The 123,910-nt window shown below is 38.5% G+C and overlaps 1 protein-coding gene and 1 long non-coding RNA gene across 11 annotated transcripts; one reads left to right on the top strand and one right to left on the bottom strand.

The window, feature by feature from the left end:
• Positions 1-2,302: 2,302 nt before the first annotated feature.
• On the bottom strand, positions 2,303-104,546 carry Trim9 (tripartite motif containing 9). Of its 10 annotated transcripts, none has more exons than XM_021724849.3 (13): positions 103,509-104,545; positions 53,651-53,746; positions 50,920-51,042; positions 37,733-37,843; positions 36,357-36,510; positions 28,858-29,015; positions 25,744-25,882; positions 12,906-13,094; positions 10,335-10,376; positions 9,899-9,922; positions 8,763-9,066; positions 6,319-6,481; positions 2,303-4,362 (listed from the first exon to the last, which is right to left on the bottom strand). In XM_021724849.3, exons 1-13 carry the CDS (start codon positions 104,328-104,330, stop codon positions 4,300-4,302), a joined length of 2,388 nt encoding a protein of 795 aa, XP_021580524.2. In that variant the 5' UTR covers positions 104,331-104,545; the 3' UTR covers positions 2,303-4,299. The 10 variants fall into 10 exon arrangements, with proteins under 10 accessions (XP_021580524.2, XP_021580525.2, XP_005322914.2 ...); XM_021724850.3 differs by having other exon boundaries at positions 8,817-9,066; XM_005322857.4 differs by lacking the exon at positions 12,906-13,094 and having other exon boundaries at positions 8,817-9,066.
• On the top strand, positions 104,325-107,200 carry LOC120886326 (uncharacterized). The gene is made up of 2 exons (XR_005729257.2): positions 104,325-105,815; positions 106,686-107,200. It is a non-coding gene; the product is annotated as an uncharacterized LOC120886326 (long non-coding RNA).
• Positions 107,201-123,910: the final 16,710 nt, after the last annotated feature.

Here is a 123,910-nt window from a genome sequence, read left to right as displayed (position 1 = left end):
TTGTCTCAAGGAGAGAAGCTACCGGAACATCTAGACAGATTGGGGAAAAAGAAACAAACTATAAAGAGAGCACTTGTAAGACAAAGGGACTTGCCCAACTTGGCCATGTAGTGCCAGGGGCCACCTTGTGCATGAGCTAAGCACGCCCCCTTAGCCTTGTTGGGGGTATTGAACTGGCATCACACAACACACACTATGTGAAGCAAGTGGGCCTTACCTTTGCTTGGCAAGGAAGTACTTCAGCTATGGACTTGAGCGTTACCCCCTTCTGAAATTTTATCCTCTGCCTTATTTGGGTGGAATATTCTATTGAATGTCTTTTCCCTAATAAATAGAGGGGTTCTGGGTGTACTTGCTCTCTTGCCCTCTTGCACTCCAGTGTGGAAGAAGACCCCTGCGGTTTCAGAGCCATCCCAACCCCCACTCAGTGAATAAAGTACTTCCGTGTCAGTGTGGTCTTTTCATCGTCCGCCCAAACCACACAGAGTGATCCTGATTCCATTGCCCATGGAGGATGTGGAGGATAATGTAGTAGTGACCAGGTCATAGCATACCCTTGGTGAAAGGAGGCTGTAGGGTCTGATGGGCCTAAGAAGGGCCTCAGTGCCCTCATGTACTTTTTTTCTTGCTCAGGAGAACCTTTGAGTGTTGTGATGTTTTTTTTTTTGTTTGTTTGTTTGTTTTCATGTTGACTGAGATATAATTCACATGTCATATATTCACCTCTGAAAGTATCTGTTCCAATGCTTATACAAACCATTGCCAATAGCTAACTGTATTAAGTTTTGGCCCCTTTTCTCCCACATATATGGTTATGCAGTGTTTGTTAGCACAGCTATGGCAGGGTGAGTGGGGCAGTAAGAAGTTGAAAGGTCCTCACTGATGTTTCTATTTAATTGGGTGCTTTTGTTGTTCATTCACATTTAGTACTCCCAATTCCATGTTTATCTAAAAATCTGGTTCTTTAAATAAATATAGGATTTAGGTAGCCTTAGTTGTGTGTGATGTATTATGTCAGATTCATGGCTCCCTAAACACCAGGGTTGGTGGAAGTAACTAGCACATATATTTGAGAATATGTGCATGAATGTGTCTTTAGCATGTTCCTATAAATTGTGAGGTAGTGTGATCTGAGAACATCTTTAATTATTATAGTTCCCGTGATTCTAACTGGAAGTCTTGATTCAATAGCAAGCCCTTCTTTCTTATCTGTGAGTCAAATTGATAGGCAAAAGATGAATGCACACTTTAGAGGCAGAAAAAATAGGAGGTCAGTTCCATAAAATTGGATTTTTCTTTTTTTTTGCAAATCACTCTTTAATCATTCCTATAAGGAAATGCTGAGGGTCAAAATGTTCATTAATATTAGGACCATGATAAAACAAAAAATGGCTGATGAGTTCCATTAGGTAGTGAATGGAGGAGAAGAAAACTGGGAGGAGAGAGGACAAATAGAGGAAGAAGAAAAATCTCTTCCAGTTAGGTGTAAGGAGAGAGGGCTATGCAGAAACTGGGATGGACAGAGAGTACTGTTACCAATGTGTCCTGTCTGCTGAGATTATAGTCTAGATGATGTACTTTTTTTTTTTTTTTAAAACAGAGAGAGAGATAGGAGAGGAAGGGAGGGAAGGAGGGAGGGAGGGAGAGAGAGAGAGAGAGAGAGAGAGAGAGAGAGAGAGAGAGAGAGAGAGAGAGAGAGAGAATTTTTTAATATTTATTTTTTAGTTTTCGGCGGACACAACATCTTTGTTTGTATGTGGTGCTGAGGATCGAACCCGGACCACACGCATGCCAGGCGAGCGTGCTACCACTTGAGCCACATCCCCAGCCCCAGATGATGTACTTTTAAGTCATGTTTTCTTTTAATAAGAAACAGTTTATCAAAGAGGGAGACTAACAATGTAAGAGAGATCGAAAAGTTATTATTTAAAAACAATTGCACCATCATTTAAAAACAATTAGCTCTTCTAGAAAATGCTCCAGGAACCAGATTTGACCAAGTTAGTGACTTGATGTTTTGCAGCACAAGCCTGTGGCTCTTTTAGAAGCACGTTTGTTAAAATAGGTCCCCAGTGCTGGGAGGCAGACCCCCAACACAGCTGAACTGTGGACCTGTCACATCCAACTAAGGTTCAGGAATGAGTGAGCCTGGGGGTGATGCAGGCTCATGAGGGAAGACAGTGGAGAGCATGTGCTTTCAAGAGCTTTGGATTTTCCAGTTACACTTTACTGAAGAAATATTGTCCCAACAAAGGTGAATTATAACCCAAATAAATAAAAACTAAGAAATTCTACAGAGACATTTTGTGCTTTCATAAAAATCATTTATTGGCACAGGAAATGATTTTTTTTCTAGTACAGTAGCCATATGCATCTATCATTGCAATTCAGTGTAAACTACGTGTTAGGAGCCACTAGAAATCTAATTAGCAGGATGAATTTAATAAAGAATGAGAACAACTATGAGTCTACAGCGGCCCAGCCATCGAGTCTCATTGGAGCACAAATCAAATATCAAACCAGTGTTGTCCTGCAACAGTGTTTGTGTAGCCATGGAAAACCAAGACCGATAGATAGGATAGCACCCGTTCAATAAATTAGCTTCCAATTAGAAAAACATTATAACTGATAGAAATAATCTAAGTAAAAGAAGCACAAAAGTAAATAATAGTAAAGTAGCTATTTACATATATTACCTTTTGCCAAGACTTTATTAGCTTTCCCTTCTTACCTTTTCCCCTTCTGTTTGTTATTCCTGTTTTTTAATTTTTTCATGGTGATATTCTTGGCTCGCTGGAAAATATTTAGACAACCAACTCGACCTTTTTCCTCCAGGTCCTACATTTTCTACAACTTCATGTCAAACTAAAGAATCTGAAGGGTAAGTGTCTCCCTCTATAGAAGTAATAAGCCTTATTATTCTGCCATCAGTCCTAGTAACAACTAGTAGCAAAAATCTTATCCAAACATTATTTGAACTACCCCAGAAAGTCGGGCTGTGGATGGCAGCAGAGTGGTTGGAGTTTTCGTTTGTAATAGGCACAGGTAGCACACAGGTAGATGTTTATCCTGAGAGTGTGAATGCTGTGGACCGCAACTTAAGATCCCCCATTACCGAGCATGGGCCTTCTGCCCTCTGCTCACCATTTATTTCTTAACCGTTTTTAAGGCTTGGTATCTAAGGATGATGACGTCATTTCTACCAAAGAAGGGCTCTGTGATGAGTAGCAGCAGGACATAATTAAAAGAGGGCAGTTGAAAAGGCATTGAGTTGGTACATTCCTGGTGTGATGGCCAGAATGTGTGGGTTTTTAGCATCATCTAGGGAGCCTGAAAGACCTTCCTGATAAGGCTCTTTGACTTTTGTCTACTTCCTTTCTGATACTTAAGACAATTTGTAATTATTTAATTTTTACTTTGTTCCCCAACTAGAATATAAGCTCCAACGGGGCAGAGGCTATGCCTGTCTGTTCATCCCATGTTTCCACAGTGTCTAGAACATAGGGTTCTAGTGTCTGGAACAGTGCCTGGTCCATAGTAGTTTCTCAATTAAAAACTTGCATTAAATAAATGAATCAAATCATGAAATCCCCTGGTCTGCCTCTGTCTAGAGACTTTCCAGGTTTGTATAGCGGCCAGGGTTGCTGGCCTGTCCTACTGATTGGGCTATCCTAATGATCCTACCCTGGTGTGAACCTGTGTAGTTGATATTTTTGTGCTTCAATGGGTAGTAAAACTTCTCCATGATAGACTCACTCTGCCCACCTCTCAAAGGTTAGCTATGCAGACCTAGCACTGCATGAGAGGTATGAGGGCAAGAACATTCTAGGAGGTAAACTGCAAAGTTCTAAATTCAGCTCATTCTTCTCTACCTCCTTCTACAACCTCATTGTTTGACTGAAAGCTTAAGAAAAAGGTTATTAGGAGAATTTTTCTCTCGGCAGTACCAGTTCTGTAAGTCACCAATATCATGTTCAGAAAAGAAATGGAGTGAACTCACCTATATAAAAATACTAAGTTAAATAAAAGCAAAACCTGGGAGCGGAAAGGAAGTGAGGGTGGGCTGTCTAGGTCCTTTGTTGGTTAGATTGCTAGACGTGGAAGCGCACACAGGCATGGCGAGGGTGGAGAGGCTGGAGGGAAAGGGGCAGAGCTCTAGAGGACCAGCTGTTCTTTCCTCCTTCTCCCTCTTCTGTCAACTCTGAACTTGGCCGCTGCTGGCGGAGCTCCTTGCTGACTTGCTCTCTCTCTCTCTCTCAGGCAGAGGAAACAGGCAGCTGGTGCCTCCATAGCACATCCTTAGGCTATGGATGCTCTGCTGGAGTAGAAGTCAGGGACTGGGAGCCCAGTGTGAAGTGTGACCTGGTGGGAAAGAGACTGTGAGTTCTGCAATACATTGCGGTTAACCCCTTCCCCCCCAACACAGTGCACAGTGGGTGTGCTATTAATTTAAAAAAGGGTCTATCTGTTTCTCTCCAGTTGATTCCAGTAGACAGTAAGGAGGATTTTAGCAGAATTCTAGCTGTGGCAACAGCCTGGCTATCTTGGGGGGCTCTCAAATTCTGACGATATTTAATAATCTGGTTCTCAGACACCTGCTTCTTTTATTCTGAGAGACTGTATACCTTATGATAAAAGATACTGATTTGCAGGTAGTAAACCCACTGGCTTCTCCTCAGTGAGCACCATTGAATCCATGGATAGAGGACAGATCAGCAGAGACGACTCCTCCCTTACCGCTAGCCTACTAGTTATTCCAGGTGGGGATAAACCTCTCTGGGATTGCATGGACAATTGTTTGCCAGTTATGAAGAAACATGGCCGTAGTTTCTGTTCAGCCTCAAACCTCCATGGGCAAGACTAGAACTATTTCATGCAGTACTATCTTTTCCTCCTTTTTGTCCTTGGCTTCCCCACCCAAGAGTCTTTAATCTAAAGATACTCAGAAAATCCTGGAAACCCCTGTAGAGCATGTAGGAAGGGAAATGGCTGAAAATTTGAAAACGTTGAGTGTTTTTTTTTTTTCTTCTGAGATTTACTTATAGGGAAATTTGTAGTTTTCTTTCTTCCTATGTAGAAGATAAACTCTGAAAGATTAGATTATAGTCTCCCAGAAAACTCCATCTACTTGCATAAATAAAAGAAGGGCAGGAGTCACTGGGCTCCAATCAGTTTTACTGCTCATATTGATAGACAACACTGATTTTTAAAAATGTCTCAAGATAGGATTCTCAAGTCCTATCTTAAGGAGCTATTTGCTGACGGTTGTTAATGAGAGCCCCAGCTCAGGAGGACGGTGAGATCACAAGTCCTGACAGTGGCTGGCAGTGCACAGCCTCCACCCCTGCATGGCTCTGATCCTCCTCTCCTGCGGCCTGCTGCCCCAACCCACCAGGTTCTTTGCCCTTCCCTGTCCATTTGGGCTCTTCATGCCATAGAGATTTTGCAAAGGCTGTTTCTTCTCCATGGAACTCTCCACATAGCTCACTCCACCCCTGTAAGGGTCATTTCATCTGTTATTGCAATAGGGCCAGCCTACACTGGCCATCCTCATTAAGACTGTAAACCCCTCTGCTCCCCTCCCCCCAAGTCCCAGTACTCTGGATCCCCTGACCCAGCCTTTTCTCCATCACACTTTTTACTTTCTAACCACCATATAATTAATGTCATTGTGCTTATTGTTTATTGTTTGTTTTCTATAACTGGAACAGAACTTTAGGAGGTTAAGGTCATTATCTGCTCTTTTCCCCCACTGATGTATACCAGATATGAATAATAGTGCCTGGTATGTTAAAAGCACTCCATATATTTTTACTGAATGACTGAATGAGAAGAACCTGTTGTTTTATGTCTACAATAAATCTTAAGTCACTGAGTTCCAGGCAGCCTCGATGTTTCTATTCCTACAGCACCTAGCAGAGCTGGAGTGCAGAGAAAGTGCTTGTATTTTCTGCTAAGTGTAGGAGTACTTCAATCATACATCTTCACTTCTTCTCAGGCATTCACGGAGCTCAGTGTAAGTCATCTCATCTGGTTTTGTGTTAGTTGTTAAAGGCTTTCACTTCTACTTAGAGATGAAACTAGAGCAAACCATGTGTAGAACAAAACAGATTTCAGTTTGCCACACATTGTTAACTAAATTGAAAATATAAGGAAAGGATTACACTGGTATGAAATTCCACCACTAGTGGTGCTGATCCCTTCTCTCCTGCTTTCCTCCATGCCTGTGCTCTGTGCTCTAGGGGTTTGACTTGAGCCCAGGGACAGCCTCTGAAACCAGAAGAAGCTGTTCTTACGCCAGAGGGGCTTGGGGCTTACCTGCACATTCCTGTTTAGGCTGACAGCAGGGAAGAAAAGGCCCTCCACATTCTCAAATGCTATGGGACCCTGCTGTTCATCATTGATAAAAAATGTCAAGGTCTTTCTATTTAAGTCGAGGAGGACACCAATGGTGGCCCCTTTTGTGATTCCTCCCTCCGTTCTGTGGGAAAAGAAAGAAATGGGGTTTTACTTGCTTGTTATCATTCTAAAAGCTCCCCTTTTTGTATGGTTAAGCCAATCTGTTGCCACCTGTTTATAGGTTTTGCCTCCCTCCCTCCCAGCTTTTTAAAGCAAGTTTTCCTGTAAGCACCTCCTTTCACATAGAATTTAAATATCACAGATATACTGTATACCTATCATTGTACAGTACATATTCCATGCTGTATAAGGAGTAAGATCTTTTTGTCTCCCACCAACGTCCACTCCCTCGGGGGAGGAATCAGCTCCTGATGGGAGTATGTGAGTTGCTCTGCATTGCTGAGAGTGAACTTGTTCATCAGGGTCTCTACCATGAGCTGCAGCAGTAGAAAATAAAACACTAAGGTCTGGGAAACAATAGTCTTTCGGCTGCCGGAGCTCAGATTCTGGCTATGTTGCATACTTTGCATAAATAGTGGAAATTAAACATCATTAAATACAAAATGACTTAATGAAAGTCTAAATAAAGACGCAGTTAGGTTGAACCTAAAACATATGCATGGGAAATTGAATTTGGGGCCTTCTGCTTCCCATTAAATAGTAAAACTCTTTCCAGAAAGATGATATTTTTTTGGCATGCTGAATTTGAATTAAGAAGTTATAGGGTCTCTGAAAAATGACAACATCTAAGAATATTCTTCCATGCAAAGTGAGGTAATTACAATACAGGAAATGCAGTGATTTTATGGAACCTGCATATCAATGCCAATTTTACAAAGAATTGTGTCTTAGCTTCAATTGATGGTTTCACCAAATGCCATTAAACAGGGGCGATCAGATTTGTCTTCCCTTCCTTTTTGAAACCTAGCAATACTGAACTTCATCCTCATCTCAGCAGAGCACAGAAATTTAAAAACACAATTCATTTCCTCTTGCATGCAGAATACAGACTGTACACAGCTATTAAAAGACAGGTTTACAAGCTGTATCTTGTTATTCACAGGTTTAACACAGATAGCACAAGTGACATGCAGTTTGCATGCAGGCACATGTGTTCAGAATGTGTTTCTCTGCATAGTGTGTTGGTTGTGTTCTTATTCAGTCCTTCACTTCAAAAAAAAAAATACTAATCATGGTACAGAGGTAACAGCATCAGGAATCTAGTGTTAGAGTTCCCTTAAAGGTAAATCACTGAAGACAACTGCATACATCCATAGGATTTGATATCAAGTTGAAATGGTATATGTGCTCACTTCAAGTGATAGTGAAAGATACACACCCAAATGGAGATATATTGAAAATATCCCAGAGAACAGGAGGCCCTAGGAATCTACTGTCTACAATACAAGGGCCAGGGATGCACATATAGGAAAAAGCTAAAATGGTAGAGACTGTTCATCCCACCACTGCCTGACCTGCTTTTCCTTTGGTCTGACCAAATGCAACTGGATTTTTTTTTTCCAGAGACACCAATGCAAATGTATCTTGAGGAATCTTTAAGACTAAGGTGAACCAGTGTTCATGAAAGACACTTCTCGCCTCAGAAATTTTTGATAAACTACATTTGAAGAGAACACAAACAAATGAAAAAAGAAACTCAGGGGTTTTTGGGTTTCTAGTTATCTATATTTTGGCAATAGAGGAAAACCTTAAGGAGCTCACTAACTTCTCCTTCTTTAGCAACTGGGTGCTCTGAATTCATACAATAATAAGAAAGTCTTAGAACAAAGCTCCCCAAATTGGCATCAAGAAGATTTTGTACAATGCATTGCTTCTATTTGGAGTAGTATTGATAATAATAAGAACAATGGCTTTTATTTTCTGGTGCCTCCACGGTTAGGCAATTTTTTATGTCTCATTTAATCTTCAGATTAAATACTCCTGTATGGATTTTTTTTTTTTTTTTTTTTTTTTTTTTACTAACTTGGAGCCTATGCAAACCCACATAGGGAAAAACAAATATTACTTTGTCTGGAAGCACTTTTCTGGTAAGTCATAGGCCTGGGTTTTAGAATCCTGCATTGTTTTTCTACAGTGGATCTCCCTAGGGACTCTAGTTCCTAGTCCTGGGTGTAACATAGCAATAAAAGGCTAAAAAAACTGCACATGTCTATTATTATTATTATGCAAAAAACGTCCACCTACAAGATGGACATAGCTTAGAGTAATGGATCTCTTCTGTAACTTAATGAAAACTACTGTCCCTTTCTTAATGTCACCTATGTAACAGGTCTTTGGACCAGGGTTCTCATCAGTGACCAGAAGCCAACGTGAAGAAGGCTTGGTTTGGGGCTGCAGGGTACCTGTTGGTGTGCGAGTTGTTGTGCATGAACCAGCTCCGGTTATTGTCCACATACATTGCCCAAGCTTTGTCGTCCTTTCCTAACATCACATCCTTCATCACATCCATGCGAGCTACGCCAAAGGCAGGATCCGGGTGGTTGTCATAGCGATCTATCGTTAGCTCCCAATAGTGAACTCCCTTGGAGAAGCCAGTCTTCCCCAGGACCACCCGGTCATCATAGCTACTACAGGTCACTGTCAGGTTGTCATTGGAGAAGATGATGTCCGAGTGCGCAGAGCCAGGGTCGAAAGCAAACCAGGCCACTGAGAACAACAGAAAGGAATTGGGTTATTAAGGCAGATCTCACAGTCTGAAACACACCCCTGGGTGGGTGAGGAGCATCGTGTCAAGTTTTCATGCTGCCATGCAGGAAGGAGGTGTCCGGGGCCAGAGGGGCCATAAGTGAGCAGACAGGGGCACATCCTGGGAGTTGGTACTCTGCACCAGAAGCAGATGGAGGACACACGACCGATTCAGCAGGGGTTACCTGGCGCAGACTGCACTCCCAACTGGGTGATCCGGGAGTGAAGTAGCATCGAGTTTGGAAGGTGCAAGTCCCTTCCTCTGGTGACTGGCAGAACAGTGCACCAGAGACATAAAGGGAGAGGGGATGCACTAAGGTGCCTGTGTAACCCCTGAGGCGGGGAGGCTAGATCTAGAATCCTGGATGGAGGAGGGATAAAACACACTGAATGAAATCAGGAAATAGCCCTTAGGCAGAAGTGCTAATGTCTAGTTGTTTTGAAAATTTTCTTGGTTTTCCTGCCCGCTCAGAAGCTGTGAGGCTATAAGCAACATAAACTAATTTTCACGGATGATTGTGACTTGAATATAGGACAGGTTTCTTCCTTCCTAACTAGAAAATGTACTACTCCTAAAACTAATATGTACTCTGTTCTGCTGGAGCAGTAGGCAGTTTGGGCATTAAGCACAGATAGAAGGACGTCTTTGTATACATTGCATACCCCAAATTCTAAATGCTGCCTACAAATAACACACTACAGCGAGATGAAATTGCTGACTTATTGAACCTGTGAGCCACCTCACATGCATTTCAGTCTTTGCTACTGGTAATAGAACAAGGTTATTCCATACCTGCCAACAGCTTTTTAATGTCAACTGTTGTCATTCCAATGAAAGGCATGGGGGAGAGAAATAGGAAGCAAAATTGACATTGATAAGAAAACATGTCTCTTTTGATAGACTAATACCACAAAGGGATCCACTGAAAATGTTACAAATACTACAAACAGCTGGTCTGACTTGTAGCAGTACCCACATTTAATGCTCATAAAGAGTGCTTTGCACTGATGCATAAGAGAACTGGGGGGAAAGTAAGCTTCGAGATATAACATTAAAAATCCAGATTTTTTTTCCATTTCGCTAAGAATTTGAAAAACTCATAAAGGGGTGAGAAGACAATTAGACAATTTTATTGACATAAAATAAGCTGCTGCCATTTATTTTGTGAAGGAAATTGAGCATACCAGTCACATAAGTCAAAGATAACAATTACAATAGGTATACTTGCCTAATTGAGAGTAAGGTGCAGACTGTGTCTCAAAATTGCATCCTATAAAGAGATACTACACATCAAAGCTATGAAACAACAGCCAGGTTGATAAAAAATATTTGTACACATTTAAAAAGCACCGACTGCATGGAGTCACCAGAGGCCTGATTCATGAAAAAACTAAGCCCTTTTTGTGTTCATTGTCTTTGCTGGGTAAAAATTGCTTCTCTGCTCTTTCAAATGAAAAGTACATCTTTTTACTCTTTAATAAAGTCTTCTCCAATTGATTCTAAATCCTGGAGCTTAAATTTTCATCATCTTTCAAGTTCAATCTTGTCCACTGAATTTTCATACTAAGAAGGTTGACTGAGAAAAATATGAGAAAAATATGCCCAATCAAAATGGAGAAATTATTGGATCTTATCGAAGCTGTGCTCTCTTAGCATTATTGTGTGCATTTCTAACTCTGGATATGCCCCAAAGTCTTTCTTTTGACTTAGGCCCAAGTTCAATGGTATGTCTATAACTAAATGTGTCATGTAATCCATATGTTAATGCATCTGATAAGTAATAATGGTGTGAACTGAATGTTTTAAAAACAAAAATCTGAAAATGTTACATAGACTACAAACAGCTGGTCTGACTGGTAGTAATACCCACATTTAATGCTCTTTTTGTAGATTGCTTTGTTACATCGGTAGTTGTCCCTGAGGGAGAGGAGCAGGGAGGATGGGAGTGGGAGTGATCTCAGACAGTGGAGTCACCTGGGGAATTTTTTCAACTGTCCCCTTCCTAAAGGTTTGCAAACCCCCACTAAATGAGGAGTTGTGTGGAGACGGAGGAAGGCTGTTTAGTCTTAAAGTGTTCAAAGGTGTGTGATTTATAATTTCCAGTGGTGTTAGGGACTAATTTAGAAAACGTAGTCTTGATGAGCACTACGGGATAAATTTTATTTTTCCAATTAGTAAGGTCCTTACATGCCACTTTTTAAAACAACTAAAGGATAATTCACTGACTTACAAGAATTTACAACAATTAGAAAAGCAACTTACTGAAGAAAAGGACTGAATTAAAAAACAAAATGTAAAGATTATGACCTAACTTTGGGTTAGCTAACTTCACTCAGCCTGGTTTTTATGTTTGGTTTCTACTGACTATCACTTAGATTCCTACTCCTGGGTTAGAGCACAGTGAGTGTGGAACATTCAGAGTTTTAAAATTGAATTTTATTTCCAGCTTTGGAAATAAATTTGTAGAATCTGACCAGGGCTTTACCGATTTTTAAATGAATCATGCCTTTTGCAAATCATTTTTTGAAACGAACATTCTGAAATCTTTTTACACTACTTTAAACACATACATTCAAGATTCCACAATACAACTAGAACAATGCTGTTAAATACACCTGTCAAATATCCCCAAACCCACATTTCATTTTATTCTTGAGACAATATACATTACAAAGACTATAACAATATTTCATTACATTAGACACAAGTGAAGAGAGTTCCATAACAAAGCATGTCGGAAAGCCAGTAGTGCACAGAGAAACAATAAGAAACGCAAAAGCACAAAGAAAAACATCATTTTCAAGAGAGCTTGAAGTCCCTGCATCCTTTTTGCACTGTCATGCTGTGGCCTTCTTCATTCCAGGATGTGGGATGAGCCAAAAGAATAAAAATAAAAGCCAAAAGAAACCTTTGGAAATGTGAAATGTGCATCATGTGTATCCATGATTACAATATAGTCCTGAAGAGATCAAATAGGTCTGCATTTGTAGATATTTTAAGATTCTATTTGCTAGACGTAGCTCATTGCAAAGTAACACAAGTCTAGCTTCCCTGAAATCAACCATAAGCCCTGTGTCACAACCAGGGAAACTCCCCAGAGGCTGAACTTTTGAATTGCTTTGGGTCTTTGGGCATCGAGCATTAGGAGTTAAGGATTTCTAATTCAGCCAGTGGTGGTCCCTGCCCTTTGCTAGGAAAACAGCCGTGAGCCCGCTGTCTGGCCAGTGAATACAGGCTTTTGCAGAAAATACTTTCACTCTCTGCTCTCTGGTTTGCCTGCTTTGTACGATGCATTCTGCTGTGGGCATGTTTTCACTTTTTATTTGATTTTGTCAATAAAGATCTCTTGAGTCTATGTTTAATCAGACCACTCCAGGCTGGATGCACTGATCCAGTCTCCCAGACACAGCTGGTTTCCTGGATACAGAAGGGTTGCAAACCTCTCAGCTACTACTGCGGCCTCCACTCAGCCAGCGCCTGTGCCGTGCTATGCCACTGCATGTGATGACAGCAAGTTATCCATGGTGCTACCAGCTTGTGCAAAAAGAACAACTTCACTCATCACTTTCCAATGCCATCACACACGGATCACAGCTCCATGGTTGGTCCTTTCGCCACACAAACAAGAACGCCACAAAGCTCCATCATCCAAATGATCCTCACACTGGAAGCAGGCCACAGACACAGAGACTAGCTCATCCCCCTCACCACGCACATGAATGGCAAGAACAAAACAGGTATTTCAGAGATGCCTTCAAGGCACAGAGATCAAGAGGAAAGGTCTGACAGCTCAGCTCACCCGATGTATTGAGAGACTGTAAAGAAGAATGCAAACTCAGCTGGTGGGGTGAGGATCGGAAATCAAAGTAGGATCTCCCGGGGAAGCTGGGTTGTAGATTAAGGGTGGAGGAGAAAGGACTCATTCTACGGAGCGGCAATCTTTCCGAAGGCACTGGAAAAGGGAGGGTCTGTTCTTCTGAGTCTGTGTCTAAATGTAAGATCAATGCAAACTAGAGATCAGAAATCTGCTACCTGTGGTTCCCCAAGACCTGTCTTAACAATGCATTCATACAAGCCTCATCTGTCCTGTAGGGTGCCACATGCAGACATTAACAAAGCTGAGGTATCTGCTGGCTGGCAGGAAATTCTCAGCAGGTCAGGACCCAAGACCTAGACTCAAGGCCCTCTCACATCACTAACAATTTTTTCATTTCCCCCAATTTTTGGTGGTAGAAAAAGTCTTTTGGGAGGTTTCCTTTAAATTAAATATTTTTAGAGTTGAATTCAGAAACTTCAAAGGTCAATTTTACCCACTGTTGATCAAGAGGAGATTATTACTTTATCAGCTTCAGCTACCCCAACAAATTACTGGGTATTCAATAAAAATCTCTTAAAGTGTTTCTAACTTAGGAGACAATAAGTTTTACAAACTGTTTCGTATTTCCTCCTTTCTCTGCTAATGTGTCTTTTCCCATTTCTGGATGGATGAGATGATTTCTATAATAGCACACTGAAGGCTTGATCTTTCAATAGGAGAGGAAATGTGGGGTGACCTAAGAGAGGGCCCAACAAGTAACCTGGGAGGAGTCTTACCTTTGCTTTGGAATCCTATTCAACATCATTGAACATCATTGACCTTCTCTGGTTCTCTAATTATAAATAGCTATGGGCATTGGGGAGGTGCATTGGTGTAAAGTGTCTCTGTTTCTTTTCAAATAGTCCTGTCTGGTATTGAAGATCATTATACCAGAGTAAGAACTTAATCAATTACTTGGTCTGACTTTAGAGTTGTGAGTTAGCTTCTCTACTAAGTAAAACAATTTCTTTCACTTGTCAAACAATAGCTATCTATGCAGTGATATGGTTTTGTCAGAAATGAATCATTCACCAATTGGAGCCTTCTTAACACTCAGTTTAACAGAAAAAATTCAGGACATGAAAGTTAGACACTGTGTCCAAAACCCCAAGGGAACTTTCATCTTTTGAAAAAATAATTTTGTTTTGGTGGCCAGCAGGTGTTACTGGGAATGCTTTTCTGGCTTGAGTCTGTTAGCAGCCCCTCTTTGGGCACGCCCTTTTCCTGTCAAAATGCTACTCTGTGCATGTTTAGGCAAAAATAACTGCAGTGTGTGTGGGACCAACGTGATCCTATTTGAGGAACTCAGAACAAGGGTGTTGGCAAGTTCTAATACTGCCAAGAAGCAGTTTCATTTTCATTTCTGAACTCACAATATTAAAGTTAGCTTTCTATACTTTAAAATTATCCTTAGGGCAAGTTTTTTTTTTTTCTAAGTATAAACCAGATCTCAGAGAAAAGGAATTGCTATTTATGGAGTTAAGGCTTTATGTTTCCAAAACTTCTACCTAGCCTTCATATGATTCGGATGAATTGGCATATAAAATCCTTTCTTTGTTCAGATATGATACATCAAAAATTATTATCTATAAAAATCAATTATGTTATAATCAACTTAAGGGGGGAAATTACCCTCTAAGTTTAATGGGAAAGATTTGAACTATAATATAGCACCACCAATAGACATGGGCTTTTAATGAGATAGGGCCTTTACAGCTATAATTTTATCAGTAAAAGATATATATATATAAGTTGTGGATGAACTTTATTTTTATTTTATTTACTTGTATGCATTGGTGATAATCCAACCCAGTGTCTTACCCATGCTAGGTAAGCTCTCTACACTGAGCCACAACCCCAGCATGTAAAAGATTTTGTATTAAAAAGAATTTCCTTGAAATGACTCTCAATTCATTATATTGAAAATACTTCTTGCTTCAAAATTAAGGGAAAATGCGTACGTGGTAAGATGAATTTTGGAGCATTTTGAATCCTCAAGCAATTATCTGTAAACCCATGACAAGATGGGTACAGAATCCAGAACTGGGGAAGCATATGACCATCCTGAATCATACTCACCTTTTCTACTTTCAGCACCAGGCACCACTTTGTGGGGTGGGGGCTGACGGTAGCTATGGCTACTCCTGGGATTAACAACTTGACACTCAAATGATTATTGTCTTATCCTTTTTTGTGGATCCATTGTTTATCAATGACCCAATTTTCCTTGACTCCTCTTACTTTTGGACTCTTCCCTCTGCTCAGGAAAACATTTAGTATCCATGACACCTAAACATTCCATTTTTATTTTTTGAGGTTTTTAAATCCTCCCCAACTAGGGCCTCCCATTCCTGACATCTTAATTCTTACCCAGTTCTTCCAAGTTGCTTCTATATCACCACCACCACCACTACCACCACCACCGTCATCATCATCATCATTCTGCCTTGCCATGAGAACTTTCCAAATGAATTAGGAGAACACTGTCCACCTGGTTCCAGCCAGACTAGACAGGCACTTCTCCCTTCACACTGCTCCTCATGGACATGGGCACATGTGCAAGTGTTTGATCAGTTGCCTTCAGGTCACCTATGCCACTTCACGTTATCTTAGATTGCAAGTCTCAGAAGGAAGACCCTCATCTCAACATTTGAGAAGGAACCATCATGCTTCCCTTGAAGTGCCCTCGGATAAGAAATGTCACCTCCAGCCAGCTTTCTCTAATCTGTAGTTAGTGCTTGTATTGCGTGGATGTATTCCTTGGGAAACTCTGCCCCCCCCCAATTGTAGCACTACCATCTAGGGCCATATGGAACAGATTAATAGTTCTTCAAGTATTTGAGGCAAGCTACCACTCCTCTTTAAATTTTCCCTTTTCTGAGCTAAAGCGTGGTCTATTTCCAACTGTTCTTCTATGTATGGATTTCAGACCCTTCACGTTCCTGGTCATACCTCTCTGAGCATGTGGAAAGGCATGAATCAAAGACAATATGATAATATTGAGAATGGTATTGCCACAACCTGGCTTAGCCAAATCACAGATAAGTCATATTTAACATATGCAGAACTAATCTAGTGTGTATTCTGTTATCCCCATGGGATGCAAGAAGAAAGTATATCTCACGTTCTCACTTCCCCTTCAAAATACAACTAGTGAGATACGGAAAAAGTTTCTTAGTCATTAATATTTTATTAGTCAAAACAAAGAAGAATGAGGTTATTTTTTGTAGAATATGAAGCTATGTTTCAGGTCACAGCTATTATTCAGGATGATGATGATGATGATGATGATGATGATGATTTTTTGGCTTATAGGATCTCCAGAGAAAGACAAGTAACTCCCTAATAGATTGCTAATATCTTATCATTACATGCAGTGATCCTGCCAGGCTGAAGAGCTACGCCGAGTGAAAGCAGTTTAGTGGGAAAGTAGAGTGGAAAACAGTATGCCAGTGACTGAATGTAGAGACTCTCAGGTGGGGACTGAAAATGTGTCAAGATGTGCTTTCCTCTACTCTGACAATGACCATCATTTTTCTCTTGCTGTTCTCTGGACTTCTTTCCCTTCTCACCTGGGGTTGGCTGGATTATGGAGCAGAGACCTAGCTAATGGCAGAGACTTCTGTTTAAAAGAAGCATTCGAGAATTATGAAAATAAAGATCGGCTGGGGGATCACGTGTACTCTTTACTGGCTTTGGGTCAAGGAGAAAAAAGAATATCTAGGCGGTGTACTCTGCTTGGCTCATTGTGTAGTTAGTTCTCCTGTTTACTTATTGGTTGATTGATTATACTGGGGGTTGAACCCAGTGATGTTTTACCACTGAGCTGCATCCCTAGTACTTTCTATTTTTTATTTTGAGACAGGATCTTACTAAGTTACATAAGGCCTCACTAAATTGTTGAAGTTGGCCTTGAATTTGTGACTCTCTTATTTCAGCCTCCCAAATCACTGGGATTATAGTCATGTGTCACTGTGCCTGGCTTGTATAGTTCTTTGAATTGTTCATTAGCTGACACTTATTGAACACATATCATGTGCTAGACATTGTATTAGAATTGAGCAATTGGTGTACATGAAGCTGGCAGAAGAGCTGATTATAAGAATAATAATATAGAGAATCTGTGTTATTTATTATTGATTGGTTTTTATACTTCTAGGGGTGGCATTTCTAGACCAACATGTACAGAGTATGAAAGATTTCTACAGGTGTAGAATAATATAAAAATATAAAGTACAGTCTTTAAGGTATTATTTTTGGGACTCAAAGAGGAAAAGCACACTGACAGAGGTTTCTTATGACAGTGTATGCGAATTCAGGTTTCTTTGTGTTCTAGTGGAATCCCCAAGGTGTCCTGTCTGATAGTGAACAGCTTCATAACCAAGCAGCCCTTGGGCCCTGGTTCGACATGGTGGTTGTATTTTAGAGCACAGTAAAGCAAGACATGTCACTAAGAATTGTACAAAGGGTGTTAAAGATGAGTTTCAGTTCAGTTATAAGCCAGCTGTAAAATAATTTCCTTTTGTTGGGAAGATTTTAAGAGACAAAAGAAATGAATGGAGAAGGAGGTTGGGTTTTCTTCAATGACCTAATAAGCAACCAAAGTCACAATTTATGTCCAAGTGGTACATAATTTATAACAAAAGGTGGTATTTTAAGCTTTCTTAAGTGTGGCATTAATTGCAGTTGAGAAGTGAAAAACAAATCTGTTTTGAAAGCCTCCTTTTAAAAGAATAAAACAGCCTTTGCTATGCCTAGGATGGTTGTGTACCTCATCACTCTAATTTAGAATGCCATGGCATTATTTATCAGGAACTATCATTAGGAGAACTGAAAATTCCTATATTTCAATTAGATATCCAAGATTCCAAAGGACTCAGCTGTTCCTCAGAATGTCGATTGTCAAACATATGCCCTAGAACCAAATATAGAGTCTGGATCCACTACAGTCCTGTGGAAAAATTTCAGGAAATTTCTTGGGATATCATGTATGTTGTCAAAACTAAAAGGAACAAAGTCTCTCTCTGTGTGTGAAACCTATCATTATGACTTTCATTTTGCAAAATTTACCCAAATTTGGTCAGGTATGATTGATCTACCTTTAGGCTTTTGTTCTAGAAATTAATGTTCTTTTAACTTAATATTTTTAATATTTTGTTTTAGTTGTAGTTGGACGCCATAACTTTATTTTATTTTTATGTGATGCTGAGGATCAAACCCAGCACCCTCCACGTGCTAGGCAAGCGCTGTACCGCTGAGCCACAACCCCGTCCCTTAACTTAATTATTTTTGGAGAGGCCCAGATGCTCAGTGAGCCATTTACTTTTCCTTATATGATCCTTTATTCACTATCTGCTACAGTGTTGAACTTCTGGTGTCATAGGTAGAACTGTAAGACCCACAAAAACCCTTGGAAGTATCTAATATCTCTTCATAGTATTCTCTGGAATAGTTAACAGCTTTCCACAGCAATTTTAAAGAGACAAGCCCCAAAGGTACTAACTGCAAAGAATTTAGAGGTCATCTGTTCCAAGTTCCTAGTTTTACAGATGAGAAAATTGATGTCCAGAGAGGCCAAGGGAATACCCAGGTCACACTGGTAGTTGTGGTGGGATGGAATTTAGACTATAGCAGGATCAATTTATGGTAGGTAAAATTTGGGTTGAAAAAACCCTGTTGTTGCTCTTCTGTGACTTGGAAGTTCACAAAAGGTAAAGTTTATGCCACAGACCATAGGGTCCATTTCAATGGTCTCAAGGTAACCAAGGTTTGTGTAGATTATCTGATAGCAGCTACACACCTGAATATATTAAGGATGAATCTTTTTCTCTCTAAAAAGTGTTCAGTGGACCAGTGTGGTTAGGGACAAAGGACAAATGCAGCACCACCCCCCTTTAAACAAATGCGTCACCTCCTCCCTTTAGAATTCTGGCCACAGGAGTAAGTGGGCTGAGGTGTTCCTTGTTGTTGATCTTCTGAGAGGCTCTTCTTCCCTTACAAGATTACAACTTCTTGGGGGGAGAGGAGGCCTCAGTACATTAGGGTTTCAAAGTGTGGTACTTACGTTGGATTAAAATCACTATAAAATTATACCTGCAAAGAGATACTGGTCAGATGAAGCCATTAGGCATTCCAAAAAAAATGGAAGCAGCAATCTATATTCTGCCTATATCATTATTTTCTGACTGGTTTCCTTTGATGGGAGAGTCTAATCAAGGAGAAAGACATTTAAAACAATCCTGGAAAATATTGGGTGATGGCTACTGTGGACATTTGACTAAGGATGCTTGGGGGCACTCTTCAGTGTCCTAGGCTTGTATTTGCTGGTTAATGCTAGAGTTTATAGCCTTACCTAAAGCATGATTCTCACTGATTTCCTTCTATCTGTTTTTCTTTCCAGTTGAGATCTGAGGGTAAAGAAGCCTTTTGTGAATAAATAGCTCTGTGTTTTCGACCCGAGCAGGGCTCCAAGCCCCAGATCTCATCTGGTTGTAGCTTTCGAAGACCTCAAAGATGTGCCTCTGACATTACCTTTAAAATAGTGACTCATCACTGCTAGCCAGGAGCATCCATGGCACCACTTGGGGAGAAGAGCCTCTCTAAGGTGAACTGTTCACCTGGAGTAGAAGGGGGCTGGAGAAAGGACAGAGACATGGAAACCGGCACAGGGGCTCAGGAGGAGTCCAGATGTTATGCTGAGAATAATGGCCCCTTCCATGTCTCTGTCTCAAATCAGGAAATGTTGTTCTTTTGACAAAAGCCTAACATAACTTTTTGAAAATATTCAAGACCTATTTCTGGCTTCCTGGTTAAGTACACAAGGCAGCTACTCAGGGTGGCTTCGCTTTGACAGGATGTTTTTAGATACCTAACAGACAGAGTTAGGGTAGTTTCCACCCCCCTCTTTTTTTTTTTTTTCCTTTTGGTTAAATGAAAATAGCACGTTTCTAATGTCAGCACCACAGCATGCTGAGCCAGGCATTGGAAGCTAAAAGAAGTGGGTTTGAAATGTTACCTAACCTTACCAAAGCTCGGTTTGCCCATATGGAGAGTAGGATAATAATAATCATGATACCTCCTTCATAGGGTATAGCAGACTGAATAATGGCCCACCCCAAAATGTCCATATCCTAGTCCCCAGAAACCTCTGAAAGTATTATCTTTCATAGCAAAAAAATTTTTCAGGTGTGCCTGAATTAAAGATCTTGAGATAAGGGGAGTATGCTGGGTTAGCCAGGTGGGCCCAAGGAAGCACAAGTTTCCTTCTATAAAGAAACCAGGAGGGTCAGAGTAAGGGAGCGACTGGAAGATGTTATGATGCTGGTTCTTAAGACAGGAAAAGGGACAAGAGCCAAGAAACGCAATGGCTTCTAGAAGCTGCAAAAGGCAAGAAAACAAAGGCTCCCCTAGAACTTCCTGAGGAACACAATCTGGCTCACACCTCACTTTTGGCCCCATAGAAATCTGACTTCCAGCTAATGAATTTGTGTTGTTAATAATAAATTTGTGTTGTTTTAAAGCCATTAAGTTTGTTATAGCAGAAGACAATACATAGGGTAGATCTGGAATGTTGTAGTAACAGAGCAGGAGAGAGGTTCAGACATTAGCAATGCGTGTGGAAGTGTAGTCTGTAGTCTATTTAACTGCATTATGGTGGATGAAAAAAATCCCCCCCCCCCACTTTTTCTGTTGGATCTTACAGTGAAACATGGAATGAATAGTTTTTATATAGTCATTCCATTGAGTTTCAGCAAACTAAAAATATTTTCTGACTCTTACATAGCTATCATTCTTCATGGAATCTTCAGATGAACAATGAAGAAATTCTCAGCAGCTTGATGCAAAATGAAGAAGGGTTTAAGGTAATAGTTTTTTTCAGCTTATTTCATGTTGTAATTCCATAAGACCTTCTGTGATACGCCCTATATCCACTACTGAGGGTTCCAGAGAACATACTAGCTTTTAAATGTTTCAGATAGAAATATTTCTGACTTTCTTAATCAGAACATTTGGCACAGAATGCTCTCTTTTGATTTTTTTGGGGGGTCTTTTCTAAGTTTCTTCCAGTCACTTTCCTTGATCAATGCTGCCAAAATTAACTTCTATAACAACTCCCTGTCTCTGTTCCAATGTGAGGCTTTTAGTTTGCTGTGGTCTTAACAAATCGGCCAATGAGCTCAGTGGAATTGTGCATAAACTAAGAATAAATAAACCTGAACTTTGTGTCCTTTTTTCTTCTCTTCCCCAATTTTGGAGACATTGTTTTTACTGTTTGATTGCAGGATAGCAACTAAATTGTAGGGTGAAGATCTTAGTTCTAAGCAAGGTGAATGGCATGGTAGTTCTGAGAACTTCCATGGAAAGAGTCTATGAAAAATTACAGGGATGTGAAAGCCCCAGATATTTTAGGGAGACTGAGATACAGCAGTGGAATTATATAAAAACTATTAATTACACATTTCACTATCAGGTCCAACAGAAAACAACAACAACAACAACAACCACCACAACAACAGTGATTTCTTTTTTCTATCTACTCTGAGGCAGTTCAGTAATATGCCTAAACCTCTGTGTCCATGGTTAATATCTGAATCCCTCCCCTGATCTGAGTAAGGTAAGGTGTCACAGAATTTGGAGGAGCAGTAAGGCTCCTGAATTCTAAGGCACATGCCCTGCTTCATGCTTTCCTGTGATCCTGGGGCCCAGCTTATTTACCTGACATAACAGAGGTGCTCCATTAAAGTTCTGAATGACCAAATATCATCTTGTGTCAGTGCAAGGCAGATTTTTGAAGCTTTGCTTTGCATACTGGTATCCCCTCTACCTGGGAATTCTCTTTCCCTTTAGATCACATTAATTTGCCCTGTAGTATGTCGTGACTTATTTCATGTAGCTATTAGATGTCAAACAATCAGAATAGTATTTCTATGAAAATATATAGTAAAAACACTTTTGGAAACATCTTTTTTTTTTTAGAGGACTTTGTTAATTGAAATTAAACCCCAATTAGTAGAATTAAGGTGATATACTAAAATGGAATGTTTCACACATTCCTAGAGTAAAACTATTTGGAAAGCAATTTGCAAATACAGATCAAGGGCTTCAAAAATGTTCAGACTCTCTGATCTAGTAATTCCACTTTCAAAGAATCTGTCCAAGGAAAATCTCTACAGAGAGGTCAGTGTTGAAGTACACATATTGCAATCCTCCATGTTTTACTTTCCTTAAAGGACTGGGGAGGGTAAATTCTTTAATTCTGGAGAGGAGGCTTCCAGAAGCAATTCCCCGGTTTTGAGGGGCTGAGTGAAAAAAAATTAAGTCCCTGAGATTTCAGGGAAAATCTCAGGGACTTGAATCTCAGGGACTTAATTTTTTTTCAGCCAGTTAATAGGCTCAGTGAGTTATTTGAGTCCCATGAATATTACCATCCTTTTATTTCTTGTCTGCAGATTAAAACAAGAAAAAGGTTCAGTCAGTCTGCTTAGATAGGCAGAAGGCAATTAGAGAAAAATAAACAGAAAGTGTCCTATCCTGCACTCAGCCTTGCCTGGTTATTTTTGGTGGGAGTGTAGTCTGTCACACCGAATGAGCCTCAGAACACTGTGTATCAAGAAGGCCTCGGTACACAAGGTTTTCAGCAGGCACTCTTTTGCAGATGGTTTCAAGGACTGTGACATAGCCATGACGGTATCAAATGAATTACTGTAAAATTCTACACAACCAAGTTTGTGGGCCTTATTTTAAAAATTGCTTTAAAATTCTAAATTGCTTACAGTTATATTTCTTCTTAAGTCAGGGTGATTTGGTTTAGTTCTGGGACTGGCCATATTTTAATGGCTGTCTTAGATACTTCCCCAGGAATTTGCTTTCAGGAACCAGCCAAACTTGAACTCACACAAATAACACATTTTCCTTTCCTTTTATCTTATAATAGCACATTTCATTTCTACTGAATTACATTGTTTTTTGGCCAGTATAAAAATAAAAAATAAAAAATCATGACTTCCTTTTCTTTTCTACAATGCTCATCAAAATTTGTAAGCTTGTGACCTATTTGTGTGTTTATTTCCTTAAGGCCTGTCTCTCTTACTAGTCTGTAAGCTCCACAGAGCAGGAGTACCATCTGCTAAAGACTCTATACCACAGTGTAGCACAGAATGGGCACTTAACAATCATGCCCAACACAGAGAGATAGAGAAACAGACAGATAGATAGGTAAATTTTCTTTTGAGGGGAAAAAAATGGTAAGAATACATAGTAATGTAGACATTTGATCTCCTCTGTGTAATGTTACCTTTAGGACAGCAGAAGGTTTTGTGACAGTTCAGGGTTTTAGAGACAAATGATTTAAACCTCAGACTAAATACATGTAATCTCAAATTATGCTTGCTATCACAAATGTAATTGTACTCGTTTCACATTCACACTTTGTGTTTTGAACTTTGGAAAAGGGTTGATTCTTGTTAAGAAGAATGTGAAAGATTTTGTTATAGTAGAAAGCCAAAATGAACCATCCCCCCCCATATAAGCAAACATGATGAATCTCTAAAGCAAACTTTCCAGGAAAAGTAGGAAATAACATAAATAAAGTACAAGTGCAATGAATGTATCAAAATTTGTTGATAGCATTTTTTTCTCATTTTTTCTAGAAACAAAAATGACATAATTAACTGTAAAGGGCTTTATCTATTGTAACAGATTGAACAAAAAATTTTTTAAATTTAACTATCCACTATATTTTTCTTGCTTTCTAAGTCTTTTTGAATGAATTACAGAGAGGGAGAAACAAATAGAACAAACCAAAGTTATGGAGAAAGTATGTGTGTGAACTTTATTTCATCATGAGAAAGTCACTTCTGTGCAGTAACAGAGAACACTGATATCTACATGATGATAGCGTCTGCTTTGTATTCAGATACATACCTTATATTTGTATACAATATATAAAATTCATGGAGGAAATTAATTTCTACAGTACAGTTTCTTTGTTGGAAGAGAACTGGTTCCATTAGTTTCATTTAGAAATTGACCCCCGATTCTGTGACTGTGGTACCAAGGATCGCAGTTCCAAATCCTGTAATTTATTAAATTAGACACCATAATCTCATGAACATTAAAAGAAACTACGAAATTACATCCTTCTGCAGGATGAAAGAAGCACTCAGGCTGTTATGCTAATAACTGATTTTAGCAGAATAGTAGAATTCCCACGATGTATTATGAGTAGAAATAGTTTTCTTATAGGTCTGAGGACAAATACTAGCAAAACTACTACAATTTTCTCTCTGCTCTGCTGGCATGCACTTCACTGAATCTGTTGTGTGCATACATGGGAAACCAGGCCAGCACATCGAGGGCCCTTTGCATTGTGCGTAGGAAAAACTTTTGGAGGGTGTTAGCATTTATCATGGTATTTTGGGGAAAAAGGCAACTGCTCTCAGGTTGATAGGTTCATCCCAGAGAGGAGTTTCTAAAATGATAATCTTGGGGAAAGTTCTAGTTACCATGTCACTGTAATCCAAATAAAATAGGTCATGTGGACATTTTCCTGTCAACAAATCCTCTGTTTGAATAGCATCACTCAGACTTAAAACTGCTCCCCAAAGCACTGTTTTCATGGCTAGGGGTCGTCCACCCTTGCAATAGGATTCAAAGTTGTGCTTGTTTTTAACCATGTGAACCATTTTAGAGGGTGACTGGAACATGCTGTGATTTGTGGGAAGTGGGAAAAAAAAAACCCACCTCCACAGTTCTTTTAGTTAACATCTTGAACGTGAACAAAATCAACATAATTGGTTCTGTGAAGGGAAGTTATCGAGAATGCCAATGGGGTGGGAGGCGACTTCTATGATTAAAATGACACCCCAAGGTCTCAAAATACTTTGGCACTGGCTACAAACACCTCTCATAGGTTCAATTTCATGTGTTGCGATTGCTCTTAAAATGAAAATGTGAAAAGCCTCAGAGGTTATACCCGGTCATCACATTTAAGCCTGTCTTCTGAGGCTGATTATTTTGTCTTTGATGACCAAAATATTTACAGTATAGCCAAGAAGCAAAAGTTCTTTAGAGATTAACATTGTATAGTGGCCCTAGGCAGCTGGACCAAGACTAGAGGGACTGGTAAAGGTGAGAATGGCGAGGTAATGCAGAGAGGCTGGTCTCTTCCTGTTTGGTGCCCACAGGAAGTCTCTGTCCCGGTGCCCACAGCCTGAGCTTTGAGTAGGAAATGGAAGTGATCAGAACTGGTTAAGCCAGGAGTGGCCAACAGGCCCTCTCTGGACAGCTTTAGCACCCCACGCCCATTGGAAACATGTGCAGTCATACAAATCCACAGCTGGAAAGAACCTAGGTCCCACCCTCAGGAACAAGCAAGCACTACACAGGAACTGAGAACCATCTGGGCATAACTGGCAACTGATGTGTATTGGTGGAGAATGGAGACCTGCTCTACAGCCTAGATACATTCGTCTTAGACACCAGGGGCACATTCAGGCCTTCATTTTCAGTTTCTTCAACTGCAGCTTATTTAGAGTGTTATCAAAGGAAGCCGACGGCCCAAGCCGTTGGAACTGCCGATGTGGAATCTTTGGTTTGATCACATCCACATACCATGGGCTCTCTAAAGGCAGGAGAGGAACAGCGGCTCTGTGCCAGAATGCAGAGCAAGTCATGGAAACACTTCAGGAATGTGGGCAGTGGTGGGGTTACCTCCGGGCGTGCCAGCCATTTTAGATGCCACGCAGTTCTCGCTCTGAGGGGTACTGCTGAAGGGCCTTACCCTCAGACGTCTGGAGGACCAGGGTCTTGCTGTAGGGGCTGACTCCTGTTTTGTTGAAGGCCTTGACTCGGGCGTTATATGTGCTGTTGAAGTGAAGACCATCCACAGTGCACATCGTCTCTTTTCCGACATACACTTCCTGAGGGTCAACAAATAAGAGGACACCACTTAATGTGAACCCTGCCAGGAGCAAGGAAGACAAAACTGCTGAATGGTCAGGAGTAAGAGCTCTTCTGAAAGCCTGATGTGAACTTGAATCCCCTGTGTGATATTGGGCAGTTTAATATACCCCTTTAAACCTCGGTACTTAATCTGTGAAATGGGGTGCAAAATAATACACCCCTTCCAAAGTTGACTTGAGGACCGTAGAAGGTTTTATGTGCAGATGGAGAACATGGATCCTTGTATTTATCATAGGCCCAGCAGCTTAATGAGTCATAGTTTTTAGCAACTAGTAGGGCTTAAGAAATTAAAATTGAATGCTTATATTTAGAACTATACTTATTAATATTAACTTGGCATTTATACAGTATATTATACCTGTGGAGCTCTTTGTTTATAAGAAGGAGTCTTCCTTATTTATTTCTTAGAAGTATTTTTTTTAAGCATGTATGAAAACATGAGGGTGGTCTCTGTGCTGTGTTTATAACTCCACTGATAACTTTAGGAACTGTCACAAAGGCTCAAAGCTTCAGAAGTAAAGGTTCGTACCACAGTACAGAGGGAAGGGGGAGGAAGAATGACATTTCAAAGGCTTAAAATAAATCCTGGCATAATGCATCTTTAGCATAGGTTAGGCATTTGCTTCCCTCTTCAGCTATATACTTTGCAAAATTATGCGGTGTAATGAGTAAAAATAATTTGCATTCGAGGCACAGCCTTAAAATGACACAGCTCTCCGGTGGGCTCCTAAGAAGATTGGGGCCTCGGATAGCCCTACAATTCATTCTACTGCAGCAGTAACACAAATTTGAATATTGTTCCTTCTCTTTCAGGCTCCTCAAATTTTATGTGCATAGGAATAACCTGTGAATCTGATTAAAATGCAGTTTCTGATCCAGCAGGTCTCTGGGGTATGGTCTAAGATTTTTCATTTTTAACAAATGCCCAGGTGAAGCCAGTGCTGCCAGGCAAGAACTGTGTTTGAAGAGTAAGAAAGGAACAGCCTGCAGACTCGGCTGGAACCTTTGTGGAGCTTGACCTGGCCGCACCTTTCCAAGGTAGTCTGTGGAGTGAAAGGGAGGGACCCTGGGGGGAGAGCAATGGGCTGACTAGGAAGGATCTGGGGACTCAATGACTTCCTTAATGTTACTGGGTCTCAAGGAGGAAGGAGTAGCAGTTGGTGTTGAGATTCTGAATCTGATATATAAGAAGAAACAATGGGAATGAGAAAGGAACACAGCTGTTTTGAAAGAAAATTATGGGTTTGTTTTAAAGCATGCTGAGTTTAAGGGGGTTTTATGATATAGACGTGGACATTTTGGCAAAAGGAGAAATCTGGGCCTGACTCTTGGAAGAGAAGTGTGGGTGAGAGATGGGTTCGGGAGGGATGAGATGAGGAAGCGGGATGAACATGAGACACTGGGACCGTAAGAGAAGGCGAGACCTGGCAGGATGCCTGAAACACTGCCGGTGGGTAGCAATTAGGTGGAAAGAGTCAGGATAAAATAAATATTTATGTAGAGAACAGGGAAAACCATGAGCATTAGTTTCTCAGGAAAAAAATAAAAGGGAAAGGAAAGGCCCTAGAAATGAAATGAGACCTGGAAGGCAAGGTCAGAGGTAAGAAACTGACCAATAGCAGGATTTTATAGACACACACACACACACACACACACACACACACACACACAAAGATATGGATTGGGATGCAACCCAAGACCCTTATTTTGGAAAGGTAGAAACTTGATTCTGCCATACCAGTAAACCAACACATATGTCAACAAAGGTTTTCTTATTAGAAGAGAAAGAGCCTTTGCCTTGAGGAGACATGGTTCCTGTTTGAAAGCATTCAAACCTAGGGAGGATCAAAGACATTCAGGAAAGGAGTCACTGGTAGACTTTGCTCTAGAATACTGGTGACCCAGGTTTGGCCATCGAAGGCCAGAAGAGTAGGAAAGTTTCCTCTTCAGGGACAAGGTGCCTTTTTGTCAGGGCAGGGATTGAACTCAGTACCCAGAAGGGCTGCTCCTTTAGGAGGTCCTAGGCATAAGAGCTCCCAAGAAAGAAAACTGAGTTGGAGTAGGAGGAAAGCAAGGTAGGAAAAGAGAATGAATGAGAATGAGCTTGTCTGTATATGACAGAGAAGCAGACATTTGCAGACTGGCAGTCACACATAGAATAACAACTTGTAGGCAACATGGGTATGTCTTGCCAAAAGGCTAGCCTGTGCTACCTTCAGAGGGGACCATGAGCTTCCCACAGCGATTAGAACTCCCTTGTGTTATGGTGATAATAATCTGCTGATATCAGTTCTATCTGGTGAAAGGCTCAGAAAAAACATGGAACCAGGGGAACTTTTGTTAGGAAAGCTTTTGAATACAGGGAGGCCATACCTGGACAGCATGTCAAGTAAGAGGAATGCCAACCAATGACATTACAAGCTATGACTGCAGAAACACATCTTAGACAGTGGTTAATGATGTTACTAGCAATAAATAATAATGGTAATAACAATAGCTACTACTGCAGCCTCGCCATGTGCTGGGCAGCATGCTAAGACTCTTACACGATTATACAGTGAAGTCCTAGGAACAAGTCATGAGATACATGTTATTTTTATCCCTCTGGTTTACAGACAAGGACCTGAAAGTCCAGAGAGGTAAGAAACAGACCCAGTCACACAGGGCAGTGGAGGTGAGCAGATTATAACAGGCCATCTGATTCAGAGCTTGCAGCTTTGTTAGTACTGTCTTTCAGGAAGAGTAGGAAAATTCCAGAGATTTCTCTGTCTTTAATGGTATTAGGAGAAGGGAGGCCACAGCTGAAGGGCCAGTAGGCCTTGTCAGGGTGGTCCGCCTCCAGAAGAGTTGGGGAAGCCAGGCCAGAGACTCCATGGCAGGTTCTCTGAAGGAGTCACTGGTTTGAGATAAAAGTCGTAGGTTGTCTACTTACTCGGAACTGACCACCACTGCCATCATCCAGCTCCAGAATGTATCCCTCGGCGGGCACCGTGGACAGAGGTGGCTGTTTCCAGGACAGGGTAGCGCTGTTGTTGTGGGTGCAACACTCTTCCAGCTGTAGGATGGGTGTTGCTGGGACTGGAGAGGAAGCTAAACAAAAATCAGTGTACCTCTGGCTTCTGTTGAGTATCTTGGAATGATAAACACCCCCCTGATAAACATGTGGTTAGAAGGAGCCAGCCTGGGGTGCATGGGAACCTGACCTGGATCTGCCCTAAGTCCCCAGGTGGGGCTAGTTCCTTAGCTATCTTGGGACCTTGTTCTAAGCATATGACCTCACTTCCCACCTGCACTGTGGTGGATGGAGGGGTGGCAGTCCCAACCACTCTATAGTTCTAATATAAGATTCTCAGTATAAAATGTGGAGGAGGAGGTATTATGATTTGTTCTCATTTCTTGGGCAGGGAAGATTATCATCCTCAAGAGAAATGACTTAAAGGGGTGCAGACTTCCAGTCCAGCCCATTAAGACTTATTTAATTCATATCAGGGCTGAAGCCAATCATTTATCACAGCACTTATTGAGATTTAAACCTCAGTTTATCAGCTTCGAACTGCCTATTTCATTAAATGTCACTAAAACCTCTATGTTTCTATGTATGTGATCCTGTTTTTTTTTTTAAAAGTCAATGATTCTATTCCAGATCTTGTGCTCATAAATAGCTAAAGCAGTGGGCTTTTGAAACTTGGTAGCAAGTGATACAAATACAGATTTCTCAGTTTCAAAAATTCAGGGGAACCTGATATTATATCCTCAAGACAGCTGTATCTTGGAAATAGCATGAGGTCAAGTCCATTAGAAGTATTTGGGAGCAGATGGGGACATGATAGAAGGCACCAGGTATCCTCATGGCCTTGTAAGAACTGTCTCAGTGTGATTAGCAATAATACCTCCTCCTCCACATTTTATACTGAGAATCTTATATTAGAACTATAGAGTGGTTGGGACTGTAGATGCACAGACTTAGAAACGTTAGTTAAGAAGTGGTCCAAGTTCCTAACAGATGAACTCAATGTATGTAGGCAGGATCGAGCAGTGTTTATGCCAAAAGCTTAATTTTTTTAAGCATCAAAGTATTGATTTATTATTATTATTTTTCACACTTTAAAATGTGCTAAAATTTAGAAAGAACAGTTTGAATCACATTGAGTGACATTTAGATGAACAAATGTTAATTGTGGAACACCTGATATGCTGAACCAAAACTGGACTTTGTTTATCTTACACTGAATTAAATGTGCTCCCTATCAGTCACCCCAACCAAGGAGATGTTTGACTTAACAGCAGTTTAGGAAACAGGTTCCATGTTGGATAACCTAGAAAACAAAAGCAGTAACTATAACATATGAGATGTGAAGGTCAAACAGATCACTTTAGACTGTGATACATTATAATAAAATCATGTCTGAGCTACTAAATCAACAAAAGTAAATTAAATTTCATGACTCACTAATTGGAGGTGATCAGTTTAGGAAAGGAAATCATGTTTTGTGTTTCAATGATATAGGATGGAATCTTATCAGATAATTGTAGTTACTACAACCTCAGAACATGTGGATTTGGAGGAAGGGAGATAAATTCATTGTCTTGTTCAATAAATAAACTCCAAGACTAGATGGTAGGAGGAAGAGACAGAAAACATAACTCCGTCTAAGGATTCTAATGAGCATCCACATAGATATAGGCAACACCCAAGAGTTTTAACTGAAGACTGACTGTAGGTCATTGTAAGTGTTGGTGACTTACTTTTATTATTTAAAAATTGTTTCTTTTATAAGAGGAATACATTTTATCATATTTACCATGGAAATAAAATATGAGAAATTTAAGCAGATCTTTCTCTAAAAGGCTTCTAGAAACATGACTGATTGTCCTTGTGATGTTTGTTCTGAAATGTTCTTATTAGTTAGACCCCACCATAAAATAATTCCCTGGACTCTATTATTTCATTAGCTCTATATTCTTCTTTTGTTTTCCCTTTGTTTATGTTTTGGACAAGTCTACCTTTCATCAATTTAAAAATCAAAGAATAAAATTACAAGGTGGTTTCAACTTGAATCCTGCAAATGCTTGCAATGTCTCTGATAAGGTACTCAAATTTCCCTGTCAGACATAGGTATAATTAGAAGATTAATTGAAATACATGATGCCATGTGTAATTAAGATGATAGAACTTGATTTATAAGTCCTCAGTGGTTACACTTAAAAAGAATGAAAGGATAGAAATAAAACTAACCTCTTACTAATCTTCAAATCCTGATATCACTCCAGATTTAAACTAATAAGCAAATGGACAAAAATGCAAAGGGAGGGGAAAGAACTTACCCAGAGACATCTGCATGCATCTAAATTTATTTCCCCATGTGCTAAAAATTATTTTTTTCTTTTTCCTTATTTATCTATTCCTGATTTACTCCAAAATTATGGTATACATAAAAGGCAAATGTGATAAAATCACAGCCTCATTAGCAAATACTCAGGCTGACATTTAGAAAAATAGACTTTATAGAAGATTTTTATGTTACCCTATTTCATTTTATTAGGCATAGAATAAATGGTCTATAAAAATCCAAGTATTTTCAAGTTAATCTATTTTTTATGGTTTGGAAATGCAGAACACTATAGTTCCTGGACTGATGTCTAAGAAAGACTGTTTTGTTTTATTTAAACTCCTTGCACTGGAAATGTAGCTATCTTGATCTTTACACTTCTAAGCTCCTTTCATGTTTTTCTTTAACAACTAGTTTTTTCTTGACCTGATCAGACTTCTAGCATGTAAATTTTCTTTTAGCTTATAAAATCAGGCTTCAGGCTACAAATTTTCCTCTTAGATACCAGGGGAGCTACTCTTCCTGACTTCCTTAAGAGTCTGGAGGAGTTGTGGTTTAAAGTTATGTTCTGCAACAGGGGCTTCTACCAATGTTTTAAAATGTCTTGGTGTCACATCTCACATTTTCCTTCCTTGTTTTCTTCTTAAATCCTTCAGATGTGAACAATGACAACTCTTCAGAATTCCTCTGTGAAACCAACAGGAGTGGTAAGACTGAGGGAGAAAGGAAGCTGACCTCCCACCCTCCACAGAGAACATGAATCATACATGATGCTTCCTGATCTCTCCCTGACAGCCAGTGTACGGGAGGCTTATGTGTATTAACACTCTGAATTTTCACAACAACCCCACAAGGTAGGGCCTGTTAACGTATCTGCTTTGCAGACTAAAAACTAAAACTAAGAACTAAAGCCCAGAGTGTTTTTCCAGCTGGGAAAGGGCAGGCTAGGATCTGAAGCCTAGGAGGCTGGCTCTGGGGCTGTGTTTGGCTCAGCTGCTTCTCCAGGGAAGTGCACTAGAGCAGAGTCTCCATGCGTGATTCTGAAGGCTTCTTTCTGTTTCCTCTGATGTGAATGACAAACATTCCTAAGAACTGCTGGAAGATATTAATGAACTATTTCACCTGCAGAGCTATGATGGTTGTGAATGCCAATTTACTACATCTTCTCTGAAGGCTGGTATGTAGACTGTCATTTCTCTTTATGGTGGCTGACAAAAAAAAAAAAAAAAATGGAGGAACTATAGGCCATTTCTAGAAAACTGTTGCTGGTACACTGTTAAGGATAAATGTGAATGCATATTCTGAGGACATGCATTTCAGGTCCCCATACCACTATACAGGTATAGATTACATGCACACATGGGTATGCTCACCCCCTTGCTGCCAACCTGGCTGCTTCTTCTCTATGATTTGTAAGAGAGTCTGTTCAGACCACACTGTCCTTGCCCATGACCTTGGTGTGTACTCAGGGCTTTCACATTCAAGATGAATTAATGAAGATAAATATATCTTTAGAGGAGCAGAGGCACTTAAAGAAATTAACAGCCATTTGGTCTATGTGCTAAAAAGCATCAGTGGAGTTTAAGGTCATGGTTTCATCCTGGTTTATAATGAATACATTCACATTTCATTTCAGCACCATGACTCACGAATCTTGGCATATTCTGTGTACTTGCTCAATTCCAGATTAATATTTTTCTGCAGTGGAACCCTTGGCAGACTAGGAAAAGACTCTTAAAATTTCTTTGTCATATCCTAGAGAATAGTAGATGATAGCAACTTAGAATTAAGGGAAAAATGTTTTTTTTTTTTTTACTATTCTCTAATAAAAGCATAAGAGAGCTTAATATATTGCTTTCAATTTTTAAAAAGTCTGAAATATCCAATACCACTCCTAATCATCTGTAAAGAGTGTAATATGATTTTCTAATCAAGATGCAACCAGAAAATATTTCAATTTAGGAATGTTTGAACAAAGAATATATCAGCTTTCTTCAGATGGATTTCAATTGCTTAGGGGTGATGTGTAATCAGAGAAAAAAGACCAGTTAAGTCTTTAGTTATTAAGACAATAACTTCAGGCAGTGCGTTATTGCTGAGCAGGAGCTGGCTGAGTAGAAATGTGTAGAAACTAACAGCAGAACTATCTTCTTTAGTATCAACAACAACAGCAAAGGCACTTGTGACGAGACTGTAAAACCAGAGAGATGACTGCTCAAGTTTTCAGTCAAGAAGGAAACAGATATTTTCATTATCATAATTTTAAAAGCATACTTTCAGTAATTTTGAAAAAAAATTAACTTTCTACTTGTAATCTACTTAGTATGATTAGAAAACACATATTAAATCACATAAATTGTTACTTTCACAATTATCAGATTACATTAACACTATTCCAAAAGTTATTTAATTTTTGGGCCATTTGTGTATGCATTTTAGAGTATAGTTTCTTGCGATATTTTTATCAACAAGTTGCAAATGAGTTGTTCATTAAACCAAGTGTTTCTTTTAAAAACAAAGACTAGTACTATGCCAGGAACAGTTGTACATGTGTTAAGAGAAATTACACAGTCCAGTAGGAGAATTTTTAACTACTCAATCAAGTTCTATCACATCATGACCTTTTTGGGTTTTCTTTCCATTGCAAGCATCTGACAGGTAAAAAGAATTCAGATTCTAAAAAGGACTGGGTTTTCACTGAATTAACTAAATTAATGAGCACAAAACAAAGCACATAAAGTAACAAGGCAGAAGTAAATGAAGATGAAAAGTTAAAAGGTAAATGGAATACCTGCCTCTCATACTAAATGCTGTATCATATTAACTTCATAAATGACTGTTCTGGATATTTTGTGGTCCAGATGAACTCTTTCTGTGAGGGTGTTCTACATTTTGGCCATTCTCTGCTGTGGGTACAGACTTGAACAGACTGTACATACAGCTGTGTTCACCCTTATTTCTGTGTGCAGTGCTAAGTGGCCAAGTGACAATGCTTTGGAAATGTGTTCTGTGATGCCAGGCACGTGGACCTGCAGTTCTCATAGCAGCTGAAAGGCCTGCTCAGTTCACACAATTGTTGCCATCCTGCCAACTGGCCTGGACTCCACCGTGGGCAGATGGACAGGACTCAGAAGGGCAGTGAATGGGCAAGGGGAGGGCTCTGACACCGATTAAAACATTTCAAAGCCCTGGGGCTTCTGCCCTCGAGCCTCCCATCCTTTGCCCTCTCACCAAGGCTCAACTGGGTTGGCTCCTTTTTTTCCTCTTCCATCAAGCCTTTATTTCGGTCTTTTGTGACATATTTTTCTCTTTCAAGCTACTTGTGACATAACCTTTCAGTGATTTTTATCTCATTGAAAGAACTTGGGACAGAGAGAGGCTGATGGAAGATTTACCTCGGGTTCTATATTCATCTAGGGATAGGTTTATTTCGCAGGCTACCAACGTGGGTGTTAAAAGAAAAATGTTAAACAGCAAGAAAGAGTTGCCGCATCACAAAAAGTTGGATTTATTAAGTGTAAGAAAGGAATACAGATATTCCATGAAGAAGCACAGAGGAACGTACTAACTTTTTAGCATAGATGGGAAGTTGTAAGAGCATTTTCTGGAGCCTTATTCCCTGGGTATGAATCCTGGCCCTGTCACTCACTAGCTGTGTGACCCAGGCTTCCACTAGGGCCATGGGAATGAATGAGGCAATACATATAAAACACTTAGGAGAGTGTCTGGTTCAGTTAGCATTCAATATATACTAAATATTTTGGTTACTGTAACAAAGCATTTTGATTTATCAGGTATATACTATTTAAAAAATTGATTAAGGTATCTTTCGAAAGCAATGCATATTAAGAAAAAAAAGGAGAGAACTGAAAATAAAGCAAGCCTATAAAAAGATGAGAGAAATCTCAAGTACAAGGATGGGCTTAACTACAAGCCCTGATGCTTGCTTAGCTATGTGATTGATAAAAGCAAGCAGGTAGATTTTTCTTAAGAAAAAAAAATTATTTTAAAGTGCCAAATTCCAAGAGTCATTTATTATGTGGAAACTTAAATCAGAAGTTGCAAAGAGAAAATCAATTTCTTCAGTTAAAAAAAAAGGTCCAGAAAATGATAAAATGATAGAGATGGAGAATGTTTAACAGATGGGTGGTTGCCAGCGATGAGATGATGGAGAGGAGGTGACTATAAAGAGGCAACATCGTGGGGATGGAATAGTTCTGTTCATGGATCTCTGTGGTTATTATATTAAGTCTACACATCATGAAATGGCATAGAACTGCACATTATGCTGGGTCCTGCTTTTGGTATTATATTATAGCTATGCAAAAATGTAACCATTGAGGGCAACTAGATGAAGAATTTGAAGGACCTCTTCATACTGTGTTTGCACCTTCCTGAGAATGTATATATCTTTCAAAGCAAAAGAGTGAAAAATAAAACAGAAATATTCTTTAAAAGGATATTATTTAATGTGCCATAAAGTGTTTTTGCATAGTTGGCTTGAATTGTTTATTTTTCTTTGAAAGTTCTTTTCCTTAAAATTAATTCTATATATTTGTACTTCCCTTCACACCCTACCCCAAATCTCAAAGAGAACTTGCTTTAGTAACATAAATTGATTTTAAAGTTTAGGTTGAATTTTCATTTTCCTTCTACATTTGTTATTTTCTTGCCAGTACTGTCAGGCTGACTATGATCTTCCCAAGTTCCCACTGGTCCAGGCTGAACTGTTTACTGGTTATCGCTATCCAGGTGGAAGCAGTCATTTAAATTCTGGGCTCCCTTGATTTATACCAATATTTCTGTAACAAGGCTTTAGTTATGTGCAGTGATGTTTTCTCTTTCTCCCTATCTCATTTTATGTCAGCTATTCTCTGATGCTGAGCATGTGAAATCTCTGTGACTCTCAAACAGTTTATCAGAATTTATCTGGTTTGCTCAGAGGTGAGTTACACAGCTAACAGGAGATGTTTTCATTACCCAATAAGATAGAAGACACTGCAGATTTTTATAACATTCACCAGAGAGATACTGATCCTTCCCAAAGCACCAGCATCTGTTCCAGAGGTTGCTCTCTGACTCGGGAGACGCAATCACGTACCTTTCACCTGCACGAAGTCGAGCTGGTGAATGGACTGCAGCAGAGGGCTGTTGTCCAGACTCAAGTCAAAGTCCGTGGTCATCCTGGGAGTGAGCGTGCCTTTCCCCCACTGATCCTCTGTCAGGTGCACTCTCCTTATGAGGGCGTCAGAAATCTAATCACATCAAAGACCACAGCCTAAGAAATACAATGCCACACTGCCCCTCGACTCCAAGAGCATTACCACCAAACCGCCTTGGGACTCACACCTGTCCTGTCTCAGTGCATCTGGTGAGAAGGACCCTGTTATGACTACGATAACCTATGATTTATCAAGCAAACCTGAACATTTTGATGAGTTGGAGGGAGGGCACTAGAAGTAATTATCAGGTGTTAATTGATCTAATAGACATGCCTGGATATATGATCATTCTAAATTGGCCAAGAGTGAGAGAGGGAGAATCCTGTTCCTTTCAGTTGCTGCCTCTCCCCCACAGACCCATGGGCATTTGTTCTGATTATTGCCAGTTGGGTGGGTGCTATGGATATGGAGGGGCAAGGTGGAACTTGTGAGAGACAAGCAATACTCCATGAGACTCAAATCTAACGACTGTAAAGGATGAGATGATGTTGGTGATTAGTTAGTACTATTAGAACCAACAGATCTATGTTTCTACTTTGAGGTGTGGGTAGTCTATAAAGACTTGGGAACTGGTTTAAAGAGGCTGCATATAGAATTTCTTATATTTTAGGCTCACCAACTTTGTGTAATTAATACTGTATTCTCTGACAGAGAATTCTTTCATTCAGTCTCCTTCTTTTACTCTTGGCCAGTTCAGTAGAATATGAGTTGGAAACCATCAACACATCCCTTAACAAAGGGTTCCTTATCTTTGGAATCAAAACTTAAGTAAAAGTCAGATTATCTTATGGCAATTCACTAAAATAACACTGAAAAAATAGAAAAGGCTTTGCTATATTTGAGAAATCACTGACTTATGGCTAGTGACTGGGAGGTGGAAACCTTGCACACTCAGACATTACCAGATAACAAAACTGTCCAAGAGACAGTAATAGAGAAGGCCCGATTCTTAGGCAAGGCAGTGATTCCACTTTGGGAGAACTTATAGGGAGTTGAGTTTTTATGATTAAATCTATAAACAAAAATAAACAAAAAATCCCAAACACTTTTTAGTCTTCTAATACATGGTGACAGAACTTCCAGTATATGTCAGTGAGTTTAGCAGGCACCCGCCCACTCACTGCAGTGTGAAGGTAGGTTCTGTTATTGAGGGACCCATGCTCAGCTAGGGCTTCTGGACGCCCCACCTAGGCATCCTAGACTCAGCCCCATGGAATCTGATGTGGAATCTGAAGCAGAACTAGTTAACACTTACCTGCAAAAAGCCACTAGGATCATTTTCCTTAATCACCTCCAAGCAATACTCCATGAGACCTGTGGTCTGGCGTAATTTCACCGTACAGTGAGAGATCTGATCTCGAACCACCTAGAATTGATGAGAGACAGAATGGTCTAAAATGGCAGAGGATAGAAGAGACATCAACTGGGACCTTGGAAGGTTTCTTCAGACCAGAATCCAAGAGCATCAATGGAATGAAACTAAATTTATGAGAATACTTTATGGCAACATCCACATGAGCAATGGCTCTGGAAGACAGATTAGATAAGGCTCTTGTAGGGAATTGGTAACAGGATCCATCAGAAAGGAACATAGCAGGCTGGGGATGTGGCTCAAGTGGTAGCACGCTCGCCTGGCAAGCGTGCGGCCCGGGTTCGATCCTCAGCACCACATACAAACAAAGATGTTGTGTCCGCCGAAATCTATAGAATAAATACTAAAAAAATTCTCTCTCTCTCTCTCTCTTAAAAAAAAAAGAAAGAAAGGAACATAGAGGTTGGAACCCTGTGAATCTATGACTTTGACCATCAAATATACCTGTGAGCTACTGTGAGTATGAGGCCCTAGGAGTCTGAAGACAGCTACCCCTTCCTGATGGGTGGTTGCAGCTCTGCTTTGTGACACTGTTGCCCACTTTCCTTGCCTACTGCCTGCCTGTTCCAAAGAGCAGACATCACCATCTGAAGCCTGTGCCTTTCCCTTGCTGCCTTCCCCCACAGTCTCCTGTGCATTTGTTCTGATTATGGTCCCTTGGGTGGGTGGTAGGGGGCTGGGGGCCAAGGTGGAACTTGTGAGAGACAATGAGATGGAGTCAACAAGTCAGTTGGAGAAAGATGGATGTAGAATAAAGTTTTAAGAATACCCTACTTAGAATCATTGCATCAATTTGGAAAGCAGTTTTAAAGACTGCCCTATTTGCCAAGCTGTGAGTCTGCTTTAACCTAGATAGGCATCTCTCCATGCATGCCGTTTTCGCCTCTGGGAAGTTCTCTCTGCCCAGTGACAAATGCATGACGAGTTTCTTTCTTCCTTCGGAGATGTTCAACTTTGTATCCTCTGCTCAGTGACCTGAATCCTGAGTGGTATTTGAAGCAGAAAATTGAACAAGAATTTCCAGGAACCTTAATCACTCACTTCCTTGATAGTTTCGTTACTGTCAAAAGCTTCAAAGATAGCCTGTATTTTTGACATTATAGATAACTAAAAAGGATTGTAATACTTATTTTAAGATGTTGATTTGTTACTTCTTTTCATTTTTTAATTATAAATTCATTTCCCATTAAAGATTATTACATCTGTTTCCAAAACAATTGGAAAATAAATGAAAACAAAGCAAATAATTTCACCATCCAAATTAAAAAATTTTAAAACACTTTGATATTTCTTTTTAGTTTTTTTTTTCCTGGAACCAGAGTTATTTATACTTACAATCAAATTATATGACAATCTTACCCCCCTCATACACTTAATACCCTATAGGCATTTTTCCTTGTTGCCACCATTAATAAATATTGTTGGCTACATAAATATCCATTGAGTGGTAATAATAATTTATTTAATCATTCCAGTTCCCCTATTACTATACATTTAACTTCTTCCCAATTTTCAACAGCTTATTCACTTATTATTTCTGTTTTTTGTTCTCACTTTTGAAATTATGATAAAATGTGCATAACATACAAATGTTTCTGGTTTAACCATTTTAAAGTATACAGTTCTGTAGCTCTAATTATATTTACACTGTTGTATAACTATCACCACCATCCATCAAGAGAACTTTTTTTCCCTTCCCAAATTGAAATTCTATACCCATTAAATAATAACTCCACATTGCCTGCTCCTTTCAGCCCCAGGTAACCACCATTTTACCTTCTGTCTCTATGAATCTGACTATGCTAGGAACCCCATAGAAGTGGAATCATACTACAGCTTGCTCTTTCATGACAGGTTTATTTCACTTAGAATAATGTCTTCAAGGTTCATCAATGCTAAAGAATGTGTCAAAATTACTGTCTTTTGAAGACTGAATAATATTCTAATGCATAAATGTATATACTACATTTTGTTTATCCATTCAAACATCCATGGAGACTGGTCTTGTTTCCACCTTCTAACCTTGTGAATAAAAATGCTATCCAAAAAGGTGTTCAAATATGTGTTAGTCTTCCCTAAAGTAGAATTAGTGAATCACATGGTAATTCTGTGTTTAATTTTTTGAAGAATTTTAATATTTTCCACAATAGCCATACCATTTTACATTCCCACCAGCAATGGAAAAGGGTTTAAATTTTTCCACAGCCTCATTAATACTTATTATTTACTGTTTTAAAAAAATATCCTAATGGGTGAGAAGTATTATCATCATAATTTTGGTTTACATTTCTGTAATGACTAGGGACATTGAGCTTCTTTTCATGTGCTTATTAATTGATCTTCATTGGAGAGAAGTCTACTCAAGCCTTTCACCATTATTTTAGTTAGGGTTTTTTGTTGTTCCTGTTACAAATTTGTAAAAATATTTTATATATTCTGGATATCAATCCCTTATCAGATATATAATTTAAAAATATCTCCTCCTGTTCCTTTGATTCCTTTTATATTTTTAATTTTGATGAGGTCTAATTGACCTATTTTTTCCTTTCATTATTTATGTTTTTGGCATCATATCTAAGAAGTCATTGCCAAATTTCTCTTTTGTTTCCTTCTAAGTCTTATAATTTTAGGACTTATATTTAGGTCTTTGATTCATTTTGAGAGTTTTTTTTTTTTTTTTTTGCACGTTGTATTAGGTAAGTGTCTAACTTTATTTTTTGGTACATGGACATTAGGTTTTCCCCACACCATTTGTTGAATAGACTGTCTTTTCTCCATTGAATGATCTAACCACATCTCTGGAAAATCACTTAATTATATATGCAAGAATTTATTTTTGGACTATTCTATCCCAGTGGTCTGTCTCTGTTAAGCCAGTCCCCACTGCTTTGAAATTGTAACTTTGAGGTTAGTTTTGAAATTCAGAAGTACCTGGATTTCAATTCCACTTGTCTTTTTCAAGATTGTTTTGTTTGGATCTCCTACTTTATGAATGATGATTTAATTTTTCTTTTTTTGTACCAGGGATTGAACTCAGGGATGCTTTACAACTGAGCCACATCCCCAGACCATTTATCTATCTTTCTATCTGTCTGTCTGTCTATCTCTCTATCTATCTATCTATCTATCTATCTATCTATCTATCTATCTATCTATCTGTCTATTTATTTTTATTTTGAGACAAGTTCTCACTAAGTTTCTTAGTGCCTCACTAAGTTGCTGAGGCTGGTCATTTTGCTTTTTAACTTAATAATAATTGAAATAAAAAACAAAATATAGGTTTTAAAAATCTATCACAATTGGTGACATACAACAACTTTGATGTGAAGTTTTTTGGTGTGATTTTTTTGGGGGCTTATTTTCTTCCAACATTCAGTATGTTTCTAACAACCACTATGACACTATCTCTGTGTTGGTTGGGGCTCAAGGAATACAAATTATTCTATTTTTTATTCATAAAACAAACAGGAAGTTTAGACTTCTGTTTCTTGTGGGGGAGGGGGTCTCCAAAAAATGTTTCATGAATTAAACATTAAAAAATTAAATACTGTTGACCTAAAACTAATACTCTACTTCCCTCAGCTATATGAGGCTTAATTCAGTTGATCTCAAAAGATATTTTTATATTTTGGTAGCCAGGCCATCATTGTTGCTAGGTAGCAGAGACCTCAACAGTAGCCATTTCATTATCTGAGTGGCATCTGCCCTGTGCCTTCTGGTCCTGAATGTCCAAACAACAAGTACAGAGTGGATCAGAACACAGGAACCCAACAGCAATCTGCTTTTGAGATATGATAGACTGAATTGTTGAGTTTACCTTCCAGAAGATTCAGCTCGATGATAATTTTATGACACACAAGTACTGAAATGAGAGCATTACTCAGTCTTTATGAAATTCTATGCCTGCTTCTATAAATTTCTTTCTGGATCAAGGTTTATTTTGAATTTCTGAGTAAGGGGCTCTCTGCCTCCCATTGAGAAGCTTAATTGTTGCACAGCTGGAGAGTCTCTGAGTTTTAACAGGCAGTTGCCCGTGGTCCCTCTATTCTATGGCTCAAGCTTCATGGGAGGATTCACTATTCTGAGTTTCTCTCTCTCAAGAGCCATTGCTGCTACAAGTGGTTTGGCTCCTTTTATGTTTTAATCAACAATTCCACAATGATCACAACAGCCTGTGATAAAATCACTGCTAAAGCTTAAACTGGGTTTCTCAGAGCAGAAATTTGGGTGCACTGTAATTGACTTATAGTTTCTGAAAAAAATTGAACAAGAGTTCCCACCTTATGGAAATCAGATGAATAATTAAATCTTTTAAAAGTATAAATATTTTTTCCTCTAGCCAAGTCTTTTATCAGTTCTTTCACTTGCGACCTTCTCCAACTTTTTATTCATATCACTTTTTATTACTATGTATTTTTACACTGGTGTGTTTTTATGGCAAATAATTCACAGGAAGCCAGGCCATCTCCTTTTTTCTTCTTCATTTCTATGCTTTGGCACCATGGTTGCAGTTGGCTGGACTCAAGAGTTTCTTTTCTTAGGAACTGTGCAAGTAACCAGAAAGGCATAATAAATAGGCACTAGGAAAACACTCTTTCTGCTTTTATCTGCACTACATACAGCCTAAGCTAGCTCTCACAGGACAATGAATTAATCTGTAGTCCATAATTTCAGAGAAAATTTTCAAAATTTTCTCAAGAGAGTCACCATCTGTTCTGGATGGCAGGTGTCTAGTGACCATTAGAATAGATTTACTTTGTTAAATGGCACACTTACAAAGTTCAGTTCTTGTATCAGGATACGATGCTGGCACCCATTCAGAAAAGGAGAGTTTGAGAATGGACTGTTGTGTCCCTTGAATTTTCACACCACTTTAGTAGTGGAGCAACCCAGAGGAGCTTGTACAATACAAAGGTAGAATTGGTTCTGCCTGTCCACAGTTACATCCCCACTCACAGGCCAGTCTCCTTCCTCCAGTCAGCTCTCATGACACAACTGGCAGGAAGACTTGAGGTTAAATTTGACCTTGACAATGTGTAGCTCTTTAAAATTTTTTTCTTTATTTATTCTTTTGAATAAATATTTTTTAATCATAATATTAGATCTCAACATGGAATCAGGAGGGATGCCACTTGTAAGTTGTTAGTCTAAGTAAATGCTAACATTCTCTTTCCTGTTTCAAAAACTCCTTCCATAATATAACCCATGCCTTTGGATCACAGTTTGAAATGATTCCCTCTGAGCGTAAGGTAAACCTTTGATCCTTTTTGTTTATTTGTTTCTACTTAATGCACTAATGCACACATGCTTTTAAGATGCAAGCTTGAAGGATTTGTTCTCCACATTTTGTGTGTGTGTGTGTGTGTGGTTGTGTGTGTGTGTGTATGTGTGTGGATCTGAGAGTTTCCATGTGTTCCATAATGTCTTGAGGCACTATGACCAACCGATGCTTTGAACTGACTCACGTGTGAGTTCAAGGTGAAGAGCTTTGGGTGTTAGATTCATTTAGTAAAATACGGAATTGTTTTTTTCCTTGAGTATAATATTACCTATTATATTATTGTAATCACTGAAACACAAAAGAATTTAAATTCAGGAAGAACATTATAAGTTTCTCATACATTATTATTCATTCAAAAGATTTAAGGCAAATATTTTTTCCCATTCTCTTGATACTGTCCTCTCTACACATGTTTTACCTACATTGGCAACCAATCATTTCAAAGGCAAGTTTGAAGCTTTGAGTTTTTATTAAGAAAAGGATTATATTAAATAAATAAAACATGCACTTGTTTCAAGGAAGGCTCAAGATTTTAACAGTAAAGCTGTGAACTTTCAACTCCAGAGGGTGAACTCTCTATTCCACCAGAGGCCTTATCAACAAAAACTTAAAGGAACTTGCAAAGAGTGATGTTAGTGTACAGAATGCTGTATCATTGTACAGAGAAGTTAATGAAGGAAGAAATAAAAGTCAATGGGAGAGGTGAGCACATTGGTGAAGCCACCCACACACAATGGTCACCATCAGAGATGGGCTGCCATTAAGGCTATGCAGTATGTTATTTTGTAGGATGTGAGATGCAGTAAGCCATGGTGGATTATTCCATCATCTTCAAAGTATAGTCAGGTGCCTGCTGGAAGTTAGGAGTATCACTAACTGCAGGCTAAGGGTATAAAAAACATTCTGAGATTATCCTTCATTGATGCTGCCAGTGTGGTCTGAGGATATTGAAGGGTGTGCCCTGTAACCTGGGGGAGTCCCAGCTGTGTGTGGTGGCTTTCTGGTGATTCCATAGGAACTCTGGTTTCTCTATCCACACAGACACTGTGACTTTTGCTCCCACAGAATGGGAAGCAGAGGACAACAGAATATGCCATGTGAAACATGGAAAGGAGTTCCTCATTACTAAGGGACTCGAATCAGTCATTACTGTAGTTGAATTATTAGAGTTAGCCCCTACCAACTTTTGCTAAGTGTAGCTGGAGGTTTTGAGTTGTTCTAATTTTTCTGAATTTCTTCTTTTTAATGGACTATCTGGACTCTTTGCCATTAGTTTTATTGGGTTCAGGCTGGTGTTTGGCTTGAATAAGCTACTTTTTCTTGCTAGCAATGGCTGTAGCCAGTTAAATCATATCTAATCATTTTAAGATTTTTTTGTGAGTTTGGTCAGGATTTCTCTCCCTCTCATTCCTGAAGCAAAGAGTTATCTGCCTTATAGGAAGCAATGGCAAAATAGCTGAGGCAAACAGTTTTGCAAGACAATAGTATTCATAATAGAAATTTGTACTCTTAGTGATATGGATATATAATTAATTATTTGCAAACATAGTGGGAACGTGACAGGTGATACATGGAGAGTGATGATAAAGATAATGATGAAAATAATTAAAATGATTCTAACAAAACCCAACAGTGTACTAGGCCTCAGAATGAAGCATTCATACCTGCAGTTGGCACACAGAGGCCCTCTGTAAATATGGAAGCTCTATAAATCAGTGAACTTGAGCATTATCTCTCAGCATCCGGATTGAGTAATTTTATTGGTATGTTAAATTTACCAGCCACACATAGAAATTAAAGATTAGATCTTCCCCAGAATAACTATGAATATCTGTAACATCTTTTTCTTTCAGAGGATCTCAGAGTTGAAAGGCAATCAAGAAGACATATATTACCTTGTGCTCCTCAATCCATCATCAAACATCTAAAATGTTGGAGAGAATACATTCATGATGACTTTAGAATTATTTTAAATTCTGAATGCAACAAGCAAAAATAATTCCCACATATTACTTGAAGCTTACAAAAAGAAAATTACATATGAAAAGTTTCTGAAAAAAAAATAGATGTCACTCATGACCTATTTTTAGATTGTCACAAATTCTCTGTGAGGAAATTTTGAATCTTATACAGCTAAGGAAGACCTGGGAAGATGTTAACATGGTGTTATAGATAGGATGAGAATCTGGGGATCCAGCTTACTCTACAAATCATTGAGATACTGGCCAAAATAATAATTCTGAATATAAGCTAGTTACTATTTCTTGGAAGTTCAAAAATATTCTTTCCTTCCATTTGCTTTAGTTTATTGGATCCTAGAAATAGACAATTTGCTCCCAGCAATTTTTTTCAAACTGCTGGATAATATTAACTATAATTTACATATCAAAAAAGATTCCTAAAATATGGCCACATGTGCATATGTCTCAAAGCCTTTTTGCCTTTTTTAGTTTATAATAGCTCACCAAACTTTGTGAAGTCTTTCATAGAAAGATCAACTATAACTCAAGGTCATTAAAGAATTCCCCACTTTCAGAGATAATACCACCACTGTACAGGAAAATTGTATTCTGTGAACTATGGAACTAAATTCCATTCTGTATTATGGAAAATAAGCCCTGGAAACACTTTTTCAGTTTGTTGGAAACTTTGTTTCCAATTATTCTTTCTCAGTGGTAGCAACAGTAACAGTTCTTACCTATTGAATATTGTGTTGAATGCTTTACAATGACCTATGAGGTGAGAACAGTACTATTTTTAACAGTATTTTACAAACAGATAAAAGAAACAAGTGATAGAATTGCCCAGAGTTAGAGATCTAGTAAGAGTGTGACCTGTCACCGGAGTCTCTATGCACAGACACCAGGCTCCTCCCCACTCAGCTCCATCTTGCTGGGAATCAGGACCAAGATCATTATAAACCTGTTAAAATCAGTGCTTTCAGAGAAGGACATGAGCAGATTACAAAGACTGTGTAAATACACACTCTCTTTCCAGCATCCCTGGCCTTTTGAATTGCTCAAGGAGAGAAACTTGCCAGAAAAAGACACCCAAAACTCAGTTCTCTCTGTTAGCAAAAAAAGCAGCCCTCAGAGAACACAGCCAACAGGAAGCGGAAGAACATAAGATTATCCCCCAGTAAAGTGAAGGATGGGTCGGCCGCAAAGACAGAAAGAAGTACTGTGCTCAGCAAGTGGTGTCTATAAAAGGCCAGTCTTTTCTCATGAATCTCAGTAGCAACAAAAGGGACAAGAGAGGGAAAAGGCAGGAGGACAAAGAAGAGGAAGGGAGACGTAGAGGCCCGTATCAGTCTTCATGACGGCAGCAGCATTGATGGCTGTTTCTAGACCCAGTGACAGATACAATCAGCTGAAAACAGCCCTGAAACAAATCGCTCCAGACAGAAGACAGAACCGCTTTGCTGCCCTGGGGAAAACCAGCCACCTGTCTCTCATTTCTGCAGTCGTTTTAGGTCTGGGGCAGGGAACTCCAGAAGGGGTAGGGTGGAATGAGGGCAGGCAGCTGCCTCTGCCCATGCACATTGATGTGCCCTGCCAGGGCAGCCCACCCAGCACAGGTGGACTATCAAGGGAGGGAAAGAGGACAGTTACAGGACATGGAGTCCCAGTGATGAGTTAAAGCCATTCTGGTGCCATCTACATCTGTACACACAGCACAGTTCATAACTGATATTCTCATGGTGTTGGCCTGCACAGGTGGCACCAAACCAGGGTGACTGGGAGTTTTTCATATCCCTCTGCCATTCTTTGACATGGATAAACTTTGCTTTTTCAATCTTTGACTTCCTCTTTCATTCACACTGCTGCCCTTCTGTCTGTGTCTCCTATATAGAAAACCTGGAGCTGCCACTAGAGTTGCCACATGACTTATCACAATCCATTCACCATCTTCTGTGTAATGGAGCTAGAAAGCATTTGCTATGTTTTATAAAAGATATTTCCATTGAGGAGAAGTTAAAATTGTATGGATGGAGACTGGTTGCTTTGCTACTTAGCAGTGAAATCTCTAGCTGTCCAGTTCAATTCCCAAAGACATTTATAGTTTTATTTTACACAGTGCTATGTGATTCCAACAATATTCTGAGAATTGTTATTACAATAAAATTCTGCTTTTCAGAAGGAGGCCAAAATGAAGGACTATCTTGACAATTTTTAATCATGTTGAAACAGGTAATGGAAATGGAAAATGACCATCGGTCTTCAAATCTAACTGATGGAGCAAGACCACAGGACACACTGTGCTACTCACTCTTTCTCTTTCTCTGGAAGCTTTGTGGCTCTGCAGGCAAGAATGCAGTGGTTGGTCATAAACCTACTCCTCCTGCAACTCAGACTGCTCCGGTGCCAGCATTTCCATGAGCTGCTCTGTTACCCTTTTAGCTCCAACTTTTTTGCTCACAACTTCTATGGCACTGGCCACCTCTCCTGGAAGCTTGATCACTACCTGTGCAGGAGTCCTTTGTGACTTATCTCTTCCACTGAACTGTAACCTCTGTAAGGGCAGAATTCATCCATAGTCAGTCACCTGGGTCCCTCCCCCTACCTGTGTTTCTATACAGCATCTGTCTCCTTGCATATGTGCATTAGGTCCTGGCTGACTGATGGAAAGTCTGCTCTCTGCTTTGTACTTCTACCAGAAACTTTGGCCAGGAGCCATAGAATGCTGTGGTTATGATTCTGGCTCTGTGGTACCAGCAATCAAATTCTGGACCTGTTTTTAATATCATGGTGGTGTTGTTTCTCTAGAATGGAGACAATGGTAATAATGACCTCATAGAGCTGTTGTGGGAATGACTGAATTGATCCCTATTGCACAATTTATATAGCGTTGCCTCAAAGAAAGTGTTTAGCTATTGCTATTATTAAAGCCAAGACTTGGTTGTGGAGAATGTCTATTCTGTGTTAGTGTTTGGGAAACTGCAGAATCACATGTCATAACATTTCCAGATTTTAATTCAGACTTTTAAAATGGTGATTATGAAAAAAACAATTTTGTTCAGACCTAATCTGACTATCTTGAATGAAAAAGTTTATGGAATAGAACCATTTTCCACATTGTTCCAGATAAATCTATAAGATTGAGATCTACATGATAAAACTTTCCGGAACTCTTTGGGTAAAAAAGCATTTGTATCTTTAATATTGCCTTTAATTCCCCCCGCATTTTAGGAATCAGTACACATATTGTCATGAATCACAGTTTGGTGGGCCTTATAAGGAATTCAAAAGCAAATAACTTAATCATAGACATTGGGAGATGAGACTGGAAACTGAGGCACCAAGAGCCATCTAAGTAAAACTCCTCATTGCTAGACACTTTATGGATTAGGCATGTACAGGCCATGAGGAGGATTCCTCCCTAGGAAATCCAACCCCTTCTTGTGACTTTCAGTCCTTGTTGAAGTCTCCATGCAAGTGGGGTGCGTGTGGTTCCCCTCAAAAACTTGAGTTCATTTTAAAATGAACCTAAGAAGGTCTTCTAGTTAGACCCACAATCAGGAAACATTAATGGTCACTCGGAAGCAGTGTTTTGCTGCCCAAACCAAAAGGCCAGGGCTCTTTGAACATTAGAGCCCTGGACATTTTCTTTCTAAACTTAAGGTTCAGATTCTAATTCCATGGTATGCAATTTCCTTTATCCAGCAACCCACTGTTGCCTCTCCTTGATAAAAGTGTGCAGTTGTAATCAGCACTCAAGGACGCACTAGCTGGAGGTGAGGCTGGCAAAATTCATCAGGAAGCTTATCCTCCTGCCTGCCTTAATTCCACAGGCCCCTCACCCCCAGAGTGTGAGCCAGACAACTCTCAAAGGCAGGAAAGAAAGATTTGTGTTCCCACCACATTACTTCCTGACATTGGGGAAGGAAGAAACAGGTGTGTGGCTCTAACTGCATCTTGAGAAAATGCAGATGGGAAGTAGAAGAGGGAGCCTTGGAGGAGGAAGCTGGAGTTTGGGTTTGTTCACCTTTGTTCACCTTTGTAATGAATTGTGAAGCGTCCTCAGGGAAACATTTTTCTTTATTATGCTATGTGGCTCTCTGACTTCAAAACAGAGCTCTCTGGGGCTCAGGGTCCTGGTACGAGGGTGGGGCACACATTAATGATTGGCAGTTCTCCTGCTCAGGGCTTGGCACTGCCAGTCTTGTTGCAGGCTTTGCCCAGGTCTCATGCTCCAGATAGCAACTGGTTTTTTGCCTTGTTTCTAGTAATTACCAATGGGGTACTGTCCTGCTCAAAGCTTCCCTGCCACCAAGCTTCAACCCCAGATCTTATAAGCTGTGGTCACTTGTTTCTTCACTCTTGAAACTCTTCCTTGATTTACTGTGGGAGACCAACCATGCACGTGACTGAGTTACTCCCCGGCTAGGTGTTTTGAGGTGTCCAGTAGCAGATGTGGCAGGACTTGCCCTCCCTTTGGGTTCCAAAGCTGTGTCCATGCAGAGGCTTGTCTCTCCACTACCCCAGGGACCCAATCACCTCACCTGACCTTGCAACACTACCCACCCCACCCCCCTGACCTTCATTGGACAGGATGTTCCCCAGAATTTAGAGTTCCCCAATAAAAGCCCACTCCCAAGCGTGCTAGCTCTCTCTCGCTAGTCTCTCTCATAGAACCTCACTTCCTCCCTGGGGAGCTTGAGGCAGCGAGCTTGAGGAGCCATCCTGGAGCTTGGTTTAAAGGTAAAATCTGTAACTCCCTGAGAATTTCCCCGCATGACTAAACAATTAACCATTTGTGCTGGCCGCAGACAAAAATTTACCTCTTGGAACCTCATTCTTTAGAAACGGGTCTTCTCTTGTTCTCTAGGGACTAGCACCTGTTCCAGACCTTCTAGGTGATACCTGCCCCTTACTGGGTCATCGACCCATCATTAGCCCTCCTAAGGCTGTGTCCACTCACTGTTGTCCATGATTGAACCTCCTGATGCCTGGCTTCAATACAGAAACTTTGGTCAGACTTTATTTTTCTTTCCACCCTAATCCCAAGGCAATATCTTACACCACCTGCCTGCCACTCATTCTCTGAGAAACACCCTGAGTTTGCTGACCACATGTGAGGTCCTCAACTGACTGCCCACTGCTGGATTCCCTTCTGCTTCACTCTTGCCATCTAACTCTTGCTCTCACATCTTGTTGTTTTGCTCCAGTGGGGCAATCGATAGACCATAAGTTGTCTCCAGGAGGACCAAACCTGCCGTTAGGGTTCCAGACTTGTCATCAATCAAGTTCACTGTGTGGTGATATATAAGTCTGCACTCATGCCCATTTGCAAAGTTCACTTTAGAAATCCAGACAAGTTTTGTTTGTTTTCTAGAAAGTACAGGTTCAATTTCCCTATTCAAAAATACATTTTTTGCTTCTGTACGACCACATTGACCACCTTATCTAAAGTTTCAACCCCCATCCCTAATACCCACCACCTCTTTTTCCTGCCTTTTATCCCCTCTTAGCACTTTTTACTTATATAATGCATATCTTACTTATGTTGCTTACTGTTTACCCTTCCTGGTAGAATTCAAGCTCCATGAAGGTAGGGATTTTTACTAATTTTATTATTTCTGTACCCACAGCTGTCATTCAACAAACACTGATTAGGAAAATGAAGGAGTTAGTAGTGAAAGGCAGGATTGCTTGCTCTCTGGCCAGGCCACAGGGCTGTGGGTATCATGCCCTCCTCACCAGGGCAGGGAGTTCTCCCTGCTTGTCCATCACGGCCCCTGGAAGCCTGGCTCCTGGGCTTTCCGCTCTCGCCACAGCGCAGTGCTCACCTTCAGTTTGTGCTCATGCTCCTTGTTGACACGGGCCAGCAGCTGAGCTTTCCTTCTGTTGAGGGCATCAATGAGGGCATCACACTGGGCCACCAGACAGGCCTCAAACTCCACACTGTTCTCCTGTGTGAGAAAGCACATTTCTCAGGACTTGAGCTGCCAGAGAAAACATAGATCCCTCATTCACGTGTGGACAGGGCATCTCTGACAAAGGGAGTGGAAATGGACTCTGTTCACAGAGCACATTTGGTATTTTTAAAATAACTGGATAAACTTCATTCTATAGTGTTAAATTTAGATCAAAAAAGTTTTTATTGCTTACATTTTTATCAAAAGGAAACTATTTCCACAAGTTGGATTATAGTCAGTAAAATAAATCTTTAAGCCAGTGGCACACACCTGTAAGCCCAACAGCTTGGGAGGCTGAGGCAGGAGAACTGTGAATTCAAAGCCAGTCTCAGAGAAAAACGAGGCACTAAGCGACTCAGTGAGACCCTGTCTCTAAATAAAATGAAAAATAGGGCTGGGAATGTGGTTCAGTGGTCAAGTGCCCCTGGGTTCAATCAAAAAAAAAAAAAAAAAAAAAAAAAAAAACTTTTAACTTGTAGAGTGGCACATGAGTCCCACAGTGAGTCACATGTGTTCAGTTCTGTGTGGTGGAGGGTGGCAACCAAGTGCAGTGGGAGATGGTTAGTGCAGGAGACAAAATCATTAAATTCAACATAAGGAAGAAGACAGGGTTACAGTGGTCTTCAACATTAAACAATACTCTAATGACAACAGAAGTTTATAAGAAATAAGAATGATCAGCAAAAGATCTTGTCCCTTTCATTAGGGAAAGCAATGGTGAATAATAATCAATGTTTGTAACAGGATCATTGCTGTAAACATCAGGTATAAAGCAACATATGTGGAAAGGTAACTATGTGCTAAATGAATTAGAGCTTCCTTATAATGTTTAAGTTAAATGTAGGATATCAAATTTTTACTTGATTTAAATCTATACATGTCTTTCATTTAAGCAATTCACTGAATAATAGACATTTAGGCAAAATAATCTTTCAATAAGTTACATATGCAATTTTGATTCTTAAACCATAATCTGAACAAAATTAGGATTTATAGTAAATGAAAGCTAAATACCCACATATGTATTAATAGCTCTTAAAAATAGCACCCAGTTGAGGGCTGGGGGTGTGGCTCAGTGGTAGAGCACTTGCCTAGCATGCATGAGGCACTGGGTTTGAGCCTCAGCACTTAAAAACAAATAAATAAAATAAAGGTATTGTGTACATCTACAACTAAACATTTTTTTTTCAAAATAGCACAGTGTTGAGTAAATTGTAAATGTTTTGGGAATAGCAAGGAAGGAACAGTTTAACATAACGCACTTTATTCCCAAAGCCATGAAGAACTATGTCTATATAATAATCCACTGATAGGTATTTGATAACTTTTTTTCAAACACAAGATCTTCATATAAGGTATGCTTTAGTAATTGCTTGAGTAATGCATCTATAGATGCTAATACTGGCTTTCATGGCAATCTTTTTTTTTTTTTGAGTTTTCAGGGAACACCCATTGAAAACATAATTTAAGAGCGCTCTATGCCCCATGCAGGGAAATGGTGGAAGAAGGCTGGGAGGGAGGGAGCTTTCCCCTGGAAGTCTCTGTTACTTTTTTCTTGCAGAAAGAAAGCTTTGCTCTGATGAAGAGGCAAGAAAGAGGCAAGCCTGGGTCTGCACATTTTATGCCAGCAAAAGCAAAGAAAGGACTGATTGATAAGCTCCATGGCTTTGAAAAACAGAAGGAAGTGTACAAAACCGTTGGGTTGTTAGGGGAATCAAACGTTTTAACATAGTCATGCATGCCAAAAAAGGGCAAAATCAGTGTCTAATGCTTTGAAAGGGTGGCTTATGTTGTTAAAAAAAAAATCCATTTCTGCCTTGATATGGATTCAGTGTTAACTCAGAAAGCCAATAGCCAGAGTTTAGGTTATTTCTATGAGGCAAACCTCAAAACATAAGAATGGCAAACAGTGAAAAGGTTCATTATTTTAGTGTCTCATGCCTTTTATAGGTTATCCCTTTTACTACTGTAGATAATTTATGAGTTCTCAAGTGATGAATGACCTGCTTGCTGGTCATTGTGTCCAGATAAAGATATCTGAAATTATAGTCACCAAGAGATCATGGCTGGAAAATATCCAAGTACCTAACTAGAGGAGAAGCATTTCTATGGGAAAGGAAGAAATGAAAGAAAGAAGAAAAAGAACAGAAAGAAGGAAAGTAAATAAGTAAAAAAAAAAAAAAGGAAGGAAAGGAAGAAAAAACTAGAGAAAATGTGCCTTGTTAATGTTGAATAAGATGTATTTACTATAGGTGTTTTGGGAACGAATAGGGCTTTAAAACTCAGTAATGAACAACTAGAATTTACGAAGAAATAGTTCTCTTTCTACACACATGCTAGTAGGGAGTTAGGACTTCAGTGTGAAAGACAGGAACCACTTGGAAACCCAGGCTGTCTCTTGCTTGCGGGCAAAAGGCAAGCACCTCAAAAAGGGGCAGGTTGGAAGCTGCTCTCTGTGTGTTTGTATGTATAAAAGAGACAGGGCAGGAAACAAAAAATAGGAATTTTCCCAGAACACAAAAATAAAGGAGAAGACACAAACACCCCCACCATTTCACATTAACCCATAGGGTTTGCTTTCCGTCCCAGGTGACTCTGCTACCTGGATCTGCTGGACCATGTTGCGGAGCTGCACCAGAAACTCCTTGGCTTCTTTGGCCCGGTCTGACAATCCATTCAGTGCCTGGGAGAGCTGGCTCTGAGGAGAGAAAGGGGGGAAAACACGGAGTTCTAATCACACAAGGCCACACAGAGTTGTTTCAGAGAGGAAGACCCCGGGACCAGGAGTTGTCAACCTGCTTGTCTGGGTCAGGTCATTGAGCTGACATTGGTTCATACAGATTCCATCAACAATGGTGTCCACACTCCTTTCCAGGGGCTCCTGAGGAGTTTCCCCTCAAAAGCAGTGAAAACTTCTGGCCTTTGGCTCATGAGCTGATATATATCTAGACTTTCCTCATCTCCAATTAAGTGATTACTTATGTAATACCTATTATGTGCTAAGGATAAACAAACAAAACAGTGAATCGGATGATCTGATTATTATTGACATTATTTAGTCCAAAGAGCTATTATCTGAGACTGGGTCAGAAAGAATGAAGAGAGACAAGAACAGAATAAAGAAGAAAGGTTCAGGTTCTGGTGCAATGCTCTGGGGGCCACTTACATGTGGTGACAAAGGTAAACAGCAGGATGTCATTCCCCCTTTTACCCAATCAATGTCCCCCTCCTCTTCCCATGATGGCCCTGTTGCCCTAACACCTCTCCACACCAGCCTCCTAACCAAGTCTTGCTCCCTTTCTGACTTTCTTCACCACCCTGTCCCTACAGGGGTGCTGTTCCCTTGAAAAGGCAATGTATCCAGGTAAACACTTGCTCTCCCAGCCTCACTGTCTGCTCAATGTGTGGCCATGACACACATTGCTGATCAATGGAAGTGGAAGTCTACTGGGGGCTGGAATGGTCTGAGAGAGCTTTTTGGCTGACATGGACTGGTGTGGCTGGTGCAGCCTCTTCCCTTGGCTCCTGATTTTACGATGGCTGTGATGTCTTCTGACTGGCATGAGGAGCAGTGATGAATGAAGTAAGACAGTTGGGAAGACAATGAAAAAATCCTGGAAGGCTCTTCATTACTAGAAAATGTCCTTGTTGGTAAAGATTTGTGTGCACTGCTTTTATAGGATAGTCTTTCAATCGTATTTATAAATATCTGGTGGAAGGATGGGGAAAAAAAAGGAGCTTGGATCCAATGGCATCATGGAGCAGTGGAGCCTCCCACCACTAACTAGATTTCTTGTAAAACTCCAGTCCCCTCTATAGGAGTTTTCCTCACTTCCAGCCATGAGCATTGTATTTGATACAAAATTCCATCTCCAAGTAGCCTGGTCATATCCTTCTGTCTCTCACATTGTGACAGACTCCATTTCCCAAAATGCCTCCTTGGATAAACTAAACTCTGTTTTCCTCCTTGCCAATGTAATGTATTATCTACCCATTTTTTTTCTTTAATAAAAGGACAGAATCTTAAAATTAAATCTCTTGGTCCTGTGAATGTTCTCTTATATTTGCCTTATTAAATACAAACAGGCTATTGACTCTTTTTTTTTAATAACTGTAAAACAGAATGGGTACTGACTATTAAAAATATGTATGCCAAATGCTGGGAGGAAGCAATGTGGGTTGGTAAAAAGAACAGATTTTGAAAGAGTTAAAATTCTGGCTTTGTCCTTTACTAAGTGTGCCTTGATAAAGTTAGCTGTGCCTGAATTACTCCAATGGAAAAAATGGGAATAGTAATAATACTTTGTCAGTAGGTTTGTGAGGGTTGAATGCATTCATGTGTTTGAAACCTTCTGCTAATACAGGGTAGTGATTAAGGCAACTTTTCAGATCTCATAAATGCTGCCAGTTACTGGCTATTCAACCTTTTATACATAGTTTTACCTCCTCCATAAAATGAGAAGAATACTATTACTATTCTTGGGTGATGTGGACATTGTATGAGATACTATGTCTAAAGCCCAGAACCCTGCTGGTGCACAGCCACAGGGTACATGCTTAATAATGTTGGCTGCTATTAATTCTTATTTGCTTTCTTTATTACTGCTTACACAAACACCTGCTGACTGGAGGGATCCAAAGCACAGATTCCTGGAACAGGATCTGTTGGAGAGTGTTCTCCATCACTTACACTGCCAGAAGGGTAGACCAACACAACTGAGTAAGAAAAATCACACATTGAACCTAGAGTTGCAAAAAGCCTACTCAATGCTTTACTGGGCGTTTTAGCCAGCTTTTTTTCTGCTTCACTGAAAGACCTGACCAAAACAACTGGAGAGGAGGAAAGGTTTATTTAAGGGCTCATAGTTTCAGAGGTCTCAATCCACAGACAGCAGGCTCCATTCCTTGGGGTTCAGGGTGAGGCAGAACATCATGGCAGAAGAGTGTGGCAGAGGAAGACAGCTCACATGATAATCAGAAAGCAGAGAGAGAGAGACAGTGCTCTCAAGATACAAAATAAATACCCCATAGCCACGCCTCTAATTAACTATTTCCTTTAGCCATACCCTACCTGCCTCCAGTTACCACTCAGTTAATTCCATTAGGGATTAATCCACTGATTAGTTTAAGGCTATAACCCAGTAATTTCTCCTTGGAACCTTCTTGCATTGCCTCACATGTGAGCTTTTTGGGGACACCTTACATATAAACCACAACACTGGGTCTTAGTTACACCATCATAAGAGGTTAAATGTCTCCTTAAGAACTATTTCCAGGAACCCAATAGATAAAGGAGGAAAAAAGTGTCTCATTTAGGAGGAAATGTTTCTTTTAGAACTCATGTTTCTTTTTTCTTTTTTTTCCTGAATGGCTAAAGGTTTGTTGAGCAATCACAGCTTTATTTTTATTATAACCTATGAATTAGTAACCACCCTTGGAAGTGTGAGTACAGAAGATAAATTCATTTGGCTACACAGAAGTGGAGCTATCTGATTTCTTAATTCCAAATTTTCAATTAATTTTGTCTGTGTATCTACGTCAGAGCTGACACCCATGAAGTTTTGTTAACCAAGAGTTGCATATCCTTAGGGAAAAAAAACATTTAGTAGTAGACAAAGAGTGCTGGTTTCATCAAGGATTTTATATGGCAAAGCAATAAGTGAACTGCAAAAGACAATTTTTCCCAGGTTTCCTTTCTTTGTGTCTATGCTCAGTCCTAGTGCCCTCACCTGGCTAATGATTGTTCTGGTATTTGATAAAACAACTGCATTATAAGATAAAGGTCTAGAAACCTTTTTTTCTGAGCTTTGTCTACTTGTAGAAATTGAGCAGGAGACAAAAATGAGAAATCCTGGAAAGCTATTTATCACTAGAAAATGCCCTTTGTGGTAAGGACTTATATGTGCATTGTTTTTATAGTGTAGTCCTTTGAGAACATTTGTAAGCTATATCTGATATAGAAGAACCTTATTATTCATTGATCTGGTTTCCTAGAAACCTTTAAATTCCTGATCTGTGCTAGCAGAGATGTTCTGTATTCAGGACCACAGAGCAGCATTGTAGATTTACCACCAGAGCACTGAAAATGCAAATATGCAGTGTGTATTTTTATTGCAATATCTTTGGCTGTACATATAGTCATTAGAGGGAGGAAGGTTCTACAGGCTGTTTATAATGCCTATGCAGTGGCTTTCAGAGTTCTTGGAGATTCATTTTCTAATGAAGGTGTCTGAAAGTGAATGAGAATGGAAAAATGATGCACCCACAGAAGCACAGACAGTTTTCTGGTTAAGTTGTTCTTGGCTCAGAGCATGATCAGAATAACCAAGGTCTACAGAAAGATGACAAGCTGCTGAAGAAGAGAAACAAAGAACTCCAACTCTTCCTCCCCTCCATGCATGCCTCTCCCTTTAACTCCACACCTAGAAATACTCCTTTTGGAGGCTTTCCTTGCCTCCAAAAGGAGTATTTCTAGGAGAAATTTCAAGAGTTCAACCTTAGAGCAACCGCAGAGGATGTTTCAGAACCCATTTCTTAGGCTCAGCAAAGGGGAAAGGAATTCAATCCATCCTGACCAATTTCTTACTTTACGTGCATGCAGCCATGCTGCTGAGCACACCCCCGAAAGAAGACTGGCTCTTCCCCTTACTCCACTGTAAATACCATACACTTGTCATTTTCCCCTCAATTTACTACTAATATTGGGTGAAACTTCCTGGTTGTCTGAGATTTGAAGATACAAGTAAAGGGCAGGTCAAAAAGGATCAATGAAAGAGTTGGTATGAAACAGGTGAGGCAGCAAATAAACAACAGCTGCTCAGTGGCCCAGAAGGTGTGGGGCACCTTCTCCATCACAGTGCACACTGTTCAGGTACTGCAGGTGAGCCACAGCCCACTCTACCTCCTTTGCAGGTACCAAGGTAAACACCAAACACAGGAATAAAGTGGCCACTGGTGCAATGAGATTCTGAAAAAAGGTGCCCAAGAGAATAACTTTTTTTTTTCCTGAAGAAATGCTGATTTTTTTTTGACTCTCACAACATTACCAATATTATACAAGTAAAAAGTAAAAGCAAGAAACTCTAATAGTTATAATGGTCATTTGTTATGACCTGGGAACTCTGATGGGTGCTTTAAATGTACATTCTACTTAATCCCAATCACCAATCTGTCAATTGTAGAGGCTTGGAGAAGGTATGCCTGAGTTAAGGTGTTTCTACTCACATGGAACACAACGAACCTTAGTGGGATCCCCAAGTCATGCCTTTTGCTCCACAACCCCAAAGAAATGGAGGGGGTGCAGAGCAACCCATGGTATAAGCATGTAAAAGCAGAGAAGGTGAGCTGATGAGGGCTCATTAATGATTATGAAAGGACCTGGTCATGCTCAATTGTCAGTTAATATATAAGCCATAGCATGACTAGTTACCCTGTGAAATGTTCAGCTTCCTTTCCTGTATGAAGTTTTTGGTTTTGTTTTTGTTTTGGTGAATTTGAAAAAGAATCCTATCAAAGAGAAGGGTATCATGGCAATAAGGAAGAAGCTTGGGATTGGGGTCCAGAGCTGGCTTTCTCACCTACTGGCCTGAGAACTTGAACTGAGACTGGGGTGAGTGGGGAGTGAGGTAAAAGAATAAGAACTAAGTGGCTAATGTTTGGGAACATTCCAGATGAACTGTCCATGGGATCTGATTCTCCTTCTAGCTAAAATTTTCATTCTTTCTGCTTGTACGTTTCCTGCCCCATGAAGGGATCTACTCCAACCCCTGCTCACTGAGTAGAGGATGGACAGGAATTCCCAGAGATCAGTTGCTTGAAGGATACTAAACTGTCTCTAAGCCCAGCAGCAGCAGGATTGTGATCAGCAGACTGAGAAGCTGGGCCTGGGAATTGAAGTACATAATCTAGGGACGTGGTGTGTGTGTGTGTGTGTGTTAGTTTGTGTATGTATGAGTATGTAAGTGTATATATGCATGTGGGCATATGTATGTGAGAAAGTGGTTGTATGAATGTATGTAAATGTGGATGTGTATGAGTGCACAGGAATATGAGTTTAAGAGTATAGATGTGTGCATATGTGTGAGATCTCATTGGTGGAGTACAGGGAGGCTCTTGGCTTTGGGTTAGAATGGTGTTAAAGGGGTCTTATGAGTAGGGATTTTGTCCATTAAACTGCTACACACTGCTAGTTGGTTATAACAAAGATTCTCTTCTTGCCCCAAACCTAGCCAGGCTCCTTGGAGCCTTCTTCTAGACTAAGCCTCAACCTTGATCTATAAAGACATAAATAAACACTAACATAGTTTCTAATAGCTCAAGGCTACATTCCAAGGCTGAACCCAGCTCCACTTAAAGTGCCTGTCTGAGAAAATTAGAGGTTGTCAAAAAAGTTTACTGTTTGGTCCAACCAACACCTGAAGATAGGGAGGGTGGGAACCCTTTCAATGAGCATCAGTCAGCAAATGCAGATGAGCTTTACATGGACCAACCTCCACTTTCCTACTTCTTGTAATTTTTCACCTCCCTAATTCTACTGAGCCCCTGCTCACCCCACTTCATACTCCCGCATTCTCCCTTTAAAATGCCCAGTCAGCCTGGTGAGCACACCTATAATCCCAGTGACTTTGAAGGCTGAGACAGGAGTGTTGTAAGTTCAAAGTCAGCCTCAGCAACTTAGCTAGACCCTAGGAAACTTGGCAAGACTGTGTCCATATACACAATGGAATATGACTCAGCATTAAAAGAGAATAACATTATGGCCTTTGCAGGTAAATGGATAGAGTTGGAGAATATCATGCTAAGCAAAGTAAGCCAATCCCAAAAAACCCAAGGCTGAGTGTGATAAGTGAATGCTGATCCATAATATAGGGGAAGGGCATGGGAAAAATGGAGGAACTTTGACTGGGCAAAGGAGAGGGAGGGGTGCAGAGGAGGCATGGGGGCAGGAAAGATGGTGGAATGAGATGGACATAATTACCCTAGCTACATGTATGACTACACATATGGTGTGATGCTACGTTACTACATCGTGTACAACCAGAGAAATAAAAAGTTGTGCTGCAATTGTGTACAATGAATCAAAATGCATTCTGCTATTGTTTATACCTAATTAAAATAAATAATAAATAAATAAATAAATAAATAAAAATTTTTAAAAGGGCTGGGGGTGTGGCTCAGTGGTTAAATGCCCTGGGTTCAATCCCTGATGACAAAGCACAAACATAAACAACAAACAACAAAAACATAAAAACCCACAACAAACAAAATGCTGAGTTATCTCTGTATAAATGAAAGTTGGGTTCAGTTCATGCTGGACTCTTTTCTCTATTGCAATAGTATATTTTTTATTAAGATCTTCTGTTATTCCTTCACTAATGTCTGGCTTGTTTTGATTGGACAGTTGCTAACCCTGGCTCTGACCCAGGGAGAACTGGGGCAATCTTGGGCAATGATCTAGCCTCCACAGTTGTTAATTTGAAGGACAAGTGAGGGAGTACTTCTAGGGATGCCAAGTCCCCTGCTTAAGCTGGCACATCTCTCATTTAGCAAACGAATCTTGCCACGTTGATTGTAAGCTTGGCTCCAAGCCATTTGGAAGGAGAAAGGAGGACTTTTACTAACACACTGTTATATATAATCCCCTTTCCCACACTTCATTGCTAGACCTGTATACACAAGCACACAAACATTCACAGCAAAAGCTAATGCATAGCGCCATTTTCTTACTTTTTCACAACAATTTCAACTGAAATAAGCTGTTTTACTGGTTTTTAAACCATGAAAATGTATTATAAATGTCATTATTCTGTCAGATACTAGCAACTAGATCAGATAGATAGGGCAATGGGGATGAATATAGCATCAAAATTAAGAGGACAGGCTAAAGTCAGACAGACTTGGGTTTAAATCTCAGCATTTTACTAGTTGTGTGATCATGGGCACATTACCTAATTGTTCTAGATACTGTGGTGTTCTGCCCAGAATTCTCTCCTAAAGGTTATTCATCCTTCTCCCAGCTGCTGGGAATATCAACTGCTGCTAGAGCACACTAGGAATAGTTCTTGGCCATTGGGAATTGTCTTGCTGAAGGCTATACCCATGTATAGGGGTATCCCATGGCCCTCTCCTTGATTGCAGGGGCAGTGTTGAAAGACCATCCTAGTTGCAGAACTCCCTGTAGATTGGCTCAGGAAACTACATGTCAGCTTTACCCTCTACTTAATCTTGGTTTCTTTCCATTCTTACAGGTGTGTCTACCAAGAGCACTAAACAATTACTCATTCTTATGCAACTTATCTAATACACTAAGCTTCAGTTGCCTCATTTGCAACATATGGATGATAACAGTACCTGCATCATAGGATGATCAGGATTATATAAAATCATATAGAAACTTCTACAGAATGTGGGGCCTATTGTAAGAACTCAAAATGTGGGCTATTTCTGTAAGAATAATATTAAAATATACTCACATAAATCATTGAAATGCTTTGTCATACCATCTGTCCTGATTTGGGGTTTAGTTAATTATAATTATTCAAACATTGAGGTAGGTTGTGGTATTGTTCACAACTACTTGCTCCTCCACTTCTGTCAGTTCCTGCTGTGCCTCCTGAAGATGGACCATGTGTTCTGCCTTACTGTCATCTTTGGCCACATGACTTTTGTTAACCTTAAGGGAAATTGTGATTTTTTGGCGGTTCTTTTTCTCTTCCTATTTTTCATACAAGTCAGTGGTGTACTGACAAACTCTCCAAACAATCAAACAAATAAACAAACAAAAAACCAAACCAAGCCAAACAAAATGAAACAAAAACCACCTAATTTTGGTTTATAGTATTTGTCAATTTTTATGACATGAGTTGATTTTAGCATACCAACATGACATTACTGAACTTGCACTTAATAAGAAATATCAGCTCTTTTGAGGTAAGCCAACTCAGCATACCATTAAGCACATCCCAAAGAGCAGCTGTGGGCCTCAGAATCAAAAGATACATGGAACAAAACCTCAAATGCCTCTAATCATACTTCATGAGGAAGAAATGAACTTTAGTTTGATAAACCACTGAGATGTTGGGGATTGTTTATTACTGCAGCAAAACTGACTAATACAGACAAAAACTATGATTTGTCTCATGATTTATCAGTTTAACCAATATTTATGGATTATGACCATGAGACACAGTGATTCATGCTTGGAAAACAACGGTAAAGCAAAAAGACACAATCCCCAAGGAACCATAATATCTATGAAACGGCCACCATTCTGAGCTTGATAATGTCTATTTAAAAGTTCTCTCTCTCAACCCAACTATTATGTATAACTATAAAGCTCTAATAAAAAAATTTCTCTCTCTTAAACAAAGTACAAATTTAGGATATTCTAATATTTGAACACAGAAATGCAGCTTTTCTACCTCTCAGGGAAAAAAGAAAAGTAGCTCCTTTCCAGCAAGACAATGCTAATTCTGGTCAGAATTTGAACTTCACAGCCAGATACTCTGCACAGACATGATCCACCAAACATAATATATTTCTATGCCTTAGACAGTAATCTCTCAAGCTGGAGATACACATCAACATGGTAGTTTTTTTCCTGCAATGAGATGGAGGGAGCTATTTCTGGCCTCCTGGCACAGCAAAAAGAAACTGTCACCTCACCCAGTGTCCTGGGTGAAAATTGATTGGCTGTGTCTGTGGCTATCACTTAGCTGAAAACAGCTAAAGAATTCATGCAGTGATTGTTGTGATTGAAGGCATGAAACTTTAATAAAGCAGCAGGGGTGCAGACTGTGAGGTCACCACCTCTCTGCCCAAGGCTCTGCAGAGAGCATGCCTTTTTATGGATTTTCTAAACCCTGATATGTATGTTGTTAGGCAGTTACTAAGTATGTAACTACTGGGGATCAAAACAATGCCTTCCTTGGGCTAAGCCTTTGGTAAATATTGGATTTTACACACTGGAGATGGGCTACAGAATAGACTGTTTCTTTACATATGCTATCTTTTCTTTTGGAGGGTCCTAACAAACAGGCTCTGAGTCCTTTCCCAGAAAACAGTTTTCTCTGCAGTCCTCTTTGGCTGCCTTCATGTCACACTGGGCCACCATGTTCTTCCAGGTGGTACAGCATTCTGCTCTGTTTCATACTGCCAGGGAACAGTTCTGGGATAAACAAAACAGATTTGAGATCCATGACTTTTCAGTTCCCCAGATAGAAAATTTTAGTTACCCAAATAAAGGCTTTTTGCTAACTAATTAAAAACATGTTATTAGAAATATATGTGATAAAGTAAAAAGATCACAGAAACATATTTCATATAGCAATACTTTGTGCTCTTCTGAAGACTCGAGTATTAAATGTTAAAACAGAATAGACTTATCATTTACCCTGCAAATGTCCAATGAGATCTACATAGCTAACTGGGGTAAGATTTTTATTTTGAGAAATAACTTATTTTTTATTTCAAAAGTAGAACTGTTTGTTTCAGGAAAATAAGATAATCAAAAAGACGTAGAAGAAGGAAAAAAAGATTCAATTTCACCAGAGACACACTATGAATAGCTTTGATAATAAACTCTATTTTCTATCTTTTTGAAAAATAGAAACTCTGTATATATTTATATACAGATAGTCAGTCTCTGTACATCAACAAAATTGGGCTTATGTTGTTTGTTGGTTGTTGTCTTGAAAACTACTCTTTTCATCTTGTAGGCTATAAATATTTTCCATCTATCTAAATATGCTACTATCCCCCATCATTTTTACAACCACCTTTTAATAGCTATAACATGTTTTGATTACATTTACTATGTACAAGGTACTGCTTGCAATGCTTTAAACATATTATCTCATTTTTTTTCTCAAAATAATTTTTACAGGTGATAGGATGGGATATGAAAATTTAAGCAGTCCCATAGTCACAAAGCTGTTAAAGAGCAGAGCAATGATACAAAACAAGCAGTCTAGATCCATAACTCATGCTATTAACTGATAAAATAGAAAATTAATTAAATAAACCAATGGTACACTATACAGGACGTCATGATTTATTTAATTGAGCTCTATTTTAGAATATTAATTTGTTTTAATTTTGTTGAAAAGAGTTGAATTAAAATTCATGTTGTAAAGTATTTGAATATATTCTTGATTATTCATGTTTCTGAAAGTGAAACTGTTTGTTCAACAAACTTTATATTCAGAGGGTTTTAAAAATCACATTACCAAAATGTTCTTCTGAAGAGTCATCCAGTTTACATGTCCACTGAGGCTGGTAAGAATAAATCTTTCCTGTGTACCTCACTTCAAATATTATCAATGATACATATTTTTTTGTAACTGGATGGGCAAAGAATTTGCTCATTTTTAATAACTTACATTTAAAATTTATCAGGGTTGGGGGAGGAGCCCAATTTTTTCAAAAGCATCTTAATGATCTTTTCCTAGCAAAGGTATAAATTCACATTGGTGTTATATGTAAAGCCCTTGGAAAAGGTCCTGGCACATAAAGTATAGTCTGACTTTTTTTAAAAAAAATATGTATTCTTCATATGTATTTTTAGATGTTGATGGGCTTTATTTTATTCATTTACTTATATGTAGTGGTGAGAATCCAACCCAGTGCCTCACATATCCTGGGCAAGCACCTTAACACTGAGCCACAACCCCAGCCACCAGTCTGAGTTTTTGTTAAATGAGTTAGTTTTTTCCTATTGCTAATGACTATTGTCAAGGCTTTTGTCATCACCAAGAATGACTTTGGGGTCAAACTGGAAAATTCAGTGATTTCATGGAGAAGAAGTAAAAATTCATGGTTACTGGTTTTGGTGGTCAGAGTGTCTAGTTCACAGAATCTCTATTCTTTAAAATTTACAACCATCATTTTGTGGATAGATGCATGTTTATGATAGTGTCTGGTAAACACTCCACGGGCATAGAAGAGAATATACATAAAATGAGAGTATTGGTAATGTAAAGTTGCAATATATTCTTAAACACAATTGAACTTGTTAGTTGGTTACTCAGATAACCTTAATATTTCCAAATGGATCTCTTAATTTAAATAGATATCCACAAACCCCTCAAGCCACTTAAAATGAACCAACAGAAATATTTCACTCAATTATCTTTAATACTGGATATTGGGAGTCCTCTCCCTGGAGGCCCCTGCTGCCTTTGATGAAGGCTTCCCCACATCATGCTGCCAGCTCTTCTTCTGCTACAGATACCCAGAAACATGTAAAATCGAATGACATAGCAACTGCTAACTCTGTGGGGTCTGTGTGCCCTCCCACATGACATGATTTTATTTATGCCTGATATGAAAAGCGGCAATTCTCCAGGGAAACAGGAGTAGTTGAAGCCATGGAGTGTAGCATTGGATGACACATACCACCTCCGTTCTTACCTTCACCCTTCAGGGTCTCATCTTTAGAGAGGCACAGACACCACAAGGCTTGTCATATGCAGGCAGGTGCCCTTTGCAGCCAACTCAGAAAGGCTCTCTTTGTAATAAGCAAAATCTGAGTGCAGATGTGCTTTGTTCCTTCTATTTGACTATGGGTTTGAGAGGCATGCAGTCCTTTCATAATGATGATGAAGAACAAATTCCTTCCCTGATAGTCCTAACATTACATTTACAAAGTCCGAGTACAAGGAAAATAATTACCCTTAACATAACTCACCCTCTTACTGCCACTGCTTCAATTATTCCAAGAACTAATTAAAAAAAAATTTTATTCTAATAATTGACCATCTTTGTTGGCAAAAGGAAATTCTTTGGCATATCTTAAATAGTACCTACATTAGATTAAGGTTTTTCCTTAGTAGTATTGAAAGGTTTGTTAGGATCCAGTATTTATGGACTAATTTCCATTTGCAATACAATTAGAAATGATCACCAATGTTATTCAAAAGAGTGAATTTAAGCTCTGTCTGATATTTTTCATCCTTTCCCTGAGCATCTTTGTCAATTCATTTCCATGTAAGTGAACTGTAGCTCCAGCCTGGTGAAAATAGGAATGGTTTCCATGGCAACAGTTTTCTTTCTGCTGGTTAGAGTCTAAGATTTGACTCCCACGGAAATAAATCTCACCGTGGGAATTGGCTGATTTTGTAAATGACCGAATAACTCTTCAGTCATTTTGAAGAAAATCTGTGGTAAGCTTGCACAAGCAAGGGCATGTTACTCTAGGTGACCACAGAACCTACTGCTGAAGTCACACATGGAACAATGTTCAGGACAATGTTCAGGATACTGTTGTGAGCTGCAGTTGTGGGTTTGCTCAGCGCTGCCCTCTCTTGAACTGCAGTGACGTCTTAATCCAAGGCGGGGGGGGGGGGGGGGGGGGAGGGGGAATAGATTTGAAAGCACCTTAGAGCAAATTTCCCTCTTTTTCCAGCAACTTCTAGTTCTTTGATAAGATCAGATTCCAAGAGCAGTTCTTAAGGCATCCAGTAAGGTAGGAATTTATTTTCTTAGATCTATTTCTTGGTTTAAGATTACAAGATGCTATTGTATAAGAGTAATGCTCTTTACTACATTTTTGCTTCTTTGAAATCTTTTACTACCTTAAAATCTATTGTTTTTTATTTTAAAATATAACACTTGAAAATCCAGCATTTCAAATAACATAAATGTTTTCCTAATGACAATTATACAAATCATAACATTAATTTGTACAAGTAAGAAAACATTTCTAATAATCTAGCAATATAATTAACAAACTAAATTCAAAGTGACCTTGTATCCCTGAATCTCTAAAGCCTGGGGTTTCTTCTGAATGTTGGTATTCTTGCTGGAGCAGCAAGTTCTATTGGGGACAGGTGGTGTCCTCAGCACAGGTCTGAGGAGGGGATGAATGTACAGCTTTGAATAAAGATGAAAACATTCAAAACTGTGATGAGTGCACTTTGCTAAGTGAGCATTATGCTAAGTGAGCTGGCTTTTTAAAGTCAATGCAAGTATGTGACAGAAATCCCTCACTACCCAGACTGTCATCATTCCCACCCAGTAGAAGACAATGTGGGCAAAGAGTGCATTTCTGTGTTCTGTACTCTCCTTGACTCCTGGGCTCATTTTCTGGTGACAACTCCCATCCTTAACCCTTCTCTCAATGCTAGAAAGAACCAGAAACCCATTATCCTTCTATTGAAATTCATTCACATTAAATTTTTATGTAAACCAAAGATTTCCCTTTTAAATCTTTTATTCCTCATTGTCAAATGATAGACTGTAGCTAAAAGAATTTTTGGTAATGTTGAGAAGAGTGGGAACAATTTGGGGAAGGAAAGAAGACCTTGAAATCACATTAATTTTACCTGCTGGCCTCAAAGGCAAACCTGACCTTATCAGGACAGGATGAAGTTTCTCTCCTCTCATTTATCAGGCATCTTCTTCCAAGGGGTGAGAACTCACCCTAGGAGGTGACCAAGGGCCCAGTTTTATTGGTAGAGGGGGTGGAGGGATTCATGTACCTTCCACATGGGCTTTTCCCAGGACCATGAGACTAATCTGTACAGACCTGCTGCTGCAGGCTCTTCTTACTCCAGAACTGTTTCCAACCTTTTTTGAGTGATCACAAAGCTGGCCTCTCCTCTTCCTCTCTTAATCTTAGTTGTCCTCGGTTCCAAGGATGCTCATCTCTATCTCTGCTCTCTGTTTTCCATAAAACTTCATCCAGTAGTCAATAATGTTAATTAATGGCATATCTTGCCCATATGAGGTTCAAAAATGTCTATATTATATCTTCTTCCTGTGACTTTTCTAAGAACATTGCTGCTGGGTACATCATTTTTTATGAGTTGGAGGCTTTGAAATTGTAAAGGTAGGCAGAAATGTATTCCCCAGAACTTGTCTTTCCAAATGTCTTATATTTAGAATTATTGCTTTCTGCCCTTTTCTAATTGTTGATTTAAAAGATAAGGGCTGGGTCTTGGAAAAGAGATTAATTGCTGTGTGGGAGAATGCACATAGAAGCAAGTTATCTGCAGTGCCCTGGTCCTTGGGTTGAATGGTGGGCTAAAGGAAGTTCATTACATTACATGATACAGATGAACAAATACACACAAAGGAACAATATATAGACCATGATTATCTAAAGTGAATCAAAACTATGCTGATGCCAGTTATGTGTGTCTAAGCACAGTTAAAAAAATTCAGGCAGAAAGGAAACCTTAACTTAGTTGAGCTGTCACTTATCAAGAATCTCAGGGGGCTGAAGCTATAGCTCAGTAGTAGGGTGCCTGCCTTGCATGTGTGAGGCACTAGGTTCGATCCTTAGCACCACATAAAAATAAAGATAGATATGTGTCCATCTACAACTAAAAAAATACTAAAAAAAAAAAAGAATCCTAGGAGCAAACGATGCACTGTTTATAAAGCTTGCAATTGGCCTCAACTTTAAAATATATCTTCCAAGGTTGATAGATACTCTTGATTCTAGGGGCATATTGTGAAAAATTTTAAAGGTCTCCTTCTTCACCCCTCAAATGATAGGGGCTGGGTATGTAGTAGTAGAGCACTTGCCTAGCAGGCAGGAGGTCTTGGATTCCATCCCCAGAACCTCAAAAAAAAAAAAAAAGAACTTTTACATGCTAATGGCTATTTGATGAGTTAAGTATGGAAGGAGGAGAGATGAGGGGGAAGAAATAAGCCAGAGTGTGTAGAATACTTGGTATTGTGAGCAGAGAGCAGCTGAGACACTGAGCTAGGAGGCAACATCCAAAGGAGGAAGGCAGGGATAGTGGGAACAATGGAGTAAAGAGATTGTGGAGATGGAGAACAAATTAGAATCAAAGTTAGATCATCTGGGGTGGCACTGAAGTGCTTATTGATCCAATAAGAACACTTAACCAGTTCTATAGGACACAGACTTCATACAACCAGGTGGCTCACTAATTACGTGGGTGCATTTCAGTTCTCGGCAGTAGAATGGAACTGAGAAGAGTTGGTGGCTTTGAAATTGTCAGAGTAGACAGAACTGTATTCCCCAGAACTCCTTGTCCTGTATGTCCAGTTTGAGTGGGACACAAGAGGGATTCTTGTGGGAGACCAGGAGGTGGGAAATGAATTATCAGCCACTTTGTGGTTGATACATGATGTTGCATCTGCTGCTGGCTCAAGTAGGTAGCAAGAGGCAGCAACTGCACCTGCAACTGTTCTACATTCCCTTGGATTTTCCTTCAGCTTCTCCAATTTCCCTAGCCAGGCATATGTGTATGTGTTTAGTTCCATGACAAAATACCCCAGACTCTGCAAAACAGTCTCATCATATTACCAAGGGCAGAAGCCAGAACTGATATGGTTTTCTGTTCATCCTCATGGACTCCAGCTTGTGCTTGCGGGGTTTAGCCTCCTCTCACTCTTCTCCCCTTCCATCCATCTTCCCAGCCTGTGTGGCTGCCTGCTCTGTGGACTTCACCCTCCAGAATCAGATGTGAAGTCAATAGTCTTATCGAGACTGCTTAATCAGTTCCTCCCATAATCATGTAAGGTCAAATTCTGGTAATAAAAATACCTATATATCCACCCATCCATCCATCCATACATCTATCCACCCATTATATCCCCTAATGGTTTTACTTCTTTGGTTGAACTCTGCCTAATACAGAAGAGAAAGAAGGCTGTGAAAAAATATAAATTCTAGAATAAGCAAATTAAGTCTTCCTTAATGACCATAGAATATGCCCGTGAGAAAATGCAACACATCTTAAAAGAAAAAGGACAAATCTTTCAATTGGGTGATGATATGTAGCTTTTAACACAAAGTTCTATTTCATTCACATTAAAGAAGAACCTATTTTAAGTATGTAAATCTTTATGTAATTTATTCTTTAAAAAAAATCCTTGTAGCTGGGTGCGGTAGTGCATGCCTGTAATCCCAGTGACTAGGGAGGGTGAGGAGGAGGATCTCAAGTTTGATACCCTAAGCAACTTGGCAAGACCCAGTCTCAAAATAAAAAAATTTAAAAAAGGGCTGGGGATGTGGCTCAGTGGAAAAGTGCCTCTGAGTTCAATCTTCAGTACCTGAAAACAAAACAAAACAAAACCAAAAAAACACCCTGTAACATATCTTTAACTGTATCTAGGACATGCCTTCATTTAGGTGCCCCAAGGTGAAATTTTCTTTCCTCATTAGTACCTTCTTCAAGATGCCTTTTCCTAAATTTTACTCATATAAGAGTGTGTTTTTAATGTTAGAACCATGCATATAGAGCCATACCAAATTGAATTCCCAATTGTTCTACAGTGTAGAAATTTTCAGGTTAAATGATTTTTTAGCAGCTTAGGGAAATCATTGCACTGCATGGGCAATATCGGCCTTTTAAATATTTATCTGCACATGTCATACAGGCTGTGCAGAATATCATGCAATTCTGTTCCCAAACACCAGTCCTGAGAATTCACATGTAACAAACCTTTCAGACAAGAACCATATTCACTGTGACAGTCTAAAAAGAGAGGCATCAATCCTCTCTTCAGTGAGCACAGTAGCAGGATGCTGAGTAAATGGCCTCACATGCTTTCTTTTTGATGAAGCACAGTTAAGAAAGTTCATACATTTATCTTCTTGCCTGTTCATACATTTCAGACCCTTCCCTTTTGTGTGTCCCAGGTGAAAATCATTGATTGGTTACTGGGGACATAAAGTTCAACATGATGCAGACTTGGCTATTAAGAAGTTGGTGTTTCATGATGGGACTGAAAACATAAATAAACACAAAACATTGTTATGGTGTATGTATAAGGTCTATGTGTGCACAGAATACTGTGGAGTCACCAGAAGGAAACACAGGTTCAAATTTGAGTAGTGGGGTTTGAAAGAGGCCTCGGAGAGAGCTGAAGCTCAAGAGTAGAAGCATTCCCAGAAGAGGAAAAACCACAAGCAGAGAGGCACAGACTGTCAGACTGCCATGGATCCAGAGGTTCCCCTTTTCCTTCTTAGACGGCTCCCCTCTCTGGTTCCCTCCTCTAACCGCCCAGCAGGGCAGCAAGGATTACTCAGGGCTAGCAGGAGAGAGAGAGCATGAACACGCCTGGGAGTAGCTTTTTATTGGGGAACAAGAGATTCAGGGGAGAATTCCATCCAGTGAAGGTTGAGGGGGGACTGCACTCCAAGGTCAGGGTCAGTGATTGGGCCCCCGGGTCAGTGGTCAGGCACATCTCCACACGGATGGGCTCTCTCATCAGGAAAGGGCCGGGAAAGTTCCGACACAGCCAGAACACCTCAGACCCTTAACGGGAGCCACCCAGTCACGTGTCAGAATGGCTTCCCACACAGAGGTGTCTCGATGTTCTTGTTTCCTGTGGTATTATCATTACTGACCAACTTGTTGCTAAATTTTTAAAATTAGGAACCATAGACATTGTGCTTGGTTTCATTCTGTTAGCTTTCAGGAAAGGTCTAAACTATCTTCTCATCAGCAGAACAATTTGTCTTGTGATCAGTGATCCATAAGGCAAGCTTGTCTTTAAAATACTGAATGTTTAATTTTTTGATATATTGATATTAAAGATACCACCCCAGCATCTCAAAAGCCTCAAAGAATTTTGAGTTTGGCCTGAATAATCAGAAGATTTATAAGCAGATAGCTGACTTAGATTCAGAATTCACAAATTCTACACCATGACTTGGAGTAACAGGCTGTGGAGTCCGGTCCTTCCTAAACCTCCAGGGCACATTTATTACAGTGCTGCCACAATGGGTCAGGGCAACTTGGGAATGGCCTTAGAGGAGTTACTATCCATTTGGTTTTCATTCATTCAAACTACAAGTGTGTGTGTGTGTGTGTGTGTGTGTGTATGTGTGTGTGTGTGTGTGTGTAACACTACAAAATATAAACATACATACTTATATTGTCACACATAATAATACAGGCAGAGGGAATGAGCTTGGTAGAGTGCCTGGAGTGCAGAGATGGGTGAAGGTATGAAAGTGGGTAAAAGAGGAGTTCAAAGTGAAGTGCTATCTGAGGTTAGGTCATGAAGGGCTGAAAGGCTTCTGCAGGGCCCTCTCTCTCTCCCCATTTCTCTCTTTGTTTCTCTAGCTTTGTTTCTATTTACCCTTCTTTATTTCCCCTTCCTTTCTTGCATTTATTCTTTATTCCCTCCCTCCTCGGCCTGCACAAGGGCCCTCAGGGAACCTGTGATTTTCTTAGCCAAAAGTACCACAGTGGAGAAAGGACTGAAGGGCAAATTTGGGCCAGGTCAGGTAAGGGCAGGCAAGTCTTACCTGGCAAGCATCTGCAGCACATTGAGGATGGGAGGTTTTTTTTTTTTTTTTTTTTTTTTACAAAACACCCAGGAACAGATGCATTTATGTAACTTGCTAGTGTGGGTGTAATTAGCAGAGGAGTGTAACACAAATAGCTAAATTTTCCGAATCTGGAATTGTTAATGAGCTATAAAAGGCTTCTCAAAGAAAAAGATGGAATAGCCAAACCATCCATATTTAAGGTCTCTGATATAAAAGGCACAATAATGCAGTTACTTACTTCCATTAATATTCTTATTTGGCTTGGCATTTGATTACTTTTCTCAAAATATATTTTCCCCAAATCATTAATATGGTTAAAAACAAAACAAAACAAAACCCAAACCTGTAGCTATTCAAACGTAAACTACCAACTCCCCAATAAGGAAATACCTTAAAAATGACAAGAACCAAGGTCTGTGAACATAATTAAGAATTAACTTCTTAGTTAATAACACCTCTTCAAAACCTTTTTACCTCCTATTGTGTGTCTGCTGGAACTCCTCCTTTCCTGGGAATTGAATTTGATGATTAACAGCCCCAGCCCTTATTTATTTTTGGCCTTTGTTGCTATTAGCAACATTAAATTTACATTTAATCCCTATGGATTTGATTTTGAAAGAAAAGCAGAAAATGATTCTGATAGCCTAAAGCTACACGGCCTATGTGACATATCTCTTTGGTGATACATGTCCTCCATTTCAAAGTAGGAGTTTTGACATAGGTACAAAGGTTGCCAAGACTTCCTAACATTCGTTTTAGTTGCTGCCATTGTGTAGTCAAACTCCATTAGCTAAGCAGGTTCCTCCTTAGCTCCTGTTTTGATTCCATATTCAGACATCATAGCCCATAAATCACTAAGAGTTACAGTTCAGTGGGTCATATAATTTAATTGGAGCACCATATCTCATGTGGCTGGTGCTCATGGAACAAACTTGTGAGTTTAATATCTGTAAAAAAAACCAAACAAACAAAACAAAACAAACAAACAAACAAAAAAACAACAACAAATCTCTCCAAAACCTCAGAAACAAAAAAGTATCTTGAAAAATGCCTGGCACAGAGCACTTTTATCTCATATTTATGAAATATTTTATTAATGGCAACAGAATGAGCTTTATTTTAGGCCTTCTAACAGCACTTATCAGATCCTCAAGAGTCCTGAAAGGAGTTAGCTTTTCAAATGCCTGTGTCCTCCCAGTGTGCTGAGGGATAGCCTTGGCATTTGATTTTCATCACTTAATGATGGAGGTGCATTCTGAAAATTGTGTCATTGTATGAGCATCATAGAGTGTGTACTTAGCAAGCTAAGATGGCTCCAGCATCACTAGGCAATACAAATTTTATAGGACCACTGTCATGCATTAGGTCCACTGTTGACTGAAACATCAATATGCAGTACATGACTGCATCTTCTTTGAAAGAACTGAGTCTTATTAGAGAAGAGGAAGGAGAAAGGAGGAGGGTGAGGGAGAGTACTGGAGGGTGAATATGATCAGAGTATAAATATGCCACAATGAAACCCATTATTCTGTATAATTAATATGCACTAATAAAAAAGATAAAGATCTGGATCTTCATGGAGGTCTATGCACAGTGCACACTGACCATTATGGATGCTTCAATTCAAATGCAGGAAAGTTCATTCTGTCCTCAGTTTGCAGTTCACACTTCACTGAAAATACATTATCAACTTAATCAGCTACCATCTTGAAAAAAAGATGACTGATAACCTAAACTTTAAAAACTGATTATCTTAAAATTTAGTAACTGAAGTTCAGAGACTGTCACAAAAATAATCCATCTGTGAAAATAATTCTGACATCATTTTGAAAGCATGTTTTATGATTCATGTAGAAGAGAAAGAATTGGATCTTATTTATACTTACTTGGCTTATTATTTTGAAGTTATGATATTATTTCATTAAATTTAAAAGCTGTCAATTGTAAAAATATACCCTTGTTTAATGTTCCAATAAGGAAGAAGAGCACTGTCAATTAAACCATGAAACAATGATTTCTTATCACATTGACTATAAACTTTGCAGAGATTAAGAAATGTGAAAAAAAGTATGTGTACTAGTCAGAATAATGACTCCCCAAACATGTCCACATCCTAATCACCAGATCCAAGAATGTATGGGGCCACATGGCAAAAGGAAATTAAAGTTTCAGGTGGAAAATTTAGGTTGCTAATGAGCAATTGGGGAGATTATTCAGGCTTCTAACCACAGTGTACTCTCATGGGCCTTGAAAGTGGAAGAGAGAGAAGACATTCAGAGGGAGAATGGTCAGAGGAAAACAGGCTGGGTTTGAAGATGGAAGAGGGGGTCTTGGAGCTGAGCATGAGGTGGCCTCTAGAAGCCGGAAAGGTGAGGAAATGAACTATTACCTGGAGTTACTGGAAGGAAAAGCATCCCTGATGACACCTCTATTTCAGCCCAGAACATATTGAATTTCTAACCTACAGGTTTATGAAAGAACCAATTTGTGTTTGTTCAAGCCACTTTGTTTCTGTGATTTGTTAATACAACGTGGATCTTAGAACCTATAAATGCAACTTAACTTGCACAAATTTGAAGTTACAATATTTGTATTTTACATGACACTTAAATTCATGAGATTTATTCAGCAAATATTTTAGATAACCCTGGAAAGTTTCATAATGCACTCCTCTGCCATGAGGGACAACCTTCATTAAGATTTATAAATTCAGATAAGTATGATCAGTATTCAACACTCTCCTCGAGTCTGTTTATTACAGACATGGTGAAGTAAATCTTCACAGGGGACCACAATTATACTTGGGGTTTAAAAACCTTTGATCCATACAAGAAATCAGAGCATTGCAGAAGCTTAAAAATCTCTCTAACCAGACATAAATTAATTGGCAACCAATAATTCTTTATCCCACAAGGGAATGAAAAATATTACAGTAATTTTTTTCAAATTAAAAATAACCAAATTCATAGCCCTGGCCCCAGCACATTCAAAATTAATTTTATACCAATGTGTAATTTGCAACTGTAATAATTTTATATCCAAAGCTGAATTCCCAAAAATAAAACAAGGAAACTCATCACGAAACAATGCCCCATGCCAGATACGCTATTCTCTCAATCCCAGATCTCATAATCTCCCATGTAAAACCTGACATTCAACAAATGAGTCCAACATTTTCCAAGCGGTTTGGAAATGTCACTTCACATATGCACAGTGAGCTATCCATCAGAGAGCACCCACTCTGAATACAAAATAAATGACCCAGACAGTTGGTTTACATCAACAGCTCAGCAAATTAGGAGAATTCTTATTTTGCTATTCTTTTTTTTTTCTTTTATGGTGATGGGGTTCAAACCCAGGGCCTCATGCATGCTAGGAAAGTGCTCTATCAATCACTGAACCACAATCCAGCCATTATTTTGGTATTCTCATGCCATTCTATGGCTATGCCATCCTTCATCACAGTTTCACTTCATCACAATTTCATTATCTTAACTGCAGCTGGTCCAAGATTTTGATTTTTCTATCACTCCTTCCTCCCTCCTTTCTTTGTTTTCTCTATCATTGCTGTCTTCTCATACATTATGCAATTTGCTGAAGCTTTGCTCTTTTCTCCCTTCAAATCAAAGGTCATTTTTTTTCAGCTTTTGGTATCAAGGAGCAAATATTTATAAAGGTGAAATAGGGATTTAAGGCCACATCTTGTACCTGTTAATATTCATCTGGCTTGGCTTAGTTTCTGCCCATCAGACAAAAGAATGAATAAATGAATCTACCTCCCATTCATTAACAAAATCATTTTGAAGCCTTTGTTTTTTGAGCTTTCATTAATATAACTTTTTGGGTAGCTAGCACAGGGACTCAGAAATATTGTCTGCATGGCCACTGATGCTTTGCTTCAAGCCTCCACCACCCACAGCACTTTGGTAGAAATCGCTGCCCCTAGTTTCACTGAAAAGCAAATTTACTCAAGTGGCCGCAGAGCAAATGACTGAGCAAATGAATTGTTCTACTATCACGATTAGCCTGATTATTAGCAGTGCTGCTCTTTTTACAAAATTAAAATGTTGTGTTTTTTTCTTCTAAAATAGTCTAAAGTAATTATAGATATTCCCTGAATTCTCTTCAAGGGTATAGGTAATATGATTTCCTCTTAAAGATGAAGAAATCTGTTTTTCTGTAAATCACCATAATTAGTATTATTAAAACTTAAGTCTTCTATCTTTTATAATAATATTCTTTCTGGCTGTGCATGGTGGCTCACTCATAACCCCAGTGGCTCAGGAGGCCAAGATAGGAGGATTACAAATTAAAGGACAGCCTCAGCAACTTAGCAAGGCCCTGTGCAACTTAGTGGGATCCTGCCTCAAAATAAAAAATTTAAAAAGGGATAGGGATTTGGCTCAGTAGTTAAGTGCCCCTGGGTTCAGTCCCTGGTACTACTACTACTACTACTTCTACTACTGCTACTACTATTAATAATGATAATAATCTATCTGCAAAAATAAAATAAACTTTAAAATTTATTCATTTTTAAGTTTAAAATTTAAAGTACTGATTTGTAATATTTGAAAAATCACTCTTGAATTTTTTAAACTTTAAAATCTATTCACCATTTATGAGACATTCAAAATATAATACACATAGACAGAAATAACACTACACATTAGAAATTTCAGAAGGCAAGAATATCATGTTTTATTTTCCTCTATTTTTGTTGTGAAATAATCATTTAATCCTGTCATTCATATTCTTCTAGTAATGTATCCTCCTGACTAAAAAAATGAGCCACACTTACAAAATCCATATGTTTTAAAAATATTTTGATACTAAAACATTTGTATAAGAGACAGGAGATAACTAGGAGGGATGTCTGCCCTGAATCAAAACCAATTTACCCAGGTTTTAAATTAAATTCTAACAACCTTGATTTATTTAGTTTCTAAGTCTATAATTGATTGATAGTAGTGCTTCCATAAACAGATTACAGCAAGAAGAGATAGCTGATAGCCTATCAGAAAAGAGATTAAAAAACAAGTGAAAAATGGGGGGAAAAAGTCCCCTGACAATCTAGGAGCCTAGGCTAGAACAGGGCAACCTCCTACCGTGGCCAGAAGGCATCCCTGCACTATATCACCCTTGATCATGCATTAGAACTCAGAGCCAAAACTGAAGTCTAGCTCGGACACACCACTTAGTATCTTAATGCCCTTGAGCTAGTTGCTTGGGTGTTGTGAGCCTCACATTCACAGAATGGGAAGTTATTTCTGCCAGTATCAACGTTATTGTTGGGGAAACCAAATGAGAATTCATATACATATTAATCAGGCTATTGGTTCAGCTGCATGTGAATTCTTTTCACCCAGAATAAAGACTGCATTTCTTGGCCTCTCTTCAGCTAGGTGTGGCCCTAGAATTAATTTCTGACTAAAAAGTTGTGAGGAAAAAGTGGTAGGTGCATGCTCCAGGACTTACACTCCCTTCCCCTTTTTCCATTGTGCTTGTGAGAATGCAGGTGTTACAGTGAGCCACCTTTGGCCATGCAGATGACTGCAAGACCAAATGTGCCTAGATCCCAATGATGGACAGATGCATGCAGGGACAGACTTCAGCCAATTGCAGATACATTGATTTTTACAAGAAAGAAATTTCTATTTTGTGTAAGCTCTTTTAAGCCACATATTGTGTATCTCTATCACACTAATTCAAAATGACAAATGTCCTGAAGATGATGGAAGGCATTTGTTATGAGATGTTTGAAGAATAAGAAAAAATATGGCCGATTCTTAAGCATAATAGGTTATACTCTTAGCTCTCTACATGTAAGTAAGAATGCTCATGCAATGTTTTGCATTTTCTTCAGAAACAAGGATCGTGGAACCTCTGAACCAGCGCCATGGTATTCTGACTTGTCCAGGGCAGGCTAGAATCTGTTTGTAAAGAAAGATCTGATGAAATGGAGGCTGAGTCTTCCAGCCCCAATATCACCTCCTTTCTTCCAGCACAACCAACCCTTGCAGTTGTCCTGGGAAATCAGCTCTTTCCTACAGGGACGGGAGAGCAGAATACAGAGGATCAGAGAGCAGAGAAGTGGCAGAGGTTTTTCATCTCCCCTAAATGCCACTTTTACAACTTGCCCTCATGTTACTATGGTTACCACATGACTTCTGAATTGGTTTCTACAGAAGCAGCAATTGTGGAAGCTGATAAGCATAGCATTTACTCAGGTGCCTTCCTTAATAATGAGAAATTCAGGCCATCTGTTAAAAATGCACACAATGAGGTAGCTGTTTTCTTTCAACATTTACTTTTTTCCCCATTTGTTCACCAGTATTCAAATTGGAGGCACAGGATTGGGAGTGAGAATGTAAAAACAACAACAACAAAAATACTGCCCTATTCTTCTAACGGGGATATCTAACCATAGGGGAAGCTTTAGAATACTGCTCGCTAGCCAGATCACAAGTTCCAAATGAAGTATTCAGTGGAAAATATGGAGCAAATACTTTGAGTGTTTTATCCTCATTTTAAGTCTTTTGAATGGCTTTCATTTTTTTTTTAAAGAGAGAGTGAGAGAGAGAGAAAGAATTTTAATATTTATTTTTTTTTTAGTTCTCGGTGGACACAACATCTTTGTTTGTATGTGGTGTTGAGAATCGAACCCAGGCCGCACGCATGCCAGGTGATCGCGCTACCGCTTGAGCCACATCCCCAGCCCTGAATGGCTTTCATTTAAACAAGTAGAATTCCTTCAAACCAGAATACACAGATAAATCACCTTCTGCCTGGAACACTTGAGAATTTGTAATGTATTTTCCAGCTTTCTGTTTCCGTCTTTCACAAATCAAACTGTACTTGAATTTTAGGATAAAATCCATTTTCACCATATTATTTACTTGTGGAGAATCTATTGTCATTTTGTATCTGGTCAATTCCCACCCCTTTTGCCAGGCCTTCAAAGCCTTTCATCAGCCCATCTTCCTGTTGTCATCTTGCCAACCTCTTTAATACCTCAGTATTTCTTACATCAGCAGCCTCACATTCTCAGCATATATTATACTTTTCTTATTTTTACAGAACTACATGATAGGTATATAGAGTCTGTTGCTTTCACTCAACATGTTTTTTGCAACTCTATCATATTATTGTATGAACTGCAGAGTAGTATCTACCATATGATCATTCCACAATTTGTTTATTCATGCTCCTACCAGAGACACTTGAGTTTTCTCCAGTGTTAGGCTATTATTAATATAACTGCAATGGACATTCCAGCATGGTCTTCCATGGGCATATATTTTCATTTCTGTTGGGTAAATTCCTAACAGTGATATTGTTGATTCATAGTGTATGTTAACTTTATAAGAAATTATCAATTTTCCAAAAATTGTTGTTCTCTCATCAGTAACAGTAGAAAGAACTAGTTTTTCCATATCCTAACATTTAGTATTGTCAGTCTTTGTAATTTTAATAAGTAATATAAAATGGCCTTCTTGTGGTTCTAATTCACATTAACTTGATGAATGACGTTGGGTGCCTGTTCATGTGCTTAATGATCATTCCTACACTGTTTTTGTTAAAGTGTCTGCTCAAGTCTTTTGTCATTCTTTAATTGGATTGTTTATTTTCATTACAGGAATAAATTCAAGTCTGTTGATACATGTCATCTTGTCTAGTCTGTGTCTTCATGCCTTTTTTATCTGTAGATTTTGGTACAATCAATGTATATATTCTTCTTCTGTGGTTGTCTTCTGTATGAAGTTTTTGGTTACTGCAAACTGAAAATATATTTGCCTATGTTTCCTTCTAGAAAACATACAGTATTATTGTTTTAAGATCATTCATTATTGTTTTAAGATTATTCCATGTGGGGCTCTATTAGCTTTTTGGATCTGTGGGTTAAAATTATGATTCAACTTTGGAAAAATTCATAGGCCTCGTGTCTTCAAACAGTTATTCTGTTCCATCCCCATCTCCACCATTCTGGACTTTATTGATATATATGTTAGGTCACATAATATCATCCTGCAAGTTTCAGATCCTCTGTTCTGTGTTTTTGTTTTCATGTTATTCCTCTTAGTGTTTTGGTTTAGAGGATTTCTTATTTGGGGTTTACTGATTCTTTTCTTTCCTCTGCTATCTTATCTGTTTCTAAGCTAATAAACACATTCTTCATTTATTACATAGTGCTTCATTTCTAGTGTTTATATTAGTTCTTTTTTACAGTTTCTCTTTCTCTGCTGAGAACTGACAGTATGTCTTTTTCAAAAATGGATAAATCAAAGATAGAATGAAGGCCATACAGTTCCAGAAAAATAGGACAGTGTATTTCTTTCTGAAGGTAAAAACTATTCCTGTGGACTAAGTATGCAAACCTTGCTTGTATTATTTGGACCCCACAGGAATTTGACTTATATTTCTAGACTGGCTCTTCCTCTCTCTTTCCCCTCCCCTTTTCCCTCCCATCTTTCTTCCCTCCCTCCCTCTTTCCTTCCTTCCGTCTATTCCTTTCTCCTTCTCTCCTCTCTTATCTCCTTTCCTCTCCTCTCCTCTTACTGTAGGTGGGAAGCATCCAGGACTGGTGAAGAAAACCAGTCAGAGATTCAGAAAGCAGACTACCATGTAAGACAATGTGAATAATCTTGGGAATGCAAAGGGAATGTATTTATCCTCTGGGGCTTTGGTACACTGATACAGAAGACTGAATAAAAAGCACATTACCTAAGAAATGATGGAAAATTAAGACTTTAACTCCAATAGATTGGTATTGGTCACTCAGTGTGCTGTGTGAGGGATTCCAAGCTGCATTCAGATTGCCCCTGGACTTGATGGAGAAAGTGTTATGACTAACAGTGATGGGTTGCCTTGGCCCAGAAGAGAGGAGCAGCAAGGTGCTATAGACTTACCAGTCCTGGTCTCAGCACCATGAAGCAGTGGCACAATGACAAGAGAGGTAGAAAGCACAGGAGGGGAACGTCCCCTTCTTCCCTGATTTGCCCTGGGCTGTCCATGTTGTGCAATGGAAAGCATGCTTGACAGGGATGGGCAGGCCTGGCTTTGGGAAATATGTCTGGGCCTTCAGGAGGTTCTGGGAGTATCCTTGGTTCTCTCTGGAACACTTCAGGAAATTTCTTTCTTCTTCTTCTTCATAGGAAAAAATAATCTTTTCCTGAAATCATAGTACTAACACTTCACCTTTTTCTTTCATTTAGGATAAAAAAACTCTGGAGAAAAATCAAGCGGGAATGCTACTTGGTATGTTTGACACATCCAGCCCTCCACGGAGTTTCCTGGCCACTGAAATGGTGAACTATTTAAAAATTGTCTAGATTATTGCCATACAATAAGTTGTGAATTAATATATTGCACCCAGGTATTTAAACATGGATTTAAAAAAAATAAGATATTCCACAATGCATAGGAGGAATTCAGTTGGAGTGAAGTTTTTCTAAAAAAGACTTACAGATCAGAAACAAAGTACTTCTATGGAGATTATAGAAAGAAAAAAGTAGACTCACCCTGGAAACTTCCTACAATTCATATTTAATATGAAATCAGAACAACTTTTTCAAGGTTATTGAGGTTTTACTTCCTTACTTTTTTAGCAACTATTTGATACAGTTTTTACTTTCAATTAAAAAAGAATTGTTCTTTTAAATGTATTTGCATTTTCACTGTTTGCTCTTAAGAACTCCTCTCCCTAAATTGCTTTGTGATATTTCTAAGTGAAGCTAAGAATATGCATAAAATCTACTATCAGTTTGATTGGAGCCACAATTGGTGTTGGAAATGATCTGCATCATGAGAAAGGCCATAAGAGGGGCTGAGGATGTGGCTCAAGCGGTAGCGCGCTTGCCTGGCATGCGTGCGGCCCAGGTTCGATCCTCAGCACCACATACAGACAAAGATGTTGTGTCCACTGAAAACTAAAAAATAAATATTAACAACAACAACAACAAAAAAGCCATAAGAGAAGGCAGAGGTGGTAAGGTTTTTCCGATTGGTACTTTGGCTCACAAGTCAAAATTACAAGAAAAAAAGAAGTGTCTTTCAGAATCAGGTTTTGTTTCATTTTTATTTTTTAAAGTATTTGTCGTTTAAAAACATATCAAGGAGAGGGGCTGGGGCTGTGGCTCAGCAGTAGAGCACTCGCCTGGCATGTGGGAGACGCTGGGTTCAAACCTCAGCACCACACATAAATAAATGAAATAAAGGTATCGTGCTCAATTACAACTAAAAAATATTTTTAAAAAACATATTAAGGAGAGTAATGAAAAGGCAGATAACCAATAAAAAGGTGACAAATGTAGCAGATACAACACAAAGAGGATACCCAAATGACCAGAAAACATGAAAATATGCTTAATTCCATTGGTTGTTATAAATTTTGATACAATTCCACAAGAATGGCTGAAATGAAAGACAATAATAGCTAGTATTGGTGAGAATGAAGAGGACTGCTGGTGGGCATGTATGAGGGCACCATTGCATATTAACAAAGTTTTGCAATGTGTGCTAATGCAGAGCATGTGCATACCTCATCACCCAGCAATTCCTGTTCTAGGGAATATGCCAACTAGAAATGCTTACATTTGTGCACAAAAGATAGGTACTATGATATTTAGAGCTTACTCGACTCAGAATAGCCCAGACCTTAAATTATTCAAAGGTAGAATGGATAAATTGTGGAATATTTTTCAATGGACTATTTGTAAAATGGAATGCTATACAATTATGAGAATGAATGATCTAAAACTACATGCAAAATATGAATGAATCCCACAAAGATAAAGTTAAGCAAAAGAATCCCTGTATAAGAATGCATGCTGTATGATTACATTTATATAACGTACACAAAACAAAGTTATGGTCCACTAGAAAGCAAGATACTAGTTAGCCTTGGTTAGGGGGTAAGGGGACACTGTTGACTGGAAGGGAAAATGAAGAGGGCTTCCAGGGCCTGATGATTCTGTTTCTTGATTTAGTGCTAATTACACAACGGTGGTCAATTTGTGAAAATTCTTGGAGCTATACATTCATAATTTCTACACTGACCATTTCTGTAACATATCCGTTCCCCTTTATTTTTGCAGCTATAAGCTTAAATAATTTTAGAAACAATTTTAGAATTAATTGTAGAAAACTTGCAATCTGGCAGTTCCTCTATCTGCTATAAAGCTAAAAACTAACCAGCTGTGTTATGCTAGAGCTGGCTGGTGGAGTCTTCCAAATCCAAGGTCAGTGATCTCAGGTAGCTAGCCTGAAGGCAGCCACAGCAGATGCTCTAAATCAGGGCGTTCCAGCACACTGCTGATATCAGCAATGAAAACTACAAAACCCAAACATCTGTTTCTCCTGCATGAAAAGGAATGTAATGGAATAGAAGGAACTGGCATTTAAAATGAGCAAGACATTACTTCCCTTAGAAATTCAGCACCAAACTGTGGCTCTTACCCTGAGTTTAAGAACTCCAGGATGGGTTCAAATCCAAACTTGGTCCTCAAAATCTCCCTGATGAGAAGTAAAGAGGCATAAGCATATTTATCCATTTTGTTTTCATTTTTACTTCTCTCAGTCAAATCTTACTTCTCATTTTAGGAAGTGATAGTCAAATACTGTTTTGTGTTCCCTTTGACTCCCTAGGGCACTCTTTCCCTTCAAGAAACAATAGTGGGTGTGGTCCATAGAAAAGGCTTTTTAACAGATTATCCAGTGGGTTGTTTCCCCAGAATAGGGAAGCGGAGTTCAAACCTGGTCAGCCTGTGATCTCCTCTCTGCACTCAGCTGTCATTCTGTCTGTACTATTCTGCCTCTATCCTATAGGGATCTAACAGGGCTGTGGATTCCCCTGGGCACTTCCAAGGCCCAGATAAAATGAGAGGAATGGAACATGCTGCAGCTACCTAGCCCATCATCCTTTGATTCCAAAATGTTGAAGCCCCAAATGAGAAACTTAAAACAGGAGGAAATATAAAGTGCTTCTTCATAAAAGCACATGCAGCAGACAGCAGACAGTTTTATCCAAGAGTCTCTTGTCAGGAACTGAGTCATGGAAACATCAATCAATCTAGGTCTCAATTAAATTTGCCACTAACTGAGACCTAACTCTCATCTGATTTTGCATCTGTATTTTATGCACGAGAAGCTGGAGTCCGAGGAGTTAAGTGAGTTTTTCAAGGAGGTAGAATCAGGATCCCAATAGTGGCTTCCAATTCTGAGTCTCCTTTTTTTTTTGTTCTCTGCTTGGTCACCACAAATCTACATTCCTTGATAAACCTCCCCACTAACCTCGACTCCTACTCCATATTAATGTTTCTAAAATTGGAATGTGCCTTATAATTCTTATTGTAATTTTCTTTTCTTATTTATTGTTTTTTTCCTAGGAAAAAAATTAAAGGCCTGTTATTAACTTGTTGGTGTCTTGAAATCTAGCCAATGTAGTTTTACATGTATTGACATTTGAAAATATACACCAAAGATTCATCATTATTGAAAATGTCTTGGGTTCATTTAAAATCTGACTTAGTTTACACAGAATTTTCAGAAACAGATATCCATGTGGACCTGCATTTTGGAAGCACTCTTTAGCAACGTATGGCCTGTTCATCCTTTATTCCATTTTGTTGCTCTTCTTAGTGTCATCGACTAAATTCTTTGCAAATATCCATTGGTTAGTGTGAGTTAGGGAGCCTTAAAACAGACCCTGAGGAGGGAAATTGGCAATGGGGTTGGCTGAGCTGCCGTAACTCTCAAGAATTATGGAGCTGGGAAGTGGGTCTGACCTCACTGTTCTCAGCCAACCTCTGACTAACACACCTTTACCTTTATTTGGTGTGGAAGTCATTGAAATAAAAAAAAAATCATCAGCTGTCTTGTTAGAGAACATACAACCTAGAAGGGGATTATGGCAGGTATTCAAAATATGTTCTATTAAATAGAGCCTATTATTTGGTGGGCAAGCATTTTTTAAGTTTCCTTTTATTTTCTGACTGCTATAATCTCAATACATACAAGAAGAGCACCCTAGCACAGATGTAGTTGTTGAATGATCTTTGAATAATAAAAGCTACTATTTCTTAAAGACATGTTAATGTCCTGAACTTGTCAAAGACAAGGTCATTGAGCCTGTCCTACAACTCTAGGAGGTGGTGTGTAGTCTGTTTCACAGATGAGGAAATTGCGGCATAGATGATTTAAATGATATACCAGATAGTTAAGTAAATAAAGATAGTGAGGCTTTCTGACTCCAAAGTCCATCTTTCTTATCAGGATGTACTAGTTCCCCTTTTCCAAGGAATGATGTGCTCTATGAGGGTCAGCAGTGACCCTCAAGGACTGATATAGTCCCCTGCTAGAGATTTTGTCTCCTGATTTCTTCACCCTCCTTTTCTTCATCTTGTGCCTGCTCTGTGAGTTTGGCTGCTTGACTTTCCTTCAGTCCCAGGGTAGGGACCCATCTGTGCAGGAAGCATTGTGACCACTCCCTCCATATTTTGTGTAACCCCCATCTGTATAGATTCACAGCCACAATGACATGTTGGATTTATTGCAACAGGATCTCTCATCTTTCATCCTCTCATCTGGTCCTCATCTCCATGGGTCCAGGCAGAAATAAACAGTTCCACTTAATAGGTAACAATAGCTCCCATTAATCAGAACTTATTCTGGTTAGGTTCAGTTCATTCCAGGGGCTTTGTGTCTTCTTTTCATCCCCCCCAAAATCCCAGGAGGTAGGTGCTTTTTATAATCTCTATTTCACAGATGAGAAAACTGAAGCATAGAGAGATCAAGTAACTTATTCAAGTTCATGCACAGTTAAACACCATCCCTGCCCACAAACTACAAGGCCATATATTTTTTTAAGAATTTAACATTTATTTATTTTTATTTTTTATGTGGTGCTGAGGATTAAACTTAGGGCCTCATCTGTGCTAGGCAAGGGCTCTACCACTGAGCCACAACCTCAGCCCCAAGGCCATATTCTTACCCTCCATTGTGCTTCCTGAATAGCAGTAGACCCAGGAACAGAACCTAGTATCCTGCTGTATACTATTTAACTGACTGATATCTCATGGGCAGTCCCCACTTTTCAGTTGTGCTAAGTACCTTTGGCCTTAACTCTAATTTTAGCATTTTCCATAAAAGAGATTAACCAGGGCTTAATTTTTGCATTTCTTCCATGCTCATCCTATTTTCCACTTCTCTTATTTTCTTATCTGTTAGCCTGAATTCCTCCTGCATCTCATTCTCCTAGCTTATGTATAGTATTAAAATGTTTGTTGTAATTTGTGCTCTATTAATAGAGCATGGATTTAGCCACTACACAATAGTGTAAATGACCAACTGCAGTTAGGAGTTAGAGGATGGAATCTCATATTTCCTGTAATTGATACAGTGCCCAATATTAGATGTTTTAAGGTTGGAGGTAAGGTGGTTATAACCTGTTTAACTTCAGTTCTGGCCCTCAGTCTTAGCTTTAACATGCGCAAAGCCCTCTTAATCCAATTCTAATGAATTGCCCTGTAAATGAAAGAAAAGCTCATGGTGGAAAAGACACTGAGATGAAATCACATCGCACAGCATAGTTCACCTAGCAAATCTTATTCCAGCAACAACTCTTCCATGACAGTTGTTTGGTTTTGACACATTGTAAGAATCAGTTCTTCTTAGAGACTTTCGGGAAGGCAGTGGTCACATACCATCTGTATAAGCATTATCCATTCCTCCTTCTGGACATAAAAAAGTGCTTGGCTTTTGTAATCAAACTTGAAATCTCCTTCACTGTATGAACTTCTCAACGAACAACCAAATAAATCTAGAGCTCAATACCTACTAAAAAACCAGTGGTCTTATCATCAGTACCCTGAAACTGAATCACAATATAAAATCCCTACTCAGACTACATGGGGTCTTGAGATATTTATGAGGATGGAGCCTGAATGCAGGTTTATCTAAATTCCTTATCATAGCTTGAAAGGATGGAGTGAGTATAGTGTACCACTGATAAATATGACTTATTTTTTAAGAATATCACGAGATGTGAACAAATACTAGAGGGAGTTAACTTTCAAATCCTGAATTCTTGCAAAATGTTATACCAATTAAAGGAATTTCTCTAAAAACACTCTGGGATTCATAATAGCCAACATATGGAAATATTTGTATCTCTCAATGGATGAACAGATAAGTAAAATGTGATACACAAAGAGGGGGAGAGAGAGAGAGAAAGAGAGATTATTTGGCCTTAAAAAAAATAAGACTATATTCTGCCATGTGGTGTGACATAGATGGACATGGAGGGCATTGTGTGAAATGAAATAAGCTAGATACAGAAGGAAAAATAAGTGGAATCAAAACAAAAAGTCAAATACACCGTGCAGGAGAATGAAATAATGGTTACCATGGTGAGGGAAATGAGAAGCTATATGTCAAATGACCCAAAGTAGCAGATATATAGGATGAACAAGTCTAGAGATCTAAAGTAAAATGTGATGGCTATGGATAATAAAATTGTATTGTTTTAGGTTATTGTTGTTCAATAAGTACATTTCAGTTGCTCTTGTCACCAAAACTATAACTATCTGAGATGATAGGTCTACTAGTCTGTTGCACTATACTAACCATTTAACCATCTCTATATCCCATAGCATCATGCTGGAGACCTCAAATATACACAAGAAAACTTGAAAAACAGAATACTCTCGGTTAATTTTTCAGTGGCTATTTCACAATAATCTTTTGTACCTACAGAGTTTTAGAAAACTTAATAATCAACAACCCAAACCAGCATAATATGCTATTTAAATTTTAAATAATATATTTATGACTTTGTTCTTGTAAAAGTAAACAGAGCATTTAATGGTACAAGATTATAATATCTTTGAACTGTTTGGCTTCATTCAAAAGCGTAATTGACCAGTTTTTCTAGCCTTAAAATTTAGGTAATAATCTTCTTCCTACCAATCTCTTCATTTCCATTTTGCAGATGAACTTGATAAATTATTCTTTATTTCCTGTCTTTAATGTAAGCAGAACATCCAGGTGTTACCAAATATCCATCTTATTTCATTGCAGAGGTGGTTATATGTTAATGGATTCTGTGCTGCATTTAGTTAAATCATTTCATATGTCATCTTTCAAAAAAAAGAGGGTTTCATGAGTTTATTTTTATATGACCCAGATGTATATGTTGTGATCTTATATTAACCTTACAGGTAATTGGCCAAGTACATTACAATAATCTATTGTTGGGATCAGTGCCAGTCCTAAAGCTGTCACACACAAGGAAAGATTTCAGGAGCTCTTGACTTCAGGACCTTTAGTGGGAATGAAGCCAGGGCTTAAAAAAACAGTGTAAGGCTGAAGGAAGAGTGTTCATAAGCTGAACCGGCGGGGCAGAGACTTCCCAAAGTTCCTGGTCAAGAATCAGGAGCTGGCTGAGATCACACACACTGATGAAAGCAAGTCATGGAGATAACTGAGGAAGGTTGCGGGTAGAGGCCAGTGGTAGAGCACATGTGCAAAGCCCTGGGTTGGATCCTAAGCACAGAAAATAAAAGTACCTAGGAAAGAAGGCACATGATTTGGAAGCAAGCTGGGCTTCTAGACAGGTATGCAGAAATCAAAAGACTCACAGGGGACCACAGAGGAAACAAGGGAGAGTGGAGAATGGTGGCTCGTAAGACTCCAAGAAAGGTAACCAGTAGTGCAAAAAATGGGGAGGGGATGAGGGAACACCCTTTTGCTTCATCCAGAAACTTCTTTTGTGCTTTTTTACTAGGGCAGGAACCAACTGAACTAGTCAATTGAAGGGGTCAGCCATTAGTCCGAATTAGTCAGCAACTGCATAATTCTGTGTGAGAGGCACAGCAAAACTTAAAGCCTATGAATATTTTCTGTTCCAGCTTAGTGTGGAATCTTCTACCACTAGATTTAACCTTTGGGAAAAGTACTGTATTATTGAAAGCCAATGTTAACAACAACAACAAAAAGAATATATTACTTATAATGAAGAAACATCAATTTAATTATACAGACACACATCATTTCCCCTTAAAGAGAGAAAACATATAAGGTAAACTTTGATAGTCATGTCATGGTATATAGGGAAGAACAAGAACACCTTTGATTATGGGTGTGGGGGGGCATGATAAAGCCCCCCAAGGGTAGCATAGGTGTTTCAGTGAGCTTCACCAGACAGATACGTACATAACATGTACATGCATACCCACAGAGAAGCAATAAAAAAATAAACGCTTCTATGTTCTGAATTCTTAGTATAAATTCTACAAAAATTTACAAATTCTTATTTGTACTGAATGACTTTAGTAACTTAATGAAATGCTCAACTTTTTTTTCCACCTTGGAAGAGGGATAGGCAAATGATCTCTGAGATTCCGTATTCCAACTCTATCCACTTTTAACTCTCAAATGTAGGGGAGAAAACGACTATTTTTGCTGAGGGCCATTACCAAGTAGGAATGACGCATCGAAATTTCCTTGCCAAGCGTACCCCATGCTGCTTAGAGGACATTCGATGGGACATTGCATGCATGCTTTAATAAGGTGACCTTGCTCAAGGACCAAGGCGGATCCGGGTTTAGAGCTGATCAGGTTTGAGGAAGTAACCGGCTCCTTGAGTTTAAGGCGTTGCCAGTTTAAGATAATGGGTTTTAGGGAAGTTGGAGATTGAAGATTATTGCTGGGATTAGGGTGTTCCTGTTGCTTGTTCCCGTTGAGTTCTCGTGAGATTAAAATGGGATTTGGAGAGAGCCTCGTGGAGTAGGTGAATTGTGCCGGAGACGGCAGAACGCGATTGCCCCTGGACCTGTGTGGAGGTGGTGTGAGAGCTGGAATAAAGAATTGCTGTTTGAATCTACAAAGCTGTGTGGTGGCTCGTGATTCTGGTGCCAAGCATTGACCTTGGCATATTTTGACATCACAAAGTAACTTTGTGAATATCATAATGGTAAACTTACGTAACAGATACCAGAGTACCACTGGAACTTTATGATATTATGAAGAAGTGAATTCCGTTACCAAAGTCAGGAGTGCAACTTGGAGTAAAAGGCAGAACGTCTGCAATATCTAGTGTCTTGATAATTAAAATGTTTCCTCTTCCTGCTTCTGGGCTTTTCCATGTCTCCTATTTGTCAGAGCTAATCCTGATAGAGCTTATCCAAGCTCTGTCTCAGAATTGATTTATTAGGGTTTATTGGACAAGGAATTTGCAGTAGATTCTAATGGGCCAGACTTAACAAGTTCTCTCTGACCAAGACTCAGCTCTAAGTCTATGCTTTTCCTCCTGTGTCTCTGAGAGATGAGAGGCTGACATCTCTGACATTCCAAGTTATTAAGCAGTCAGCATATATAGAAAAAATCCCTCTTATTATTCAACAATAAAAGACAAATAACCCAAATTAAAATTGTCAAATGATTTAAATAGACATCTCTCTTAAAAATAAAAAAGACGTAGCCCATAAGCATATGAAAAGATTTTCAACATTAACAGTCATCAGAGAAAAGCAAATCAAAACCACAGTGAGACATTACTTCATAGTTTTCTAGGATAACTAATCAAAGTTTGACAATAAGTGTCTGAGGATGCAGAGAATGGGTCCCTCACATACTGCTCGTGGGAATGTAAATGGTGCAGCATCTTTGAAAAACAGTTTGATAGTTTCTTAAATGTTAAACATAGAGTTATCATATGGCCCAACAATTACACTCCTAGGTGTACACTTTTGTGACTTTCCAGTTCTCTGACACCAATGCGTGTCCTATAATTCAATCCTGTTCTGAGACTGTACTCACTGCAAATTACAGTCACAAGTTCTGGGTCCCTAGGCTGCATGCCCTTCTGTCTGACTTGATTTCAAATTTGGGGCACCCCATTTCAGGTTCTGTATCTCCAGAATGACTCAGAACTCTAGAAAACATCTCACTTATATTTGCTGGTATATTATAGGGGACCCTATTCAGGAATAGCCAAATGGAAGAGATGCATAGGGAAAAGTAAGGGAAAGAGTAGACCTTGGCACTCCCTCTCAGAGTGTGCCACTCTCATTGCCTCTGTGTTCTCACTCACTAAACTGAGAGCTCTCCAAATTTTTCCATTCCACCATTTTTATAGAACTCAATATCCAGCTCCTTCTTCTCCCTAGGGGTCAGAGGTCAGAAGCTAAGAAGGCTGAAAGTTTCACATTTGGTCTTTCTGAATTCCCATTCTGAAGTTATGTGGGGGTCCCAACCAGTCACCTTAGTAGCATAAAATCAGACATTTCTATCATTCAAGAAATCTCAAAGGTTTTTGAAAGCTCTGGGATAGGAACTAAGGACAAAACCAAATATGTTTGTTATACCACAATACTAAAAATAATTGAAAAAAATCTCTACACAAAAACTTGTACATGAATATTCTAGCAATATTACTCATAACAGCCAGAGTGGAAGCAACAAAGTCTTTCAACTGCTGTGTAACAATGGAATATTACTTTATCATAAAGAGGAATGAAGTCCTGATACATGCTATAAGGTTAGATGAGGTTTGAAAACATCATGCTAAGTGAAAGAAACCAGACACACAAGATACATATTGTATAGTTCAATTTATATGAAACATCCAGATTAGGAAAATCCACAGAGGTAGAAAGTATGTTGGTAATTGCCGGGAGTTGAGGAGAGGATGTGTGGTGAGTGACTGTTAATGGGTATGAGGTTTCTTTTTGGGTGATGAAAATGTTCTAGAATTTGTGGTGCTGATTATATAATTCTGTGAGTAAATATATGAAACACTAATGAATTATATACTTTAAAAGAATGAAGTTTATGGGACGTGAGTTATATCTCAAAACAAAAACAAAAAACCAATGAGTGACCTGCTGTATCCACATAAGAGCCAGAAACCTTATACAGCTGTCAAGACGAGAGTGAGCATTTGTAGGATCTCTTGTGCACAAAGCTGGTAGTTATCCTGCTGAAAATACAGAATCTAGAATCGGACTCTTTAAAAGAAAAACTTGGATCTGGCTCTTATTAGCTGTGACTTTGGGTGCCTTGGTTTCTTAACCTCAGTTTTCTCATCTGTAACATGAGGATAATAATAGTACTTGCTTTATATAGTTGTAGGAATTCTATCTATTAATGCATAGAAAGTCATTGGATTCATGCCCAGAATATTGTCATACTTTGAGTATAATAAATGATGAAAGATTATTAAAGAAAACTTTGATAAATTCCTTATAAGACTTACTTCCTTCTATAATATTCTCAAACTTAATGCTTTCCTCCATTAAGTGAATTTTTGTTTAGTTTTCCAATGCTGATGTTCTGAAATATCTGTGGGTCTTAAGTATTTAATTTAAGATTTCTAGTTTTGAAATACTTTGAATGAATACTCTTCACTTGACTCCACTACAGAATTAAGATACCTGCATTCTTTGTTCCTGTTCAAAAAGTAAGAGAAAGAAATCTATGAGTTGCAAATTGGAAAGAGAGGATGAATTCAGCTCTGCGTGTGCTAAGTGTGAGATTTGTGGAACATCCAAGTGGGGATACCACTGAGCTTTAGGTCTGGGGTTCAATGCAAAATGTTTAATAGCCAAATATGAGATCAGCTACAAAAAATGTGAAATCTTGACAACCTGAAATACATTTAAACCACATTCATAGTTAGTGAGGTTCAATAGAGAAGAGTGTGGGCTTGAGAATTAAATAGGCCTAGGATCAAGCTCTGTCTTCATCAGTAGTGTGACTCTAGGTAATCTCTCAGTAACTCTGAAATAATAATAGCAATCTCAGTATGTTATGCTAGAATCAAGTCAAATAATGAATGCAACACAAACAAGAATTGGGGATATTCTCAGTTCCATTTTATCTATGAATAAGCTTTAAAAAGTCACATGAAAGATTTGTATGCCAATTTGCCAATTAATACTAATACTAATACTAATACTATTCACCCCAAAGGAAACGTCATACCCCTTAACAATTAATACCAACAGTTTAAGTAATATGTTTTATATCATAGCAGAAGCTTACTATTCATTTTAAACTTTTCCATACTTTAAAATATATAGTGATCAGAACAATCCAAAATCCATGTCTTAGATGAGGTGCAAATGTGCCATTTTTGAACTTTAAGGGAATGGTAGCCACATTTTGGGACCCTGGCTTATTGAGCTTATTGAAGTCAGCCTAAAAATTCAGTGTCTTATGTTCCATATAAGCTTCAACATTTCATATTTCTTGGTCCTTGAAATAGAAAGTGGAGAAATTTTTATTTAATACCAAATAATGTTTTAGTTTCACCAGTGGTGGATTCACTTCTGTAATGGCAAAAGGTAGCCAAAGAACACACTTCTTCATACTGCGTTGATTAGTGGCTGAAAGCTGTTTAGTATATTTTCTTGCTAAGTCTTGGCTGGATGATTGATGGTCAATAAAATCAACAATAAGTGCTTGTTAAAAGCACCATGGATTTATCTATTCCATGTAAGATTTATTAGACTGGAAAGAAGTCCAATTATACATTTGATTTTATGTGACTAATGCTCTTGGGATAACACTTGAAGGTGTGAAAGGGAGGATGGCAAAGCATAAGCAAAATTGTTTTATTGGTTTCATGAATTGCTCTGTGAAAACTGCATAAATGTCATCAGTAGTACCAAGTAACAGACTGTGTGTATTTGTGGTAAAATCAGTTGCTGGTTATTTGCACTGATAAAAGAAACTAAAACACAGATAATCAAAGAATATAGATTATATTATAGAGTCATTTCTATTTGTTTTTGAGACAGTTACACTTGAAGTTGAGCCTCTGTATGCTTGACTTTGCAAAATATTCCTCCCTACAAAATCATGAAGGTTATTATGAAGACCTGGTTTTAGTAGAAACTGCTTAATTCCCCATATTCACATTTATTCCTGTCTGCAAGCTGTTTTCTTCAGAGAACAGATAATCTCTTAGATTGATACACATGACAGGTCAGAACACGGTTATCCTCTCTCAGGCTTTTCCTGAAGCATGAAATGATGAATATTTGGTGTCAAACTGTTAATTCTTTAAATGCAGGCTGCAAGCGAAGTAATACTAGAGGGATGAACAAAAAATCTCAATAAAGCTGGATTATTGCTATCAGGCTACAAAGTTAGCTTCACCTGAATAAGTAAACGGTAGAGGAGAATTAACGATCTATATATACTGGCTACTGGCAGAAGTTGGCTCTGCCAAACCAAAGAACCAAAGAACAATGTTTAACATTCTATTTCTAAAGCTAATTCCTTAAGGAACAGTTTCTTCCTTGATCAGAGCTGTTAGTGAAAAACAGGCAGTTCTTGAAAACAGGCAGTCCATTTTTTTGTGCTATAAAAGAATACCACAGACCAAGTAATTTAAAACAAACAGAAATTTGTTTGGCTAACAGTTCTGGAGCCTGGGAAGTCCAAGGTTTGGGGTTGCATCTGGTGAGGACCTTCTGCTGCATCATAACATGATAGAAAGCATCAATGGGTGAGAGGGAGTGAGAAAAGGGGCCAAACTCATCCTTTTATCAGGAACCTAGTCCTTCAATAACTGGCCCATTCCATCTATAATGGCATTAATCCATTCATGAGGGCAGAGTCATCATGACCTAATCTGCTTTTAAAGGTCCCACCTCTCAACACAATTGCACTGGGGATTAATTTTACAACACAAGAACTTTAGGGGACACATTCAAACCACAGCAGCCAGGCTTATAAAAAAAATTATTTGGCACATTTTTGAATCCATTCCTAAACAATACCTTTCCTAGTTCACAAATTTCTTTTTTATATTTATGGTGAAAAGTGAGTCAGGTATTTATTCATGAACTGGATTATGCATGTTTTCTTCAAGCCACATAAGCAAAGGTACAAGCAAACAACTGACAGTAAATATCGAAGAAATATGTGCTTACAGGTTAAAACATATTTTTGTATTTTAAAAAATGAGCTTATAAATGTTCTAGGTCTGCTGAAATAAAGATTTACAATGTTTATGTGCTACGTTTATTTCAAAAGTCCAGTGATTCTATTATGCTGTTTTTTTTCTGTAAGTTTTAAGATGCATTGTTTGTTAAAAGAGCACAGTGACTCCATTGCTGTGCTGATAGACCCTTGAGCCTCTGTGTGACTTAGATCTTTCAGGGAGTTAGGCTGGATCCCTCACAAGCTAATCCTGCTGAGGAGGATTAGCAGGAAACTTTGGAGAAAAATGACTTAATTTCTCAGCAACTTTTATACCTGAGAATGAAAGGACCCCAGCTATTTATGTCACTGTAACTTATAAGACCATCAAACAATGCCTTATGGGTCGTATGTTTCCAGGGATCATCAGGAAGGAGGGCAGAATAGTTAAATGCCTGAGCCCTGAAGTCATACAGCCTGGATTCAAACTTTGGCTCTGCTACTTATAACTGACATGACTTTATAATCTTTTTATGCCACAATTTTCTCATAGGAGGACTTATAATTTAGGGAGATTAAATGAGAAAATGTTGCTAAAGGCTTAGAACACACTGTCTGGCATGTAATAGATGCCTAATACATTTTAACAAAAAAGCATAAAATTAAAGTTTTCTAATTATTTAATGATTATTGTCAGGCTAATATATGAAACTTAAACTATTGGGTTATATTACTAATTTAATACTCTCTTTCTGATGCTTTTCTTCATTAAATCAATCTTTACCTAACATCTACTAAGTGCAGAAATGGGGAGAACAAAGAAACAGTCCAACACACCGAGTGGTCCATTGGAAGATTTTATCATAAACATTTGCCCTATAGTAGAGGACATTCAGTGTTAGAACACAGATATAGCAGTTGTGGGAAGCAGAAGGATAGAAGATAGGGCTGGAAAGATAGTCTGGGACCATATTGTAAAAAGGAATGGTACTGAGATAAATAGGTCTGTTTTAGAAATTCAGTTACAGCAGGAGTTGAAACCATGGAGTCTCTAAAGTCAGGCATGATAAAGGAGGGAAAGTCAATGATGTTCATTTACTCAAGACTCGAAATTCAAGAAGAGTTATCTTGCTTTTTTCAGGTTAAAATGAATCAATCAAAATGAAAAAAAAAAAAGTCCCTCTCTACAGTTAAAAAAATGTCTGAAATTAAACCCAGCTGAGGATGGGGAGGCTGCAGGTGTAACCCTGATAGGGTCAGGGTAGCACCAGGTTCCTGGTTGGCAAGCTGGTCTGCTAGAAGTCTGTCAGTGCTGGCTTATCTGATCTGATCTTGGCAAAGTTAGATAGTCGGGGGATCTCAAGATCTGGTCTGAGAAAGATGGAGGGCAAGCCTGGAAGACAGGACAGCAGCACCCAGTGGGGAGGCTGGAAGGCCAGATGGTATCTGGAGGGAGAAGGTAATTTAGGCAGATGGGATTGTGACTAGACCAACATACTCCACTTTAACACAATGGCAAAACCAAGGGCAAACAACAGTGAGATGATATGATGACTTCTCTGAGGCAGATGCAGAGAAAACGGAAAGACAACCAGCAATTGAATACTTCTTGAGCCTTCCTGAGCCCTTAGGGTTGAGGATGAAACTTCTGTGAGCACTGTCTCAGGAAGTGTTTTGGGGTTTGGGACAAATCACATATGATGGAGACAACCCTAAAACTGAGCATCTAGGTACACTGCTGGTGGCCATTTTATAGCTAACTCTTTTTCTAAGTTTAGAAATTGACACCAACTGTCAAAATGAAAATATTAGTAAAGCCTGGAATATAATAGGCGATGTGCTATTCGTTTAGCTTTTATAAATTGCTGTGCTATGTTGTCCTGGAGTCAACATTAGGAGTTTTAACTTTTTAATATCTTTTTATCAAACATATTTTTAAAAATAACATTATGAACACAGTTTAATAAAAACTCAATTAAACCAGTTATTTGGAATCATGTATACAAAGCCTAAAAGTAGTAAAAAAATAAATAGATTAGTTACTTTTTATTATATTACATTTATACTCCTGAAATCTAAAATCATTTTTAAAGAGTAAATTATTTATAATAGAAAGGGAGGCAATTTGTATTCAGGTCCTTATATATAAATACCATAAAATGAGGCTGTCTTATCTTCTACTTTTAATATTTAAAGAATAACAAATTTAACTTTAATATATGTCTTAGGAATTAACATAAGATTTAAGGACAGGCTTACTGTGGACATGTGTATGTAGTTTTAGGGTATTCTATTCTGCCTAGACAGATATGATAACAATTACCTCCTTACTAGCTTATTGACTAATCTTTGCCTAGACTAGCGTTTCTCAAACATGTGTGCCATTCAAAAGGTGTTTTCAAAGTTAAATAAGTTTTGAAAATGCTAGGTTGAATCAAGTAGCTGGTTTGCTGCAAAATATATTGACATATGTTCTCCCTTATCCTCAGAGGATATATTCAAGGACCCCACCCCCCACACAGTGGATACTTAAAACTGGATAGTACTAAAATCTGGATGTATAAAATGCTTTATCATACATATATGCCTATATATATATATATATATATATATATATATATATATATATATATATATATATATATATATGATTGACATGATTGACATTGTGTAACTAAAAACACAGAAAAAAGCATATTATCATATATATGCCTATATATATGATAAAGTTGAATTTATAAATTAGACACTATTAAAGATTAATAAAAATAAATAATAGAATAGTTACACTGAAATAAAAGTTATATGAATGCATGTGTCTCTCAAAACATTGTACTGTACTTACCCTTTTCTTCCCAATGAGACGAATTTAGGTGAATGATGTTGACATTGTGACACAGTATTGGGTAATTACATAAGGGTTCCTTAAACATAAGAGCTGTGGTACCACAACATTAGATTTGTTAACTGAGATAGCTACTCAGTAATTGACAAGTAGGAGGCATATACAATGTGGAGAAAAGCAGGATGATAGCAAGATTTTGTAAGTTTTAAATATGCAAGCAATTTAAAACTTAAAAATCAGTTATTTCTAGAAAATTCCATTTAATATTTTTGGAACATGATTGACATTGTGTAACTAAAAACACAGAAAATAAAATGATTGTTAAAGAGGACTACCATATACTATTATTATGATGTAAAAATGCACAAGGTGAACTAACAGGAATGTATTTAGAAAGTCTCAAATTTATTCAACTATGGAAAATTTGTAATAATAGTTTGAAAAATCTAATTTGTAGAGTATAGGTTAAAACAAAATGAATATGAGAGGTTTCATTCACATATTCAGAGATTTCTTGACTTTGAAAACAAACAGAATTGATTATAGGCAGCAATTTGACTCCAGAACCTCCCTGTAAAGTCTATTTCCCTTAAAGGTACCATCACTACATTCATTGTGTAATTCAGAGTTAGTTTAAATAAATATTCCCTTAGGCCTCTTTTTAGATAACTTCACAATAAAAATAGTTGAAGTAATCAGCCAATAGGCCAGTTAAGGCTACCAGTGGTAAGTGGGCAGATAGCATTAAATACTATATGATTTCATTGAACCAAACTGCCTTTTCATTTATATTTACAGCATCAGAATAACAATATCTAGAATTAATAGTAATTAGAATATTCATATACAAATGGTTACATGAGATCACTCATTGCTCCAAAGTCTGAACTTCTCAGTTGAGAGTGATAGAAAACTAACACAAACTAGCTAAAGCAAAAAAGCGGGGACAGGGGCATGGACTCAGTTATAGGAGTACAAAATTAGATGCTACTGTTATGATTCACTGAGATTTGAAGATTATTTGTTACTGCAGCATCACTTTGTCCAAGCTGACTGATACAGAGTATAAACTAAGATTCTGGTTTTCAAATTCTACTCTCCTGATACATATATTTAGGTTCACTTCTCACAAAAGCCTCTGTCATCACCCAAGTGAATTTCTGTTCCTTAGAACCAATAGTACTTGATAAAATTGATTTAAAAATGATATTATTTAGAACCATTTTGTTCTTAAACATTTATCATGTAATAGCTTCTACCCTCCTCCAGATTCCAAAGTTAAGTTTCAGGTTGAAAATCTCTAATCTGAAAATTTAAAACCTCAAATACTTTAAAATACAAATTTTTTTGAAAGTGGAAAATTCCACACCTGACCTTGTATTATGAGTCTCAGTCAAAACACCAGCAGTGCACTAAAAATATTGTATAAAATTCCCTTATTCACTCACGTGAATAAGGTATATATGAAACATAAATGAATTTCATGTTTAGATTTGGGTTCTATCCCTAAGATATCTTATTACGTATATGAGAATATTCCAAAGTTAAAAAAAAAAAACCTTAAGTATTTTTGGTACTAAACATTTCAGATAAGGTATACTGAAACACAGATATGCATATACTGAAAAGCCCATTAACTTATTTCAGGGAGGAAAGTACAATTTATTTACTGATGGGTAAGTATAATTTCTGCCTGTCCTTAATTCTTAGTATTTTAATAATAGATGACTGTGTAATTTTCTCTTATTTATGCAAAATGTGATTTGATATGATGTTCCAATTAATAGCATCTTTTCATATCATCACAGGAACAAATTCAGCTACTTCAAACTGGATACAATATTTTTATTGGAGAATCTGAAAACAATGGAGTCATCAGTTATCATTTTAGCTTTGTTATGGAAAAACAAAATACCTTTGGGTAATATATCTTTGTGTAATATTCATATTCCTTGAGTTTAATCAAATGAGAATTTTTCTCTGGACCCAGGAAGATAAGACTAACCCTTTTAGGCCACCTTCAGAGCAGTTTTGGATTATACCTTGTGCTCTGAAAGAAGCAAGCAAACCCCAATTAGGGATGAGATTTCTATGCAGTCCTTGTTGACCAGTGAAACACTGACTTCTGTTTTGCACTACAGTTCACAGTTGTACTAAACTGAAATTATAAATTATAAATATTTAAACTATTTTTTCCAAAATACTTTCACAAATATAGTTTTAACTCCTTTATATCCTTGTGGATGGGAGGTATGAGACTTGCTTAAAGTCTGGAGGAGTAAGTAGCAGTGTCACCTGTGGAATAATGTCAGGATTTAGAAAGGTGAACTACTTGAAATTAAAAAGTAATAACAGATGTTCCATTTACCTGTTTTTAAACGTTTACAAAGTCATTTTTTGTATTGCAGTTTTTTATGTCAGTCTGAATTGAATAAAGGGCTACAGCAAGTAAAGTAAGTAAAAGGACTACTAAAAATTGCTACCAGATATAGCTTATCAGTCTACTTCTTGTATTAATATTTTTAATGGATTTTGAAGGTCATAAATGTATGATATATATTTAATTTGGTTATCTGACAACTAATACATTTTAACTAGTTGTTTTTGAAACTAATTAAAAATAAACTTCATTCATTTTATCTTTAATATATAAGATGATGACTTATACTTGAGGAAATACATATTCACAACATTTTCTTTATCAGTAGAAATGGATGGCTAATATATTTGAATATTAATGAAAACTTTCAGGTCTCATAATAACCTCTACTGATAACTAATTCCCCAACTTTGGGAGAACTAAGTATAATTCTTTGCTTTTGTATGTTTTGTAAGGCATAGAAATTCTGACCCATAAGGTTTTGTGGGGACAGAGGTATTATTAACTAGAACATACACTATATGAGAAAAGTGAGTATTAACACATTAACTACCTTTTAAGGAAATAAGGTGGAGTAGGTATGCTGTTCATCTAGTAGATGACAACTGAAAGTTAAAACCTGTCCTCCTTCTGCCTTATTTTCTCTAGGTAGTTTAATCATCTTGACAGTGACTGAATAAAAATAATACCTACTTACTATGTTGAAATACATATGTAAAAGATCAAAGAACAAATGGTTTTTTAGCCCTTGTCTCAAGGGTTTTAACATTTTTTTAAAATCCTGTATCCAAATTTTAATCCAGTCAGGATCACAGTGTCTACTCACAACTTCCATTATCAGTAAAAGAAATAGTTTTTTTAGGCTTGACATTAGGCTTGATAAAGATTTCAAGGTTCTTTTTGGTCTTAATGCATAAAGTATAGACTCTTCTTCATAGAAAAGTAATACAGTGGGTTGACCATCCTAATTAGCATATGGATTAACTCTTTGACAAGACAGGGTGATTAATTTCTTAGACCCTCTGTAGGGCACTTCAACATAGAATATAGTTAGCAGTTGAACAGTGAAATTGTAATATGAAGAACAAATTGGCTGTGAATTAAAATTTTGAAAACTTTCTAAATTAAATGTCATTAAGAAATATAATTGAAGTGTATTAAAAACAGTGGCATGTGCCAGTGGGGATCAAATCTGTGCTAAAATAAATAAATTTTCATCAGTGCTAATATGATTCAATAGGTTACATGTGAGAATACGAATGATTGTAAACATGGATTACATTCAGTTGGGATACAGGGTTAAGAAACCTCCAATGATTGCTGGAAATGGTGATATTTGCTCCCAGCTTTTTGCTATGATCACTGTTCCAGCCCAGAGTTGACATCTCTCAAAGGCTATCTTTTCTAATTTCCAAGAATGTGGGGAACTCTGCATGGGGCTACAGTGGAGGCCTGCACATCATCTTCACCGTCCTACTTCTTCCTTGGTCATGCAACTTGGTGACTGATGTAAAGAAAACTCCCCTCTAATAATCCTGAGTCTCTGCCCTGTCCTTCACTAAGTAGGTTATTTAAAAAGAAAAGGCCAATATAAGCACATCTTAGCAAAGTGGATGCTTTCCTTCTAAGTGGTACGGGCATATTATTATAATCACCTCTTTTCTATGAAGCTTATTTTCCTGTATATGTGTGTGTGAATACAAAACTAATACAATCATTAACATAAATAGCATGATTAGCATGCCAGAGAGTAACAAGTACTACCAAGAAAAATAAGGCAGGAAGGGAATTATGGGGTTCTTGAGGAGGTGGCAAGCACTGTCATAGGAAGATCTCACTCTAATGGTGACTTGTGAGCAAAGATGAAAAGAAGGCAAATGAGTGAACCATCCAGACCTAGGTATCGGACACTTTCAAGGGTGGTGGAACACTGAATGTAAGGGCTCTAGGTTGGTAGGGCACCTGGCAATAGCTGAGGAACAGAAAAAGGCACAGTATGGCTGATGCAAAGGGAATGAGTGTGAGGGACAACGAAGTTGAGACTGAGACTGAAGATCAGGGTCTGCAGGTCCTGACAGACCATTCTAAGGCCTGAGAAAAGCGGGGAGCTATCTGAGGATTGTGATTAGAGGAATGGTGTGACCTAGTATGTTGTTAAAGGCAGTCTTATTGTCTAGCCATGGTAAGGGCGCCATCAAAAGAGTCCAGAGATAGAAATCTGTTAGGAGGTACCCCAAAGTTTGTACATACAACTACTGGAAGAGGAAAAGGTTTGAACCCTGGAGAAACGAAGTGTGGTGTTGGGAGGTGGGGGTTTCGCTCGGAGATGCACCTGCCTGGCTTTCAGGCCACAACCGCAACTCTGGTCCTGTCACTCTAGCTTCAGGTCCCTCTCCCAGAGCATCAGAGGCCTGGACCTGGGCACCGCGTTGCCATGGCGACCACAGTATTTCCTTTCCTGTCTCCAGCACTAGGCACTAGCTACCTCTCCCGGCTGGTGCACCGGGTTTGGCTCTGGGCGGCTCATCAATATTCCGCGGGCGACTTCTACCCGGCCCGCGCTGCGCTTCAAGGCGTCAGCGAATCCTGCAACTACAGCCCCCAGGGTCCCCGCCACCCCATGGCCTCAACCTGCCTCCTCCCCCAAGGCTCTCAGCTCAACCTGAGCTGGAGCTTGCCTGGAGGCTTTCAGCACTGGAGCGGCTCTGTCTCGCTACGCAGCACTTTCTTTGCACATTCTGGCCTCGGCCACAGGCTGCAGGCCCGCGACGGAGAGGGGGCGCCCTGCGTTCAGCTCACAAGCAACGCGCCTCTGGAGACCCACTCTAAGGCATCCCCGCAACAACTCTCTGGGGGATATTCAACTTCCCTGTGTGCTGTATGATGTCCCCCAGTCTCCTGCATTGCACCAGACCGGGAAGGCAGACATCGAAGGCACCTGCATTGCGCCCCCACTGGGACGCGCTGTGAGCAATAGAGGGAACCGTCTGCAGCAAAACTGGAGGATCCGAGGAGCGGGGAACTAGGGGGTGGATTCTCCTAGGGCTCACCTTGTGCAGTTTCCACATGGCCCCGAGAGCCTTGACTTCGTGGCTGGAGTGTTTGCCCTCTTCCAAGCACTGGTAGCACACGGGCATCTTGCACTGCACGCAGTACATGCTGTGGTTCTCTAGCTCATGGTCTGTGCAGGTGGAGACCTTTCGAGGACTCAGTCGCCGACTCACGCGGCCCTGGGCCGGGGGTACCAGGCGGTGCTTGGCTAGTGGCCCCCGGGGCGGGTGGCAGCGCAGACGGCACGGATCGCAGTAGAAGACGTCGCACTGTTCGCACATGACGGTGGCCTCCTTGGGCACCTTCTCACAGAGCTGGCACTTGAGGGCCGCAGCTTTGCTCTGTTGGTAGCGGTCAATTACCCCTTCCAAGACGCGGTTCTTGGGGAAGCCGCGTAGACCCCGGTCATCCAGGATGAGGCTGCGGTGACACTGCGGGCAGGTGATACAGGAGTTGCGGGGCACCGGGGCCAGGGCCGGTGACAGGTGGGTGGGTGGTGGCGGCATAGCCGGGGGAAACACACGGACGCCGTTGGGGGACTTCTGACACGGGGTAGTCGGGGCGCTAGCGAAACCTCCGTAGGAGCCATAACCGCTGTCCGCCTCGCTGTACAGGCTCATCTTGTCCAGGTCCAGGTAGTCATAGTCGGAGACCCCAGAGCCGGAGGCCCGACGGCTCTGGGGGGACTCAGACTCCGGGGTCTGCACCAGGATGTTGCGGGCGCACGCCTGACACAGATTGTGAGAGCAGGGCAGGATGATGGGCTCCCGGTAGAAGGAGCCACACACGGGGCATTTTAACTCTTCTTCCATCTCTTCCATGGGGACCTGGCTGGAAACGAGGCAGCAGCAGCTGCAGCAACCGGTTCCTCAGCTGGTGAGATGGCCCACGGGCCTGTCGTGTCCAGCACCTTGGCCAGCGGCGACAGCGGCGGCGACCGCGGTGGTGGTGGCGCCTTCCCGCGTCGCCTTGGCGCCGACTCCCTGCGATGCTCTAGCTCTGTGAGCCGCGGAGCCACTGTGCCGCGCGCCAGCCCAGGACCGCCCCCGGCTGCCCTCCTAGTCCCGCCCCGCCTGAGAGTCAAGGCTCATTGGACAGTGGGCGAGAGAGCGGGGCTATCATTGGCCAAATGCCCTGTCTATCTCCTCTCCTCCGCAGGCCTCTGGGGGTTTGGTGGTGAACTGTGAGGGTGAGGGGAGTGTTCGCTCGCGGCTGCATGATCTCAGGAGGGGGCCGGAGTGCGGAGGCTAGGGACCGGGAAGGAGAAATTAGGCGGGATGACTCATCCCTCGCCCTGCTTCCTTCAGACCTCCGGTGCAGTCGCCCAGGAGCAGGGGGGCGTGAGAAACCCTCCCGCCGCGAGTGAGCCGGCGGAGGGGGCTGGTGCCTCTTGCCAACAGGCGTTTGGCTTCCAGCTCAGATCCCGGCGCCGACCCACCAGGGGCAAGTGCTGCGCAGAGCGGAGGACACCCCTTTTTCCGCTGCTGGCAGCCTGAGTGGGCGCCTCTCCAGGCCAGGGTTTCCACAGGGCTTTTTGGCTTTAAGCCCGCTCCGAGAAGCCACAGAACCCCTCATTCCGGGAGCCTGGTGGCGCAGCTGTGAGCCAGGGCAGGAGTCTCCTAGCTTCTTTCTCCCTCAATCCCTAGTCTCCATAAGGCGAGGTTTAACTAGGTACCCAGTGTTTGGGGGAACATCAGCATCAGTTTAGATCTATGCCCGCCTTCATTTCTCGTTTTAAATTCTGTCTCTGCTAGAGGCCGCCGTGCTTTGATGTGAACGTGCCTCCATCGCTTGTCACCCTCCCTGCTTCCCAAAGCCATGGCTTCATCTCGCTCAGCATCTAGCTTGAGCTTTCACAAGACCAGCAGGAACGTTGGTTCAGTTGAGGCAGGAATAGTTTGTCTATTTCCGAGTGCCGATGGTTTAGTAACTAGCTCTGTGAATGAATCACAGTGTGACAGAGGAGTCTGAATGTTTGACTCCAAACAACATTATTCAATGTCACATGCCATGAGCATCTACCACTGCTTCCAGCACGGGGGTTTCTTTTTGTTCTGTAAGGTGATGGTGATAGTGACATGAGTGGGATGGAGTCGGGTGGGTGGGGTGGGGACAAGAGAGTGATTCTAATGTTAGTTCTTAAATATTAAGCAGCCTTCTCTTTCTTCTCCCCAAACATTTCTGGAGATAATGGTTCCTGCCCCATGCCTGCAGAACTGTTGTTTTGGTGATTTAAAAGGCAAAAGAGAGAGCAAAAACATGAGACGGAGAGAAAAGAAAATCTTTGAATCAAATGACATTCCCAGGTAATAACTAACTTGAAATAGCACATGGGTGATTTTTGCTGAGTGACTCATGAAAGAAATGAAAAAGTTCTTTTCAGTTTCTAAGAAATATTTCAAATTCCCACCTTCCAGAAAATATAACTTGATTATAATGCTGCTACATTTATAATTTAAAATCAATTCATTGTCTATAGCAGGTTTGTTTATACATTACTTGGCTCACTCTCTGTAATAAGAATTAGTTACAATTATCTCTATTTTACAGATTAATAAACTGAGGATAAGAAGACACTTGAGGCCTGGCTCTGTGGCCCATGCCTATAATCAAAGCAACTTCTGAGGCTAAGTCAGGAGGATCCCAATTTCAAGGCCAGCCTCAGGAATTTAGCTTGACCCTGTGTCAAAAATAACAAAGGGCTAAAGATGTAAATCAGTGGTAAAGTGGCCCTGGTTTCAATCCCCAGTACAAAAAAAGACACATGAGTTAGTAACTCAAGGCCAAATACTAGTAAGACTAAGACTGGTATATTTGAACCCAGCCAGGCATGTGAAAATTTGTTCCTTTCTTCATTCATTTGTTTAATAAATGCTGAGTTTTACTTTGTGTTAGATATTATATTCTGTGTGATAAATACCCAAAATGGTGGGTCATTGTTAACTAATATAATATTCTTCTTACCTTCTGTGAGAGTTTCTTTTTTTTTTCTTAAGTTCATTTTCTAAAATATATTTTCATAACCTTTAAAGAGTTTCCTCTCAGGTTACACTATTTGGCCATGGTGTACTTTAAAGCCTCCCAATGAATTATGTTTAAAGGGGAATAACAATCTGAATGTAATTGATGATATTGAAGAAATATTATACTATTGTGGAATATCTTCTTTCTTCCAGCTGGTGATTAGTCCATTCCATGAAGCATGAAGATTGATAACCCTGTAATTTCATCAGTCCTGGGGTGACTGCAGATGTTCTAATTTGTGTAAAGTGCTGATTATCTTCTGAAACTTACTATTCACCCTAATGGTGAATAGCAGTTATTTGAACAGCTTTTCTATTTTTAAAAATATATAAATGTTTCCAATGAAAAATAGGGTTGATTTCCTGTTTGTTTTGACTACAGTGCTTGATTATTAACACAATAGTCTCTTTGAGTCTAAAGAATGAATATAGAGAAGAAAAGATTTTCTTTCCACATTTCTTCCTAGACCTATCTATGCTTAATTGTAGGGGCTGCGGGGAAGGTTGGGGGGATCAGTGTAAAAAGCTGGTCATATCCTCTGATACTTTTAATATTCTTTGACACACATATAAAAATATTTTGTATTGGTGGTTCAGGGCATTTGCCAAATTGGTTTCAAATTTTGTTTCATTTTTTTTTTTCTTTAAAATAAATTCTGAGAAATCTACTTTTTATGAAAAAAATAATCCATTAGTGTTTAATTTTATATTTGTAATGTTTTGTCCCATTTTTAATAACATTCATTTATTGTTGATGTTCTTTGGTATTTTAAATCACATGATTATTATGGTGAAATATGAGGTTTTTGCTGTTTAGTACTACTACTAGAAGATAACTTTTTTCAAATTCTATAGCATTGGTAATTGTAAGAAATGTAATATTGATTCTTTGGGATCAGTAGCTGGAGGATCTGAGAAAATGGAGATTTAAGGAATCCTATGCTAAACTAAGAAGTAGAGGATAATCCAGGAGACCTAATTTATGAGTCATAGGAATGAGGAAAAAGCACACATGGAGGCAAAAAGCCACCATTAAAAAAATAATATCCCTGAACTGAAGACATATGAGATTATAGAGTGAAAGGATTTTAGAATTATAGATGGCATTGACTTAAAAAGATTCAGGCATATATGAATATGTTTCTTGAACTCTGATGAAAAACAGAGTACATCTTACAAGCCCCTAATCAGACAAAAACAAGTTAATTATAAAAAAAAAAATAGAATCGGGATTTGACTTCTTTATGCAACCTGGAAGTCAAAAAGAATATGAAATAAATTCTAAGGTCTATTAAATGTAAAAGAAGGCACCCTATCTCAGTCCATTTGTACTGCTATAATAGAATACCATGGACTGGCTAATTGATAATAAATAGAAGTTATTGCCTCACAATTCTGAAGACTGGGAGGTCTAAGTTGAAGACACCAGCATCTGTACAGACCTGCTTTCTATGTCATCTCATGGGGAAAAGGCGAAGAGAGAGGGCAAGAAGGGCCAGAATTTATCCATTTATATTGAACTCTTGTCGGCCTTAATGGTATCAATCTATGAGGATAGTGGCCCCATGTTCTAAACACCTTTTAAAGGTTCTACCTCACAACTTCTCTATATTGAGAATCAAGTTTCCCAACACATGGACTTTGGGCAACACTTTCAAATCATAGCACATCCTAAGTATTTTATAGCCAACCAAGAGATCATTTGCTATTCAGGTAAAGAAAGATATTTGCAACATAGCAATAACATATATGAGAAAAATATTAAAGAAATTTCATTTGAACCAAATTAAATGAATCTTAGCAGGATCTCAAGATGGGTTGGGAATGAATGGGAAGTAAAAACATTCTAAGAACCTAGTATTGGGGAGAAAGAAGAAACGGGAAAGAAAAGATAAGAAATGATTCAGTTGAAGGGATTGCCTGATATCTTCTTTTCCCTCCTCACATAATAGTAAGTAAATACTTGTATCATTAGGCCTATGAAAGGACATATAAATACTAGGACTATGAAAAGCACAATAGAACTTACAAATTAACAAACATTAGCAAGATATTGTGTGAAATTTTATAACAAAAAATTTTTAAAACTAGAAGAATGGATATGTCCCCACAAAATGTAACTGAATTAACCCTTCAAAGTAGAAGACTGAATAATAAACTAAACTCTATAAAAGAGATTTGAAAGATCATTTGAGGTTTATTACTCAAAAGGACAGGATGTTTGAACAGATGAGTTCTGTGTAAAAACAAGCAATTTCGGCTTTGTTGAAATAATTTAAAGAAAAACATAATGTTCCCAAGTTCACTTTATAAAACTATCATGACTTTAATAACAAAAATATGATTATATAGTTAATAGAGAACACAATAAGTAAAAAACTATGAATTAAAACTAAGTATTAGGGCATGGGGTTGTAGCTCAGTGGTAGTGTACTCACCTGGCATGCGAGAGGCACTGGGTTCAATCCTCAGCACCACATAAATATAAAATAAAGATATTGTGTCCACTTAAAATTAAAAAACAAAGCAAAACAAAAAACTAAATATTAGATGCCAAAATATTAAATAGTATATCAGCCAATTGATTTAAGCATTGAATTAAATGACCAATAACTATGACCAAGTAGGGATTTTCTCAGAAATGGTAGTATAGCTAGCTGTCAGGAAAACTATGAACATAATTTATTACAAAAAAATGCAAGAGACAGAATTCCCTCTTTTGGCGAAGTGTGAGTAATTTCCCATTCATAAATTACTATAAAGTAGGATTATCTATTGGAAACAGCTATAGGCAGACAAAGAGGTTGCTAGGCAAGCACTTTACCAACTCTGTTCTTAGAAATCATAGCTGTGAGCCAATATCTACCAGAGGACCATTTCTAGATTTTGGTATACAGAAGAAGAACCCAAACAAAGCCCCAAATCTCCCTGAGTTGAAGAGACAGAGATTGAATTATGAGAAGACCAAAGAGGCAAGAATTTGCAAAGGAAAGAGATAAAGAGGGAAAAATTTTCAGATATCTATATGGTGATTTGCTTGAGTCTTGGAACACAATGTTTGAACGTAGGGTGAATTGCAGTAACAAATTCTGAGGAAAGAGCAATTAGTGAAATTCTAATGCAAACAATTCTCAGAGCAATACAGGAACAGGAATGTTTCATGTTCCCTTCAGCCAGAATAAAGAGAACACATTCAATATACAAAAATCAATTGTATCTATTTATACTAGCCATGTATAATTAGCAACTGATATTTAGAACCTAACCTTTAGAATACTGCTAAAAACAATGAAATCGAATATGTGCAAGATCTTTACACTGAAAACTACAAAGCATTCCAGAAATAGATTAAAGATGACCTTAATAAGTGGAAAGATACACTGTGACCATAGCTTGGCATAGCTTGGTAGGCTTAAAATGGCTAAGATGCCAGTTTTCCCCAAGTTGATCAACATACTCATTGCAATTTCTTTTTCTTTTTTTAAAGAGAGAGAGAGAGAGAGAGAGAGAGAGAGAGAGAGAATTTTTCAATATTTATTTTTTAGTTCTTGGCGGACACAACATTTTTATTTTATTTTTATGTGGTGCTGAGAATCGAACCCAGCGTCCCGAGTATGCCAGGCGAGCACACTGCTGTTGGAGCCACATCCCAGCCCCCTCATTGCAATTTCAATCATAATTTGAGGTTTTTTTTTTCAGAAATAGGCAAACACTATAGTATTTAATAGTATTTATAAGAAGGTATAAAGAAGCTAACCATCCAAAATTATTTTGAAAAAGATTATAATTGAAGGATTTGCAGATTTGAAGACTTACTATAAAGCCACAATAAGGTATTGTTTTAGTGTCTTAAGGATGGACATATAGATCAAAGGAACAGAGTAGAATCCAGAAATAGATTCATACATCTAAGGTCACTTAATTGCAAGTACACATTCTAAGTGGCAGATTTGGGGAAGACTACATTCCAGTTGCTCCATGTCTTGGAACTCAAGAAGTGGGAGTATTGCTTCTCAGCAAGGTGGGTAAAAGAGGGATTTCACTAAAATTTACTGCTGGACAATCAGAGTGTCTTAGAGACTTAGAAATTTGGGTGCATCAAACAAATAAGAAAAAGTATGTTGGAGCCAAGCTGATGCTGGCAATGGCAGTGGCAGCAGCAGCAGAGTGGCACTGGTTCTCTGTAGAAGGGAGGGTTGGCACACAGAGAGAAACAAAATGGAAATATTTGGCACAGAAAAACCTGTAGATCAGAAAAGAAACCTGATCTTAGCTGATCCAGAGACTCTAGTGTTTATAAAATGCTCTGTGTTTCTCAGCTGACAAATGGAGAACTGAGGCAGGAACCATCCTGAGAAGACCACACTGCAGCTTGTGGCTGCAGAGCCCAGAAGATCATAGCAACATTGCCATGCTTGCCTGCCATGTGGCCTAGGGTGTAACTAGCAGAATATGAGTGAAACAAGCACAGAAAACTCAGGGGGAATCAAGTCAGAAAAATGAAGAGGAGTCCAACTTGATTTGCCTTTGAGTCTGATGGCTTATGTGACCATGTAAAGAAGGTTGAAAATCTAAACAAGCATCTAAATAGGGAGGTAAAAATATACACAGGGACTAAGTCTTTGAAGGCTGTGTTCCTAGGCAGCAGAGTCTGTGGAGGATTGACTCTTCTGCCCCATGAGTAGAATTCTTGGGAGGCCCGAGATCGGCTCCCAGAAGAAATCAGCATCTGCTAGGCCCCAGGGGTATCTTAATCTAATTCCTTCAGAACAGATACCATCCAACAAAGCCCGTAAGGTCTGATTAGACCTAAGTCCCAGCCCCACCCTGTTAGTGCATCAGTAGGGTCTATTTAGATAAAACTCCAACTGTCAGTACTTTCCATTCCATCTTGCCTCACACTGGCGATAAAGAATGCTGAAAGTTATTTCAGTTATTTGGAGTTTTAGGTCACTCTAGCTGACAGCTCAGTGAGCAACACCAAAAAAGGAAAGTGTTAATAATCCTCAGCCCTTGAATGTTTACATGTTTCCTCCCTCAGTACCCCCTCCCCCTGCCCCAGTATATAGTCCAAAATGAAATATGAAAGAACAGTTGGGCATAGGCAGTGATCATCCATTCTCATCGACTTTTTAACAACCTCAGTGGAAACCATCCTTTGATTTTTCATTAAGCATCATTCGTTCTTTCTTCTTTCTTTATTTCTTTAGTATCCTTGATATGCTGATTGGTTTGTGGACATATATACATATAGATATTTGTTCTCTCTGCCCTTCATTTTTAACATTTTAAAAAATACAGTTACTTTTCCTTGTCATTTGAGAATTAGGATTTTGGGGTTATTTTAATTTTGTTTGTTTATTTCTCTCCTTTCTTCTCAAGCTAATAGCCAATTTCTCTGTTCTTTCTCACTTCATTTACTTTGTTTTTCCTATTTTCTTTATAATGATTACTCATTACATTTCTTCTGGATTAACTCTGTTCACATTTTAAACATTCTGAACTCTCTTTTACCTTCCCATTACATTTTCTTTTCTGTTAATGAACTATGTTTTTTATCATCTTTTAGAACTATTTGGTTTAAATAACTCCTGCCCATTCATGTTGTAGTATTACTGCTGTTGATGACATAGTTGATACATGATGTTTACTTTAATGCCAAATATAGTTCACAGTTATTGCTTTTGCTAATGGCAATTGCTGACCATACCTTTCCTGTTTTTGTGGTACATCTAATGTTATAGATGCCATCATAGGCACTAAGTATTTATTTTAATGCTGTACATTGTTTGCATTAGTTGTTGCTATTGTTTGTTTCTCCCTTTTTAGTGAGATGCTGGGAATCTACAGTGACACTACAAGTTCACAGAGTAGAGACTCTGCTGTTGAGATAATCTCAGCCAACAGATAGCACCTTGCTCCACAAAGTTGACAAACTGAAATTTCAGGTATACTTTAATATAAAAATAGAAAAGACAAAAAACCAAACTAATGACCAGGCCCAAAGTAGAAATAGTGAGGAGTGGGTTCTCAGGTACCATTCATGCTTATTTACTCATATAGCAAAAATGAAATTAACACAAAGACTGGATACCACAACTATGAGAAAGTCTCAATCTAGATCATACTAGGACACTTTGGCAAGAGAAGGCTATGCCCAAAAAAGGTCTACATGTAAGAGTGGAAGAGAAATCCACCCCAACTGATGCATAAAATGCAACACAGAAATATAAGAAATATGAAAAAATAAGGTAACAGGTCACCTCCTAAGATTCATAATTCACAAGTAACTGACTCCAAATATATTAAAGTTATTTCATATAAATGATTGTATGAAATAAAAATACAATCATTCAAAAGAATGATAATAGAAATGATCAATGAATTTCAAGAGAACACAGAGAAGCAACTGAATGAATTAAGAAAATTAATACGGGACATGAATGAGAAATTCAATGAGGAGCTAAAGTCCAAACATAAATCCTGGAAATGAAAGACACAATAAATCAAATAAAATGTTCTGTTGAAAGTATCTCTAATCGAGTAGACTATGCTGATGACAGAATCTCAGAGCTAGAAGACAAAGTGGCCAGTCTAGAACATTATGATAGTATTAAAGAAAAGAAAAGAAGTAAGTGGGATCAGAATATACAGAATTCTCTAACAACATTAAGAGATCAAATTTAAGAATCATTGGAATTGAAGAGGGTTGTGAGATGCAGGATATAGCATGGACAACATTTTCAGAGACATGATAACAAAAATTTCCAAACCTTGAGAATGAAGTGGATGTTCACATACAGGATTTAAAACCCCAAATAAACAATATCAGAAAAGAACCTTCCCATGGCACATTATTATCAAAATGCTTACATACAGAACAAAGATATAATAGTAAAAGCCTTATAAGCAAAATATCAGGTCACATTTAGAGGTGAGCCAATCAGAATCACTACCAATTTCTCAGCACAAACTTTAAAAGCCAGGAGGCTTGGAATGTGTTATTAGTCCTGAAAGAAAATAACTGTCAACCAAGATTGTTAAATCCAGCAAAGCTGTTCTTCAAAACCAAAGAATAAATAAAAACCTTCCAAGAGAAGCAGAAACTAAAAGAAAATGACTACTAATCCAACACTATAGAACCTACTTAGAGAAATACTCTATACAGAAGAATTAAAAAACAAGTCTCAGAGTTATAAATGAACAAATCTCATTTGAAGAGTAGCTAAGAAAATTAGCAACAGGACCAAATTAAACATGATAAATATATCAAAATGGCAAGAATTAATAAACTTCCCCTCGATGATAACATTGAATATAAATGGTCTCAATTCTCCAATTAAAAGATACAGTCTGGCAGAATGGATTAAAAAAACAAGACCCAATTGTATTTTGTTTGCAAGTGACTCACCTTACAGGCAGAGACAGCTATAGACTGAAAGTGAAAGGATAAAAATTGATGTAACATGCAAGTAGATCCAAGAAAAAAAAAAAAGAAGAAAGAAAATTTAAAAAAAAAAGCAGAAGTAGCTACTTTCATAGCTGACAAACAAGAATTCAAGCCAAAATCAGAAGAGACAAAAGCAATCATTTCATACTGGTAAAGGGAACAATCCAACAAGAAGATATAACAATAATAAATATTTATGCCCCAAACATTAGTACATCTAATTACATAAAACAGACACTACTCAAAACCTCAGATAGACCCCACTACAATAATAGTGTGTGATTTCAACACACATCTCTCATCAATAAACAGGTCACCAGATATAAACTTGGTGAAGACTCCTTGTACCTAAAAATATTATAAATCAAGTGAACTTAACAGACTTCTATAGAATATTTCACCCCATAAGAGATATAGAATATTTCACCCAATAAAGGCTCATGGAACATTCTCCAAAAGAGACCACCATTTTAGGCCACAAAGCAACTCTTAGCAAACATAAACATTTTGATATAACTTCTTGCATCTTATCAGATCATAATGGAATGAAATTGGAAGTCAAATCCAAAAAACCCTATAGAAACTGTATAAACAGATGGAAATTGAACAAAATATTTTTGAATGAGGAATGGGCAATAGAATAATCAGGAGAAATTTAAAAATTCTTAGAATCAAAGGAGAATAGTAATATAATATCCCAGAACCCCTTGGACATGATGAAGGCATTTTTAAGAGAAAAGCTTATAGCTGTGAGTGCCTACATAAGGAAATCAGGAAGAGCCTCCAAAACAAACTAATGATATATTTCAAGCCCTTTGAAAAAGAAGAAAAAAAAATCTATTCTAAAACCAATAGAAGAAAGGGGGTATCAGAACCAAAATTAATGAAATCAAGACAAAAAAATACAAAGAATTGATAACATAAAGAGTTGTTATTTTGAAGAGACAAATAAGATTGGCAAGCCCTTAACTAAACTAACCAAATAAAAAGAGAGAAGACCAAATTAATATAATTAGAGATGAAAAAGTGAAATCATCACAGACATCATAGAAATCCAAAGGGTCATTAGGAATATATTGAAAACCTATACAATAAATTGGACAACCCAAAAGAAATGGATACATTTCTAAAGACACAGGATCTTCCAAAATTGAATCAAGAGGATATAGAAAACCTAAACAAATCAATAACTAGTAATCAGACACAATAATAAAAATTCATCCCACACAAAAAAATCTGGGATCAGATGGATTCTCAGTTTAATTCTATCAGACTTTAAAGAAGAACTAATGCCAATACTCCTCAGATTGTTTAATGAAATAGAAAGGGAGGGAATACTTGAAAATTCATACTATGAAGCCAGTATCACACTCATACCAAAACCAGATAAGGTCATTAAGGAAAAGGTCATCAAGGAAAGAAAACTACAGACCGATATCCCTGATAAAATTAGATACAAAAATCCTTAATAAAATATTAGCAAATCATGTTCAACAACATATTAAGAAGATTGTACACCATGACCAAGTTGGTTTTATTCCAGGGATGCAAGGAAGGTTTAACATACACAAGTAAAAAAATTTGCAATTCATCACACAAATAGAATTAAGGACAAAAATCTCTTAGTCATTTCAAAAGATGCAGAGAAAGCCTTCAACAAAATTTAGCATCCATTTATGATAAAGTCATTGAAAAACTAGGTATAGGGGGAACTTACCTTAACATCAGAAAAGCTATCTACAAAAACCCCAAAGCCAACTTCGGAATTAATGGGGAAAAACTGAAAGCATTCCCTTTAAAATCTGGAATAAGACAATGATGTCTGTTCTCACTGCTTCCATTTAATATAGTACTAGAATTCTAACCAGAGTAATTAGGCAAGAGAAGGAAATAGAAAGGATAAAATAGGAAACAAAGAAGACAAATTATCACCATTTGCAGATAATATGATCCTATTCTTGGAAGATCCAAAAAGTCCAGCAAAGAATGCTCAGAGCTAATAAACAAATTCAGCAAAATAGTAGGCTACAAAGTCAACAGACAAGAATCAATCGCTTTCCTAGATACAGACAAAAAAAAATCTGCTGAAAAAAGAAATCAGGAAAACAATTTCATTCACAATAGCTTTAAAAAATACCTAGGAATAAATCTAACCCAGGAAGTGAAAGACCTCTATAATGAAAAGTATACAACAGCGAAGGAAGAAATTGAAGATGACCTCAGAAAATTCTAAGCTATATGGATACATTTATTAAAGTTAAAAATATACCTGCTTTCAATTCAGCAGTTTTATTGATAGGAAACTATGTTATTAAGAATATCAACATGTAAGAATAACTGTAGATAGATGTTTATATTGTCTTCAAGCTAGATTTAAGAAAATCTAATAGCTTTCACTGAGACTGTCATTGTTGAATGAATCATATTGAATCCATACCATAGAATATGATGAAGTCACTGAGAAAAATAAGATGCATATGAGTATATTCAAGATAATTTTGTTTTTAGTAGGATGACTTAAATATTTTCATTTGACAGAACTTTAGGATAACCATGCAAGTCAGTATCTGTAGATCTAGGTATTTTCCTTTTACCATGTGTGTGTATGTTTGTGTGTAAAACATTGCCACTCATAAACTGAGTTTACTTAAGTAGAGTATCTTAAATTCTGTATGCTGGAAACATACAATAGGCTTCCACTGTCTTCCTCCATCTCCACCTAAAGGCCTCCATTTCCTGGCCTTTCCAGGTAGCCATGATTTACAAATTGCTTTCCATGCTTTTGTAAGTTTCTACATGTTCATATAATCATATGCAAATCATATGTATATAGAGAGAGGGAGAATGAAGACAGTGCTTTAAGAAGGAGTTTCAGAATTCTCAGTCCATATACAGCCAGCTCCATTCTCAGGGCACCAGTTGAGGCTGAACATCATGGTAGAAGAGTGTAGCCAAGGGAAGCAGCTCACAATGATCAGAAAACAGAGAGATAGAGATACCCCTGGCCAGATACAACATATGTACCCCAAAGCCATGCTCCCAATGCTCCACCTTCTTCAGCCATATCCCACCTGCCTCCAAGTACCAATCAATTAATTCCATCAAGCGGTTAATTCACTAATTGTGTTAAGGCTCTCACAACCCAATCTTTTCCCCTCTGAACCTTTTTGCATTGTCTCACACATGAGCTTCTAGGGGACACCTCACATCCAAACCATAATACTAGGCAAAATGCTCTACCAACTGTGTCCTCAGAAATTATAGTTTTTTTCTTCTTAAGATTTCCAATACAGATCCAAGGCCATTATTCCTTATAATGTTCCCATGATGCTGTCTTCTTGGTAAATTTCTCTACATTCTGCAAATTTTCAAATATTCTCTCCTGATTTTAAAATGAAGAGTCTACTAGAAAAATAAACTGGTTAGCAGAATCCCTTTTCTTTAGGTGTTTAGTAAATGCTGCCCCAGGTCTTCTGCAATATTCAAGTCTCAAAGTCAGAAGTTATTCATACCACAGTTTCTTTTAAATTGAGCTATTACTGCTTTGGGTAATGCTAGAAGACAATGAGTATAGGAACTCTTCTCTGAGTTTTTGAAATTAGAAACTGAAAAACTGAGTATGTTATTTAGGGGGCTAGGCAAAATAATTCATGAGTATACTGGAGATCAACTTAGCCAAGATCATTATATGGAAGGTAAAGTTTGAAGGATGGTAGACATTACCCATGCTTAGTGATATCTAATTTATTTCCTGGGCATATGGGAGAGACATCACATCCCAACCCATTATTGTTAAGCAAGATTTTCTAACAAGTTATATTAAAAGATACATTTAGAAGTGATGTGTGTTATTTCCAAACTGAGTTAGTAAAAAGCCCCTACACACTGTTATGGAGAATATATTGAGATTCTCCTGACCCATGATGCCAAAGCTGCTTAGAGAGTCAAATCTCCACATAGAAAGCAATTATCAGAATAATCCAATCACTGTCTAAAGAACAACAGAGGAGAAATTAACTTTTGGTATAATAAAGCCAGAGATGTAAGGGTGTGCCTTGCTATAATATAGTGTATTTAGTGTTTGGTGGGGATTTGCTTTGCAATTTATAGAAAGTACCTTCTTGCAGTGTTCTCATGTACTGGAAGAGAAAAATGAAAACTCTGAGTCTTTTATATAAGGTTACTAATCCCATTTATGAGGGCTCCAACCCTATGTCCTAATCATTTCCCAAGGTTCACCTCTTAATACCATCACCTCTGGGTTAGGAGATCAACTCTAAAATATTGGGAGGCCACAAACATTCAGACCACAGTATAAATGTTTTTAGCTATATTATTTATAATTGTATATCTTTCAATAGGTGAATGGATCATACAACAGAATATTATTCATTGATTCAAAAGAAATGAACTATCAAACCATAGAAATATATGAAGGAACCTTTTCCATGCATATTGCTAAGTGAAAGTAGCCATTCTCAAAAGGCTACAAAGACTATGATTGCAACTATACAACATTATGTCCACTGGTTTTGGTGCCAGACAAACAGATTGCAGTCTTAGTTCTTCTCCTTATGAGTTGTATGAGGCCTTGAGCAAGTTGCTTGAATTCATTCAGATTAATTTTATCCTTCTATAAGATAGGGATACATATATGGTTTCAGTTTCTTAAACTTGTTAGTAAAAGGGAGTGTTAATGTGTATAAAATTGATCTAAATAAAGTTTTGTCAATATTGTAGATCATATTCTTAAAAACTACTCTTTAGTTTTCTTGGTTTTTTTTTGAGTGAGTTGTTTTTCTGTTCTCTGTGTTATTTCTGTTCTAATCTTCATTATCTTATTACTTCATGCTAATTTTGGATTCAGTTTGCTCCTTTTAAAATTTCTATTCATTGAGGTATAGAATTAGTTTTTTATTTGCAATTTTTTCCTCTTTTAAATGTAGGATTAAACTTCCCTTTTAATGTTGATTTGTTACATTTAATAAATTTTAGCATGTTTTCAATTTCATTTGTCTCAAATTATTTTCTGATTTTCTTTATGACTGGTTCTTTGGCCCATTGTTTGTTCAAGAGTGTGTTAAATATATTTGTGAATTTTCCAGTCTTTTCCAGTCTTCCTTTTGATTTTATTTGTAATTTCATTTCATTGTTGTTGGAAAAGATGTTTGGTGGAATTCAGTCTTTGTAAAATTATTAAGACTTTTTTGTGACTTAACGTGATTTCTTTTGGAAAATGTTCCCTATGTGCTTAAAAATAATGAGTATTCTGCTGTATGGTCAAGATAATTCTATGTTTTTATGCTAGGTCCATTTATTCTATAATGTTTGATGTTCTAATTCCTTATTTATTTTCTTATTTCTGTCTGGATGATCTCTATTTTATTGATAGTGGGATTATTGAAGCCTCTTACTACTATTGTATTACAATCTATTCTTTCAGATTTCTTAATGTTTGATTTACATATTTAAGTGCTTTGATGTTGAGTGAAATACATATTTATAACGTTATATCTTCTTAATGAATTGGCCCTGTTATCAATATAAAAATCCTTCTTCATTGTGAGTTTCTGACTTAAAAGCTATTTAATATGATATAGCCAGTTTGGTCTCTTTTGTTTACCATTTACATGGAATATATTTTTCTAACCCTTCACTATTAACCTATGTATGTCCTTAAGTCTAAAGTGAGTCTCTTGTAGACAGCATGTAGTTGAGTCTTGTTTTTTTTTTTTTTTTGAGTCTTGTTTTATATCAATTTAGCTACTCTCTCTCAATTGATTGAGTAGTTTAATCCTTTACATTTCAAGTAAGGGAAGAATTTACTATTGTGTTTTCTGTGTTGTATTCTTTTGTTCCTCTTTCCTTTTTTGTATTTCTTTGTATTTTGTTGATTTTTGTATAGTGATGTTTTGATTCCTGTTTTAATTTTTTTCTTTTGTGTATCTGTAAATACTTTCTTTGTGGTTATCATGAGGCTTACATAAGACATTTTATAGTTATAACACATTTATCTTTTTACTTCTTTGTCTTGATCATTTCAATCACCTATCTTTCAGTATGCTGGTCACTTGTTTAGTTTGGATACGTCTGCTGTTGTACCCGTATAGTAAATTTTTCAATTCAGTTATTCTATTTTTCGGTTCCAGAATTTCTGTGTTTCATTTTAGTAGTTTCTCTTTGTTGATATTCTCACTTTATTTATATATTGTCTCCCCAATTTAATTTGTTTGTCTCTCTGTGTTGTGTTTATGCTCACTGGCCTTATTTAAATGAGCTAATTTGAATCCTTTGTCAGATAATTTATAGATCTCTGTTTCCCTATGATCAGTTTCTGGAGATTCATTTTCTTCCTTTATTTGAGCCATGTTTCTTCATATGCTTCCTGATTATCAAAACTTAGGCACTTGAAAAAAAACAGCTACTTCCCACTGTCCTTAGTGAGCAGGCTTTGTACCTGGGAGACCATCCCAAATCAGTCTGGATCTGTGCAAAAGGGTTATCTGTTTCTTTTTTAGGAGTTTACAACCAACTGCTCTTTCTTGTGTTTGTTGTACTGCAGGTTCTTGGCATAGTGATATCGCTAAGCTCCCTTTTGCTTTCCACAGCCCTCAGCCATGCAGGGAATACTAGTTCTTCATGACTCTTAGCAGCTCAGACAGAAATTAGTCCCTTAAGTGCCCCACCTCAGCCCCTCACTGGAACTCCTCTCTTCCCTTTCAAGTAAAGAGTTGGCTGTTTTCTTCCTGTGCTGAGCCATGCCAACTTGGGTGAGGGGAAATTGCAGGTGGAGAACAATGGCTTTTTATTTTGTTTTGTTTTAGTGTGACTTTTTTCAGCTTGTTCACCTGTAGCACTGCAACTTTCTATTTTCTTGAATTCCCACAGGGCATTTTGGTCCACTTGTTGTTGTTAAGGTTGTGTCTCTGTGAGGACTAAAGACTCCAATTACACTAACTTGCTGATATCACTTTTTTTTTTTTTTTTTGGTTATTGGGGATTGAACTCATAGGCACTCAACCATTAAGCCACATCCCCAGCCCTATTTTGTATTTTATTTTTTAAAATATTTTATTTGTTTTAATTAGTTATACATGACAGTAGAATGCACTTCGATACATCATTTATAATGGAGTATAAATTCTCATTCTTCTGGTTGTTTATGATGTAGAATCACACTAGTCATGTATTTATATATGTACATAGGGTAATGATGTCTGATTCATCCTACTATCCTTCTATTATGTATTTTATTTAGAGACAGGATCTCACTGAGTAGCTTAGCACCTTGCCATTGCAAGTTGCTGAGGCTGGCTTTGAACTTGCTATCCTCTGTCTCAGCCTCCAGAGCTGCTGGGATTACAGGCATGCACCGCCATGCCTGGCTCTGATGTCACTCTTATCTTTCATTTCAAAATAGAATTAGTTAATTTATATTTCTACCCCATATGATATAATATTTTAGTTTAATTTTTAAAAGCTTTTCTGGCAGTCACAAGATATTTAACAATAATCCCTGTATTTGGGGTTTTATAATTTATGGAAATATTCACATTTATCATCTTATCTGCTTCAACTCTGGCAGGTAATCAGGGTAGGCATGTTAGTGTTTTACGAACAAGACCTAGAACTCAAGTCTTGTGACCTCTCTAAGGTGACATAGCAATGAGCAGAGCCAGCACTTTAAAATATGAGTTCTAACATGTAATTCAGTTCTCTTTCCACTGAGAGGAAAAAGCAAGAATAATCTGGGTGTGGTGGTGCACACCTGTAATCCCTGCAACTTGGAAGGCTGAGGCAGGAGGGTTACAAGGAGGTCAGCCTCAGCAACTAAGCAAAACCCTAAGCAACTTAGTGAGACACTATGTCAAAATTAAAAGGGCTGGGAATGTGGCTCAGTAAAACACTTCTGGGTTCAATCCCCATACCCCCCACAATAAGATTATCATGTTTTAATTTTTAAAAAATATTCAGGAAGGAAAGGACAAGGTAAGAGATTTTGAAAAGGCCCTGGACCTCAATATAAAGATCTTGAATAGACAGATTCTTCATACTTGATTGTTCCTTAAAGAGAGAAAGTATAGACTACAGTTCCAGAATTAGGTTTCTCAGGCTTTCATGATTTATATTCTTGTGCAGGTACCTTACATGGGCCTAAGTTTCCAAATCCTGAGAATTCCAAGATAGTTCCTTTAGTCCCCTGTAGTCCTGCCAATCTCTGACTTTAGTACATAAAGTGTATTTCCTTTTTAGAAATACAGTCTGAGAAAGATGAGGAACAAGAGAGAATGAAGGGGAGGAGAAGGAGGAAGAGATTCTGCCTTGTGGTTTCCAAGGAGAAAATGTTTCAGGTTATTTTTCTCCCAGCACACTAAGAAAGAAGATGGGCTCTGGAGTCCATTAGGGCTTACAGCATCCTGTACACGTTCTTCCAATAAATGGAAGGTCAGAACTACTTGCTAAATGACCTCTAACAGGTTAAAATAGAGCTAAGCTAATTCAGAGGAGGAAAATTTCTGGAACATGGTTGTAGAATTACTAGCCATTCTATTAATTTATTCTCCTTGCTATGAATTTTTGTCCAGTTTGTCAAGCAGAAAATACCTACTTATGCCTTAAAATACAATCCAAATTTAATGTAATATAATATTAATTTGATAATTTAAGCAGAGAAAAAAACATAATAACCTTTGGTATAGTACCTTATTTGTCTCTACCTCTTTTATGTATTTGGTCTCATTTAGTTTTCACAACCCTAGTGAGTAGGTGACTCTAGAGAAATGAAGGCTCTGAAAAGTGGCATGGTGTGTCCAGGGTCATCCCTGGTCAGGTGAAGTAGAGCTCAGGTCATACACAGGGGTAACCAAATCAACTGTGCAAGGGAACATTTTGTTGTCATAATTTTGGAAGTAGCATGCTACGATGTAGGTTCATTGATATTTATTGGGTAGTTAAATAGTAAATCAAGATGCCGAATTTTATAAGATGGTGAATATTTACTGTTCCATGTTTCTTTCCCTTCATGTTTGTAATGGACTCTATATTAAAAAGCCTTTATGTGGATGTTTTGAACAATTTCACTTCATTGCTGGTTTGTAAGCCCTAGCATTTTTACTTCTGACAAGAGACTGAATGAACCAGTTTGTTTTTTCTTGCCCCCAAACCAGTTTAAATTTCTCTCAATTTCTTTCTAAATTAGCTATTAAATTATCTTATAATTCTTCACAAATTCAATTACATGATTTGATTAAAAATATTTATTCCTCCCTTATTGATCATGAGATACTTGAGAAAGCCGCCCTTACCCTTTCAATGCTTTATTTGTGAGAAAAAGACTAAAGCCACTGTGATCAGAGTCTTTGAAATTCTAGGAAAAGGATCCTGAGTGTTTGGGGGTCATAAGCAAGACTCATGAGTGAAGTTATGAAGCTTTTATGGGTCAGATTTCAAAAGAAAGAGCTAGGGTAGGGTTAAGGTTTGGATATGAGGTGTCCCCCCCACTCCCGCAATGCTCCTGTGTTAATATAGGAATATTCAGAGGTAAAATGATTGGATTATGGGAGCTATAAGCTAATCAGCCCATCCTAGTTTAAATGGATGTACTGGGTGGTAACTGTAGGCAGTGAGACATGGCTGGAAGAGATGGGTCACTGGGGATGTGCCCTGGAAGGGAGCATCTTTTCTTCAGTCCCATTCCCTCTCTCTGCTTCCTGGCTACCTTGAGGTAAATACCTTCTCCTCATCCATGCCCTTCAGCCCTGATGTTCTGTCTCAGCTTGGGCCCAGAGCAATGGAGTCTGCCTACCATGGACTAACCCCTTGAAGTCTCTAGCCAAAATAAATTTTTCCTACTCTTAAGTGGTTCTTTTCAGGTCTTTTGGTCACAGCAGCAGCAACAACAACAACAACAACAACAAAAAACTGCAAC

The sequence above is a fragment of the Ictidomys tridecemlineatus genome, chromosome 5, assembly GCF_052094955.1.
Source record: "Ictidomys tridecemlineatus isolate mIctTri1 chromosome 5, mIctTri1.hap1, whole genome shotgun sequence".
NCBI classification, from domain to species: domain Eukaryota; kingdom Metazoa; phylum Chordata; class Mammalia; order Rodentia; family Sciuridae; genus Ictidomys; species Ictidomys tridecemlineatus.
The sequence above is the reverse complement of the archived record's forward strand: the minus strand, read 5'-3'. Positions and strand labels throughout refer to the sequence as shown.

What these genes read in the sequence shown, in the direction of transcription:
- Trim9 (XM_021724849.3), bottom strand. Translation starts at nt 104,330, where the DNA reads ATGGAAGAGATGGAAGAAGAGTTAAAATGCCCCGTGTGTGGCTCCTTC. An exon ending in AGCATGAGCACAAACTGAAG is followed by an intron (nt 37,844 to 50,919) that starts GTGAGCACTGCG and finishes CATCAATTCTAG; the next exon opens with GTGGTTCGAGATCAGATCTC. An exon ending in TGCACCTTACTCTCAATTAG is followed by an intron (nt 9,923 to 10,334) that starts GCAAGTATACCT and finishes GAATGACAACAG; the next exon opens with TTGACATTAAAAAGCTGTTG.